We start from the raw sequence: 144,179 nt of genomic DNA, 5'->3' as shown, positions 1-144,179 counted from the left end.
AACCACAGCTTTACTGTCCTTTACTGATACAGTGAACAAAGCTCTTGATGCTGGCCGATCCACTTCAGTACTCCTGCTGGACCTCTCAAAAGCTTTCGACCCAGTATCACAACCTAAGCTGTTGCAGCACTTAGAGAAACTCGGATGCTCTCTAAGTGTAATAACCTGGTTTTCCCCTTACCTAAATGACAGACAGCAATCAGTTAGGTGACAAAACCAACAATCAGATTACCTAGCAAATGACAGAGGTGTCCCACAAGGATCCATTTTAGGACCACTACTCTTCAATTTATTCATTAATGATCTAAATAAAGCTTCCCAACAAAGCATATTAATTTAATATGCAGATGATTCAGCTATCATCTCATCCTCCAATAATTTCTCTAACCTCCAGAAAATCACCCAAGATGCCTTCTGCACCATAGAAACCTAGCTAAACAATGCCCAATTAATGCTTAACCCGAAAAAACCTAAACTGCTAATATTCTCATCAAAACCTCCAGCTACTGAATTTAAGATTTTCTCCCATAACAAAACAGAAATTGAACAGGTACAATATGCAAAACTTCTAGGAATTACTATCGACAATAAACTCTGCTTTGAACAACATATACTGAATACAATAAAGAAAACCCACTTCAAACTGGGCAAATTATACTGACACAAACTATACCTCGATAGACAAACTAAGATAAAACTAGCTAACACTTTCCTCATTCCATCCCTTATGTATGGGAGCCCCACTTTCACCAAGCTCCATGCATCCCTCAGTAATAAGCTACAACAATGCTACTATAAGATAGCAAAATGTGCCTCTAACCTAACTGCTGTCACCACTGCAGTGCCATCTCTAACCTGTCCTGGTTAGAATTTCACCACTATCTTCAATTTAATCAACTAACAATTGCCCATAAACTAATTTTCAAACCCATTAGCTGCCCTGCTCTCACATCCATCTTAAGCACATATACCTGTAATTGAACCCTCTGATCCTTGGAGGGAACCCTTCTAAATGTAGCTAAACCCAATAAGAGAGCAGGACACAGCCTATACTCCTACAACATAGCCAAACTTTGGAATAGCCTCCCCTCATCTATTACTCAACTGGATTCCCAAAATACCTTTAAAATCACACTAAAAAAACTACTTTTTACAAAATCCAAGCTGTACATGTGAAATACCATCTAAACCCCCATAACCCCAAAACTCATTTCCCCAACAACCTGTATATGCAACTAATTTCAACTATGTACTTTGCCTGTGTACAGGTGCTTGTACATAATTAGCATAATATGTTGTCTTTCTATATTTTGACTTGCTCTAAATGTCTGGTATAACTGTGGAGTCTTTTCCAAGGGATTTTATATTAACTGTATATTATTGTGTTTGTAATTTTATTTACTATATTTTGTTTGCCATATATTTGTGCTTGTTTTACTGTTGGAGCTTTTCTCCCCGGGCCTCCACTGAAAATGGGCTTTTAAACCATGTGGATTTTCTTGGTCAACAAATGTCAATAAATAAATAAATTTAGGAGTACATCTGAGGCTGATTTGGACCATTTGATGCAGACATTTATAAGAATGCAGATCAAGATGGAGGTCATTCCATTGACCTTGACTCCAAGGGAGAATGAATCTGGCAGAATGCCACCCATTATTGCTCCCTCACTGGTTCCCCTATCACCACCAGTTAACTTAGAACCATTGCTCCTGCCAGAATCTATGACCCAGGGGCAGATACTTTGGGCATATTTGGCTCCAAGGGAATTTGATCCAGCTCACTCATCATTGGTGCCTGCAGAACCATTTCAGTCTTGGATCTGAGGATATGGGTCAGTGATTTCAGCTTCATCTAGTGAGTTGTTGTCCTCTGCTCATTTGGTGGAATCAGACTTGTTGGGCTTTGATGCTTCAGTTCCAGTTCAGTCATCTGAACCAACCTCTTTTCCAGATCAGGGAATCACTCATCTTGTGACGATAGGAAGGGACAGATCCATCAAATCTATTGCGGGATCTCTTCAGATCCAGTGGAATCTGGATAGGCCTTCCAGGTTCTGGGAAAGGTGATTTCATCCCCAAAGACAGGGAATTCACAGTTTCAACTGGGTTTGGTTCTATCCCATGTTTCCACTGGTTTTGGTTCTATCCCATGATCCCACTCATCTGCCTTCTTATTCTCATCACACATGCACAAGTCAGAGTAATTTATTTGGCCCCAATCCCACTGCTCAGAAGCTGGAAAAGTTCTTTGAGGACTCAGGTGACTCATACCCTGAAAAGCCAAGAAAGAGGACATGAAAGAGGAAATACCTGGACTCTTAGTCAGAGTCTCCTACCCCAGATATTTACTCTAAGAATAGAAAGGCTTCCCCGTAATCCCCTCTTGAAGATGCCTCATTTGGCAAAATCCTAGAGTTAATGGGCCAGAGGAGATCTTGGGCTATAGAACCACCTTCTCAGGATGAGGAAGTATTGTTTGAGGCTTATGGAATAAATGCAGTCTGTCTTTGGGTGGTACCTCCAGCTGACAGACTAATAGAGTTGGTAGTCATGAGGTCTTGGCAGGATCCCAACACCTGTGAGCCAGTTCCTCACAAGCCAGATATGATTCCTCACCCCCCCCAACTGCAATCTCATTGGACTAAATCATAAACAGTTGACTCCATCATTGTGGCAGAGACCATGAAGGCAGAGCTATCAGAAGTCTGTTCATCTGTCCATCGTCCAAACAAGGAATCTAGAATGACGGACAGACTTGGGAAGGAGGCGTATACTTTGGGTACCTTTGCTTGTGTGCACTATGTGACTTCATGAACAACTTCAAAGCATACTTCACAAATATTCCTTTCAGCTCTTTCTTGTTTGACCCTTTAGTGAAAGAAAGGTTGCAAAACAGTGAGCAACACTATCCCACGAGTCAAGTTTGAGGTCCTTCAACAATCTTAAAGTTGGAATTCAATCGCTCTGGTTTTGGAAGTAAAATCATCCAAGCAAAGGCCATATCAAATGAGATTTCATCCTGCTGGCAAAAAGAGCCACTCAAGAGGTCCCTCCAGATCAAATCAGAACAGGATTTTATTCCATGGTTTTGGTTTAAAGAAATCCCATTCTGGACATTAGCCTTCTGAACATCTATATAAGACAGACCCATTTTAAGATGGTCACAGTGCTGTCAATTTTACCCTGCCTAAAGGAGAATGAATGGATGTGCTCAGTTTATCTTAAGGATAGTTTCCTCCATATAAAGATAGGGGAGGAGTCCAGGAGATTTTTGCACTTCTGAGTAGGAGCCAGTCATTACCAGTTCATAGTGCTGCTATTTGGTCTCACCACAGCCCCCCAGGGTGTTCACCATCATAGCAGCTCAACTGTGACGTCAGGTTATTATAAGATATTCCCCTACTTGGACAACTGACTCCTGGCTTCCCCCTTCTACAAACAAGAGATTATATGTTTCAGCTCTGCAAATTCCTACATATTTCTGCAAATGTTCCCAAGTCCAACCTGATCTCTACCCAAAGATTGGTGTTCCTTGGTTGTCAGCTATATACCACTCTGTAAGTTGTCTCTCTTCCACAGGACAGAATTCAAACCCTACAGCCTGCAATTAGCCTACTGTTAATCAGATCCCACCCAACAGTGACTCTTGTGCTCAGAGTTCTAGGTTTGATGGCCTCTTCAGTTTTGATGTTGGAATTCTCCTGCTTTCATATCAGAATTTTACAGTGGTTGCTTCAGAGCCAGTGGTCTCAGTCTTCATTCTCTGTCTAAGACAGTTACAACAAAAACAACATGCCAAAAAACATCTTCAGAGGTGGTTATGCTCACCTTTAATTCAAGCAGGTAGTTTCAGACCCAATTACCAGTAGCAATGGTGAGCACAATTGCATCCTCCCTTAGGTGGGACTGGAGGGTCATTATAAAGGTAGAATATCTTAATGATTGTGGACAAACAATAAGGCCAATATTCAGATGTCTTAGAGTTGAGGCAATCCTCCTAATGGTGCAGGAACTTCAGGGCATCCTTCCTCAGGGAGTGATATCTTTCCAAATGGACAACATGGCTGTAGTTTGCTATATCAACAAGCCAGGAAGAACCAGATTCTATCTTTTGTTTGGAAGCAGTGAGAGTCTGGCAATGGGCAATGACCTCACACTGCTTTCTGACTGCAAAACACATTCTGGGGGGTTTCAGTAATCTGGTAGTCAGGCTTAGCAGAGATCTTCTAACACCATAGAAGTGGTCCTTCAATCTGGTGACAGCCAAGAAAATTGTCAGTCACTTACTATGATCTGTTTGCAACCTCTCACAACACCAAATGCAACAATTACTTTGTCTTGATCCCACTCCAGAAAATTCCCCAAGGGACACTCTGTCTCGACAATGGCCACCCCCCTGGACTTCCTTACACATACCCTCCTCTTCCCCTAATATCTAGGTTTCTGCAGAAAGACCTCAAGTGCATGGCAATAGTTCTTGTCATGGATCCCTGTTACCCAGACAAATTTGCTTTCCCCCCTTCTGAGGCCATATTTGAAGGAGCCCCCTTGGTTTCTTGATCCTTTTCCAGATTTGATCTCTCATTCCTCCCTGGGCCTTCACAATTTGAAGCTAACCATTTGGCTTCTCCATTTCCAGTGATGGAAAGATGAGTGACTTCTCAGGAAGTGTTCAGGACTCTAACAGCTTCACAAAAAGCCTCCACCAAAAGATGTACCAGAACAAGTTGAGAAGGTTAATTTCTTTGGCTTGCCCACAAAACATCGACCCTTCATCAGCACCTATAGCAAACATTCTTTGATTTCACGTCTTTTTTTTTTTTTTTTTTATATTTAGGTTCTAGTTTCTCCACCATCAAGGTCCACTTGGCAGCCATTTCACCTTGGCCTTCAAGAGCATTCTGTTGCTTCACATAAACTGTACAAGGCATTTCTCAAAAGTACCTTCCATGTTGAGGACTCCAGTTAGAGATCTAGTTCCTCCTGTGAATGAAAGTTTGCTCTGGAGGCTCTCACTAAACTGCATTTTGAACCAGCTTCCTCAACAGAGCTTAAATAACTTTTGTGGAAAATTATCTTTCTAGTAGCTACTACTTCTGCAAGAAGAATTTTGGAACTCTTTGCTCAGTCCTCATCTCCTTCTGATATTCTGTAAAGACAGAGTTTCCTTAAGGACAGATCCCTCATTTGTTCCCAGAGTAGCTTCAGAGTCTAATATTTCTCATCCCAGTCACTTAGCATTCTTCTTTCCTCATTTTGAGGACAAAGGAGAATGTATACTGCACACCATGGATGTGCATAGACAACCACACTTCTTCCTTCACAAAATGGAGTCTTTCAGAAAGGATGAGCAACTTTTCATTTCATTTGCCCACAAGTTGGAGAAAATGTGTTCAGGGTTTCACTTTCTAGATGGTTGTCAGACTGCATCTCGCTTGTTAATAAATTTCACAGCAAACTACTTTCTACCAAACAAAACAAACCATTTCCCTAGAGCCATGGCAACTTCAACAGCCTTTTTCAGAGCCTCTTCACTACATGACATTTGTGAGGTGGCTACTTGTTCTTCCATGCATACTTTTATCATGCATTATAAGCTGGACTTTGCTTCCAAAGCATGAGCATCCTTTCACCCTGACGAGCCTCTGCCATGATTCCACTCAGGATCAGTACAGCTTGGGATTCTGACCCACATGTTGAATTAGATTGACTGAATGAATAGTACATGAACATTATGAATTTCCATAATGATACATCCTTTCATTCCAGACTATCCAATATGACAACCCATCCATCTTCCCAAGACCTGAGTGATCCTCTGGAAACAGCTTATAGAGTCTATGGTCACACGTTAGTTGTGTCTATGTCCTTAGGAGCCAACCAAGATCTGAGGTAACTAAGGGGGGAGAGGTGCATTATGGAAAGGGAATTTATTAAAAGGGACTGAGGCTAGAGCACTAAAACTGTCAGTTCAGCTCTGACAAGTGGTTCAAGGACCCACATGTCGTATCAGACAGACCGGAACAAAATGATCTAGTGTTATGGTAACTATATCACTTTAATTTCTTCACACAAAAAGAGAAATTGGTCTCACCACGATGTGTTTTGAAATAAAACTCCTTAGTCCTTGTTACAAAAATAGAAGTAGAACTTTGTATCTTTATTCCATATGACAAGAAAGTTGATAAGCGCTTTCGCATAGATACAACTATGCTTCATCAGATAAATTTTAAAAACAAAAACTCTCTGTTTTAAACTAAAATAGGCGGGAACTTAACTCATTAAGTCTTCAATTTATCACTTAATTATCCGTATATGCAAATTCTGTTCCCAAGACCCTGCATAACTTCATTCAATTACGAGTGCAGGAAAAACAAAATAAGCATTTAACATTCTTTGTTCCTTTCTTCCTAACAACCAAGAAATAGATGCAGCTATCAACCACTTATGTACATCACTTTATAAAGCCATTCTTTTAACAAGCTACTTTAGAATAAACCTTACTATTTTACCGGAAACTCTTGTAAACACTTTTAAACACTTTTAGGCAACCTATATGTCATGAATTTTAATACATAGTCTTTAAAAACATAGTCTTCGTATGAACTGCATAAGCATGTAAACCAATATATAATGAATGATTAAATAAATAAATAAATAAATAAATAAATAATCAAATAACTCATGAATGTACAGGTTTATAAAATATATATATAAATGTCTCTATGAAAAATTTGTTTTTTATATATATAAATAAATTAATAGATAGAATTACTATTGAGATATATATATATCCATTTAATATTAAAAATTAAAAATATTAAAACTACTCTAGAATCAGACATGTTCACCTTGATGAAAATTTTTTTATAATACATAAAGACCTAACTATGACATACACTTCAATATCATGCCCAATATGTTGAGGTAGAAGATGCTGATATTCCATCTGAAAATATTTATGTTGAAAAAATACATTTTTTAGCAATGTTAAATCACCATCTGTTATTTAGTATAGGTTTAATAGAAACGAATTTATTTAAACCTGGAGAGAGGTGAGCTCCCAGTCTAAAAATCCACTTTAACTCTGCCATTGCTACCATATTGCTTGTATCACCTCTTCTCTTGTTCATTGTCACCATTTCTAAAATCCTAAAACAAAAAATGTGTTCTTTGTTCTCCTTAATATGCAAAGCTAAGGCATTGTTATCACTACCTTTCTTGATTTCATACAAATGGTTATAAATTCTATCAGTTAGCCTACGTTTAGTAAGGCCAACATAGAAAGCTGTGCATTTATTGCAAGTTGCTAAATATATCAAATTTTTTGTCAGACAGGTAGCATAAAACCTGGGAGTAAACTTAAAGTCCAAGAACGGATGAGTGTATATTTGTGATGTTGAAATAAAGGAACATCTATTACAACTCATGCACGGAAAAGTACCAAGTTTGTTATTAATGGTAGCTGATGTACTATTATTGTGAATAAAAGTGTCACATAAAATTTGTTTCAAATTAGGACAATTCTCATACATAAATCTAGGTTTATCACCTACTATACTTTTCAGTAACTCATCTGTAATTAGTATGTTCCAATTCTTACAAATAATTTTCTCAATCTGTTTCACGTCACTGGTGTACTTGATAACATATTTCAAGACTTTAGAATCATGTTGTGGATACCTTATTCTTTTAAGTGTACCACTATCCTCATTCCTAATCGCTTTCTTTGATATAGCATCTATTGTAACTTGATCTTTTATTATGTCTTGTCTAATGCTTTTAACTAGTGCATGATCATAGCCTCTATCAATAAATAAAGACTCTAACTTGTCCGCTTCTTTAATTAATGAAGTATTGGACTTGGATGGTTTTGAGATCCTTATGAATTGACTTTTTACTATGCCTGAAAATGTGTGCCTCGGATGCATGCTATCGAAGCTGAGCAAAGTGTTAGTCCAACATGGTTTCCTATAAATAGAAGATGTAATACTACCTTTCTCGGTCAAAGTAAGAGTCACATCTAGAAAATTTACCTTAGTAAATGAAGAATCCATGGTAAACCTAAGGTAAGTTGTTCTAGTTTGTAAATATCCTAAGAACTGCTTAAAGTCTTCCTGTGTGCCTTCCCATACAACTAATACATCATCAACAAAACGTTTATAGTACTTTACTTTACTAAAAGTAGGATGGTCAAATAGATACCTCTTTTCCCAGCTAAAAACCACCAGGTTGGCATATGTATTGGCACAGGGGGTGCCCATGGCAACCCCCCATGTTTGTAGATAATTCACATTGCCAAACATGAAAACATTATTACTGAGAACTAACTCAAGAAGTTGACAAATTAGAATGATTTTATCACCAGTAAAAGTGGGTTCACTAACCAATAACTCCCTAATTGCTTCTAAACCTGCTTCATTAGGGATGGAGGTAAATAAATTTTTTACATCCAGCGTCACCAAAAGATACTTGCCAGGTACTCTCTCTAACTTCAATTGTAGAATACTGTCTAATAAATCATAAGAATCCTTCAAAATGGATGGAATAGAGTCCACAAGTGGTCTAAGACTATGCTCAATGTATTTAGAGATGTTTGAAGTAACCTACCCCTTTCCTGAAACTATGGGCCTCATAGGAATGGGTGTAACTTGCTTAGGAATCTTAGGTAGTCCTTTGACTACCGGTATTAATGGGTGTTCAATGAAGAGATATTTATGTAGGTCAGTATTAATCTGTCTACAATAAAGTAGGTCATAAAGAGTTTCTTGTACATTTATAATAACTTTGTTAATATCATTCAAACTGACAATCTTATAAGTACTAAAATCAGAAAGTAAATCTAGCATAAGTTTCTCATAATCCTGTGTATTGAAAATAGCAATCCCTCCTCCCTTATCAGCAGGTCTGATGACTACTTCAGTCATTTTCTTCAGTTTTGTTAATGATTTAAATTCTGCTGAGGAGAGATTCACGTAAGCTGCCCTCTTACTATGTTTAGAAAACAAAGTATAAAAGTCTTTTTCACATGTTTTCTGAAAACTTTCTACACTAACTGATGGTATCAGAACAAAGTTGTTTTGCATTTAAAAGACATGTTAAAATCCGTAGTTATTTCATTAGTGTCCTTAAAAAACACTTTAAGTGAAACTGATCTACCAAACAAGCATAGATCAAACAAAGTATCTGTTAATCTACTACATAATGCAGGAATAAAATGTAAGCCTCTGCTTAATAACGCAATGTCTGAATCATCCAGTACAAAACTAGACAAATTATAAGGCAAGACAGTCAATTTCTTGCTTTTCTCAAGTCTTCGTACCTTTCTCCTGTAAATTTTCGCTTCCTGGGTCCTCTGCTGCTTGATCGCCCCCTGTTGCGAGTGACTTGTTTTATGGGGTAAGGTAAAAAACGATTGTCTTGCTTAGCCTTAGGTATCGCTCCTAAAGCAGTTTCTGTTGGAATGTCCAGGAAAGCTTGTTGGTTGGGCGGTGGAGTCACAGAAACCACTGAAACTCGTTCCCTGTTATTGATGGCCACAGGAGACACGGGTCCTATAATCGGACCTGTAAGGTTCAATGAAAACCCAGAATTGCTGTCAGCGGGTTGAGAATTAACTCTTGAAGAAGCTAAATCAACAGGTGCGTCGTCAATACGCTGCCGCACTTGCGTTGCATTATACCTCGGCCAAACAAAAATCTGACCGAGAGAAAAGTCTTTATAGTCCCTTTGAAGTTTATTTATTTATTTATTTATTTATTTTTATTTTATTTTACATTTGTTAACCTGGCTAGTCTGACTGGATATATGTCCATTTTCAGCAGAGGCCCGAGGAGAAAAGCTCCACTATCAGAATAAGACAATACAGTTTACGAAAACATTACTAAACTAATACTAACAAAATGTACTGAGACAATATACAGTTTTCCTGGACTAGTCTGAGTAGGTGACAAACAAAGTTCAGTTAAGCGGCTAAGGAGATAAGCTCCAGTATCTAAAATACAAAGATAAGTTAAGAAACATCATTAGTCAAGTTAAAAAATAATATCATTAGTCAGTAGTCATGATAACAAATTAGGTAAATTGCAAAAAGCAAGAAATCTGTTAATATAAAGTGTTAAAAGAGCAGGTTTGGAAGTTTAACAGGTAATTAAGTAGTTAAAGATAAGGAAAAGGTGAAAAAATAAGGTAGACAGAAAGTGGGGATAGTATATTATTTGTTTGATACAAGTATTATGGATTTAGTAAAGGTCGGGAGTATCCAGTTGGAAAAGGAGAAGGGGGAAACAGGATAGTGATGAAATGCAAAGGTAGCAGGATTATAGGAGGTCAGCTAAAGGTAGCAAGAGACGGAAAAAAGATGGCTCGAAGGGGAGGCAAACAGAAATTTGAGAGAGAAAAGAGTGAAGGTCCAGTAAAGGGGGCTGATGAAGTCAGTCTAAGTTAGAACGGGAGTGGAAAGAAATACACAAGTAGCAGACTGGAGAGAGTAATAAAGAGTGCTGAGCTCAGTCAGGATTGGAGCAGGGACATAGCCAGTGAATTAGTAGGTGAGTTTTCATCTGTTTTTTGAAAAGGTGACATGAGCTTTGTTTAGCTTTGTTTGTTTCAGCTTCTCACTAAAATTGTTAATACGCACACAAATGTCCTGTACTTTTGACTTGCAATGTTCTGATTTAAAACAGGAAGCAAGATTTTTGTAAGCTAAATCAATCTTTATACGCAATTCTGCTTCTAGAGGTGAAAAATACTCTATAAGGAGTCTCATATAACTAAACCCTAACTCAATATTGAGATCTTGCCACTTTTTTAAAAGAGTAGGATGGCTTTCTCCGTAAGTGGGCATGCAGAGAACCCGCATGCCCCTGGGTACCACACGGAAATGTAATGAAGCTTCCAAGTGCTGCCTTTGCCAGGCATAGCGCTGCAATCTGTATAAATCCTCTTCAAACTCCTTGGAGAGTTTGAAAAAATCATTTAAATTTTCATCTGCATTAGGTAAGTTTCTGACTTCCGTGGTGTCTTCCAAATCCAGAGCCAATAAAGGGTTGGTTTGACAATGTAACAATCCTTGAAGAGCAGAGCTGGTATCCCTCGTCTCTGGCCGGTAGTCTAGTTCAACATTAGGCTGATCCATCGTGTCAGGCAGTTGCAACACAAAAATGCAGAACAACAAACTGAAAGATGCAACCGTTCCAATAAAGAGACCAAATTTCACAAGTCCAGAACAAAAATTCACACAAAAAGAGAAATTGGTCTCACCACGATGTGTTTTGAAATAAAACTCCTTAGTCCTTGTTACAAAAATAGAAGTAGAACTTTGCATCTTTATTCCATATGACAAGAAAGTTGATAAGCACTTTCGCATAGATACAACTATGCTTCATCAGATAAATTTTAAAAACAAAAACTCTCTGTTTTAAACTAAAATAGACGGGAAAGTACAGTTTTGTACCTACCATAAATGTAGATGTCCGAGAGGTATGCATCTGCAGTCCTAACAAATGGGGTTGTCCTGCCTCAGGCAGCCCTTCGGTCGGCCGGATTCTAAAGTCTGGGTCTGGCCTCGGCTGATGTCGCACTTCATCCAACGTCATAGCTGCTGTGAATTGGGTATAAAGGCATCAGCCGACGCCATTTTCCTCAGTGTTTCTTGCCCCAGATGCCAGGTGCCCTCTAGGAAGGCTAAATTTGGATAAATGTAAATGATTCCAAACAGTAGAGAACAAACAAAAATAAACATGTATATACATATATACAAACAAATACACTATAATAGATTCCCCCAGCTAGCTACAAGATGGGCAAATACCCTAGGAGTACCACAGAGGGGAAGGAGGGTGGGTAATCCTGACTGCAGATGCATACCTCTTGGACATCTACATTTATGGTAGGTACAAAACTGTACTATGTCCTTCAAGGATGCATCTGCAGTCCTAACAAATGGGTAGAATACCATAGCCAAACTGGGGGAGGAGGCACTAAGATGATTATGGTGTAGTTAAGATCCCTTGCAAAACCTGCTCGGGATCTGGAGTATAAAGCTAGATTATAATGCTTGGCAAATGTATGCACGGAGCTCCAAGTAGCTGCTTCTAAAATGTCTTTGGTAGCCACTCCTCGTAAGAAAGCTGTAGTAGTGGCTGTAGCCCTTGTGGAGTGAGGTCTGATGTCTTTTGGAGTTGTCTTTCCATGAAAAGAGTAACAAAATCTAATGCAATTTCCTATCCATTTTGAGATTGTCTGTTTTGAAATTGCTTTTCCTTCCATTCCTGTTGCATATGCTACCAGAAGCTGGTCAGTTTTTCTATTGTTCTTGGTTCTGTCCAGATAGTAGCGCAATTGCCTGTGCACATCCAAGGTATGCAGTAGTCTTTCCCCCCTGTTCTGTGGGTTGGGGAAGAATGTTGGTAGGTGGATTGCTTGGTTCAATGATACCCTGGAGACCACTTTTGGCATAAAAGTAGGGTTAGTTCTCAAGGACACTCTATCCTGATGGAAGATAAGGAAGGGCTGTACTGCCATTAATGCCTGTAATTCAGAAACCCTTCTTGCTGAAGTGATTGCAAGCATGAAAGCAGTTTTCCAAGATAAGAACTGTAATTCTGCTGATGCTGCTGGTTCGAAGGGGAAGTGTTAACTTTTCCAGCACAAAGTTAAGGTCCCATGTAGGCAAAGGTGGCTTCCTTGGAGGCTTTACATTTTTAATTCCTCTCAGAAACTGCCTGAGTAGAGGATGAGAGAAGACTGGAGGATCCATGTTGTATTCTGCTGAAATTGCTGATGCATGAATCTTAATGGAGGAGTAAGACAGTCCATTGTGGAAAAGTTCTGCTAAATATTCCAGGATGTTAGCTATGTTTGCTAATGATACATTTTCTCCTTTTGCTGCACTCCAAATGAGGTATCTTTTCCATTTGGCTGAATAAGTCTTCCTTGTGGAGGGTCTGCGAGCCTCCAGGATAATGTCTTTAACCCTCTGAGATAAATCTGGGTTATTTTGTTTTATGTAATATCCCAAGCAGCTAGCTGCAGTGTTTTCAAGTTCGGATGTAGGATCTTGAAGTTGTTCTGTGTTAGCAGTAAAGGAACTAGAGGTAGAGGCCATGCGTGTGTCCGAGACATACTCCTCAGTAGCGGGTACCAATGCTGCCTCGGCCAGTCTGGAGCTATCAGGATGATCTTTGGGTGATCTTCTTTGATCTTCAGTAGCACTTTGTGCATCAAAGGAAGAGGTGGGAATGCATATGCTGTCAGGTTTTCCCAACTGAAGGAGAGGGAGTCCACCTTCCAAGCAAGTGGGTGGTATTTCCTTGTGCAGAATTTCCTCAATTGGTGGTTGTGTGGGGATGCGAACAGGTCTATTTCTGGTAGTCCCCATTTCTTTGTAATGGATTTGAAGATGTCTGGATGCAGCATCCATTCGTGGGCATCCGTGGTAGTTCTGCTTAAGGTGTCTGCTAGTATATTTTCTTTTCCTGGCACAAATATGGCCTGGAGCTGAATGTTGAGGTTCAGGGCCACATTCCACAGGTCCATTGCCATCCGGCATAGAGGATATGAGTGTGTGCCTCCTTGTTTGTTGATATACCACATGACTGTGGTGTTGTCCGTCCTTATCAGCAAATGACCCTGTTGAAGAAACGGTCTGAATGTCTGAATTGCCTGTTTCACTGCCAGCATCTCTTTTTGATTTATGTGTAGGTTCAGCTGGTCTTGTGTACATAGGCCTTGTATACACTTGTCCACCATGTGTGCCCCCCAACCGAGGTCTGAGGAGTCTGTGGTGATAGTCTGGCTTGGGTGAGGCTTGTGGAAAGGCAGTCCTCTGTTCAACTGACAGGCCTGAGCCCACCACAGGAATTCTTGCTTCAGGCATGGAATTATTGGAATCTGGGCTTCTAAACTGTGCTTGTGTTGAGACCATAAATTCCTTAGGTACCATTGCAACTTCCTCATATGCAGTCTGGCATGTGGAATCAATATTATACAGGATGCCATGTAACCCAGGGCTTGCAGGACTTTCCTTGCTGTAAGCTGGTTCTGTGTTGTTAATGCCATGAAATAGAGTGGTAGTTGCTTTTGCTTTTCTGCTGTGAGAAATGCCATCTGATTTGAAGTGTCCAGTTCTGCACCCAAGAATGTTATCCTTTGGGATGGTACCAGCCTTGACTTTTTCATGTTGACTGTGTATCCCAGGGCTTGCAGTAGTTGTATAACCTTTTCCAAATCGTTTGTTAATTTGGTCTTGTTGTCCGCTTGTATTAGGCAGTCGTCCAGGTATGGATAAATCTGAATTGTCTGAAGCCTGCAATGAGCAATTACTGATGCCAGGCATTTCGTGAATACTCTGGGCAGTAGATAAGCCAAAGGGCAATGCTGAGAATTGATAATGCTCTGATCCTGCAAGAAATCTGAGGTATCTTCTGCAATCTGGTCGATAGGGACGTGCAGGTATGCCTCCTTGAGATCTAGAGTCACCAGCCAAGACTCCTTGCCCAGCATGGGAAGAAGTTGCTGTAGGGTCAGCATTTTGAATTTTGGAACAATGAGATATGTGTTCAGAGCGGACAGGTCGAGAATAGGTCTCCATTGTTTTCTTTCCTTGGTACCAGGAAAAGTCTGGAGTAAAATCCTTGTCCTTGTTCCATAGACGGTACCTTTTCTATAGCTCTCATCCTTAGTAAGTGGTTGATTTGTCCTAGAGCGTTTGTTTTTTGGTTTGGTGGTAGGTTTGGCATTCCTCTTAGAGTGTGGAAGTGAAACCTGTAGCCTTTGTCTATTGTCTGTAAAATCCATTTGTCTCCTGTAATGTAATGCCAGTTTACAGAAAATAAGGCTAGCTTTCCGCCTAAGGGTGCTTCCAGTTGTTCCTTGGTAGGCGGTATCAGAGTCAAGTCATTGTGTCTGTCCTGTGGAAGTGGTAGTAGCTGGATCTGTGGCAGTACTTCTCTGGTTGTTAGGCTGCCACTGACGTCCCCTGTAGGCACCTCTGGATTGGCCTCTGCCTCTTGGGCGCCTATTTCTGCCCCTCTGTGCTCTGGAGGTGTCTGGAAAGGACCAATTCTTCGAAGGCCAATTTCTACTAAACCTCGGAGGCTGGACCTGTAAGAAATCCTTGACTGTTTGGACAGATTTTGCTTTTTCTTCCACCTTCTTTAGCACTTGCTGTGCAGGGGAGCCAAACAAACTTTGTTTCTCCATGGGAGCATCTAGAAGCTTTGACTTTACATGGTCTGGTAAGGATTGCTCTTTTAACCATGCATGCCTTCTGATCACTGTACCAGTCATAGCTGATCTAAAGGAAGCCTCCAGTGCATCATAGCCGCATTTTAAGGAATGATTGCTGACCTGCTGAGTGTTATGTACCAAATCCTGAAGGGACTTACGGTCTATAGGTTCAGGAGAGGACAGTTTTATTTAGCTGGTCTAACAAAATTCCTGATACTGAATCATGTGGAATTGACAGTTTAAGGCCCTAGCGAAAGAGTAGCAGAAGTATAAACTTTTTTACCCCATCTCTCTAATGCCCTAGATTCTCTTTCAGAGGGGAGGGGTTTTTTGGCAGAGGCAGCTGCTACAGCTTTGGGGCCCTGTGAAATAGTTTCAGGATCTGCAATAGGAGCCTTATACAAGTGAAAGTGTGTGTCCGGGACCCTGTAATATCTGTCAGGCTTAGCAGGGGCCGGGGGTAGAGAGTCAGGGCAGTACAAGCATCATTAAATGCATCATCCACAACTGTTAGTACTGGAGGAATGGCTAAAGGCCTGTGCTGTGGTAAATGTAAAAAGGTCCTTAGCCTTTTCCTTGAATCTGAAAAGTCCTGGCCCTGCCATTGAAATTGCTCTCTCATAGCATGCAGGGTTTCCCGAGAAGAAAATTCCTCAGGAGGAGAGGCAGAAGGGATGGAGTCTTCTGCATCAGAGTCCTCATATGGAGAATAAGGGCCTTCTGGAGGATTTGAGTTTTCTGAATCATCCGAGGAATAATCAGTTGAAACTGGCTCAGGGGCTCTGCTCTAGGCCTCTTCTCTGGAGGGGGTTGAGAGGCCCTGTCAGGGTGAGGTTGGGATCCCCTGATCAAGGAAATGAGATCCTCAGCCAGGCTGAGCATTTGGGAACTAGAGGTAGGCCTGTGTGAGGGGATTTTAGCAGGCAAGGCCTTAGAAGTTTTAGCTGCTTTAGCCCTGGAAAAAGCCTTGATAGACATAGATGCAGGGGGCCTAGCAGCTCCACGTGCAGGAGTAGATATGTCTAAAGGAAGAGTATCTGATAAATCCTGGGAACCTGCTACAGCAGGGGAAATTTCAGTAGCAGATTCAGCCATGCTGTGTGAGGCCTCGGCTATAGGAGGTATGCTTTCGCCGAAGGAAGAACCGTGGACTCGGTTTCAGACGAAACCGAGACACTCGCGGTTGGCTTAACCGTGGTTTCGGCCGAAACCGCGGACCGAGTGTTGGTCCTTTTCCTTCGCTTTTAGCCAATTGTGAAGTCGGAGTCTCCGGCGGCATTTTGTAAGCAAAAGCGGGCAAAAACTCCTCTGCAAACTCCGACCGACGTCTAAGTGTCCGTCGGTTGAAGGAAGCACAGGCTAGACAAGCTGCTATGTCGTGGTCTGGGCCTAAGCAAGGAAGGCAGTAAGAGTGGAAATCCTTATGAGGTATTTGTTTCCCACAAGTTAAACAGTTATTTACTTTTTCTGACATCGGCTGAGGCAAGAAAGAGTCCCCAACGGGGTACTTAGCTTTTTAGAAGTCTTCGGTAGTAGTAATCTCTGGATCTGACCGACCGGCACTTGCGAACAGCTTCTGCTTGGCACCGCGGCAAGAAAGACTGAGGAAAATGGCGTCGGCTGATGCCTTTATACCCAATTCACAGCAGCTATGACGTCGGGTGAAGTGCGACATCAGCCGAGGCCAGACCCAGACTTTGGAATCCGGCCGACCGAAGGGCTGCCTGAGGCAGGACAACCCCATTTGTTAGGACTGCAGATGCATCCTTGAAGGACATATTAACTCATTAAGTCTTCAATTTATCACTTAATTATCCGTATATGCAAATTCTGTTCCCAAGACCCTGCATAACTTCATTCAATTACGAGTGCAGGAAAAACAAAATAAGCATTAACATTCTTTGTTCCTTTCTTCCTAACAACCAAGAAATAGATGCAGCTATCAACCACTTATGTACATCACTTTATAAAGCCATTCTTTTAACAAGCTACTTTAGAATAAACCTTACTATTTTACCGGAAACGCTTGTAAACACTTTTAAACACTTTTAGGCAACCTATATGTCATGAATTTTAATACATAGTCTTTAAAAACATAGTCTTCGTATGAACTGCATAAGCATGTAAACCAATATATAATGAATGATTAAATAAATAAATAAATAAATAAATAAATAATCAAATAACTCATGAATGTACAGGTTTATAAAATATATATATAAATGTCTCTATGAAAAATTAGTTTTTTATATATATAAATAAATTAATAAATAGAATTACTATTGAGATATATATATATCCATTTAATATAAAAAATTAAAAATATTAAAACTACTCTAGAATCAGACATGTTCACCTTGATGAAAAATTTTTTATAATACATAAAGACCTAACTATGACATACACTTCAATATCATGCCCAATATGTTGAGGTAGAAGATGCTGATATTCCATCTGAAAATATTTATGTTGAAAAAATACATTTTTTAGCAATGTTAAATCACCATCTGTTATTTAGTATAGGTTTAATAGAAACAAATTTATTTAAACCTGGAGAGAGGTGAGCTCCCAGTCTAAAAATCCACTTTAACTCTGCCATAGCTAACATATTGCTTGTATCACCTCTTCTCTTGTTCATTGTCACCATTTCTAAAATCCTAAAACAAAAAATGTGTTCTTTGTTCTCCTTAATATGCAAAGCTAGGGCATTGTTATCACTACCTTTCTTGATTTCATACAAATGGTTATAAATTCTATCAGTTAGCCTACGTTTAGTAAGGCCAACATAGAAAGCTGTGCATTTATTGCAAGTTGCTAAATATATCACATTTTTTGTCAGACAGGTAGCATAAAACCTGGGAGTAAACTTAGTCCAAAAACGGATGAGTGTATATTTGTAATGTTGAAATAAAGGAACATCTATTACAACTCATGCACGGAAAAGTACCAAGTTTGTTATTAATGGTAGCTGATGTACTATTATTGTGAATAAAAGTGTCACATAAAATTTGTTTCAAATTAGGACAATTCTCATACATAAATCTAGGTTTATCACCTACTATACTTTTCACTAACTCATCTGTAATTAGTATGTTCCAATTCTTACAAATAATTTTCTCAATCTGTTTCACGTCACTGGTGTACTTGATAACATATTTCAAGACTTTAGAATCATGTTGTGGATACCTTATTCTTTTAAGTGTACCACTATCCTCATTCCTAATCGCTTTCTTTGATATAGCATCTATTGTAACTTGATCTTTTATTATGTCTTGTCTAATGCTTTTAACTAGTGCATGATCATAGCCTCTATCAATAAATAAAGACTCTAACTTGTCCGCTTCTTTAATTAATGAAGTATTGGACTTGCATAGTTTTGAGATTCTTATGAATTGACTTTTTACTATGCCTGAAAATGTGTGCCTCGGATGCATGCTATCGAAGCTGAGCAAAGTGTTAGTCCAACATGGTTTCCTATAAATAGAAGATGTAATACTACCTTCCTCGGTCAAAGTAAGAGTCACATCTAGAAAATTTACCTTAGTAAATGAAGAATCCATAGTAAACCTAAGGTAAGTTGTTGTAGTTTCTTTAATTTCTTCTTACCAAAAATGTTTCAGTCAGTGCAGCTTCTAGTATTCTTCCATTGTCATGAAAATAAAGGGAGAAGATTATTGCATACACAGGATATTTACAGCCAATCTAATTATTACATTAACAAAACCAAGGATATCTGAATGATGGATTTGTTCATTCATGCAAGATTAGGAAGCCCTACCTTTGAGAAAATAAGTTTAGTTGGTTATCTCATTGTATTTCCTTCTGCTGTGGTAAGTTTGGAAATATCTCTCAGGGTATGTTAGAAGTCACTTTTTTAGAGCATCTGTTAGCAGTTCTGCAGAAGCTATACAGAGTTGTAACAGAGACTACAAAACACAAATCCACAAAGCATTACAAAGTGCATGACCTTTCCAGAAGCAGAGATGGACCTGGAATGGTGTTCCTGCAGGAAGTACTGTCATGACTGTTCATTCTCCAATGAACTTGTCAGCTGCCATATTACATGAGAATCTGCCTCACTTGTACACTGGTTCAGCAGTCCTAATTGAAGTAAGTACAATTTGGTGAGGTATTCAGTGTAACATGAGTCATAGAAAAAGACAGAGATAGTGAGAAACTCATAGCAATTCTGATACCCTTCCATTATCCCTTAAAATATTTTTCCTTTATCATTTGCAAGATATTTATACAGTTAGATGAAATGTTTACAACTGCTGATTTTGACTGCATGTACCTCCATTGCAGGACAGAATGTGGAGTGTTGTAGCACTTCCTTTATGTAGTGACACCTGCCTCTTGAACAGAATGTGGAGTGTTGTAGCACCTCCTTTATGCAGTGACACCTGCCTCCTGAACAGAATGTGGAGTGTTGTAGCACCTCCTTTATGCAGTGACACCTGCCTCCTGAAAAGAATGTGGAGTGTTGTAGCACTTCCTTTATGTAGTGACACCTACTTCCTGAACAGAATGTGGAGTGTTGTAGCAGTTCCTTTATGTAGTGACACCTGCCTCCTGAACAGAATGTGGAGTGTTGTAGCAGTTCCTTTATGTAGTGACACCTGCCTCCTGAACAGAATGTGGAGTGTTGTAGCACTTCCTTTATGTAGTGATACCTGCCTCCTGAACAGAATGTGGAGTGTTGTAGCATTTCCTTTATGTAGTGACACCTGCTCCTGAACAGAATGTGGAGTGTTGTAGCACTTCCTTTATGTAGTGATACCTGCCTCCTGAACAGAGTGTGGAGTGTTGTAGCACTTTCTTTATGTAGTGACAACTGCCTCCTGAACAGAATGTGGAGTGTTGTAGCACTTCCTTTATGTAGTGACACCTGCCTCCAGAACAGAATGTGGAGTGTTAAAGCACTTCCTTTATGTAGTGACACCTGCCTCCTGAACAGACTGTGGAGTGTTGTAGCACTTCCTTTATGTAGTGACACCTGTCTCCTGAACAGAATGTGGAGTGTTGTAGCACTTCCTTTATGTAGTGACACCTGCCTCCTGAACAGAATGTGGAGTGTTGTAGCACTTCCTTTATATAGTGACACCTGCCTCCTGAACAGAATGTGGAGTGTTGTAGCACTTCCTTTATGTAGTGACACCTGTCTCCTGAACAGAATGTGGAGTGTTGTAGCACTTCCTTTATGTAGTGACACCTGTTCCCTGAACAGAATGTGGAGTGTTGTAGCACTTCCTTTATATAGTGACACCTGCCTCCTGAACAGAATGTGGAGTGTTGTAGCACTTCCTTTATGTAGTGACACCTGCCTCATGAACAGAATGTGAAGTGTTGCAGCACTTCCTTTATGTAGTGACACCTGCCTCCTGAACAGAATGTGGTGTGTTGTAGCACTTTATGTAGTGACAACTGCCTCCTGAACAGAATGTGGAGTGTTGTAGCACTTCCTTTATGTAGTGACACCTGTCTCCTGAACAGAATGTGGAGTGTTGTAGCACTTCCTTTATGTAGTGACACCTGCTCCTGAACAGAATGTGGAGTGTTGTAGCACTTCCTTTATGCAGTGACACATGCCTCCTAAACAGAATGTGGAGTGTTGTAGCACTTCCTTTATGTAGTGACACCTGCTCCTGAACAGAATGTGGAGTGTTGTAGCACTTCCTTTATGTAGTGACACCTGTCTCCTGAACAGAATGTGGAGTGTTGTAGCACTTCCTTTATGTAGTGACACCTGCCTCCTGAACAGAATGTGGAGTGTTGTAGCACTTCCTTTATGCAGTGACACCTGCCTCCTGAACAGAATGTGGAGTGTTGTAGCACTTCCTTTATGTAGTGACACCTGCCTCCTGAACAGAATGTGGAGTGTTGTAGCACTTCCTTTATATAGTGACACCTGCCTCCTGAACAGAATGTGTAGTGTTGTAGCACTTCTTTATATAGTGACACCTGCCTCATGAACAGAATGTGGAGTGTTGCAGAACTTCCTTTATGTAGTGACACCTGCCTCCTAGAACCAGACACACATTGGAAAATAAATCAATTGTAACACAACTAAAAGGTGTGTTACCCCATCCCTGCAGAACAACTGCTATTCAGATTATTTATGTCAGTCATAAATGCTTTACTACTTCCTGGAATTACTGACTAATAAAGTGTTTGTTTTTCTCTCATAAGCCAATGGATACTGATGTTAACAGGTTTTATGTTACAGATGACTACTGTCTCTAAATGGTGAATCATGTCAGACAGGGTTGCATTATTTGTATATATGGGATGTGTCAGAGATTTAGTTTTTGTATCTACTCCACTTTTTGAGTGGTGGGTCATGTCAGATATGGGTTGTATTACTTGTATATAGTCCACTTTCTGAGTGGAGAGTCATCTCAGACATGGGCTGTATTATTCCTGTATACTACACACTCTGAGAGGTGGGTCAAGTTAGACATGGGTTGTATTATTTGTATATACTCCACTCTGTGAGTGGTAAGTCATGTCAGAGGGTTGTATTATTTGTATATAGTCCACTCCTCAGTAGTGGGTCATGTCAGACATGTCTAAAGAAGTTCCGAAACAGAGTAGGAACGAAAGCTCTTAACTAGTAAATAAAACCTTTTTGTGTGTGAGTTGGCATGGATTCTCTTTTCTGTCCTGTGGAAGCACAGTTCGAAGTTCATGTCAGACATGAGTTAAATATTTCTGTATACTCCGCTGTCTGAGTGGTGGTTCATGTCAGACATGGGTTGTATTACATTCTGTATACTACAGTCTCTCAGTAGTGGGTCATGTCATCCATGAGTGTTATTATTTGTATATACTCTGCGCTCTGAGTGGTGAGTCATGTCAGACATAGAATGTATTATTTGTATACACTCCACTCTCTGAGCAATGGCGTATGTCAGACATTTGTTGTATTATTTGTTCATTCTTTACTCTTTGAGTGGTGAGTCATGTCTGACATGAGTTGTTTTATTTGTATATACTCTGCTGTCTGAGTGATCAGTCATGTCAGATATGGTTTGTATTATTTGTATAGACTCCACTGTCTGCATGGTGGGGCATGTTTCACGGAGTTGTATTATTTGTATATACTTCACGTTCTGAGAGGTGGAGCATGTCACCCATGGGTTGTATTATTTATACATTTTCTGCACTCTGAATGGTGGGTCATGTCAGACATAGGTTTTACTCCGCTCCCTAAGAGGTTAGTCATGTCAGACAAGGTTGTATTATTTTATATAGTACGCTGTCTGAGTGGTGGGTCATGTCATGCATGGGGCTGTATGTAGTCCGCTGTCTGAGTGATGGGTCATGTCAGACACGGGTTGTACTATTTGCATATTCTCTGCAGTGTTAGTGGTGGGTCATGTCAGACATGGGTTGTATTATCTGTACATACTCCACTCTCTGAATGATGGCCAATGTCAAGCATAGGTTGTATTCTCTATATATTCTATACTGTCTGAGTTGTGCGTTATGTCATGCATGAGTTGTTTTATTTGTATATACTCTGCTCCCTGAGTGGTGGATCATGTTTGACAGGGTTGTATCATATGCATATACTCCTCTCTGAGAAGTGGTCATATCAGACAGGGATGTATTATTTTATGTACCATGCTCTCTGAGTGTGTGGTCATGTCAGACGTGGGTTGTATTGTTTATATATATATATATATATATATATATATATATATATATATATATATATATATTCCGCTGTCTGGGTGGTGGGTCATGTCAGACAGGGTTTTTATTATTTCTATATACTCCACTCTCTTAGTGGTGGGTCATGTCAAACAGGGTTGCATTATTTCTATAAAATGGACTCTCTGAGTGGTGTGTCATGTCAGACAGGGATGTATTATTTATATATAGTTCACTTCCTGATTGGTGAGTCATGTCAGACATGGGTTGTATTATTTGTATATAGCATTGTTGCCTCACAGCAAGAGGTTCTCCCGTTCGATTCTCGGCTGGAGTGCAGGGAGTGTCCTCTGGGTGGAGTCTGCATGTCTTCCCCAGGTTTGGTGGGAGTTCGAAATACATGTGTAAATGGGCGTGCCTTTGTTGAAGGTTGAACGTTGAGCTGGCACCTCGGCGTTCGTCAAAATGTACTGCCAGTCATTAGCGGACCGGAGTTCCGCTGTGGCAACCCCTAACCGGGAAAAGCCGAAAGACAACAACAACTCTGCTCTCTTAATGGTGGGTCATGACAGACATGGGCTGTATTATTTATATATATTCTCTGCCCTCTGGGTGTGGGTCATGTCAGACATCAGCTGCATTCTTTGTATATATTAAGCTCGTTGAGTGGTTGGTCATGACAGACATGGGTTGTATTATCTCCACTCTCTGAGTTGTGGATCATGTCGATATGGGTTGCATTATTTGCATATACTCAGCTTTCTGAGTGGTGGGTCATGTCAGACATGAGTTGCATTATTTAAATATACTGTGACCTCTGAGTGGTGGGTCATGTCAGACATGGGTTGTATTATTTGTATATATTACGCTTTATGAGTGGTGGGTTATGGCAGATGTGGGTTATATTATTTTTATATACTCTGCTCTCTGAATGGTGGGTCATATCAGAGATAGTTGTATTATTTTATATGCCACCCTTTTTTAAATTTCTCCAAGACTTTTGGGTTTCTAATACCATGACGGGAATGGACCAGATTCCTAACTCAAAGTACGATTAAAGTTCATGAAATTAATATTGTTTCAATCTTTGATGTCAGCCAGAAGTGCTTTTCCCAGCACCTGCAATGTGCCCAGTAATGACTCCTGCAATTCGTACAGGGTTACATGTATTGTTAACATATCTAAATACAATTGTAGATCCTTTTTTATAAGACCTGTAGCTCCTACTACTATTGGAACTGTCTCGGTGTCCTTTTTCCACATTGCACTCATTTCTGCTTGCAAATCCTGATATTTTATGACTTTGTGTCGCTCTGTAAGCAAGACACTGTAGTCACAGGGTGTGGCAGTTTCGATGATCAATGCTACTTTTGTCTTCTTTTAATGGACTACTATATCCAGTTTTCTAGCATCTGTCTTTTGAACTGTTGGTAATGGGTGATCCCATATGATGTAGACTTCATCATTTTCTATAATGCTTTGTGGCTTATGTTTCCAGTGCTTTTCAGCCACTTCAGTACCATAATGTTTGCACAATCCCCAGTGTGAGTGTTTTGTCATGTTAGATAAAGGTTACATTGTTTGTACATACTCCTCTCCCTGAGTGCTGGGTCATGTGAGACAAGGTTGTATTATTTGTGTATACTCCACTGTCTGGGTGGTGGGTCATGTCAGACATGAGTACTATTATATGTTTATACCCTGCTCGAGTGGTGAGACATATCAGACTTGGGATGTATTATTTATATACACTCCGCTATCTAAGTGATGGCCCTTGTCAGACATGGTTTGTATTATTTGTTTATTTTCCACTCTCTGAGTGGTAAGTCATGTCAGACATGGGTTGTTTAATTTGTATATACTCTGCTGTCTTAGTGATGGGTCATGTCACACATGGGTTGTGTTATTTCTTTATACTATGCTGTCTTAGTCTTGAGTCATGTCATATATGGTTTATATTTTGTATATTCTCCACTGTATGAGTGGTGGGTCATGTCAGATAGGGGTTGTAGTATCTGTATGTACTCTTGCTGAGTGGTGGGTCTTGATAGACAGGGTTGTAGTATTTCTCTGTACTCCACTGTTAGAGTGGTGGGTCATTTCAGACATTGGTTGTATTATTCATTTATACTCCACTGTCTGAGTGGTTGGTCATATCAGTGATGGGTTGTACTATTGGTATATACTCCGCTCTTTGAGTGGCAGGTCATGTCAGAGATGGGTTCTGTTGTTTGTATATACTCTGCTGTCTTAGTGGTGGGACATGCCCAACAGCGTTATATTATTTGCATATAGTGCACACTCTGAGTGGTGGGTCATGTCAGTGAGGGATGCATTATTTATATACAGTCCACTCCCTGACTGGTGGGTCATGTCAGACATGGGTTATATTATTTGTATATACTCCACTCTCTGAGTCGTGATTCATGTCCCTCTTCGATTGTATTATTTCTATATTTTCCACAATCTGAGCAGTAGGTCATATCATATATGGGTTTTATTATTTGTATATACTCTGCTTTCTTAGTGGTGGGTCATGACAGACATTAGTTGTATTATTTGCATATACTTCACTCCCTGAGTGGTGGGTCATGTCAGACAGGAATGTATTATTTGTATATTCTCCATTTTCTGAGTGGTGTGGCCTGTCAGGCAGGGTTTCCTCATTTTTATATACTCTACTCTCCGAGTGGTGAGTCATGTCAGATATGATTGTATTATTTTATATACCATGCTGTCTGAGTGGTGTGTCATGTAAGACATATATATCGTATTATTTGTATATACTCCTTTCTGGGTAGTGGGTCATGTCAGACATGGGTTGTATTATTTGTGTATACTATGCTGTCTGAGTGGTGAGACATGTCAGACTTGGGATGTATTATTAGCATACACTCTGCTGTCTGAGTGATGGCCCATGTTAGAGATGAGTAGTATTGCTTGTTTATTCTTCATTCTCTGAGTGGTAAGCCATGTGAGACATGGGTTGTTTTATTTGTATATACTCCGCTGTCTGAGTGGTGGGTCATGTCACACATGGGGTGTATTATTTGTATATACTCCACTTTCTGAGTGGTGGGTCATGTCTCACAGGGTTGTATTATTTGTATATACTTCACTTTCTGAGAGGTCGGTCATGTCACACATGGGTTGCATTATTTATATATATTCTCTGTCCTCTGAGTGGTGGGTCATGTTAGCCATCGGTTTCATTCTTTGTATACACTCCGCTCTCTAACAGGTGGGTCATGTCAGACAGGGTTGTATTATTTTATATAGTATGCTCTCTAAGAGATGGATCATGTCACACATAGGGTGTATTGTTCGTAGGTAATCTGTCTGAATGGTAGATCATGTCAGACATGGGTTGTATTCTTTGCATGTTCTCTGCTTTCTGAGTGGTGGGTCACGTCATACATGGAATATATTATTTGTATATACTATACTCTGAGAAGTGGGTCATGTCAGACAGGGTGTGACAATGATGTGAAGTATTGCCATCTGTGTCAGGGAGTGTGGGGCAGTGAATGTATGATATGTGCCAGCATGGTTGGCTGGAATTTTTTGGGTAGTTGTGTGTCGTTTGACTATTACACTTGTACAGATGCTTGTGTTAAATTGCATCACCAGTGTTGTTCTAAATGATTAAATGTATATGTTGGAACAGGGAGTTCTGGAAGGGAGGAATAGAAGTTTTTGAAATTGTTCTGTAATTTTCAAATGCTGCAACAGATCTTAGCAAAGATCTGTGTAATGTACCAGAGTCAGGTGATCAATTGTGATGCCGTTCTATAACCTGCACTGAGAGGATGAAACTCGCACAGTAGTTTTTGTTTTCTTTAGAACCTAATATAAAAGTTCTATGTCAGTTATCACAGCCAGTTGTTGTTGTTCAGTTCAATCTCTTAGAAGCTCATTACCTTGCCTTGTGGAAGTAAGCATCTCACCATCTAATTTTGCCTTGATGTATTAATTAAGTTAGCTAGGGAAGAGTTATTCTTTAGACAGTCAGGAAATACAGTGAGATTAATTAAGTAGTATTTTTCTGCATCTGTTTGAATCTGTCCAACTATGTTATTTTATTTCTTCTGATTGAAACTGTGGTGTTTATTGTACTTAGATATTTACTATTCTCATGTTTTCTGTTTTATTATTTATTATTAAATATTTGCATACATTTTGTTGTGGCTGGTCTTTTAGAGAATAATTTTAACATCTTGAGAGTACCTGTGCTTATTTTAGTGATGCTGTGGCCACTGTGAAAAGCCTTGCTGCTTTGGTTACTCTTTACTACTTATATTAGTATTGATTTTACTCAGTATAATTGGATACTCTTGTAAGATTCTTGAAGTAATTGACTGGTGGCAGCGTGTTTACCTTGTAGTCTGGGTAGAAGGGGTACAGCTAGTACATCTGTGCCAGCCTTTCCCAGGAGTGTGTGTGTAAATCAAATACCCAGGTGTGGGTGGGTCAGCTACTTGGAACCGGGACACAACACTCCAAAGTGAGTCTTGTTTGGGATCTGGAGAAATAGAGAGTCCCGTCCCAGGTCTGGAGTGGGTTCCCTGTGTGCTCTTGGGAGAAATTGTGTTTGACACAGAGAGCTGCATTTGAAATACTGTGTAAATCCATTCCTGTTTTTAGTGACCATCTCTCACCAGTGTCAGTGGTGAGGATTGAGGCTCCTTGATTACATGCCAGGGTTAGAGAGACATTCAAACAGGTTTGTATTATTTTATATAGTACACTGTCTGAGAGGTGGATCATGTCACACATGGGATGTATTGTTTGTATGTAATCCGTTAAACAGTATGATTCCCTTGAGATACTTCAGGTGCAATTAACTGTTGGTAGGACACCTGTTCAAGTCATTGCCAGCTACAGGACCCCCTCCATGAATCAGGAAACCCATTCTGCCTATTTAGATCTACTTGAGTCTATCAAGATACATCCGAACACCATGGTTTGGGGTGACTTTAACTACCTGTCCATTGACTGGGTAAATTACTTGTGCTGAAACTCACTTGCCCAAAGTTTCCTCTGCTTTATTAACTCCAATGCCCTGGATCAGCTGGATGAGACCCCCACAAGGGGTGGCACCATCCTGGATCTGGTGTTTACCAATATGGGGACCATTGTAGCACCCCTACTGTGAGGTCTTCCCTTGTGAGATCTCACCACAAATCATTCTCATTCAAAGTAACTATCACACATGACCCCCCCCCCCCAAGCAGGAACTAAAGTAAAAAAACTTCTCTAAAGCAGATTATAACCTCTTACAGGATGGCATAAATAGCTTCACTGCACCTCCCTCCTCAGATGGAACTGTCAACTATGCCGAGTGCTACACCAGTGCTTTATGCAAACACCTGTATAACTGCACTGACTTGGCCAAACCTGATAGGACTAAAACAGTCTCTACAAGGAAGAGCAAACCTGCCTGGTGGACAACTGCCATTAACAGGCTTTACGATAAGAGGAAGAAACTGCTGTCTAAGAGTAAGAGGGAGCACACCATAAACTGGAAACACTCCCTCCTCAGCTTAAACAAGCAAATAAGACATCTTGTGAAGTCCTCCAAAGCAAACTATGAATCCAAATTTGCTTCCTCAACTAAGGACAGCCATATGGCATTCTTGTATTACATCAATAACCTAAAAGGAAAGGCCCAGAGTTGTGCTGAACTGGTAGTTAATTATACCACATATACTGAGCCTGTGGACATAGCTAACCTGTTAGCGGACAGGTTCTGTGAAAACTTCACTCCCCTGTTCCCGCTACATGTACCCCATGACATCCCTAACACCTGTCCCCTACCTTGTATCTCTAAAGAGCAGGTTGTAAATGCCCTGTCTAAGGCCAAAAACACAGCTTCTGTGGGACCCAATAACATCCCAGGCTGCATCCTACATTTGCTCCAACAAGAATTAGCAACACCATTGGGTACTCTTTTCAGTCATAGTCTAAGCACTGGCTTCATCCCAGCTGAATAGAAAACAGCCACCGTTATCCCATTGCACAAAAAATGGTGCTTCCACTGACCCTGGGAACTATAGACCAATTAGATTAGCCTGACTAGCCTTATCTGCAAGGTCATGGTGCAAATCATCATGGACTTTATCAACAAAGATATAGGTAATCTCCAAACACTTGACCCTACTCAGTTTGGATTTGTCAAAGGGAGATCATGTCTGTTAAACCTGGTGGCCTTCTTTGAGACGGTCACCAAGGCCCTGGATGTGGGGAAATCTGAGCATGCAGCATACCTAGACTTAGCCAAGGATTTTGACACTATCCCCCACTCAGGCATCATTAACAAAGTCACACAGCTAGGAATATCATTAGATAGGTCGCTAACTAGCTCACTGATAGAACACATATAGTCAAAATAGGGGAATCTACCTCCAACAGCAGACCTGTAACCAATGGTGTTCCCCAAGCAAGTGTTAGACCTGGAGCCTGTACTGTTTAGAATCAATTTCTCTGAAGTACAAGCAAAAACTACAGGCCTGTGATTGACAAAGTTTGCTGATGACTGCAAACTGGAAGCGGTCATAGAATCTCCAAATGATGTCAACATCCTACAAGAGGGTCTTAGCAAACAAATGATTCATGCCAAAGTCATGGCCTTAAACTCAATGCAAAAAATGTATTATCATCCCTTTCCATAAGAGCGATGTTCCTGCTAGCTACCACATCAGTGCCAACACCCTAAGTATACACTCAGTGGTGAGAGACCTGGGCACACAGGTTGACAGCAACCTTACCTTTGATCACCATGTCTCCACAGTGGTAAGAAGGGCATTTTATGTTGCTCATCTCATAAGTAAGGGCATTGCCTCCAGAAAAAAAAAAGTTATAACCTCCCTGTACTCTTCCCTCATTAGACCAATAATTAAGTACAATGCCCCTTTTGGTATATACCTTTCCAAGCACCTGCAGCAATTGGAGAGACCACAGAGGTTCCTCACAAGGAAAATTCAAGATTTTCAGCATCTGTCCTATGTGGATCATATGAAATCAATGTCACTTTATTCTGTTTCACGCAGACTACTCAGTGGTGGTCTCTGCCAAGCATATAAGGCAATCTATGACCCTGCTTTATTGGAAATGCTGCATATCAACAAGTCAAATGGTACATGGGTTACTTACGCTAAAGACCTTAACTTGGTATGTGATATTAATAGAACCTGCTGGATGGACAGATTTGTCTCCCGGAGGTTACCACACCTTTGGAACAGACTCCCACTTCATGTCAAAAAGAGCACCTCATTGGTCCTCTTCAAACGTAGTCTGAAAGATTGGATGAGTGACTGTAAATTCACCCCAGGGGTTCCATCTGTGTCCCTCTTGGACAGGGGTAATAGGTGCAGAAAGTGTAAATAAGGGTAGAACTTGGCTAAGCTTGTTAGGGCTCTAGGGCCATTAGGCTAGTAACTTCTTTTGATCCTATGAGTGGTTAGTCATATCAGAAAAGGTTGGATTATTTGTATGTACTGCACTCTCTGAGTGGGGGTCACATCAGACAGGGATTAATTATTTGTATATAGTGCACTCCTCCCAGACTGGTGGGTCATGTTAGAAATGGTTTGCATTATTTGTATATACTTCATTCTCTGAGAGGTGCGTCATGTCAGATATGGGTTATATTATTTACATATACTGTGCCCTCTGAGTAGTGGGTCAGGTCAGACATGGGTTGTATTCTTTGTATGTACTCTGCTCTTTGAGTGATGAGTCGTTTCAGACATAGGTTGTATTATTTCTATATATACTGAACTGTCTGGGGGATGGGTCATGTCAGACAGGGTTGCATTATTTGTATATACTCCACTCTCTCAGTGGAGAGTCATGTCACACATGGATTGCCTTATATATATATGTATATACTCCTCTCTGTGGGTGGTGGGTCATGTTAGACAGTGTTTTATTATTTGTATATACTCCATTCTCTTAGGGTTGGGTGAAATCGGACAGGGTTGTATTACTTGTATGTACTCCACTCTCTGAGTGATAGGACATTTCATGCATGAGTTGTATTTTTTATATCTACTCTACTCCCTGGTTGGGAGGGGTAATGTCAGACATGGGTTGTATTGTTTGTATATGCTTCGTTCTCTGGGTGTTGGGTCATGTCAGGCGTGTGTTGTATTATTTGCATGTACTCTGCTCTCTGGGTGGTTTATATATACTCTACTCTGTGGTTGGGGGGTCATGTCAGACATGGGTTGTATTATATGTATAAACTGAACTCTCTGAGTGGTGGGTTGTATTTTTTTATATATATACTCTACTCTCTGGTTGGGGGGGGGTCATGTCAGATATGGGTTGTATTATATGTATAAACTGCACTCTCTGAGTGGTGGATCACATCAGTCAGGGATGTATTATTTGTATACAGTCCACTGCCTGAGTAGGGTCATGTCAGAAATGGGTTGTATTATTTGTAGATACTCCACTCTGTGAAAAGTGGGTCATATCAGACAGGGTTGTATTATTTTATATACCACGCTCTCTGAGTGTTGGGTCATGTCAGACATGGGTTGTATTATTTGTATATACACTGCTCTCTTAGTTGTGTGACATGCCCCTGCGTGGGTTGTATTATTTGAATATACTCTGCTGTCTGAATGGTGGGTCATGTCATTTATTTATTTAATTATTTTATATTTGATTACCGGGAAAGTCCAACTGGACATGAGTCCTGTTTCAGCGGAAGACTGGGGAGAAAAGCTCCACATTTAGTAAACATCACAATGTACAGTAGGATAAAGATAAACATTTTGTCCTACACACGTTTTTGAATAAAGTTAAATATATATCACATAATAACAAATATATTTACAGAAATGCAATATGATACAAGCATTAATAGAAGATACAGAACCTAATCTAATTTTGATATGTCAAGAGCTGAAGAGCAAATTCAGTGTATTACAAGTCAGAGTAGACTATGATCGTGATGTCTGTACCAGGAAGAGATATGTTGGTCCCCCAGTGGAGAAGATGAGAAGGGTAGAGGAGAGCAGAAAGTTTAAGCTTAAGCTATTATTTAGCAGTAGAGAGGTGGAGCCAATTGTGGATAAGAGTAGAGGAAAAAATAAATGTTTGAAGTTTAGTTGCTGAGTTTGTAGTGGAGAGGCAGATACAGTTATGGGTAGTATATTAGGTTAAGGGTATGGACTAGCCTGGATTGGAACATGAACAGAGCCAAATATCAGTGACGTGGACTTTAAGGATTTTTTTGAATTGTATTATAGAGGATGCCGTTGTTATATTTGTGGGTAGTGTATTCCATTTTTTTGCAATAGAATGTGAGAAGAGCTATTCACCTACCTGGTTCGTTTTAATTGTATATATGCATCATATTCTGTGTTACTGTCTGAGTGGTGGATCATGTGAGACAGAGGTTGTGTTATTTTGTATATACTCTGCTCTTTAAGTAGTGGGTCATGATAGAGAGGCTGTGTTACTTTTATCTAGTCCACTTGTCTGATGTCAGACAGGGATGTTTTATTTTATACACTACACTTTCTGAGTGGCGGGTCATGTCACAAACAGGTTGTATTGTTTGTATAAATTCTGCTTTCCAAGTGGTGGGTTATGTCAACATGGGTTGTATTATTTGCATGTTCTCTGCTGTCTGAGTGGTCCGTTTGGAAAAAGAAGCAACTGAGGAAGCGCAAAAATATAGAACAAAATCTAGAGATTTTTGAAAGGTATAAAAAAGAAATATGGACACGGGAAAGAAAGAGAGATTTGATGTGGTGCAATATTTATGCAAAGGAGAGAGCCAAATTAATCAACACAAAAAAGGCAGCTCCAAAGATATTCAAAGAGCAATACAGACAAAGGTATCCATATATGGAAAATTCCACAATAAAAAATAAGATCACAAAGTGGGAATGTAGAACAGAAGATTAGTAAAGTAGAAATTAAAAAAATTAGAAGATGAAGTTATAGAATATTTGCAAAATAAAGATTTAGTGTATAAATTCTAACACAGGTTACATCACAGCATGATGGAACTAGTCCCCAAAGTAAGGAGAAACAGGAGGGTCAGGAGTCATCTGAACAAGAAATATGGACATGGGAAAGAAAAAGAGATTTATTATGATGTAATATTTATGCAAAGGAGAAAGCAAAACTAATCAATACAAAAAAAGCAGCACCAAAGATATTTGAAGAGAAATACAGCCAAAGGCATCCAGACATGGAAAATTTTACAATGCAAAAAATAAGAAAACAAAGAGAAAAAGTAGAAAAGATGATCAGTAATGGAGAAGTTAAAGAAACAGAGACTGAGGTTATGGAGTACTTGTGAAGTGAAGGATTTAGTGTAGAAAATCTAACTCAGAAAACAACACGGCATGATACAGCAATGGATCCCCAAATTAAGGCAAAACCAGTGGAGTGGGGAACATCTGATCAGTTGCTAGATGAAGATACTTTACATACATACATACATACATACATACATACATACATACAAATGTTTCAAGCAAGGGCATTAATGCCCTTCTGGCTTGCCAATATACCAAAACACTTGTCCCCATAATATGTGTCCAAGCTGTTCTTAAAAATATCTAAACTAGTACTTGCTTTAATGTAATTTGGTAGTCTGTTCCAAGCATCAGCTACTCTGTCAGAGAACCAGTTAGTACACTTCTCATTCCTATAGAATCTTCTACATGGTTATCTGATGATTCTCTAGTAGTTTTTGATAACCCCAAACATTCCCAGAGATAGTTGTCCCTAAATGCCCCATATACCTGAATAAGACCTCCTCTAAGTATCTGTAAGAGACACTGTACAAGTTCAGATATTTTATAACTCAGATTTTCACATCCAGGGATGCCCTTGGTATATTTCCAATGTATTATTTCCAGTTTATTTAAGTTTGTTTTCCTATAGGGTTTCCATATTGTTATTCCATATTCAACTAACAAACAATAACTTCATTATGTTTGATTTCCTAGACTTTATAAATCTTTTTATACAACCTATAGTTCTATAACTGTCATTAGCCAATTGGTTATGATTAGAAAAACTCATAGCTGAATCTACCCATATACCCAGGTCCTTAAATGAGTCTACAGTTTCAATCACTGTGTGCTGTATTAAATATTCACCTTTCAGTTTGTCTTCCAAATCTCATATGCTTAGTTTTTGGTGTATTTATCAACATATTATTCTCCTGTGCCTAAATGGCCAATTTAGTCAAATTATTTTGCAGACATGCCTTATCTGTAACACTTGCAATCAGTTTACTCAATTTCAGGTCGTCAGCCACCTCAGATGAAAGAGTAAGGTCTGAAATATGCAATCTAAACAAGTAAGGGCCTAGGACAGAGCCCTGTGGGACACCTTGACTGTAACCAAAGATTTCACCTGTCTAGTTGGTGTGTGATACCTGCCATGTCCTATTTGTAAGTTGTGCAGCTATCCATCTAATCAACAGTACATCAATACCTAGTTGTACTAATACATCGATCAGTGTTTTATGTATGATCCTGTCAAATGCTGAAGTTAAATCTATATAAATCACATCACAGCACAATTTTTCATTCATAGCTGTTATTATATCGTTACAGAACATCATGTTACAGGTGATAATAGATCTATTTTCAGCATAGATCTATTTTCAACATATGCATGCTGATATAAGGTTTCAAGTCCCAGCCTATCCAGTTCTCACAATAACTTATCCAGTATTACCTTCTCCATTATTTTTCCACAACATGAAAGTAGACTAAAGGGTCTATATGATTCTGGGTTTGTCCTACTCCCCTTTCACTTAAAGACAGGTTTAATAAGTGCATGTCTCCAATCTTGATGACTCTCCCCATATTTATATGACCTAGTGAATAATAGATATAATGGTAGTGTAAGTTCTTGCTGAAGTGTTCTCAGGTCATTGTTACTTATTCCATCTCCTCCCTGCGCTTTGTTTGGATCCAGTTTGCAAAGTTCATTTTCAATATAATCTAATTTGATTCCAGTATCTGGGGTTACCTGGATGTCACTAGGACAATTTACCACCTCTTTTGTGGAGCCAAACTGTTTTGCATAAGATTTTGTAAATATATCTATAATCTGTTGTGTCTGAGAATAAATTTTAGAATCTGCACACAGTTTATCAATTTGTATATCTTTATTCCTTCCACATCTTATGTATCTATAAAAAAGTTTCCTATTATGCTCAATATCTTTGTATAAATTTTCTTCAAATTTTTCTTGATGTTGTCTAACACTATGCTTAATCTGTTTGTTCAGCTTGTTTATTTCAGTTTTCAAAGTTGTAGTTCGACCTCTTTTCCATTTCTTATATTTTTTGTCTCGCACCTTAATCAGGTATCTTGTTCTTATGGAAATATACCCCCTGCATGCCTAAATCCTGATGTGAAACATTTTTTTTGATTTTTGCACTCAAATTCTCTTTCAAAACTTTCCACATTCCATCTGCAGTTTTTCCACGAAACACCTCACTACAGTTAGTTTTATATAGTAACTGTTTTGCTTCCCTACAATCTGTAATTAACCTACTGTGCATTGGCTTAGATTTCATTTTGGCAGAATTATCTAGCAACAAATTAACCTTAATAACCCCATGATCACTGCACATCAATGGTGGTAAAACTTGACTTGAAGTTACAGTCATTTCTTTGGGAACACAAACAATAGTATATTCCGTCCCCTGGTAGGTTTTTTTACAGTCTGAAGCATTTGTTGTTCCTGAATATACTCTGTGGATAATTTCTTTACTAACATTGCTGAATCAATATTATTCCAGTCTGTTTCTGGTAAATTTAAGTTCCCTCCTGTGTTTCATGTAAGAAATGTATGAATTCCTCTAGGTCATCTGCACTTGACTTTGGTGATCTATACACTCCAACAATTGTTATATGTTCCAGGGTTATCTTTATTGTCTCAGTTAAACAGTCTATAGTATTAGTGTTGTCATTGAACATGTAATAATCACTGGTCTCATAGCTATCTTGAATCCCTATTGTAACACCTTCACCTGATTTTTTGTTAGAATCTCTGTTACAGTAAAAACATTTATACCCTTTCAGAACTGGTTTCCAGTCATTGTTCTTTAACCCTGTTTCACAAACAATAACAGCATCAATCTTGTGGGAACGTAGCAAATTTTCTAATAAAAAATTATTATTAATGCTCCTAGCATTAACAAGCATCAGAGATGCATCAAATGTTGCTATCTGTGAACTATTCCATTTTTGACATGGCAAAAACCCTGGCTGGTGTTTGTCAAATATTGCAAAATATCTGCTCCAAAAATTCTCTTCCCTGATCTAGACAAATGCACACCATCCTGTCTTTACACATGTGCCCAAAAGAAGGCTTGGGTGCTCTACACATTTCCATTTTTTAAAACAGGACATTTTTTTCCATGTAGGTATTTATCCAAAAAAAATTTTCATTCACAGTGACCTGACTATCCTTTCTATAGGTGATTTGTGAAAAATATGTCCTAACAGCAGTACAAGCTATACTATCTAGGAGGGCTGTCAGTTGCTGACTAACAGACAGAGAATCTTTGTTGGTGACATCATTTGTTTTGCTCCTGGCAAGCATAACACTACTCGATGTTCATTTTCATCTCTGCAAATATAAGTATCTTTAGTACTTTAGGGCCTTCCATAGGAGACCAATACAAACTTTCAGCTGGAGTTGCACAGCAAGGGGAGGAACAGGAAACTGTGGCAACTCTGACGCAGCCAATGTTGTGGAGTGATAGGTCGGTGAGTTCCCATATGAAAGAGCAATGGATGACACGGGATGAAACTGAAGAGAATACGGTTCAGGAAAATGATGTGGAACTGTCTATAGAATGCTCACAGGAAATGGAGAACAAAGAATGTGCCCTCAGTGTAGAAGAAAATGACCTAAGAGAAGAGTTGCTTGGCTTAATAGAGATGGACAGACATATTAAGATCAGTGAAAAAAATAGACTACAGAAAGTCAATAAAACCCAAAAGTTAGAACTTTGATAAAACAAATGAACACTGTAATTAGGACTGTCCATAGAGATTCATGCAATATAAAAGAAGTAAATAGGATATATTACTGTGCAGCTAAATTAATAACAGATAAAGTCTTACCACAAAAACACATGGTAGTAAGGGAAAGGAAGGGGAGAAATTGGATGCCATCAATGAAGTATTGAATTGAGAAAACTGTAAAACAGTTAAGACAAGAAGTGTCACTGTTAGAAGAGTATAGACGAAGGAACAGATCAAGAAGAATACTCAAAGATAGACATGATAAAAGCAATGCACAGTATCAGAACAGATGAGGAATTATCGTGCACTATCACAAATAATAAACTAAAACTATCAGCAAAGGCAGAAAAATATAGAAGATACACAGGTAAATATAAAGGAAAACTACAAAAGCAATTTATTGATAACCCACAAAGTTTATAGTGAATTGGGAAACAAGGCAAAAGGAATTGAAACACCACCAAAAAAAGAAGAAATAGATACATTTTTGGAGAAATATCTATGAAGATCCTGTGGAACATAACAAAAGATGCTAAATGGACAGTGGAAGTAAAAGAAAGAATAAGAAGTTCAAATGTACAGGGTATGTACAATGTGATGGAGTAATGGCCAGAGGGATTGAAGTAAAGTTAAGAAAAGCTCCTAACTGGAAAATCCCAGGCCCAGATGCAGTACTTAACTTCTGGTTAAAAGTATTAACATCTTTACGTGAAGATTTAGCTATGAATAAGAACTATTTATATGCACACCCCGAACAGACACCAATCTGGCTAACAACAAGAAAAACAATACTCCTACTTAAGCAAACCTGCAAGCCATCCTAAAAACTATAGACCAATAACTTGCCTTCCAACAACATATAAACTATACACTGGAATTGATACCAACAGAGTTTTATACTCATTTAGAAGAAAACTCAATCATGGCAATAGAACAAAAAAGTAATAAAAGAAAGTCATATGGAGGAAAGGATCATTTGATATTAAATAAAGTCATAATGGAGAACTGCAAAAAGGGGCATAATCTAAGTATGGCATGGCTAGATACACCCTACAGTGATTGACTACATTACAGTGACCATGAAACAGTGGCAAACCACTTTACAGTTAAGCCATGATAAAGGACAAATTATTATTTCAGGGATAAAAATTCAAAGGGGAATATTCCAGGATGACTCTGTCACCATTGCTCTTTTGTCTTACTCTAAACCCATTAAGCTGTCTAAACAGATTAGGTCATGGCTATAATTTGGCTCCCAGAAAACAACAGTGTGTAAATACTTCTCATCTTCTTTTTGTAGATGATTTAAAACTGTATAGTTCTTCAGATGAGGAACTGAAAGCAGAACTACAAATGGTCATAACTTTTTCAGATGATATAAGAATGTCATGTGGTCTTGATAAATGTGCAAAAGCAACCTTTAGAGTAGGAAAACTGTAGCACCAAGAAAACATCAGTTTGGGACAGGAATTGAGCAAGAGGGAGTGTATAAATATTTGGAAATTGATGAAAAGATCTACAATAAAACATGGACAAATGTGAATAAAACTCTAAGGAATATTTTAGAAAACGTAATACTAAAAACAGCATTGATATCTAGAAACAAATTCCATGCTATAAACCAATTTACTCTTCCTGTCCTAACTTGCAGTTTTGGAGTGATTGACTGGCCCCAAAAGGTGATGGCTAGTTTGAGCAGGAAAACAAGAAGGATGCTTCATACTCATCAAATGATTTATAAAAATCAGTACATACCAAGATTATATGTGCTCTGTTCTGAAGGAGGTATGAGCCTCTTCAAAATTGACTACATGTATAGATCTGCAGTAGTGAGACTGCATACATATCTGCTGACCCCACAAGACCCAAACATAGTGAAAATTTTGAAACATGAGGAGAATAAGTCTAAGATAACTTCCCTACTTAGTATAGCGGAAGGATTTTAGCATCAAGCGGGAATGGAAATCAAACCAGAAGTAGATAAAAATCAAGTAGCAACTGAATGTGCCTAAAAAGCAAAATAAAAAAATATAAGGTGAAGTATCAGATGAGAAGGCAAGACATGCTGAAAATGCATAAATACAGTTGCAAGTATAGAAAACACTTGGAGCAACCCTATGTTGATCTGGATCGGACAGAGGAATGGTTAAGGAGAGGTGAATTTAAACCAATAGAAGAAATGTTAATATTGGCGACTTAAGATAGTGGACTACGTACACATTGGTTTACAAAATCCATTGAACATGTGGGAGAAACAGACAAATATAGTTTTTGTAAAACAGAATTGGAAACCATCACACATTTTGTTGCTGACTGTGATATACTAATGACTTAAGGGCAGTTTAAAAAATAGCTGCTAGAAAACCAGATATAGTAATCCATGAAAAGAAGACAAAAGTAGCATTGATCATTGAAATTGCTGCACCCAGTGACTACAGTGTCTTATGTATAGATAGACACAAAGTCATAAAGTACCAGGATTTGCAGGCAGAAATGAGGGCAATGTGGAAGAAATATACCCATACAGTTCTAGTAGTAGTAGGAGGAACGGGTCTTATAAAAAATAATCTACATTCATACTTTAGGATATGTTACCAATACATGTAACTCCATACAAATTGCAGATGGAGTCATTACTGGGCACATTGTGGGTGCTGCGTAAAGCATTTCTGGCTGACATCAAAGACTGAAACAATACTCATTTTATGAACTTTAATCATACTTTGACTTAGGAATGGGGTCTTTTCCTGTCATGGTATTAGAAACCCAAAAGACTTGGAGACATTAAAAATGGTTGGTGCGTCACATCAGATAGGGTTGTATTACTTGTTCATACTCCATTCACTGAGTGGTGGGTTACGTCAGACTTTGGTTGCATTATATGTATGTTCTCCACTCTCTGAGTGGTGAGTTATGTTAGACGTGGGTTGTATTATTCATATATACTCCGCTGTTTGAGTGGTGGGTCATGACAGATATGGGTTATATTATTTGTATATACTCCACTTTATGAGTGGTGGGTCATGTAAGATGGGGTCGTATTCTTTGTACTGCACCCTCTGAGGGGTAGATCATGTCAGACATTAATTGAATTATATGCATACACTCTGCTGTCTGACTGGGAGGTCATGTCCCGCATCAGTTGTAGTATTTGTATATACTCCGCTGTAAGTGGTGGGTTATGTCACACATGGGTTGTATTGTTTGGATATATTCTGCTGTCTGAGTGGTGGGTCTTGACAGATAGGGTTGCATTCTTAGTTTATACTCTGCTGTCTGAGTGGTGGGTGATGTCAGACAGGGTTGTAGTATTTGTATATACTCCTCTCTGAGTGGTGGGTTATGTCACACATGGGTTGTACTGTTTGTATATATTCTGCTGTCTGAGTGGTGGGTCATGTCAGACATGGATTGTATTCTTAGTTTTTGAATGGTGGGCTGTGTCATAGAAGATTGCATTATTTCATGTACTCCAGTCTCTGGTGATGTGTCGATCACTCACAGCACTCAGGATGCAGTTTGTTGGAAGAAGCAGGATGAAATGCATAGAATACATTTTCCTTTCAACTGGAATGTGAGTATTTATAGTAAATTTATTAGTTTGTGTAACTTACTGGTTTTAGCAACCATTGTGCTGTCTTCATGGTAGACCATATTTTTCATCCACACCTTTTTGTATAAACATTGCTCCAGCATAAAAGAACCATTGACAGCCCTTTAAAATACATAGCAAAGTATTATTTTTTATAATTAGTAGTACACATTTATTACATAATTCAGTAGTACGTTACACATTACTGTTATTTACCATCAGTACAGTAAACTTGTCAGATTTACCCATATATATTTTCTCAGAAATGTACATAATTACTATATTCTTTTCTGTACTGGACTCTAGCTGCCTCTCAGTACAAATGCCTGCATGGTATAACAGAACCAGTCCCAGTAATGATAGAAGTTGTACCATCAGATGTTGCCTCTGAGTGGTGGTTATGTCAGAAATGGGTTGTGTTTTTTGTATATATTCCATTCTGTGAGTGGTGGGTCATGTCATAAATTGGTTCTATTATTTGTATATACTCTGCTGTCTGAGTGTTGGGTCATGTCAGAAGTAGATTGTATTATTTGTATATACTCTGCTGTCTGAGTGGTGGGTTGTGTCAAACATGGGTTGTATTATTTGTATATACTCTGCTGTCTGAGTGTTGGGTTGTTTCAGACGTGGGTTGTATTATTTGTATATACTCTGCTGTCTGAGTGGTGTGTCATGTCAGAAGTAGATTGTATTACTTGTATATACTCTGCTGTCTGAGTGTTGGTTGTGTCAGACATGGGTTGTATTATTTGTATATACTCTGCTGTCTGAGTGGTGGGTTGTGTCAGACATGGGTTGTATTATTTGTATATACTCTGCTGTCTGAGTGGTGGGTTGTATTATTTGTATATACTCTGCTGTCTGAGTGTTGGGTTGTGTCAGACATGGGTTGTATTATTGGTATATACTCTACTGCCTGAGTGGTGAGTTGTGTCAGACATGGGTTGCATTATTTGTATATATTCTGCTGTCTGAATGGTGGGTGTGTCAGACATGGGTTGTATTATTTGTATATACTCTGCTGTCTGAGTGGTGGGTCGTGTCAGACATGGGTTGTATTTGTATATATTCTGCTGTCTGAATGGTGGTTGTGTTAGATGTGGGTTGTATTATTTGTATATACTCTGCTGAGTGGTGGGTTGTGTCAGACATGGGTTGTGTATTATTTGTATATACTTAAGGTTACCATACATCCAGGTTTCCCCAGACACGTCCTCTTTTTTGGGCTCCTGTCCAGGTGGTTTTTGAAAATTCAGTGATTTGTCCAGGATTTAAAACCTGGACAAATTGCAGAATTTTCAAAAACCAGACATCGCTATTTCGGAGTCTTTCCTCCGCTTTGTTTTTTTTTTTTTTTTTTGATTGGCTCATATACAAGCCACTCAAAAAATGGAGCTCTGTTCAATGCGGAACTGCTTGATGTTCTGCATTGAACAGAAAGAATCGCTTGCGTGTTTTGATTGGCTCGTATACCAGTATACGAGCCAATCAAAAAGCGAAGCTCTGTTCAATGCAGAACTGCTTGATGTTCCGCATTCAACAGTAGAGGGTCCGCTTTGCACATGTGATTGGCTCCTATAGCAGTATAAGAGCCAATCAAAAAGTGGAGCTCTGTACAATGCGGAACTGCTTGATGTTCCGCATTGAACAGAAGAGGGTCCGCTGTGCGAGGTTTTGATTGGCTCGTATACCGGCCAATCAAAAATTCTTTTTCAACCTAAGAGAGGAGCAAAAAAAAAAAGGTCTTTAGTTTTAGTCCTACAAGAATAAAGACCTTCTTTTTTTTTTTGCTCTTGAGCCCTAACAGGACGAAATAATATGTGCTGGTAGCAGCACATATTTTTTTGTCCTCTTTTACATACAAACACCTATATATATAATCAGCTGTCTGAGTAGTGGGTTGTGTCAGACATGGGTTGTATTATTTGTATATACTCTGCTGTCTGAGTGTTGGGTTGTGTCAGACATGGGTTGTATTATTTGTATATACTCTACTGCCTGAGTGGTGAGTTATGTCAGACATGGGTTGCATTATTTGTATATACTCTGCTGTCTGAGTGGTGGGTCGTGTCAGACACGGGTTGTATTATTTGTACATACTCTGCTGAGTGGTGGGTTGTGTTAGACATGGGTTGTATTATTTGTATATACTTAAGGTTTAGACATGTCCTCGTTTTGGACTCCTTGTCCAAGGCGTTTTTAAAATTGATTCGATTTGGGTCCTGTTTTTGGACTCCTGTCCAGGCGGTTTTAAAATTCTGCGATTGTCGTTTAAAACCTGGACAAATTCCTTCCTCCGCTTTGTTTTTTTTTTGATTGGCTCACATACATGGGTTGTATTATTTGTATATACTCTGCTGTCTGAGTGTTGGGTTGTGTCAGACGTGTGTTGTATTATTTGTATATACTCTGCTGTCTGAGTGTTGGGTTGTGTCAGATATGGGTTGTATTATTTGCATATACTCAGCTGCCTGAGTGGTGGGTTGTGTGAGACATGGGTTGTATTATTTGTATATACTCTGCTGTCTGAGTGTGTCAGACATGTGTTGTATTATTTGTATATACTCTGCTGTTTGAGTGGTGGGTCGTGTCAGACATGGGTTGTATTATTTGTATATACTCTGCTGTCTGAGTGGTGGGTTGTGTCAGACATGGGTTGTATTATTTGTATATACTCAGCTGTCTGAGTGGTGGGTTGTGTCAGACGTGGGTTGTATTATTTGTATATACTCTGCTGTCTGAGTGGTGGGTTGTGTCAGACGTGGGTTGTATTTGTATATACTCTGCTGTCTGAGTGGTGGGTTGTGTCAGACATGGGTTGTATTATTTGTATATACTCTGCTGTCTGAGTGGTGGGTTGTGTCAGACGTGGGTTGTATTATTTGTATATACTCTGCTGTCTGAGTGTGTCAGACATGGGTTGTATTATTTGTATATACTCAGCTGTCTGAGCGGTGGGTTGTGTCAGACATGGGTTGTATTATTTGTATATACTCAGCTGTCTGAGCGGTGGGTTGTGTCAGACATGGGTTGTATTATTTGTATATACTCAGCTGTCTGAGTGGTGGGTTGTGTCAGACATGGGTTGTATTATTTGTATATACTTTGCTGTCTGAGTGGTGGGTTGTGTCAGACGTGGGTTGTATTATTTGTATATACTCTGCTGTCTGAGTGTTGGTTGTGTCAGACATGGGTTGTATTATTTGTATATACTCAGCTGTCTGAGCGGTGGGTTGTGTCAGACATGGGTTGTATTATTTGTATATACTCTGCTGTCTGAGTGGTGGGTTGTGTCAGACGTGGGTTGTATTATTTGTATATACTCTGCTGTCTGAGTGGTGGGTTGTGTCAGACATGGGTTGTATTTGTATATATTCTGCTGTCTGAATGGAGCCAACCAACTATATTGTTAGGGGGAGTTCCCCCTTAGATATTGAACTACCTTTTGGCTCTCAACTTCCTGGGAACAGGCAAATGGTCAACAATGATTCTGGTATTGTTCAGTTACTTGCCAAGTTTTCACAACAGGTTTCTGAATTAACCAAAAGAGTTGACAAATTGCAACCTGTTTCTAGTAGTTCCGAGACCAGAACAAACAAAATGGTTACTGCCCTCTTTAGACTGTTGAATCAGGGGGATTTTTTTCTCCATCTTGCCGGAAGAATGGCCCGGTTCACAACACACAATACCGCGCAATGAGGAGGCTTCCAATGTAGGTTTAACAACCTTCAGTTTCAATGACTGGATAAGGAAAGACGTTTGTTTTAACAATAGGAGCAGTGGACAGGACGATGATGGCGATTTCCCAACATTTAATGTCTCACTCAATGAGGAGATTTGAAAATCTCCTATTTAAGGTACGGAATTTGCAATGTGACAATTTATTTCTTGAGGAGAGTCTCAAAAATAAGCACGTACCTAAAAGTTTAAGACTTTTCAAATTTTCCAATGGCATGCAAGCCAAAGACTGTAATATGGATGAACTTTTTGATTTATTTGACTGTTTTGGTTTTGATTTAATGAAGTTTATTATTGAAACTAATAACAACTGTATCAAAGTATTATTTGAACAATTGGATGTGTTGAATATTAAGTTAACTGAAGATGCTTTATTTGATTCTAACTGTACAAATTATCAACGTATTCTTGATAAATTTGATTTAAATGTCAAAACTAATGTTGAGCGTAAGAAGAAAAGTTATTAAGAGATAACGCTGATTACAACAAAAAGCAAGTGTACCCTATGCCTAGTTATTTTTCAGGGTTAGAGAAAGTTATATATGGGCATTTGACTACTGATAACAGTGGTTTTTCTAGTGAGGAGGATCCATGTAATGAAGGAAGGTCATTCCCTACACAGGAAGAATACGATGTACAATACCCACCCCTTAGAAGGTCAGAGCGCATTGAAAATAGGAAAATATTTTAGGCCAACAACACTCACCAAGGTACAACAGGGGAACTTCGGGGGGGGGGGTTACAGGAGCAGATAGAGTCTGCCGTACAATTTAACAGGGGAATTATTCAGGTTAATCATGATGGGAAATGTCTGTCAATGGAAGGCTTTAATATTTTTAACTATTCAGATATTCAGATAGATGAGACATTTTTTTCAGTTTTCAGAAAAGGGTTTAAAGTTATACCTCATTTAAAGTTAGATATTGTAGATTCCATCACATAATTAAAATTATACACTAGAAAATTAAATTTTAACATTTTATTTAAGGAATAGCAAGGTAACTTGAATTCTAACAGAACATTTAAGAAAATAAGTAACTTTAACCCTCCCCTTCACCCCGTAGTACAAGCATTTGAGAAAGCTTGTGAAGTTGATATCCAGCTCGCACTTGGTAATGGTTCCAAGAGGAGAATGTTTAACCTTAATAAAGAAGAACAAATTGATTAAAAGGTTGAGACAGGATAGTTCATTAAGAATTATAAAACCGGATAAGGGTGGGGGTATTGTTATTTTCAACAAGTTAGATTATATCAATGAACTTACATTGATTTTTTCTGATACTGATAAATATCTTATATCTTCCAGGAATTAATTTTTCTAGCACACAGGAAAATCCAGCTATTTCTGGAGGACTCTCTTTTTCAGGGAGCTATATCTGAAGATTTATTTGAGTTTTTAAAGACTGACAATCCATTGATACATGTGGCCTTCAGAATACCGAAGCTGCAAAGAATATTGATAACCCACCCTTCCGTGTTATTGTTTCAGGTAGGAACTGTTCGATTTACTCCCTAGGTATTTTTATAGATAGGATTTTGAAGGAAACATTAAGGGAAGTCCCATATTTACTGAGGGACTCATGGGACTTCCTGTTTAAGTTTGAAAACAATTGGTATAGTGAAGAATATTTGTTTTCTATAATTGCCGTAGCAGATTTTTTTATGCAATCCCCCACAATGTTGGTCTGGAATTGTTCCATGAAGCTATTTTAGAACTTACAAATCTTAAGAATGATTTGATTAATTTTATTATGGTAGCTATGGAGTTTATTTTAACCTCCAATTTTTTACTTTTGAGGGGGAATTTTTTAAACAAACTCACGGGATTGCCATGGGAGCTTCATGTGCCCGTGTGTACGCAAATCTTGTTTTATATTCTTGGGAGAAAAAATATGTATTTTGAGTATTTTCAGTACACAGTGGTACACCTATTTTCGCTATTTGGACAATATATTCATCCTTTGGAAGAGTGAAAAAATGGGGTTCATGGAGTTTTCTAATTATATTAATCAGATTTGTTCCTACTTCAAATTTACATCCATTAGTTCCCCGGAAGGTATTAATTACCTAGATGTTATAGTTTTCAAGGACAAGAAAAGAAGGATTTTTCTCTCTAAAATTTTTAGGAAAGAAACTTTTTCGAACAGCTATTTGAATTTCAATAGCTGCCACCCACCACATAAGAAGAAAAATATTTTCAAGGGGCAGTTGGTTAGGGCTGCCAGAATGTGTTCTAGTAAGGAACTGTTTCAGGAAGAAACAAAGTATATTACGAACATGTTCAAATTAAGGGGTTACCTTGACAAGCTCCTCCTGGAGATTAATAATGGACTACAAGCAGGGTGGGGTAACAAGTTCAGACCCCTTCTTTGTAGTGGGGAATCTATTTCAAATATCTCAGTGAAACATAATGGTCCTGAGGAAAATTTTTGTAGGGCCATGGTTCTTACATATGGGGAGGGAGAAAAACAAGTAAGAGATATTCTAAAGAAAAATTGGAACATTTTTAGGACTAAGCAAGAGATTTTTAATATATTGGGTTCTTGTCCTAGGGTAGTTTACAAAACAGGACGTAACATTAAATATCTTATGGAACACCCATCACCTATTGTCCCCCAAGGTCCCTCACAGAAGGGTACCACTAGTTGTGGTAGTTGTAAACAATGTCTATATGTTTGTAATAATGGCACTATTTTATTAAGGACAGTGTGAAAGGAATTAATTTACAGACAGGGAATTGTAACTCCAAAGAGGTGATCTATATTGCTTTGTGCTCACTGCGTAAGACGTTCTATGTGGGTAAAACAGAAAGAAAATTGAGAACCAGGATATATGAACACACTTACGCTATATAGAAAGGGAATTCTAACAATGCCTTATTTAAACACACCCTGAATTGTTGTTACAACAAAACACCAAGGTTTGTGTTTGGTATCCTTGAAGTGGTTCCTCGTAGTGTCAGGGGAGGGTGGTGGGAACTGATGCTTGAGCTTAGGGAGGTATACTGGATTATTAGATTAAAAGTTAACTATACACCATGTTTAAATGACCATGTACCATTATTGCCTGTTCTGAAAAAAAGAGCAGTGCAGCTTTGAAATATGGAAAGATTTAGTTTATTTTATGATTTACATGCTTATGGTGTATGTTTTAGGTTGATAGTAATATTTCTTTAATTTTATGTTAGTCATTAGTGACATCATTAATTGCTCATTTTTAAAAGAGGTTGGTTTGCACTATTTTAAATGTTCTGATGAAGTCCTTTAATATATGTTACGGATGAAAGCGCTTAACATGTTTTATCTTATGGAATAAAGTGTTTTATCTTTTTACCGTGGTGTGGCTTATGGTGGATTTTGTTACCCTGGGACACCTGATATTTTATTTGGTTCATTTGTTGGTGTTCATTGCAACGGATCAGTGCTGGTAGCAGCACATATTTTTTCATCCTCTTTTACATACAAACAAATATGGTAACCCTATATATACTAAGCTGTCTGAGTGGTGGGTTGTGTCAGACATGGGTTGTATTATTTGTATATACTCTGCTGTCTGAGTGTTGGGTTGTGTCAGACATGGGTTGTATTATTTGTATATACTCTGCTGTCTGAGTGGTGGGTTGTGTCAGACGTGGGTTGTATTATTTGTATATTCTCAACTGTCTGAGTGGTGGGTTGTGTCAGACGTGAGTTGTATTATTTGTATATACTCTGTTGTCTGAGTGGTGGGTTGTATTATTTGTATATACTCTGCTGTCTGAGTGGTGGGTCGTGTCAGACATGGGTTGTATTATTTGTATATACACTGCTGTCTTAGTGTTAGGTTGTGTCAGATGTGGGTTGTATTATTTGTATATACTCTGCTGTCTGAGTGGTGGGTTGTGTCAGACATGGGTTGCATTATTTGTATATACTCTGCTGTCTGAGTGTTGGGTTGTGTCAGACATGGGTTGTATTATTTATATATACTCTGCTGTCTGAGTGGTGGGTTATGTCAGATGTAGATTGTATTATTTGTATATACTCTGCTGACTGAGTGGTGGGTCATGTCACACATGCTTTATGTTATATGTATATCCTGCATTCTGTGAGTGGTGGGTCTGGGTCTTGTCAGACATGGGAGATATTATTTGTATACACTCTCTGGGTGGTTGGTCATGTCAGGCAGGGTTGTATTATTTTATATACTCTGGTCTCTAATGCTGTGTTTATCACTCACAGCACTGAGTATGCAGTTTGTTGGAAGAAGCAGGCTGAAATGCATAGAATACAGTTTCCTATCACCTAGAATTTAAATATCTGTCAATTATTCCTCTGAGAACAACAGAGATAATTTTGTATTTATAGTAAATTCATTAGTTTTGTATAACTTATTGATTTTAGCAACCATTGTGGTGTCTTCATGCGAGACCATATTTTTTATCCATATCTTTTTGGTATAAATGTTGCTCCAGCATACACGAACCATTAATAGTCCTTTAAAATGCATAGCAAAATATTTTTTGTTTATTATTATTATTATTAATACACATGTTAAATGCTTCAGTAGTACGTTACACATTACTCTTATTTACCATCAGTACAACAGACTTGTCAGATTTACCCATTCATATTTTCTCAGAAATGTACATAATTACTATATTCTTGTCTGTACTGGACTGTAGCTCAGTCCAGATGACCGAATGGTATAAGACCTTAACAACTGAACCAATGCCAGTAATGATACAAGTTTTACCATTGGATTTTGCCCAGATTTAACCCACACTGATACCATCCCCTGAAGTGCCTTTAGAACAGGATGCATTCCCTTCCCGTACTACACTGCTGCATGTCTGGGTAAGTTGAACATAAGCAGTACAAAGAGCACTGTTGTGCACAGACACCAGGAACAAGACATCCTTAAATTTTACTGGCATATATAAAATGATATTCAGACATAATCATATGCTGCTGTACTAAAATACAATGAACTCTTCACCAAGTACCCATTACAACACATAATCAGGCAATTACAGAAACAGTATCTGACATTGTAATGTTTGTGCTAGATTCCTACCCAGAGGACAAAACAGTTTTGTATCTTTGGAGAACAAAGCAGTTTTACTAGTCAAGGGTTGAGTGGTCTGATCCAGCCCATATGTCAAACCTCCGAATTGTCACGCAGCCTCTAATGGGGAGGGGGCAAGGAATGGCATGATTGATTACCTCACAAGTATCCATGTACGGGTCATACTGGACCATATTCGAAATGGCTTGGTTTCCTTTCCACTGCCCAAGTAAGTAGATGCGGCCATTAGTGGTAGTACAGCCCATGAAGAACTTCCGGTTGAGGCATTCTTCCTCCAGGAGGGTCCATTCATCAGTTTCTGTATCAAATCTATATGCGTTGCCTCCAATGACGTAGATAGCTCCATTAAGTACTGTAGCAGAGAGGTCATACCTGTTTTATGAAATGAAGCAATATTTAATTAAAAGTTATATAATGGACCAGTTTTGGCTACCTTGTCCTTTCTGCTCTTAATCTGTTTCGTTTATCATTAAACAGCTTAGAGATGCAGACCAAAATGATGTTTTATAGAAGGTGGTCTATTCTTCTCCAGCAATTCTGAAGTAATATTTTATCTGAGAAATTAGTAGGTTGCAACCTTTCTCATTTAAATAATGTTTTTATATTGTGCAGTTTTAATTATTCTCCTAGATAAAGTGTGATGAAAAGACATAGCTGGTACATTGTATCTGATTACCTACCAGTCAGAGATGTTATTAATTTTTCATTACAACTTTATCCAGACACTTAAGTTCACCATCATGCTATGATTTAGGCAAAGCACTATCATTTTAATAATGTTAGACCTTGTTTATAGGGACATCCTGTTTTAAATATGTAAACTAAGCCTCTACATGGATTCATTACCACTAACTATATATGGTCTAATTTAGAAATATCTTCTACTGTGAAAAATAAGGAAGTGATCCTCTTTCTGTTCCTCTGTTATGATTTTTTTTAAATGTTTGGAGGTTGAGAGGGGTATATGCACCATTAATATTTCATCTATACCTTTTCTGCATTATCAAGGCTGCTAACATTCTTTTAACCCTTCCGTGGTGCTGCTTAATAAAAACTAAACTAAAAGTTCACACAGTATGTAGAAAACACAGAAACAAGCACATGTACCCTACAACCACCCTGGACTATCTGGGGAAAAAAACTCTTTAAACCCAAATCTACACATGAGTAAAAAATAAAAAGGGGAAAAAAGTAAAACGTGAACCTCATTTTCTGTTTTTAATGAAGAAAATAGACATAATTAACACATCCCAAAATGCAACATTGTCCACCTAATCAATCCTCTAAAAATGAAAAATAATTGTTATTAGAATGAAAAAAGAACAAAAATGAAACCAAAACAATCTGAATTAGCCAGCCCAGCTGGCAGCACTATTGCAGATCAGACTTTATTTTGAGACTTTCATTGATGGTGTAAGCTTAAGTCTTGCAGGAGCCGTGCTCCTCCAGTGCCGGGAAATTAAAAAGGAAATATAAATAACTTCTTGCACTATTATCTATTGGTACTGAGTGACTAAATCTAAAAATAGTAAACCAAATCCTAGGCTACACGACAAAACCTAAAAAAAAAAAAAAAAAGCCGAAAACAACATACTGAGGAGAAAACCATGCAGAAAAATAACCATCAGGCCGAAAATAGTCACAAGCAAACAAGGCATCACTTTGGAGATGATCTACAAATAAATGCAAAAAGTGAACATAAAATTTGAGAACTACATAAAGGAGACTAATGTTCAGCTGAAAGAGGTAGCTGAAGTGGTAAATGAACATTCGGACGTACTGCAATATTTAATAAATGAAAATGAAGTATTAAAAGTGAAAATGACAGCACTGGAAGCCCGGCTAAACCTCTCTGATGTAACTTTAATAGTCTTTGAAAATAACTCCAGAAGAATTTTAATCTATGATTTAGTGGCATCCCCTGAAGGGTTAGAAGGAAGAGCTCCAATTGCCTTCTTGTCTGCAAAAATAGCAGAAAGGTCTTGCCTAACTTCCTCAGACTTTTGTAGAGATTGGGCTTAGAGGACACCATGGGATCCTAGCAGATCATATTCACACCATCCTAAGCAAATAATAGTATGCTTTGTTTCTTATCAACAAAAGGAGAAAGTGGTCTCAGAACTGTGGAAGCTTGGGCATGAAATTGCTGTGTGATGATAAGTGGATATTTGTGGACATGGATTACTAAGCCACAGCCAGAAGGAGAAGGGTGGCATTTATTATGGTGTAGGCACACTGGCAGATGGGAGGAGATAATTTAGTGCAGGAGTGGAAAAATCAAGTGACTGAGGCTCCTACTACTAAAACCTTCCTGTGCTCCAGGAAGCAGGGTTTAATAGTGGTATTAGCTAAAGAGTAGAAATAACCATATGAGGTGAAATCCTACAGGCCTATAAAAATTGTAAATCACAATTATAAGACATTTACACAGATTATAGTCAAGACACTAATGAAGGTAATGCCAGCAATAATTCACCGGGATCAGTATGGCTTTATAGGGAGAAGAACCACATTTGCAAATATACTAAGGACTTTGATGATATTACAAGAGGCCACTTTAACAAAGAATCCAGTAATGTTATTAAGCCTAGATGCAAAAAGGGTTTGTTGACTGGGTGGAGTAGCCATTTTTATTTGAAACGCTTTGAGCCTGTGGATTCCCTGTACATTTCATGGCTTTCATTTAAACTCTGTACAAAGGAGCTGAAGAAAGGGTCAAACTGAGAGCTGTGGTCTCAGGTTTTCCACAGACTACAGGTACCCAACAGGGTTGCCCTCTGTCACCATTGCTTTTTGCTATTTAGTTAGAACCTCTGGCACTAAAAATTAGATAGTCCATCATATAGGGATATCAGTGGGCATAAGTGGAACTGAAGCTGTTGCTGCTTGCAGACAATAGATTATTAACACTGAAGAACCCTACTTGAGATTTTAGTCACCTACTAGATATGATGACATGATGCAAGAATATGGAACTCTTTCTGGATACAAAATAAATTGGGATAAATCACACACAGTATTACTGAATGGAGACCATCTACATATGGCCTCTTGGTCCACGTTCCCAGTGACTGTAAAAGAAAGGATGAAATACTTATGAATGTGGATAGTGACCTCTTATGAAAAATGTAAAGAGTACTGTCACCAGCATGGCCTCACTAAAATAAAGTAAAAATTGCAAAAATGAGAACGTCTTAATTTAGACATGGATCAAAAAAAGCAATGACTTGAAATGGCATGTTTTCTCCATATTCTATATCTCAGTCTTTTGGGATGGCTCTCACTAAAAAAAGTGATGATAAAAGTTATTAACTGGCTGACTAACTGGGGATGCCATCCACCACGTATAAGCAGGGATAAATTTACAATCCCAAAAGACAAAGGAAGATTAGCGGCACTGGATTTAGATAACTATGTTAAGAGCAGCCCATGTTTGCAGATGACATTCTGATCTGTAGTGAGAGTAGGGAACAGGTGGAAGGAGACCCTGGAGAGGTGGAGATATGCTCTAGAGAGAAGAGGAATGAAGGTCAGCAGGACTAAGACAGAATATGTGTGTGTGAATCAGAGGGAGGGTAGAGGAATGGTGAGGATGCAGGGATTAGAGGTGGCAAAGGTGGATGAGTTTAAATACTTGGGATCAACAGTTCAGAGTAATGGTGAGTGTGGAAGAGAGGTGAAGAAGAGAGTACAAGCAGGATGGAGTGGGTGGAGAAGAGTGTCAGGAGTGATTTGTGACAGACGAGTACCAGTAAGAGTGAAAGGGAAGGTCTGCAAGAGGGTAGTGAGACCAGCTATGTTATATGGGTTGGAAACAGTGGCATGACAAAAAGGCAGGAGTCAGAGCTTGACGTGGCAGAGTTGAAGATGTTAAGATTTGCACTGGGTGTGACAAGGATGGACAGGATTAGGAATAAGTATATTAGAGGGTCAGCCCAGGTTGGAAGGTTTGGAGACAAAGCCAGAGAGGCAAGATTATGTTGGTTTGGACATGTGCTGAGGAGGGATGCAGAGTATATTGGGAAAAAGATGCTAAGGATGAAGCTACCAGGTAACTGGAAAAGAGGAAGGCCAAAGATGAGGTTTATGGATGTGGTAAGAGAGGACATGCAGGTGGTTGGTGTGACAGAGCAAGATGCAGAGAACAGGAAGAAAGAGCAGCTCATCTAATGCTTTTGTATAAGATATTGGACCCTGGTAATAGAGCTAGTTGGACACAAATGTGAGAGTTAAGAATATGTGGCTAGGTAATAAAGATATAGTGAAAGCATGTTGGAGTCTGAACATAGAATGATTCAAACCTCCCCTTCTAAAATCCCTAGAAAAAGAAGTAAAAAAAAAAAAAAAAGCTGAAAAGAGGAGAACTAAGAGATTGGGGACCATGAAAAGGAAGAAATTACCAGATCTGTTGGTTATGGTTAGAGAGAATATAGCACTGAGCTAAAATATTGGGATCAGCTTAAAGAGGAGGAAGCCATTTCATCATAGGAGCTAGGTAAAACAAAATTTGCCATAGATGAAAATTACGAAAGAGCCTTTTTCTCTGGCTACAATCTGAATTTGCATCTAAGCAACTGAATTTATGAACAGAGTCAGATTAACCATTAATATTTAAGGGGTTTTATATAACATAGTACAAGAGGAAACTTGGAGAATAGTAGATAAGATTAGAGCACTTTGGGAAGAAGAATTAATGCCAAAGATCCCCAGGAACATCTGGCAACAGATATGTACCACTCCATGAAGACTGATAAAGGGATAGGAAGTTCAAAATACTTGTATGGAAGTGCTTACACAAATATTTCAATATACCTGCAAAACTAAACCATATGTTCCTGGTAATATGTAACTTTTGCTAGAGATGTGAAGCTGTGGAAATAGGTGATTGACAGCACATTTTTTTGTAGTTGCCCAAAACTACTACCATTAATAAGGGTGCTGGACAGGATGCTGGCTATATTGACAAGAAATGACGAAAGTACAGTTGTGTACACCTACCATAAATGTAGATGTTCGAGTGTCTTCACTGTTGCAGTCATAACTGTAGGGTGTTCCTGCCGACAGGCAGCCCGAGGTCGGCCAGAATTCCAAAGTCTGGGTCCGGCGTCGGCTGTACCAGCAAGTACCCTGACGTCAGAATGCAGAGGTATAAAGCTGACAGCCGACGCCATCTTCTCCAGCCTTTCTTGCCCCAGATGTCAGAAGCCCCCCAAAAAAACAAAAGGTGTCCAAAAAGGAACACAAATACACCACAAAAGAAGTGGAAGAGAAAACAAGCAAAAATAAGAGGGGACTGGAGGGAGGGAAACACCGACTGCAACAGTGAAGACACTCGAACATCTACATTTATGGTAGGTGTACACAACTGTACTATGTTCTTCGTGTTTCACTGTTGCAGTCATAACTGTAGGGTAGAATCTCAAAGCTGTGAATAAGGGAGGAGGTTATGCAGAAGAAGGGACAGCTAGAAGACCCTGCAAAACAGCAGAGGCAAAGCCTGCCCTAGACTTAGAATACAAAGGGAGATTATAGTGCTTAGAAAAAGTATGCACTGAACTCCAAGTGGCAGCTTCCAAAATGTCCTTGGTAGGAACTCCTCTGAGAAAAGCTGCTGAAGTGGCAGCTGCTCTAGTAGAATGACTTCTAACAGTACCTGGAATCTGTTTCCCATAGTGAGAGTAACAAAACCTTATTCCATGAGCAATCCATTTGGAAATAGTTTGCTTAGAAATAGCCTTACCTAGAGAACTGGAGGCATAAGAGATAAGCAATTGATCAGATTTTCTGAAATCTTTAGTTTTGTCCAGGTAAAATCGTAGTTGTCTGTGTACGTCCAATGAATGTAAGATCCTTTCCCCTTTATTTTGAGGATTTGGAAAAAAGGTAGGAAGGTGAATAGTCTGATTTAGAGCCACTTTAGAAATCACCTTAGGCATAAATGTAGGATTGGTCCTCAAGGAAACTCTGTCTTGGTGGAAGATAATATATGGTTCCACAGCCATGAGAGCTTGCAACTCTGAATCCCTTCTGGCAGAAGTCAATGCCAATAAGATAGCTGTCTTCCAGGATAAGAACTTGATATCCGAAGTCGCAGCAGGCTCAAAAGTAGGCAAAGTAAGTTTCTCGAAGACATAATTAAGATCCCAAGCAGGAACAGGAGGAGTTCTGGGAGGTCTTAAATTCTTAGCTCTTCTCAAAAATTGTCTCACCAGTTGGTGAGAAAAGATGGGGCGGATCAGTGTTGAAATGAGCCGAGATAGCAGAAGCATGAATTTTGATGGAGGAAAAGGAAAGACCTTTAAGCAAAAGGTCTGAGAGGTAAAGTAGAATGGAGGAAATATTAGGCAAAAGAGGATCAGAACCTCAATCTTGCATCCAAATACAAAATCTTTTCCATTTTGAAGCATAAGATTTTCTAGTGCTAGGCCGCCTAGCTTCTAAAAGAACATCCAAAACTTGTTTGGGAAGAGAAGAAGGAATCAAAGGCCCTTGTAGAGCCAAGCTGCCAGGCAGAGAGTCTTGATTTGAGAGTTTAGCATCTGACCCTGATGCTGGGACAGAAGAGAAGGGATCAGAGGTAGGATCCAAGGAGGTTCCAAGAATAGGCATTTTAAAGTTGGATACCAAAACTACCAAGGCCAATTTGGAGCTATCAGAATGATAATCTTGGGTTTGTCCTGTTTTATTTTCAGTAACACCCGAGGCAGAAGAGGAAGAGGAGGGAAGGCATATCCCGAAAGATTCCTCCAGCTGAATGACAGGGCATCCACTTTCCAAGCTGTTTTGTGGAAGGACCTGGTGCAGAAGAGAGGCAACTGATGATTGAGATGGGATGCAAACAGATCTATCTGAGGACAACCCCAAACTGCAGTTATCCTGCTGAATAAGTTGGGGTCCAGCATCCATTCATGAGGATCCACAAGGTTTCTGCTTAAGCTGTCTGCTAAGAGGTTCTGATTTCCTGGAATGAATTGAGCTTGAAGATGCAGATTCAGATTTAGAGCTGTGTCCCATAAATTCATGGCTAGTCTGCAAAGGGGGTAAGAGTGAGAGCCCCCTTGCTTGTTTATGTACCACATGACTGTGGTATTGTCTGTACGAATCAGAAGAGGCCTTGGTTTTAAAAGATTCTGGAAGGCTAGAAGAGCATTTTGGACTGCCAACATTTCTTTCAAGTTGATGTGCCAGAGAAGATGCTTCTTTGTCCAAGAGCCCTGCTGGCAAATGTATAGAAAATGAACTCCCCAAGCATAATCCGAAGCATCTGTGGTTATGATCTGAGAAGGTTGAGGCAGACGAAAGGGATTCCCTTCGTTCAAAGCACAAACCCTGGACCACCAAAGGAGCTCCTTTTGGAGGCAGAGAATCAGTGGAATCATTGTGTCCAGACTGTGGTAATGCTGAGACCATACACTCTTTAGGTACCATTGAAGTTTTCTCATGTGAAGCCTTGCATTTGGAATCAACAGGATGCAAGAAGCCATGTAGCCCAAAGCCTGCAGGAATTTCCTTGCAATGAGCTGAGTTAAAGTTGCCAAGGTTTTGAAAATTGAAGCCAGCTGTAATTGTTTTTCTGGAGTGAGGAAGGCCATCTGCAAACTTGTGTTTAGAAGAGCTCCTAAAAAGGTCATCTGCTGAGAAGGAATCAAATGTGACTTTTTTGTGTTCACTGAGAATTCCAGTATTAGGAGAAGACGTTGAACAAAATGCAGGTGTTGAAGTAAAAGGTCTTTGCTGTCTGCCTGAATAAGGCAGTCATCCAGATAGGGGTAAATTTGAATCCCCTGGAGTCTGCAATAAGCTACTACTGAAGCCAGGCACTTGGTAAAAACTCTGGGCGCAGTAGATAAGCCAAAGGGCAGTACAGAGAATTGAAAGTGCCTCGAGCCTGCCTTGAATCTGAGGTACTTTCTGCGTTCTTGCCTGATGGGGATGTGTAAGTAGGCCTCATTTAGGTCCAATGTCACCATCCAAGCATCTTGGGAGAGCATTGGAAGAAGTTGTTGTAGAGTAAGCATTTTGAATTTTGGTATTTCCAGAAAGGTGTTTAATACTGAGAGGTCCAGAATAGGTCTCCATGAGCTTTGTTTTCTTGGGACCAGAAATAGTCTTGAGTAGAAACATTTTCCCCTCTCTGAAAGTGGAACAGGTTCTATGGCTCTTATGGCCAATAGAGCGTCCACTTGATTTAAGGTCTCTGGCCATTGATGTTTTGGCAGATCGGGCCATCCGATGGACCTTGGCAGAGAATGAAAGTGGAATTTGTAACCTCTTAAAATCACATCTAACACCCATTTGTCTTGGGTTATATGAGTCCAATTTTGGTAGAAAAGAGAAAGTTTTCCTCCGAGAGGGGCTTCCCGGTAAAGAGGTCCTGTAGCCCAACTGAGAGAGTCATTGAGTTTGCTTCCTTTGTGATTGAGATATGTCTTCTCCCCTTCTAGGTGATGAAGCAGTCCATTGTCTGGACCTATAAGAGGCCTGAGCCTGAGCCCGACCTCTGGAATGTCTATATCTTCCCCTTTGAGGCCTGTCAGATGTGGGAAAGGACCAATTCTTGGAGGGCCAATTTCTAGTAAATCTAGGAGGCTGCACTTGTAAGAAATCTTTAACAGTCTGCATAGATTTCGCTTTATCCTCCATCTTCTTAATAACCTCTTCAGCTTTAGATCCAAACAAAACATCATGCTGAACCAGAGCATCTAATAATTTAGCCTTAACTTGTTCAGGTAAATTCTGCTCACGAAGCCAAGCATGTCTCCTGATAACAGTACCAGAGGCTGCGGCCCTACAAGAAGCCTCCAAGGCATCAAAACCACAATGTAAACCATGTTTGCTAACTTGTTCAGTTGTATGTAATACATCCTGTAATTCCTTGTCCTCTGCACATGCAGAAAAGGTAGAAAGTTTTTGTTTTAACACAGACAAAAGAAATTGCTGATACTTGAACATATGAAACTGGCAATTTAAAGCTCTAATAGAAAGAGTAGCAGAAGTATATACCTTTTTGCCCCATCTGTCCAAGGCACGAGAATCCTTTTCAGAAGGAATAGGAGTTTTAGCAGAAGCGGCCTTAGCACCCTTGGGACCCTGAGAAATAGTTTCAGGATCTGCAGAGGGGTTCTTGAACAAAAATTGATGGGAATCAGGAACTCTGTAAAATCTATCAGGCTTAGAAGGAGCAGGCGGAAAAGAATCAGGATTCAGGTTAGCTTCAGAGAAAGCATCATCCACAATATCAAGAACAGGAGGAATAGCCAAAGGCATCATCCACAATATCAAGAACAGGAGGAATAGCCAAAGGCATCATCCACAATATCAAGAACAGGAGGAATAGCCAAAGGCATCATCCACAATATCAAGAACAGGAGGAATAGCCAAAGGCATCATCCACAATATCAAGAACAGGAGGAATAGCCAAAGGCATCATCCACAATATCAAGAACAGGAGGAATAGCCAAAGGCATCATCCACAATATCAAGAACAGGAGGAATAGCCAAAGGCATCATCCACAATATCAAGAACAGGAGGAATAGCCAAAGGCATCATCCACAATATCAAGAACAGGAGGAATAGCCAAAGGCATCATCCACAATATCAAGAACAGGAGGAATAGCCAAAGGCATCATCCACAATATCAAGAACAGGAGGAATAGCCAAAGGCATCATCCACAATATCAAGAACAGGAGGAATAGCCAAAGGCATCACCCACAATATCAAGAACAGGAGGAATAGCCAAAGGCATCACCCACAATATCAAGAACAGGAGGAATAGCCAAAGGCATCATCCACAATATCAAGAACAGGAGGAATAGCCAAAGGCATCATCCACAATATCAAGAACAGGAGGAATAGCCAAAGGCATCATCCACAACATCAAGAACAGGAGGAATAGCCAAAGGCATCATCCACAACATCAAGAACAGGAGGAATAGCCAAAGGCATCATCCACAACATCAAGAACAGGAGGAATAGCCAAAGGCATCATCCACAACATCAAGAACAGGAGGAATAGCCAAAGGCATCATCCACAACATCAAGAACAGGAGGAATAGCCAAAGGCATCATCCACAACATCAAGAACAGGAGGAATAGCCAAAGGCATCATCCACAACATCAAGAACAGGAGGAATAGCCAAAGGCATCATCCACAACATCAAGAACAGGAGGAATAGCCAAAGGCATCATCCACAACATCAAGAACAGGAGGAATAGCCAAAGGCATCATCCACAATATCAAGAACAGGAGGAATAGCCAAAGGCATCATCCACAATATCAAGAACAGGAGGAATAGCCAAAGGCATCATCCACAATATCAAGAACAGGAGGAATAGCCAAAGGCATCATCCACAATATCAAGAACAGGAGGAATAGCCAAAGGCATCATCCACAATATCAAGAACAGGAGGAATAGCCAAAGGCATCATCCACAATATCAAGAACAGGAGGAATAGCCAAAGGCATCATCCACAATATCAAGAACAGGAGGAATAGCCAAAGGCATCATCCACAATATCAAGAACAGGAGGAATAGCCAAAGGCATCATCCACAATATCAAGAACAGGAGGAATAGCCAAAGGTCTGTGTTGTGGGAGAAGGAGAAAGTCCCTATGCCTCTTCTTGGAAGCAGAATATTCCTGACCTTCCCAATGGAAATGCTCTCTCATTTCATGCAAAGTTTCCCCAAAGGAAAAATCCTCAGGAGGAGAAGCAGAGGGAATGGAGTCCTCTGCATCAGAATCCTCATAAGGAGGGAAGGAATAATCCTGTCCAGAGGAAGAGACAGAAGAAACAGAAGCCTGATCAGAGGAATCATAAGGCGAATCCTGTCTAGGCCTTTTATCCAGAGGGGGGTGAGAACCCCTAATCATAGTAAGCAAATCTTCAGCCATCCTTAATAATTGCTTCTGTGTCTTGGGAGCTGTATCCGAAGAAGCTTGAGTAGAAACCCTTGGCTTTACTGGAGTCTTTGACTTTGCCTTTGTCTTTGTAGAAATAGTGATATGAGAAGGCCTGAAAACCCCTTCAGAAGCCGGTACCTGCACAGCAGTTCCGGACCCATCTGAAGCAGCAAAGTCCGAAGGTCCTGCAGCAGTAAGAATACTGGGCCTAGATGGCTCCCCATGGGAGTCTGTGTCGGCTATCGGTTCTGAAGGGGCTGATGACAGGGGCTGCAAAAGCACCTCACTGACGACCGCTGAACCCGAAGCTGGCTCCGGCTGCACGCTATCCTGTTTGGACCTCGGAGGCCTATCCTTGTCCTTGCGTCTTTTATGAATTCTGGATGCCGGTAAAGTATCTGACGACATTTTGTAATTGAACCGTCTGCTAAAATAATTCAAGGCCCAATCGTACCGACGCTTAATAGTACGAGAGTTAAACCTGGCGCAAAACCGACAACAAGAAACGTCGTGGTCAGAGCCCAAGCAAGGAAGACAGTAAGAGTGGAAATCTTTATGAGGTATTTGTTTCCCACACAATATACAATTATTAACTTTTTCTGACATCGGAGGAGCAAGAAAACAGTTTCCCCAACGGGGTACTTAGCTTGAGAAGAGAAGAAGTCGTCTTCGGACTGACGACAAGCAAAAAGCATTGTTCGGGAATCCGCCAACCAAAAACTTGCGAGCTGCTTTCCACCGCACGGCAAGAAAGACTGGAGAAGATGGTGTCGGCTGTCAGCTTTATACCTCTGCGTTCTGACGTCAGGTACTTGCTGGTACAGCCGACGCCGGACCCAGACTTTGGAATTCTGGCCGACCTCGGGCTGCCTGCTGGCAGGAACACCCTACAGTTATGACTGCAACAGTGAAACAAGAAGAACATCTGGCGTGGCATGAGGTGGGTTATTTCTTGGGTGCAAGGGAAGGACCAGACTTAACACAAACTTGTGTAGAATTGTTGGGAGATATTAATTTGTCAGTGAAACAATAATCCCTAGAAGATGGAAACAGGAGCAGCCTCCTAATTTTCAGGAGCCAATATAATTAATGGACAAGATCAGGGACCATGAAGAAAGACCGCATAGGGACTCTGCTTTAAAATTTACTAGAAGGTGATTAACATGGCTAACCTTCCTGGAATAACTTTGAATATTGCACAAGGCTTCAGAGAACCCATCTCAACATTACTTTGGAGCATGATCCACCTAACTGATTAATCCACGTATATTGCAAAAAAGAAATGGATTTATTTTTTAAATAAATTGTGCTTGTGTAGTGCAGATTCATGAGTTCTTCAGTTTTTGCTCTCTTATATGTTGCTGATTCTGTTGCATTTGTTTATTCTTGTCACAAATAAAAGAATCATTTGATCAAAATGTCAAAACTGGGAATGACAAAGTACCCTTAACTATCAACTAATGTAGTTGTTGGTTTACTGGGCTGAGAGTTGTATAAAACTAACTAATGTGATATGGAAATATATTCAATAGATATACAAGTATTAGATAATTTTAGATCTGATGTTGTCAGTATTCATTTTATCCTTGACAGATGGGGTCCAGTTCCAATACTGGAACCAGCTCCGCCATTACTACGGCTAGCACCAGCCAAAAACTCTCAAGCTTCACCTTTACCCACAGTCCCTTTTCACAATTACCTCAGATCTCGTTTGCCGCTTTTCCAAAATTATCATGTTTTGCCAGTGCTCTTGGGTTTAGGTAAACTTTCATTATATTTCTTAGAGATGTGTCTAATTTTTTCTCTGTACTTGATCCTCTACCCTACAGTTTAATATTTTATCTCTTTCCCTCCTTTCTTACACATTTGTGTAACTTTAAATATCATCTTTAATATGTAGCTATCATCGATGATAGTTTTTTCCCTTCTCTTTCTTTCACTTACAAAAAAAAATTATTTTTTCTCTCTCTCTGTCTGTCTTAAGATTTCTGTGCGAGTGCAAGTGTGAGTGAACGTCTTCCAGCCGTAATCTTTTGAAATGGCTGAGAAAGTAAGGCCCCTTCTAGTCTTAAATAATGCCAGAAGTATTGCCAATAAATGCCATCTTCTGATTTTCATACCCTTTGCGTTTGTTTGGGTCCGTTCACTTACAAAAGGACTGCAGCATTTGTCAGGGGTTCAGTCAGTGAACCCTCACTGAGAGATGAAATAAACTTATTTTCAAAGGTTTGATCCCCCCTTCCTTCAGTGAAGCCTTATCTACTGCAGACAAACCAAAACTGACATTTCCTCCCCTTCATCCTCATCTTCCGTAGACAAAGGAAAATACAGGAGTCTCTTGGTTCTGACTTCTCTGTAAGTTTCGAGACCTAAGAAATTGAAATCCTCAGTTCCAGAAGTATCCTCAGAGCTGGAGGCTTCTAGTTCTAAATTATAGGTGATGACTACTGACCTGGCCCTGACAACTATGGCAAGTCCTTCAACGTTGAAAGACCTGGTGCAGGACAAAATTTCTGCTCCTTCTACCATGACTAAAGTATATGATTCAAGAGAGATTTTTCCAAGAACTTCTAATCTATAGACCCTTTCGTTGGTCAGCTTCCAGAAGTTTTTCTTCAGAGGCTTAAATCTCTTTCAACGTCATTGATCCGCTCTTTCTGTCTTTCTGAGCTCGATGTGGAGAGACTTGTGAATAAAATCTTGTGGGCTAGAGGACTTTCAAGCCCCCTTTCGGTTCCGACTCCTTCGAGTCTTGGTACCGAGCTGACTTTCACCCCATACTCCTCCTCTAACCTTCTCCAAGGCCTTAGAGTTTTCTGTTCTGAATCTCCCGGCAACGACTGTACTGGTACCTGAGATTTTCACATCTTCAGAACAGGTAATCTCTGTGAGCTCTTCTGTGGCTTCAGAACTGGAGACTTCTCGGAGCCATAACTACCCTGTTGGTTCTGGGGGGCAGATCTCAACTCCAGGTTTGTTGGAGCTGTTCCTGTTCCTTGGGGCTTTGGGATGAGTTAGTTCAGCTTCGTCTTCTGTCTGGAGGGTTGGTTCTTTGGAGTGGGGACTGACCCCAGCCCTGAGGCAGTCTGTCTTGGTTCCAGGCTCCCTTCCCTCTTCAGAGGGGCCAGCCTCCAAGTTGAAGGAGAGGACCCTGTCCCTTACAATGACTCATTCGGTACCTTCAAACTCGGAACAGGTACCCCCCTCTGGCTCTGTTTTTCCACATGTCTCTCCACTGGGACAGCTATTGCTGAAGTCTCAGGTTTCTCAGACTCCTGAATCTGTCATCTTCTGACACCTCCTCAGATTATCCTGCTAAGGTCCCTCATAAAAAGAAGTACAAGAGGAATTAGTTAGAGTCCCCCCAGGAATCAGTCACCGAGGACAGAGATTTTGATGAGGGTGAAGGGTCTCCATGGTCACCACCTGAAGATGTCTCCTTTGGAGACATCCTAGACATTTTAAAGTAAATGGGTGGCTGGAAGTCCCAAAACCCTTCCTCAGAGGAACCTGTTTACCTACAGGCATTTGGCACTCATCTGTCTACCTCTTGGGTGACCCACCCACTGATGAACTCATTCAATTGATTTCACAGCAGGCATGGAAGACTCCAGACACCATCAGATCCATCCCCAAGAGACCTAACAAAATATTATTTGCCCCTGAAGATAAACAGTTTTGGGGCAAAGGGATAGTGGTGGATGCCATGGTCATATTGGCCACAATGAAAAAAGGAGACATGCCTGGATCCACCTATGTGACTTTGCAGAACCCTTCAAGTCTTCATTTGTCAATGCTCCTTTTGATAGAACATCATTGTTTGGCCCAAAAGTAAAAAAGCCTTTATCCAGGTGAGAGAAGGATGGTAAGACCCTTTCTGCTGTGGGCGTATGTTTCTTCACCCCCCCCCCCCGCAAAGGTCCTTTTCTAGGAAGCGGAGGAGTGATGGAAAGATGTGGTTTAAAAAAATCCCCAAGGGCCTTTTCAAGACACATGTGGAGGGAGTTCTCCTCAGGAAGATGCCACCCTCATGGCAGAGGTAGTCTGCCAAACCAGGGCTTCGGGGATTCCTTTCCAGGTAAGCCCTTTCAGTGCTCCTGAATGGAGGCCCAATTGTTTACCTCTGGAGGCAGTCGGGGATGCTTGTCCTTTCACCTAAATGCCTGGCTAAACTTAGCAACAGGTTCCTGGGTGCAACAGATCATATCCGGTTATATCATTCCCTTTTCCCATCCCCCCCGTACACAAAAAAACCCAGATGTTCCACCTAATCAGAGAGATTCAGCAATGCAAGAAATTCAAAAACTGCTGGACAAAAGAGTCATCCTAGAAGTCCTGCCAGACCAGAAAGAATCCAGAAACTACTCAAGATTCTTTTTAGTGCTAAAAAAGGCAGGGAACCGAAGAGCGATGTTGGATCTCAGTGTGCTGAACAAATCAGTTCATAAAACAAAGTTCCAGATGGTCATGGTATAGTCAGTTCTTCCCTTTCTGAAGAAAGACAACTGGATGTGCTTGTTTGATCTTCAGGATGTGTATTACCACATAAAAATGGACAAATGCTCCAGGAAGTTCCTTTGCTTCTGGCTGGGAGCCAGACATTACCATTTCAGAGTGCTGCCCTTTGGTCTCACCACAGCTGCCAGGGTGTTCACCAAATGTATGTCAATAGTAGAAACTCACTAGAGACTGCAAGGATTCTGGGTGTTTCTGTAATTAGACGACTGGCTTATAACCACTTTGACCAGGTATCAGTTGACAGTAGCCAAGAATTACACTCTCACTATATGTGCCCACCTGGGGATTATGGTAAATCTTGAGAAATCCCAATTCGCTCCAATGCAAAATTTAGAATTCATAATGGCTATACTAAATACTGCGTCAACTATATCATCCCTTCTTCTAGAGAGGCTGCCAAGAATTATGGTACAAATTCAAAAGATAATCCACAGAAAGAGGGTACCTGTAGCCAGGTTTCATAGGAGAATTCTGCAATGGCTACTAGCTTCTCAGTGGTCTAGCCTTCAGCCCTTTTCAGACCAAATTCTGATCGCCAATTATTGCAAGAGGGATCTACTTTGGTGGACGGATTCCGAACAAATTCTCTGCAGTTGCCCTTTGTTCTTCCAGAGCCCATGCCATAGTGACCACGGACACCACACAGATGGGTTGGGAGGGCATTTTCTGTGCAAGACTGTCTAAGGCACTTGGTCCCCATTAGAGACCAACTTGCACATCGGTGTCCTGGAGCTAAGAGCGGTCCTTCTAGCATTGCAGTCCTTTCAGACAGCTCTTCCGCAGGGGACAATTGTAGTTCAATGAGAAATATGTCAGTAGTTTGGTGCATCAACAAGCAGGGAGGAACCAAGTCGTATTCCCTTTGTCAAGAAGCCCTCAGAGTGTGGCAGTGGGCGATCTCATCCAACCACTTTCTAATAGCAACACACCTTCCGGGGAGTTCCAATGTGATTGAAGACAAACTGAGCAGCTGTATCCTTCAGCTTCAAGAGTGGGCTCTCAATCCAGAAGTTGGGAAAATGATCTTCTGTCAATGGGGTCGACCTTGCTGCGATCTGTTTGCCTCCCCCCTAAACAGCAAGTGCAACAATTACTTTGCCCTGATTCCCCCTCCAGGGAAGTCATCCAGATTTGCTGTCCTCCACAATTGGTCCCCTGGTCTCCTGTATGCCTTTTCTCCAATACCTCTAATTCTGAAATTCTTACAGAAAGCACTCAGATTGAAAAGCACAGAATTCCTAATTGCCCCCTTTTGGCCTCGGCAGATTTGGTTCCCCTTCCTTTGGCCTTATCTGATTCAACAATCCTGGACCTGGTTCCAGACCTTTTTTCCCTTCCAGATAGATTTGCTCATCCAGACATTTTGAACCTCAAGCCTCCCCAGTACCCCACATCCTCTTGTCGGCTCATAAACCTTCCACTTGTAAACTGTACTCTAGCTATTGGAAGAGGTTTGCCATTTGGGCCTATGAAAAAATGTATTAATCCCTTTTCTGCTTCTATAGAGCATATTTTGGACTTTTTAGCCTCTCCTTTCCATGCTGGAGCTTCCCCTTCTACCATTAGATTACAATTAGCTGCAATTTCCATAATGGTTTGGAAAAATGTTTTTTAGCCTCTCATAAACTTTGTAAATCATTCCAAAGAGGCATTCTTTGGTTGAAACCCCCTTTCAAAGATCCTACGCCACAAGCCATAGTACATTCTCCCTTTGAACCCTCTGTGGAATGTGATCTGAAGTTTTTGTCTTAGAAGACACTGTTTTTGGTAGCTATAACCTCTGCCAGAAGAATTTCAGATATCCAGGCCTTGTTGTGTAAGCCTGTTTATCTGATTTTCCACAAGGATAGAGTTTCTTTACGAACAAACTCCTCCTTTCTACCCAAGGTAGTCTCAGAGTCTAACAACAATCATGCAATTAATTTAGTGGTTTTCTTTCCAAATATTTCCAACAAAGGTGAATATTCCTTACATTTACTAGACAATCACAGGCAATTACATTTCTATCTTCACAGAACAAAAGACGTTCGAAAATCAGACCAACTATTTGTTTCCTTTTCCATTGCAAAGCTGGGTAAGCCAGTCAGCAAGGTAACTCTGGCTAAATGGCTGAAAGACTGCATTTCATTTATGTATGATAAGAGCAAATTAACCTTGCCTATGCCCATGAAAGTACATTCTATAAGTTCTGTATCACCTTGGCAGTTTTCCAATCCAGAGCTTCGATGGATAATATATGTGCAGCAGCTTCATGGGCGTCTCTCCATATCTTTATTACTCATTACAAATTGGACTTGGTCTCTAGAGGAAGAGCGTCCTTTGGTTCGATGGTGCTCGGGAATATCCTTCCATGTGTCCACCCAAGATCTTAAGTAGCTGGGGACTCTGTCCCATCTGTCAAGGATAAAATGAAGATTGACAACATCAGATAAAGAAGTTATGTACTTACCATAACGTTCCATTTGTGTTGTCTGTCTTCATTTATCCTTGACTCCCCTCCCTCCATTCCCCAGCATTTTAAGATTTTTTGGTGGAGCGGATTATATATCCTTGAATTATTATGACTTTTCAAGTATAGTAGATATGCTTCCATTTGGGCTTCCTTTCTACTACTATTTCTGAAAACCTGATCTATGGTAATTGTGAGAGAGGGCTTGTGGGTAGAGGTGAAGCTCAAGAGTTTTTGGCTGGAGCGAGTTGTAGTAACAGCTGAGTTGGTTCCGATATCGGAACTGGACCCCTTCTGTCACGGATAAATGAAGACAAACAACACAGATGGAATGTCATGCTAAGTACATAACTTATTTTTAAAATGCAAAGGGATCAGAATCTGTTACATTGTGCTTGGGTTTAAAAACTTTATGAAATTGTAAATGCCAGTAATGAGTAAGTAGAAATGTGTAATGATGATATGTTTAGATTGCAGACAGTCTACAACCACTGGCACTGAACACGGGCACCATGCATGCAGACTACCCATAAAAGTGGTAAACATAAGAAATATTAAAAGTAGGAATAAATGATTTACTGGGGGGGGAGCAAACATGACTCGGTCTATATTAACTAAAAATAAAATAAAAGGCATATTAAAATGATAAAACTAAATTCCTAACATGACTATCGCTAGACTTCGAAAATATAACAAAATGTGAAACATCATAAAAAAGAATTAAAAATTATCTCAAAACTTGACTACAGTGTGACCCATGAAACACTCCACTCATAGAAATCTGTGCAGACTACCTCAATCCATATTCAGTAGAACCTTAGGCAATTAATGTACCCTGAAGAGAGATGGAAAACACACAAAAGCACAAGAAAAATGGATAAATTACATATGTGGGGCCTGGCTGGTGTGCAACATAAACTAGCTAGTACTGTGGGATTAGGAAACTCTGCTGGCAATAGGCTGAAAACAAAAAAAAAATAATTCCCTCAATTTACAGTACAAGAATATTCATATATTATACATCATATGCCACTTATTCCACATTTAAATACAGATTCACTTGCATTTCAGAAAATGATTTCGTAAGTTCATACAATATTTTATTTTGCTCACCTGTTTACCATTTTAATTTCTGTACAAGACATAAAGCTTTGGGACATTGAAAAATATACGGAGTAAGAAGTGATGTTATGAATAATAGTAGATGCAGGAAGGAGGAACCTAACTGGCTTTTATAGAACTACATGGGAAATGCTGCTTTCTGATTGGCTAATTGGACTCTGGTAGCAGCAATAAAGTATAATTACAAGTGCCGATAAAGCTGTTCAGTAGACAGTTTAGGACTGGTAGAAAATCTTGAATGAAAAAAGCTTTTAAATAAAATAGTCTTGCGGCATAACTGATTTTATATATATATATATATATATATATATATATATGTTTATGTACACACACACAGACACATATATATATATATATATATATATATATATATATATATATATATATATATATATATATATATATATATATATCTGACCCTACATCCAAACATCCCTATTAAACAAACTGTATTTCAAAACACACAACACCTTCAGAAACAGATACATTTTTACTTTACCAAAAGACAATGCAAGTGACTTAAAGTTCACTTGATAAGTGAATGCATTAGCAATATACTGATTGGGCATATAAGCAGCTAGATCTCTGAAAAAAATACCTTTGTATTGATCTGAAAGATTAGAATAAAGTGATTAAAACAGAGCACTGCCCAATGTTTATGATTAAAAAAAGTGATCTCAAGAATGCCAAATGCTAGCTTATTTTTAGTACTGGATGCAAGCTTGGGATTCTTGCAGATAAAGCTATATGAAACTAGTATTTAATATATCATAAGGAAGTACAGAGTCGTTAGACGTCTTAGTATGTCACCCATAATCACCAGAGGTGTTCCAGAAAGCTACTGTGCAGGTAAATGGAGGTGTGGAAGGCATTTTAGACATAACTAATGATCTATTAACACAGGTTCAGGCAGACATGCATAATGACAGCATAGGTTCACAAATTCATAGATAGATTTCCAGGCATGCTGTCTGTGAGACCATAACTGATCCAGAGCACTATTAGTTAAGTAGCTAGCACTGGATCACACAGTATACAAGTGAAGATGGAATGACTCAAACCATGGACTACAGGAAGCAGCTTAACAGCTAATAGTCATATTCCCCTGTGCCAACCACCAGAGATTGTTCCAGTTGCTATTTGCAATGCTATAGAAACCTATAATGAAAAGTTTGGGGGGCACTTGTAATCTTCAGTTGGCCGAATCAGGAGCCACTGAAATTCCATATTGCTAGCAATAACACAGGAAGTTTTTTGAAAGTACATCAGTTTCCCAGCCATCTCTTGTCAACATATCAAGACTGTCAGTATATGTTACTGTAGTCTGAATGCACTTGCCATTAATGGATGCACCAGTCTGTTACAAAGAAATATACCTATTTGAGAATACCCATTGCAAAGTAAAACTTTGTGTCATGCAGCTGTCGCAGAAGAATTTTAAATGGAAGCAAAAGCTGTGTCTTACAGACTGTATGTGACATAGTTAAACTAATCAGGCATGTACTTTTTAGGCTCTGGTTCGGAAAACTAAATGTCTTTCTAACTGGAAAGCAAGGTATTGTTGTGACAATTGTATGGATTCTCACAACTCATCACTACCCCTATCCACTACAATTGACTAGATCCTGACCATCTCTTCTAACAACTACTGTAACCCTTCTACCTCCCTGACTCTATTAGTGACCATTCTCCCATCTCTACCTTAAGCCTCTCTCCTCATCTTTCTAAGCCCCATCTCTACAGAGATTGTAGGAAACTGACTAACTTTTCCCCTGAAACCTTTAACTATAGAATCCCTGCCATCAACTGGTCTTTCCTAAAAATTCTCCCGCTCAATGATGCTGTTACTAAATTCAACCACATTTTCCTTGATGTCTTAAACTCTCTTACCCCATCTCACAGAATCAGAATCAAATCTAATTTTGCACCCTGGCTATCCAAAGCTACTCACGCTTTGATGCATGACAGAGATGCTCTTTGGAAAAAATGTCAAACCACTAAAACTCCCACCTTTCTCCAAGGTTATAAGCAACTCAGAAATCATGTAAAAAATGTATTATTTTGGATAAACGCCAATATTTCACTAAATTTCAAAGCTCTCACCCAAATGACCCCAAAAATTCTGGATTACTATCAACTCCCTGCACCACACTGGTTCTCCTCCCATCCCTAACCCTTTCTCCTACCACTCTCCCTCTGAAACTGCAGACTTACTGAACAAAACACTTCATAGACAGCATCCCTAAAACTCCTACCCTCTGGTAAGTCTGCTCATCCCAACTCTTCTGTGTCACCCTCACCTCCCCCTAAACCTCTATGTTCCTCTGTCTCTCAGAATTTTACCTTGCAACCTGTTTCTACTAAATACATCAAATCTCTGCTTCTTAAAGTAAAACCATGCTCTCCTTCCACTGATAAACTACCCCCTCAATTTCTGAAAATTGCTGCTGACTCTATTACATATCCTGTATCTATCTTAATGAATCGCTCCATTTAGGAATCTACCGTACCAGAAATATGGAAATCCTTCTATGCCACTCCTCTGCACAAAGGTGTCAACTCTGTTGAACCCTCTAACTTTAGACCAATCGCTATTCGCTCACCACTCTCTAAGATCCTTGAAAAATGTATACATATTCAACTACTGTCCTATCACATTCACGAAAATCTCTTCACCCCTCGTGACATGGTTTCCACCCTAAACACAGTACCTCGACTGCCTTACTATCCTTTACTCAAAAGGTTGCAGAAGCTAGAGACAATAAACTCCTCGTCTCCTGTCTATTCCTTTATCTCTCTAAAGCCTACGATACTGTGTCTCATCCCATTCTTCTTAACAAACTCTCAGACCTAAACCACTCTCCTTCTACTCTTGGCTGGTTTCAATCCTATCTTACTGGCAGAAAACAAGCTGTTAGATTGCAGCAGGCTTTCTCACCCTTCCTTGCTGTTCAAACAGGAGTACCCCAAGGCTCCATATTTGGACCACTCCTTTTCAACATTTTTACCAACAACCTACATTCATCCTGCAGTCTGTCATCTGTAATCCAATACGCAGATGACTTTACTCTCTTATCTGTCTCCAACACTATCTCTGAACTACACTCACTAACACAGACTTCCTTTATCTCTGTTGAAAAATGGCTCAGAAACAGTCAACTAATCCTTAACCCTAAGAAAACTCAACTTCTTCTCTTCCTGCCTCAGACACTCTCTCACCTTAAATCCAACTTTTCTCTTTCTTCCCTAGATGGCACCACTATCTCCCCTGCCTCACACACCAAACTCCCTGGAGTAATAATTGATGACCAACTAAAATATGACTTGCACATACAACAAGCCATTAAAAAAACACCAAAAAGTTGGACTACGTTATAGGAATAAAAAATTCCTCACTACTGCCACTAAATGCACTGTTGCACAGGCATTTCACTTACCCTGTCTTCTATATGCTTCCCCCATGCTTACCAATATCCAGACTACCTCATTGCAGAAACTGGAACAAACGTACAACAGAATTGTCAGATTTATTCTAAACCAACCACTCTCTTTACATCACTGCCTCTCGCTAAACAAACTTCAGTGGCTGGAATTTCCGCACCTTCCCCTACAATCGCAACTCCACACTACCTTTTCCATACTCAATAATCCCTCTGCCTGCCCTGCTCTTGCCTCCCATGTTACTCCCTACTCTCGCCCCGGCCTCTCCGGAGTGCTGATCAGCATCTTCTCTCAGTTTATAAACCCAAAAGGAATATTGGCAAACTACTTTACAAACACTCTGTCTCACTAAATTGGAACAAACTCCCTCTCCATATTAGATCTAACCTTTCCTTTCCCTGTTTTAAAAAGGAGCTTAAATCCCACCTACTAAACTTGAAATGATGCCATTGCATTGACCACACGTAGTCTTAGTCTCTCCTACTGTATAACCTGTTGCATCTTCTAACTTTCTTTGTTAATAACTTCTGCTTAAACTAATCTCCTAAATCCTCAGCTCTACTACTATAGCCCCCTCCCATTCCTCCACACTATCTCCCCTCTCCACTTCCTATCAATGTCTATACATTGTCCTTCTTTTGAACAATGGTTTATCTTTTTGTTTTTACTCTCATATGTAGTAAATTTTAGTCCACTACTATCAGTGCAACCCTTTGTTTGTTTGTGTCTTTCGGCTTTTCCCGGTTAGGGGTCGCCACAGTGGAACTCCGGTCCGCTAATGATTGGTAGTGGATTTTTACGTACCGGGTTACCAGCCCTGACGCACAACCTTCAATGAAGGCACGCCCCATTCACGTATGCCTCCACACAGAAGACGCTCTAGCTGAGAATCGAACGGGGCAACGTCTTGCTATGAGGCGACAACGCTACCGCAGCACTACCACCGCAGTCTTTATCAGTGTAACCCTTACAGGACAAAAACTATTAAAAACAACACTGCAAATACGCAATTAATTATAAAGAGAAAAACAAAAGAAAAAAGAATTATGAACAGTATCAGTGCAACCCTTACAGTTCATAATTCTTTTTTTTCTTTTGTTTTTCTCTTTATAATTAATTGCATATTTGCAGTGTTGTTTTTAATAGTTTTTGTCCTGTATGATTATCTTGGGTCTCCACTGAAAATGGGTTGCTTACTATCAATGCAACGTGAATAGTTAATAACCTTTTCTTTTTTTTACAATTATTTTGTATTGTGATTGTTATTTAATGTTTGTATGTTGTCACTTTATTTTTACTTTTGTTTGCTGGGGCTTTTCCCCTCAGGTCCCCACTGAAAATGGGTTTGTTTGCAAACTCAGTTGGACTAATCCGGTTAACAAATGTGAAATAAATAAATAAATAACATTGCAGTGACTTAATATGACTGAGGGTGTATCATCTTAATGATGTTACTTACCGAGGACAGGGAGAATATGATATCACATCCCAGACGTCTGTTTCTGTATCTAACCTCTGAACTCCACTGTAAACATCTCCATTTTCATCAAGGCCACACAAAACATACACTTTAGTCCCTTTGCTGACAGCAGCAGCCCTTTCAACTGGTCGCACCATAGAGCTTGTACTTTCCCATTCTGTCTTTGATATAGCAAGACGCTCAACATTCGAAATGATTCCTGAATCTGTACCCCCTCCCATAACATACAGATACAAGCCGACACCTACAGCACAGTGACAGTTCCGAGACTTCTGCATTGCAGGTCCTTCCAGCCAGCTGTCATCCCAGGAATTGTAGATTAGGACCCAGTCAACACTGTACCATACAAACTCATCTCTGAAGTAACCACCAGTTACAAAGATCAGATTTCCTTAAAAAAAGAAAGAAAGAATACATTAATTTTCTAGAGCTAATTCATTTGTTGTAGACCAGTTTCTTTACCAAACGTGAAAATCTGCAAACATAGTGAGGTCATTGAGAGGCAATTCAAACATGCATAGATATGTACATACATACAATGACAGATTTTTCTTTCTCATTTTTAACCATCTGGGTGTTTAAAGTTATGCTTCCTCCTGGGATTTATACTGACCTTGGAGATGCAATATGCTAATGACTTTCTCCCCATTTGCTGAATGATGTCAAAAAATGCTATATTCCTTTGTTTTCTCGATCAGTACACACACCAATTTAAAGTCCTTACTGCTACTATTTACTTGAATAAGAGTAGTCACTATATGGTTTAGATAAGGAAAAGTCAAGTCTATATAATATGCCACAGAAATTGAGAATCTATTGATTCTTATATTCATTTCAGCAAATCAGCATTTTAGTCCAGTTGACCAAAACTTCCTGTTCTTCTGAACAGTATTTTTTCTGACACCTGCCAACAATCAAGTCCACCCTTACTGGGTGTGATTCATTTCCTAATGGTGGGGGTCTTCCTGAACCTTAATGGAGAGAGATGTCATTTAGGCAACCATGAGGTTTGCTTGCACCATAGCTTCCTGGCTGTGTGTCTGAGTCTGTGTCCCTAACACTTCCCCTGGGTGGCATGCAACCCCCTGTCACTGTGGAGCTGTTGCTCCTTCCCCATGCAGGTGGATGTTCCTCTGCACGTGCTATTGATGGCTGCTGCATGACCAGCTTGGTATACAACATGCACACCCCAGAACCCTTCTTAACAATGCTGCTGCTTTTCTCTGGGATTGTAGCATTTGGTAGTCTCCAGTTCTCCCTCTCCCCAGGATAGACATGGCCACTCTCAACCACTAAGTAAACTCAGGTCACCTGCATCATAACCAGGGTGTTATTCCTCTATGTTGCCATTGGAGCTATCATTTCTTAGTACAGCTAATCGTATGGATGGATTCTCCCTGTTATAAACTCCAGATATACAGCTCATAAGTGGATAGGTACAATTTTATAACTACATCCAACAGATGTATAATCAGAAAGATCTGCGGAACAATGATATAACCATTTATTTCTACAGATTAAAACAGCATACTCTCTAGCTAGCTTCCCTTCTCAGCTTCTTCACATGTGCTGTGTTACAATCATAGGTAGGTACTAGGCTATTGGCCCTGGGGCCTATACAAGCCCAGCCAAAAAGGTACCCTGGCTTTTGCCACCCAAGAAAATTATTTTCCTGTGCCACTGTCGAGCAGAGCTGCAGAGGTGATCCCCGGGGTGAATTTCCTATTTCCCATCCAATCATCAAGATTTTTCTTGAAGAGTGCTAATGAGGAGCTTTGTTTGATATAGATAGGTAGTTTATTCCAGAGTATGGGAAGTCTCTGGGACAGGAATCTATCCCTCCAGCATGTTCTGTTTATTGTGGTGACAAGGTTTAGGTCCCTAGAGCGTGTAGCTCGGAGGGATTGGGATTTCTTTAAGTGGAGCATGTCCAACAGCTCTAGGTTTGACATAGCTTTTGTATGTTAGGCAGCGATCACCTCTGAGTAGGCGATATGCGACGGAGTAAAGCTGGAGTTTTTTGAGACGGTCTGCATAGGGCATCTGTTTGAGGCAGATAATCCTCTTTGTGAGGTATTTCTGCGGCCTTTCCAATTGTTGTAGATGTCGTGTGAGGTACATACCAAAAGGGGTGTTGTACTCTATAATGGGTCTAATGAGTGATGAGTAGAGGGGAACAATGACCTCTCTTTTTCTGGATGAAAAACCCATTGTGATGAGATGTGCCACGTAGAAGGATTTCCTGACTACTGTGGTGATGTGATTATCAAAGGAAAGACTACTGTCCACCTGTGTCCCAAGTACTCTTGTCACACTTTCAGTGTTAAGTATACTACCACCTATGCTGTAGTTCATGGGTACAGAGTTTTTACCAAAGGGGGATGACAATGCACTTTTTGGCATTGAGCTTGAGGCCATGGCTTTGACACCAGGCATCTGTCTCAGTGAGGCCCTTTTGTAGGATGTCCACATCATTAGGGGTTTTGATTATGGCTCCTAGTTTGCAGTCATCTGCGAACTTCATTAGCCAAAGACCTTCTGTGTTAGCCTGTACTTCAGAGAAGTAGATACCAAACAGGAGAGGACCCAGGACTGAATCCTGTGGTACTCCACTTGTCACTGGTCTGAAGTCAGATTTGGAGTCTGCTACTTTCACAGTGTGGGTTCTGTCAGTGAGCCAGTTGGCAACCCATCTTGTGACATAGGGATTTATACCTAGTTTAGTGAGTTTATCTGTAATTCCAGTGTGGGGTATGGTGTCGAAAGCCTTGGCAAGATCTAGATAGGCTGTGTGAACCACCTTACCCTTGTCTACGGCTTTGGTGACTGCTTCAAAGAAATCTATCAGGTTTAGGAGACATGATCTGCCTTTTACAAACCTGAACTGGGTGGGATCCAGAGTTTGGAGATTACCAATGTCTTTGTTTATAAGTTCCATGATGATACATTCCATGGCCTTGCAGACGAGTTTCGTCAGGCTAATGGGGCAGTAGTTCCCAGGGTCTGTGGTGGCTCCCCCCTTGTGGAGTGGGATAACCGTTGCTGTGCACCATTCAGCAGGCACAAAGCCTGAGGTGAAGCTATGATTGAACATGGTACTTGGGTGGGGTGCCAGTTCGTTCTGTAGTTCATATAGAACGCAGCCTGGGATGTTGTCTGGTCCCATGGATGCTGTGTTCCTGGCTTTGGAGAGTGTGGTTTTTACCTGTGCAGCCATGATTACAGGAACTTTGCATTCTTCCGGTATAGAGATGGGCTCTTTAGGGGGTGAGAAGGGGGTAAAGTTAGCACTGAACCTATCTGCCAGGATGTTGGCAATATCAGTTGGGTCTGTATATTTTGTGCCATTGTGCTGTAACAGAGCAGATCTGAGTGTTGCCATTGAGATTCTTGACATAGCTATAGAATGCTTTGTGGTTGTCTTTAGAATCAGTGGCGATTTTGTTTTCGTAACTAGCTTTGGAGGATTTTATCAGGGATCGCTGCTTCTAACTGAGGCTGACCAGGGAGCTCCTCCACTCGTGGGAGTTTACTCTCTTTTGCAAGAGTTTCTTCCTTCTGTTGTACAGTTTGTTTATGGCAGGGGACCACCAGATTGGCTTCCTTTCTTGGTTCTGTTTGGGATAGCACAATCCATGCACTCATGTAAGTGCTTATAAAGTGCAATTGTGTAGGATTCAGTAGTCGTAACTGTATTGTCCTTCATCTACATGATTCAAAGAGAAACACACTTGTTCAAGTGGCTCTAGCTAACAAAGTTCGCAGATGACTTATTAATTATTGAATCCTAAAATTATTTCCGTCCGTCAAATGTTACAATTTCATCTAAAACATCACTGATGAATTAAATGCTCCTGTTAAACCTGTTTCATGTGTTAATCTTTTAAGTAAACTTTTTTTCTGTTTATTTTCCCAATGGTACATGTAATACTAAAGTGTGGCCACTAGATTTCATCAAAGTATTATTTAGTATTTTCATCAGTATAGGGAGGTGATGATTAATGATCAGCTGTATGGTTTCATGCCAGGAAAGAGCACTACAGATGCAATGTTTGCTCCGAGAGTGTTGATGGAGAAATACAAAGAAGGTCAGAAGGAGTTGCATTGTGTCTTTGTGGATTTAGAGAAGGCATATGACAGGGTGCCTAGAGAGGAGTTGTGGTATTGTAAGAGGAAGTCGGGAGTGTCAGAGAAGTATGTAAGAGTCGTACAAGATATGTACGAGGGTAGTGTGACAGCGGTGAAGTCTGCGGTGGGAGTGACGGATACGTTTAAGGTGGAGGTGGGATTACATCAAGGATCAGCTCTGAGCCCTTTCTTATTTGCAATGGTGATGGACAGGTTGACAGACGAGAACAGACAGGAGTCCCCGTGGACTATGATGTTTGCAGATGACATTGTGATCTGTAGTGAGATGGAGGAGACCCTGGAGAGGTGGAGATATACTCTAGAGAGAAGAGGAATGAAGGTCAGCAGGACTAAGACAGAATTTATGTGTGTGAATGAGAGGAAGGATAGAGGAATGGTGAGGATGCAGGGAGTAGAGGTGGTGAAGGTGAATGAGTTTAAGTACTTGGGATCAACAGTTCAGAGTAATAGTGAGTGTGGAAGAGAGTACAGGCAGGATGGAGTGGATGGAGAAGAGTGTCAGGAGTAATTTGTGACAGACGAGTACCAGTAAGAGTGAAAGGGAAGGTCTACAAGAGGGTAGTGAGACCAGCTATGTTATACGGGTTGAAGACAGTGGCATTGACAAAAAGGCAGGAGTCAGAGCTTGACGTGGCAGAGTTGAAGATGTTAAGATTTGCACTGGGTGTGATGAGGATGGACAGGATTAGGAATAAGTATATTAGAGGGTCAGCCCAGGTTGGAAGGTTTGGAGACAAAGCCAGAGAGGCAAGATTACGTTGGTTTGGACATGTGCTGAGGAAGGATGCAGAGTATATTGGGAAAAAGATGCTAAGGATGAAGCTGCCAGGTAACAGGAAAAGAGGAAGGCCTAAGATAAGGTTTATGGATGTGGTGAGAAAGGGTATGCAGGTGGTTGGTGTGAAAGAGCAAGATGCAGTGGACAGGAGGAAATGGAAACAGTTGATCTGCTGTGGCGACCCCTAACGGGAGCAGCCGAAGAAGAAGAAGAATCAGTATAGTTACAGAAAAGGTTTCAAGCCAAACAAATTATATCAAAGAAGATAAGCTTCTTTAACTAAAATAACACCCAGTAATTTTCACATTTGGAGTGCTATTCATAAATATTGTGTGGCATCCTGTAAAACTGTTATTCCACAGAATGGAAGCTCTACATGATTCAAAGAGAAGCACACTTGTTCATGTGGCTCTGGCTAACAAAGTTCGCAGATGACTGCAAACGGAGCCATTATTGAATCCCCAAATGATGTGGATATTCTACAAAAGGGCCTTACAGAAACAGATGCTTGGTGCCAGAGCCATGGCCTCAAGCTCATTGCCAAGAAATGTATAGTTATCCCCTTTGGGAAAAAACATGTACTCATGAATTACCACATAGGTGGCAGTACACTAAACACCAAAAGTGTGATAAAGAGATTTAGGGACACAGGTGGAGAGTGGTCTCACCTTCGATAACCACATCGCCACAACAGTCAGGAAATCATTCTATTGATGGCACACCTCATCACTAAGGGCTTTTCATCCAGAAAAAAGGAGGTCATTGTCCTACTGTACTCATCCCTCATTAGACCCATTATAGAATACAACACCCCATTTGGTATGTACCTCTCAAGACATCTGCAACAACTGGAAAGGCCGCAGAAATACCTTACTAAAAGAATCACAAGCCTAAAGCAGATACCCTATGCTGACCTTCTAAAAAAAACTCCACCTATACTCTGTCGCATATTGTCTACTCAGAGGCAATCTCTGCTTAACATACAAGGCGATGTCAAACCCAAAGCTGTTGGACATGCTACACTTAAAGAAATTCCAATCCCTCAGAGACGCACGCTCCAGGGATCTAAAGCTTGTCATCACAATGAACAAAACATGCTGGAGGGATAGGTTCTTGGCACAGAGAATCTGGAATCGACTGCCCATACATGTCAAGCAGAGCGCTTCTTTGGCCGTCTTCAAAAGGAACCTTGATGATTGTATGGGAGATAGAAAATTCACCCCGGGGATCACGTCAGTCGCCCTGCTAGACAGGGGTCCAGGGAAGCAAATACTGTGGGAAGAAATAGCCAGGGACTTGTTATGGCTAGGCTTGTATACTCCCTAGGCCCAATAGCCTAATACCAACCTATAAGTAGTTGGTGTCACTGTAAGGATATTCACTATGTGCTATCCTGTGATGACGGGGCAGGTAAGACTTGCTGATTTGCAAGGGATGGCTCACACCTCTCGTACCAGGGCTTCTGTATACTGACTAAAGCCTTTACTGCCTCCCTAGTCCCACTGCTGGACATTCCTTCATAGCAAACTCAAACTCCAGTTTGAATAACATCATTGTAGCATTACTCAGTGTTAGGAGTCTAAATAGAAAGATGCCTGAACTTGAGGCCCTAGTGCAACTCAGATTCATATGTGTGTAGCTGCTGAGACATGGTTTCATTGTGGTGACAAACACTCCTTCTATACCAGAGTTTAGTGCCTATCATTTCTTCAGGTCCTCTGGTAACTATGGGGCAGTATCTGTATCAGAAATGCCATGAACTCATGTCAAATTACCTATGATCTTAACTTGGAGCTTGTGGAGATTCAACTCACCGTTAAGAAATCCAATTACTACTTCATTGCTTAGCTACAGATCCCCATCTGTATCCCCCAAAGATCACATAAATTACCTTAATACCATTGAGGGGTTAAATATCAAACCAAATACCGTCACCTTAGGGAATTTTAGTTAACCAACCAAGCATTAATTTGCACACTCACACCTCTAAAAAATGGATATGCTTAGTGTTTCCTGGACTTTTAATGCCAATGCAAAACTACCCACTTGACCTGGTCCATACCAACTAAGCCCTACCTGCACCCCACCATGTATCTCCTCAGCCCTAGTTAAATCTGACCACAAATCAGTCATCATCTCTGTCAGATCTAGTTGTACCCTACCACCAAATTAAACTGTCTTTAGGGACTTCACAAGGGCATACCTACTTCAGTTTGTAGAAGACCTAAGCAAAATTCCCAGCAATCCCTTCCACATGAACCCAATAAAGAGGGCTCTGCCACATTTGACCTTTACAAATACCTAAAGAGCTGCTTAGAAAAGTCAGAATCTGTCAGAATAAATCATCATCATCATCATCATCTCCTTTCGGCTGTTCCCATTAGGGGTCGCCACAGCAGATCATCCATTTCCATTTCTTCCTGTCCTCTGCATCTCGGTCTTTCACACCAACCGCCTGCATGTCCTCTCTCACCACATCCATAAACCTTATCTTAGGCCTTCCTCTTACCTGGCAGCTCCATCCTTAGCATCCTTTTCCCATTATACCCAGCATCCCTCCTCAGCACATGTCCAAATCAACGTAATCTCGCCTCTCTTGCTTTGTCTCCAAACTGTCCAACCTGAGCTGACCCTCTAATATACTGATTCCTAATCCTGTCCATCCTAGTCACACACAGTGCAAATCTTAACATCTTTAACTCTGCCACATCCAGCTCTGACTCCTGCCTTTTCGTCAATGATACCGTCTCCAACCCATATAACATAGCTGGTCTCACTACCCTCTTGTAGACCTTCCCTTTCACTCTTACTGGTACCCGTCTATCACAAATTACTCCTGACACTCTTCTCCACCCACTCCACCCTGCCTGTACTCTCTTCTTCACCTCTCTTCCACACTCATCATTACTCTGAACTGTTGATCCCAAGTACTTAAACTCATCCACCTTTACCAACTCTACTCCCTGCATCCTCACCATTCCTCTACCCTCTCTCTCATTTACACACATATATTCTGTTTTAGCCCTGCTGACCTTCATTCTTCTCCTCTCTAAAGCACATCTCCACCTCTCCAGGGTCTCCTCAACCTGGTCCCTACTCTTACTACATATCACAATGTCATATGCAAACATCATAGTCCACGGGGCCTCCTGTCTAATCTCATCTGTCAACCTGTCCATCACCACTGTAAATAAGAAAGTGCTCACAGCTGATCCTTTATGTAATCCCACCTCCACTTTAAACGCATCTGTCACTCCCACTGCAGTCCTCACCAGTGTCACACTACCCTTGTACATATCCTGTACCACTCTCACATACTTCTCTGCCACTCCCGACTTCCTCATACAATACCACAACTCCTCTCTAGGCACCCTATCATATGCTTTCTCTAAGTCCACAAAGACACAATGCAACTCCTTTTGACCTTCTTTGTATTTCTCCAACACTCTCAGAGCAAATATTGCATCTGTAGTGCTCTTTCCTGACATGAAACCATACTGCTGATCACTAATCATCACCTCCCTTCTTAACCTAGCTTCCACTACTCTTTCCCATAACTTCAAGCTGTGACTGATCAATTTTACACCTCTGTAGTTACTGCAGCTCTGCACATCACCCTTATTCTTAAAGATAGGTACCAAAACACTTTTTCTCCACTCTTCAGGCATCCTCTGTACCTTGTTTGCATAGCATTTTTAATGGCCTGAGGAAGACTATTGTTGAAGGCGTTCGCCTGTTTATGTTAATTAAAGTTTATTCCGCCTAATGCTTGGTTGTCCTTGATCTTGGAATTTTGTTACAAGCTATTGTTAGACGGAGGGAAGCAGCTGTATTTACCTGTGCTGCTTTTTCTGTTTGAAACTGCTACTTTGGTCTAGTGGTGTTGAAAGAACTATTTCAGAGTGGTGAATCTCCAGGTTTGAAGAATTACGCACCTGACATTTGGATTTTTCCCAGTTGGATTTATTTAGCTGAGTATGTACTTGTTGTGACTGCCTGTTTGTGCCTTCCACTTTTTACTTTTATTTTTTTGTATATTTAATTAGTATTAATTATTTAATTAGTAGGGTGTGTACCTTTGTAGTACTTTTCTCTTTTTTTGTATGGTTTCTGAAGAAGTCTGTTAGATGAAAGTGAAATAAATGTTTTTTACACTGTTTTTGGTTCATTTGATCATCGTACATTTGGAATTTCTTGAGGTCTGCTCTGTTCCAGCTGACTGGTTTATTCACTTGAGATCCCAATCAGTTTAGTTTTGTGAAGGGTAGGTCCTGTCTTATGAACCTCGTAAGCTTCTTTGAAAAGGTTATTGAGGCAGTGGACAGTCATCAGTCAGTGCACACAGCTTATCTCTATCTGGCCAAGGCTTTTAACATTATCCCCCCCCCAGTTGGGATTGTTAAAAAAACAGAGAAATTTAATATAAATCCCTGTATTATACACTAGATTGCAAACGGGATACCTGGCAGGTCCCAAGTTGCTGGTACCCTGTCTGATTGTAAAATTATAACTAGTGGAGTACCACTGGGATCAGTGCTAGGCCATCTCCTGTTTGACATTTATTTTCAGACATAGTCAATATTCCAGGAGTGTGTATGGCCAAGATTGCTCATGACTGCATACTGGGCACAGTTATCCCCTCATCCAGTGATGCTAAACAGCTCAAGCAATGGTAAAGTATACACATTCCTGGTGTACTGACAAGTGTTTAAAATTAAATGCAAAACAAAATGCAGCATAGTAGCATTCAGTAAAAGAAATGGACTATGTTTTAAATGGGACTCCTCTTCAGACAGACTCAGTCATGAGAGACTTGAGTACTTACGTGGACAATTTTGTCATTCGACCATCATGTTTCTGCCTGAGTCAGGAAATCCATCTGTCTGGACCACTTAATTTCAAAGGGAATATCTTCAAGATTCAAAGGTATCATCCTGCCACTGTATTCCTCCTACATCAGAATCATCATTGATACAATGCCCCCTTTGGCACGTAATACTCAAACTATAAAGGCCCCAGAGATATGGTAACAATAAAATCAAAGGTCTTAAATTGTACAGCTATTCTAGTATGTTAGCACAACTCTCAATATACTCAGTAGCATAGAGACTGCACCAAGCTGAAACGAGTCTTGCCATGGAGACATGAAAGAACCATCCTATTTGACTTTCTCTTTCTTTGCAAAACCAGTGGTCATAGAAACATCTGTAGTACAGACCAAAATCTACACCAACAAATAAATAAGACTGAATGGAACAATAGGACTATGGAATAAGTTACAATGACAGGTCAAACAAAGGACTACTTTGGCTACCTTTAAGGCTACTCTTGATGACTGGATGGGTAGTCGCAAATTTACACCAGGATTATGTACAGCCTAGACTGATTTTGAAGTAAAGCACTATTAAGGACTTGAAAAAGGGAGGCACAAACGTTTAATTGTGTCTGTTTAAAGGTGTATATGGCTAGGTATCTTAGGGACATTGTGACTTTTTGCATAGTATTGTTTTTCTGTTCCTTTGAGTAAAACATTTTATGCAGTCCTATCCCACTCTGTAGACATTTTATGACGTGTTCAAAGTATACATGTAAATGATCCTCGTATGAAATTATATGTGATTCATGAATAGAACACCTCCTGTGTATGGGCAAGTCACTGTGGGGTAGCCTACAAGACTCCATGATCACGCATGGGGTAAACTACAGGACTCCATCATCATGTTTGGGGTAAACTACATGACTCCATCATCACACAGTCAGATGGTGTAGAACTAGTCGATACAGGGAGCCCCTCCCTACTGGTATGTTGCTCAAACTACAGAGGAATAGGCAAAGGGGGGGCTGGAATTCACTGGAGAAAGCTGGCAAAGAAACTAAGGTTTTGGGAGAAAATAATTAGAGAGGGAAAGGTAATGAACTGGGAAGAGGCCAAGAATATATTTGGACTGCAGGTTAGAGATTGCCTTCCCTAACAAGGACTGATATCATAGAGTATAGGCAAAGAGAAAGAAATAGGGTGATCTAAGTAATAGAACAGAAGCTGCTGTTAAAAAAGGGATAATTAGTAAGGCATACCAAAATGTTGTGCAATAACCATAGGAATCAATCAAAGGATTAGGTTAAGGTGAAAGAAGATTGATTTAGGGATTTCTTTTACTTTGTTTTTCGTATCCATTCACAATTACAGCAGTCCTCATATGCATCCTGCACTTTTGTATTTTACAACACTGGTTCACTGCTTCTCACTAGTATTCTAGTTGCTTTCACCCCCCCCCCCTTTTAACTATTAATAGCTCATTACCCCCCCCCCCCCCACACACACACACTCATTTTCTTCTGCGTTATACTTCTCCTTACAGTGTGTAACAATCTTCTGTCTAGCTTGGTTTCTGAAATATGTAGTGGATCTAAACCCATTGTCAGTTTTATAACTGGTCATATCCATGTAATTCACTTGATCTCTAGAACTGAAATAAGTGAAGTTCAAAAATGTGTAGTATTATTTATATAATTTATATATTCATGTATCATTTCTTCCAGACCTGCCCACACTGTTCATTGGTAGGTACTAGGCTATCTGCCTGAGGGCATTTATAAGCCTAGCCAGAGTGTGTCGGCTTTTGCTGCCCCATTGATTAATTAACTGAGCCTCTGTCAAGAAGAGCCAATGAAGTGATCCCAGGGGTGTATTTTCTGTTACCCATCCACTCGTCAAGGTTTCTCTTGAAGAGTGTTAGTGAGGGGCTCTGCCTAATGTAGTTAGGAATTTTGTTCCAAAGCATGGGGAGTCTCTGTGACAGAAATCTATCCCTCCAGCATGTTCTAGTTATTGTTGTGGTGAGGTTTAGCTCACTAGAGCGAGTGGCTCGCAGTGACTTGGATTTCTTTAGGTGGAGCATGTCCATCAATTCTGAGTTGGACATGGCTTTGTAAGACAGGCAGAGATCACCTCTGAGTAAGCAATATGCGACTGAGTACAGCTGGAGGTTTTCCAGTCAGGCTTCATAGGACATATGTTTGAGGCCAGTAATCCTCTTGGTGAGGTACTTTTGTGGTCTTTCCAGCTGTTGGAAGTGTCTTGTGAGGTACATCCCAAATGGGGCATTGTATTCTATGATGGGTCTGATTAGTGACAAGTAGAGGGGCACTATAACCTCTTTATTTCTAGATGCGAACCCTTTAGTAATTAGATGGGCTACATAGAAGGATTTCCTAACTACTTTGGCAATATGATTGTCAAAGGAGAGATTACTATCTACCTGGGTCCCCAGATCTCTTATTACCTCTTCTGTATTAAGGTTGGCTGCCACCTATGTAGTAATTCATGGGTGTTTTGTTTTTCCCAAATGGGATGACTATGCATTTTTTGGCATTTAGCTTGAGAACATGACTTTGACACCAGGTGTCCGTCTCAGTAAGGCCCTTTTGGAGAATATCTGTGTCAGCCAGACAGTCAACTACGGCTCCCAGTTTGCAGTCATCGGCGAACTTGGTTAGCCATAGTCCTCCTGTGTTTGCCAGTACTTCTGACAAGTATATGCCGAACAGTAGGGGTCCCAGGACCGAGCCTTGTGGGACACCCACTTGTGACTGGTTTAGAGTCGGACCTGGAGCCCGCTATTCTTACCATGTGAGTTCTGTCTGTAAGCCAGCTGGCAACCCATCTCGTAACATAGGGGTTTATTTTCAGGCTGGTGAGTTTTTCTATAATTCCTGAGTGGGGAATGGTGTCAAAAGCCTTGGCGAGGTTAAGGTAGGCTGTGTGAACCACCTTCCCCTCATCTATGGCCTTGGTGACTGTCTCGAAGAAGTCATCCAGGTTTAGTAGGCATGATCTGCCCTTAACAAAGCCGAACTGGGTCGGGTCAAGTGTTTGGAGGTTCCCAATGTCTTTGTTAATGAGTTCCATGATGATGCGCTCCATAGCTTTGCAGACCAGGCTAGTCAGGCTTATAGTTACTAGGGTCAGTTGTGGTCCCTCCTTTGTGGAGCAGAATAACCGTTGCTGTGCACCATTCTGTGGGCACATAGCCTGTGGAGAGGCTGAGATTGAACAGTGCGTTTAGGTGGGGGGGTTAGTTCGTTCTGTAGTTTGTGCAAGGTGCAGCCTGGGACACCATCTGGCCCCTTTGACGATGTGCTTTTGAAAGGGCTGTTTTCACCTGTGCGTCTGTGATTTCCAGGACACTACACTTTTATGGTATTGTTGTGGGTCCTTTTGGGGGTGAAGTTTGCACTAAATCTATCTGCCAGGATGTTGGCAATATCAGTGGGTTCAGTATATTTTGTGCTATTTTGCACTAGCTCAGAGCATAACTGCGAGTTGCCACTTAGATTCTTGACATAGCTAAAGAAGGCTTTGTGGTTATCTTTCGAATCCTTGGCTATTTTTCTTTCGAAGTTAGCCTCGGAGGATTTTATGAGGACCTTAGTTTCTTACTGATACTGATCAGGGATGTCTTTCCTTCTTGAGATTTGATTTTTTTCTGAACTAGTTTCCTCCTCCTATTGTATAGCCTGTTTATGGCAGGGGTCCACCAGACTGGTTTCCTTCTCTTAGGGGAGTGAGTCTTGGTTCTCTACAGATGGCACAATCCATGCATCATTGTTGGTGCTCATAGAGTGCATTTGTAAAGGTTCCTGCATCTTGGACACTGTTATCCTTTAGCGTGAGGGCTGTGAAACTTACCACCTCTGTCTTAAGTAAGGTGAAGTTTGCTATAGAAAAGTTTTTCACTGTGGTTTCCTTGGTTGGAGCTGGTGATGTGGTGTGGACATCCAGATTGATTAGTTTATGGTCTGATCTAACCAGTGACGGGTTGACCTCAGGTGTGGAACACCTGTCACCCATGTTGGTGATGACCAGGTCCAATATGTTTTCACCTCTGGTAGGGGAGTTTACCAGCTGATCCAGGGCATTTGAGATGATAAATTCCAGGAAGCGCTGGACCTGGGAGTTTGTACTTGAGTAGTTTTCCCAGTTACCGGTAGGGTAATTGAAATTGTCCAATGTCAGGGTGTTCGATAGGACCTTCATGTTTTCCAGTGTCTCCAGAAAGGTGGAGTGGTGGTCCTGGGTCATGGAGGGTGATCTGTAGCAGGCCACAATTTGCATTGCAGATTTGCCTGATGTCAGTTGCACATGGATGATCTCGGAGGTATCATGCTGCGCCACTAACTTGGAGGTGTAGGTATCCTTGATGAATATGAATACACCTCCTCCTTTTGTGTTTTGGTCCATGTTCTGTGGCTGAAATATGTGGTATGAGTTGTAGCCCAGTAGTGCTGGGTAGAGATGTCATCCAGGTACCCAGGGTACAATTTGCAGTACTTGTAATAAAACTGTTAAGCACGTATTTAGTCTCCCAACCCTTCACGGTCTAATTTGCAAATATGGGGACACACAATGCCCCCATAGCAACACCTCTAATTTGCTTGAATATCTCCTCTCTCAAAGTATATATAATTGTTTTCCAGAATAATATACACTCTTGTCAAAATTTGACTTTATCCAACAAAAAATATAATTCATAATGGCCTCACAAAATAACTGTATGCCATCATCATGAGGGATACAAGTAAATAGATCTACAACATCTGTACTGTAAAAACAAACAAATTTGGGGTGCAAAAATGACTCTCAACCTTTCCCAAAAAGTCCCACAAATCTTTAAAAATAGGTTTTAATAAACCATCACTATAGATTACCAAGGGGTAGGTTTTAGAACTATATGCTGCCACTGTTGGTCTAAGTGGAGGTTTTTTAATGTCCTTATGTGTCAAAGAGACAACAAAAAAGATTGGTATTACTGGATAAAGCATGCTGAAGAAATTATATATTTTGGAAGTGATAGAATTTTGCATTAGGCAGTCATGCAAAAACAAATATATACCTCTGTATACTGCATTTACCTGATCACATGAAACATGCATATAAGTATTTTAAACATAGTACTAGAATAGTCCATGACACCAAATAAAACCATCCATCCCTTTACCTGGCTTCATTATTTGAATGATTCTATCATCCATTCGTGTTTTTAACTAGTCCCTTTCTTCTTTAGTACGATTGGGTTGTCCATATTGATACTTAAATCGATCAAGCTTGTAAATATCAGTTTAAAATGGTTTTATAAAAACAGCTATCAGGGGGGTGCATTGTGGGATTAAATGCACTTTATTTCTTAAATTTGTTAACAGGAAATTGATTATTGCCTGGTAAAAAATTAAAATGTACAGCCAAATGTAACTTCCTAGTAAAGAGTCTAAGCTCTGTAATAGCATCCACCAAATCAAAATTTTTGGTGGTATAAAAGTAAATCCTCATTCAAATAACAGAAAATGGTTTATGTTGATATGAACCTGACTGCAATTAACAATGTTATATCCTTTATGTGTCAACACAATCCCATTATGAGCAGATATAATACCATCAGTGTTTTTATTAGTGTCTAGTGTCTCCTCTTCCCCTGCCCTCTGTTGTGTCCCCTGTGGACTTTGTTTTAGCCTATAAAACCCCATTTGAGTCCCATTTTGTTTGTATTGATTATTATGCAAATCTTGTTCAGTGGTTTCCCTAGGCCTACTAGCTAGTTTTTCAGACCTTCTAAGTATTGAAAATTCCACAAGGTTATTAATATCAAGATTAAGTTAATGTTCAGCCATATTCCCATCATTATTTGGGATCATGGCTTCATTGGAATAAGTGGGGGTGTGGAAGCTAACACCATTAATTAATACTCCTGTTATTTAAAACACAATAAGCAGTATTTGCATCATATTCTTTAGTATTCCTGATATTTTTTTGTTTATCCTTTGTTAATAGATTTACAATGTTTATCAGCTCTACTAAAAACACCTTTGTATAAATGATTATATTGATCAAACAACAAATCACCAATTATCTTATTGTTCAAAACTTTAACAACATCTGTAAACTTTTTAATCTCTATCATATTTCTTTTAATGTTGTTATTGTCTTTCGGCTTTTCCCAGTTAGGGGTCGCCACAGCAGAACTCTGGTCCGCTAATGATTGGCAGTTGATTTTGACGAACGCCGAGGTGCCAGCTCGACATTCAACCATCAGTGAAGGCATGCCCATTTACGCATGTCTTTCAAACGCCCACCCAACCGCAGGGAGGACATACAGACTCCGTACAGAAGGCACTCCCTGCACTCCAGCCAAGAATCGAACGGGAGAACAAGTAAATTAATTATCTCAAATCTGTGATGGTCTTACGAAGCAACACAGTCCTTTAAAAAAGTTGAGTCTGTGTCTATCTCATTAGAGGACTTTTTACAATGTAACCCCTAAGGGACTATTTTCAACCTTAAATACTCATTTGAATAATTATTGTCCAGTTGTAAATTTCTCATCTTAACCATTTTTTCTCAAAGTCTGCTATAATAGCTTAAAAAGATGTTTAGCCAGTATCCGTACAAGCATCTCTGTTGTTGTGGCTGTGAGATGGACACATGTAGAGCCAAACTGTAAAATTAAAACTGTTGCCACTTAGAATATAGATATCTGACAATAGTAACAGATGGACATTCGCATGGAAACCAGTAATAATGGTACCTTTATTACTGTCCCATTCAATGGAATGTCCGTTTAAAGTCCCCTGTTTTGTCACTGCAAGAACATCATCAAAGGAAGTGGTGGTATCCATAACTTTACCCAGACTAGTACCACCATCTGTCTCTTGTATAGGTTTTGTCACTGGAATTTGGGTAGATGAAATGTACTGTGTCATGAGGTCAGTCATGCAGGTAACTTTCCAGTCATCAAAGAAAATTCAGAAGTCAGTGAATATATTCTCTAGTGTAAGCACCAACAACTGACTCATAATTTAAAACATAAATGTGTCATCCACAAATGCGCCAAAAAGGAAAAACTTAAAACCATCAAAAAAATTTCTGGTGCACACACACACACACACACACACACACACACACTCAAGAACCATGGGAAACACTGAAAATGTTTTTCTTTTTTTGATGCATAACATTTGCACTGAAGTACGATTTTTGTGTTGAACATATTCTAAAACATAATGTTTTTTTTAAAACAAAAACACTCATGCTAAAAAGGGATAAAGCCCAGAAAAATTGGGATAAAATAGAACTCAAAATGCCTTCCAGCAATTTAGACATCTTAGAAACCTTGCAAAACTCCATGTCAAATAAGACAAGCAAACATACTATACCAGCCTACAAGAAAAACATCAGAACAACCAAAACAATTTTGTTCATAACTAAATAAGCTACTCCACCCTGGCAAGATCACCAAAAATGGATAGTACGAAAGACTCTATTCCCACACAGTTTAACTCCTACTTTATACAATCTATATTATCTCTGAGACACTAACACATCTGCCCCCTTTCTCCACCCCTGTCCATCCAAAACCACCCACAGCTCTACAGTTTTAGTCCAGTGCCTACCTTAGTCATAATGACATTGCAACTTAAACTACAAACTACCTCTGTAGCTGTAGACCAGCTACCATCAGACTACCTAAAAATGGCTGCATAAGACATAGTCTTCCCTGTGTCCATACCTAATTAATAGGTCCACAGCAGAAAAATATGGCTTATCACTGTGGAAAATGTCTTACATCATACCACTGCACAAAGGCGGCACATCTACAGAGATTAATAACTACAGACCATTGTGATTCTCTCCCTCCTCTCCAGAATATTAGAGAAATGCATCCATATGCAACTGATGCAATACCTAACCTCAAGTAACCTGCATTCAGGAAAACAACATGACTTTGGGCCCTAGCACAGCACCAATACTGTTTCACTACATTTTACCAGTATAATAAACTGACATAGAAACAACAGTCTGCTTGTGTCTACCATACACTTACCATGTACACTTACTCACTACCACCCAAACAAGCCTCTCAGATCTGAGAACCAACTTCTACTGCAGCTGGCCATATGCTCTACTCATTCACAACTGCTAAAAGTGGAACACACGCTCATTTCCAATAAGGACTACTAGGAATGCTTCTTCTTTCAGAGAGTCCCTCCAGCAATACCTCTCCACTCTATGGCACTGTATGTGTGCCAGATCTGCACCTATCAAAACCTGGTTCCTCAGTTTACCACTATTGTCACCTGTAGCGACTTGCTGTCTGTCAAGTCCAACTCTTCTACCCGCGCTGTAATACCTGCTAGATAACGATACTGATCTGATGCGATCGACTTGCTCTGCTATGTTGTATTTCTGATTTGACATGTGACACGTACTGCTATTCAGTATCCTTAACTACATCTCTATTCATGTTCTTGCACAATGTATCTTCACAAGTGGTTAGTATGCTTACTGTGTTCCTGAAGTTAAGTTATTGATATGTTTATCTTATTAATTCAACTGAATTTCTGACCTGAGTATTCAACTGTATCTCTTATATAGTTCCGTAATTAATGTAGTTGTTAACCTCGAGCCTTTACCTTTATGTATTTAACAGTGACTCTCAACTTGTGTATTCGACTATTAATAATCTGTTGCATGCGGTTGGTAATGTGGAGCTTTTCTCCCTAGGCCTCCACTGAAAATGGGCTCACCTCGACCCAGTGGACCATCCTGGTAAACAAATATAAATAAATAAATGTTCTTAGACTTGCCAAAGGCATTTGATACTGTCTTGCACCAGCAACTGCTTGTTTAACTCTCCTCAATATGACTTTCACAAAACTCCTTGTTGTATAGATGACCCTCAGGCCACTATCCTTGGCCCTCTCCTATTTAAAATATTTATTAATAACCTTCACACCTCCACTCACCATGCTAGATTAGCTCAGTATGATAATGACTCAACATCAGTATGTACAGCCTCACCAATAAATAAGCTCCAAAACATTACCCAAAAATCTTTCTTCTCTGTAGAAACCTGGCTCAAAGATTCAAACCTCCTACTGAACACCAAGAAAACTAATTTATGCTTTTCACCTTAAAAAGTGGGCAAAATCAAAAACAATTTTTCATCATAAAGTCAGCAAATAATACTGTCATTGAAATTATAACTCACAGTAAACTTCTAAGCATTATAAAAGATGACAATCTCAAATATGACCAACATATACTGCACACCATTAAATCTACACACCAGACACTAGGCTCTCTTTATAGGATCAATGGGTTCCTTACAAATACTGCAAGAAAAGCTCTAGCCACCACCTTCTTTCTGCCAACTCTTTTATACAGTGCTCCTATTGTAACAAACAAACAATACGAAAGGAAAGAAACTTGCCTCCTTCTACAATAAAATAGTTAAATTTGCCACCAATCTGCCTCATAGAACCCACCATTGCCACAGTTTAAAACAATTAAATTGGCTTGAACTGCACAACTAACTAACATATTTATAACTAACTACACACACAAACTCATTCATCATCCAGAAAAATGCCCTGCACTAAAAAATATATTAGTGTCCTACTGTCCAACAAGGGACCTCCATTCTATTAAATTCTTACTACTTCGGATACATCAAATAATGTTGCAGGAGACTCACTGTATTCCCAATACGTAGCTAAACTCTGGAATAGTATTCCCACACAAATAAAACTCTTCAACAAACTCAGTAGTTTTAAACCACTACTTAAACAACATCTTAACCAATCCTGGTCCTGCACATGCTCATCACCCGGTTAAGACTTTGTACTCACTGTATGATACTCTCCAAATACTCTCCTTAAACAAAATACTCTCAACCTCTCACTGAAATGACAAAACAATTTTTATACATAACTGCTGCCTGTACAATCCACTAAGTTGCATGTGAACTTTCTCTTTAGTAACTTCTACCCCTGCAAAATCTTAGAATATATAAATGCAACTACTGTATGTGTATAAATGTAAATAGAAATGCAGCTACTCTTTGTTTAACTGGAAGTTAGTATAATGCAGTGTAAACAAATGGAGATTTTCTCCCCGGGCCTCCACTGAAAATGGATATTACCCAGTCAGAATTTCCCTGTAAACAAAATAGATAAATAAATATAATTGATAAATGTTATTGGCATGTAATCATTGCCATTTTAATTACACTGTCTGACAAGATAATACTGGTATTATTACCTTGAAAGCTGGCATGACAGTCAGAAGTGCATCTTAGCTGTCATTGTAACTACAAAAAGAGACATCCTAGACATTAAGTGATGAGCATGTGAAAAAGACCTCTTGACAAAGTACTTCCTTTTTTCATCCGTGCCTGTCCACCATCAACCTCCCAACCCCCATAGGTCTTAAATCCATTAAAGAAGGGGACTCTACATGTGCTGAGCAAGAGCTGCTCAGGGGTGGTCACAACCCAGGCAGCCATGGAGAAGTTTGCCCCTGCCTGCATTCCATCTTCTGCCTAATGCTAAGGAATGGATGTCTTTTCAATATATGTAGGGCCTTTCTTTACCCTGAGATTGCAGCTGTCAGTGTTTCAGGATGGACTCCCTTTTTAGCATTCCACATCATTGTGAATGCAGACTATGGGACTGTTTTCTGTTTTCATCTCTGACCCCTACCCATGGATGCTGACATGCGCACTTGCATCACTGCAATGACAGTCTGCTATCTCCTCAACCACCTAAGGGTGCCTTGATACACCCACAAAAAAAAATTACCATCACTGGCTTGGAAATACCATGTCCCTAGTTCCTAGCTGCACCTTCATCACTGACAAATGTGCACTTGCTGGTGGCAATTAGCCCACCAGACCACCACTGCCTCTTTCTGGAATGATTGAGCTGTCATTCAACTCCTTCACTGTTGTACCCCTTGTCCAGTTCCTGAAACACCCTAGTGACTATTTGAACTGAGGTTATTTGGGTGACAGGACTTTATTTATTTAACATTTGTTGACCGGGAAAGTCCAACTAGGACAGAGTCCGTTTTCAGCATAGGCCCGGGGAGAAATGCACCAGATGTATGTCTTTGGAATATGGGAGGAAACTGGTGTACCCAGAGGAAACCCACGCGAATGCAGGGAGGACATGTAAACTCTGCACAGAAGGCATCCAAGCCGAGAATCAAACCAGAGAACTTCTTGCTGTGAGGCAACATCGTTAACCGCTGTGCCACTGCACCGTCCCTTATGTTAAAGCACTAGGCAGCATTATACATTCATCTTCTGAAAATAAGTTATTTTTGAAGACGGTACTCGGTATAGGGTATCTTTATGAAAGCACTGAGTGCAGCAAGCTATAGTTACCACCCCCCTTTACTCTGTATAATGGGTTATGAGACTACCTGCTCTGTTATGCTACTTCTCCCAACACCAGAAACAGCATATCTGGGTCTCTGAGTCTTGATGGTCATAAGATCTTTTAATGAAAACAAACCAAGCTCTTTTCTACTCTTTAAATATGCTGACTTTCCACATCACCGCAAATATATAAGTAACTTGTAAACTTGATGAAAAATATACATTTCTTTGCAGATACATAGACAGCTTGCAAATGTCCAACTCACAAGTTAAAGTGCTTAACACCAGGTGTCAGTGTCATAATTTTCAACTCACTCATCACACCTGCACATACAGAAGCATAGAGGCCTTTGGAGATTGTTTAAAAGCAAGCACTCTTCCTTATTTGATATTAATTTAAGTCTTATTTCTATTTTTGTATACATCAATGCATGCAGCAATATTTACCTTTCAAATGTTAAAATGTTTTTAGACCACCCAATAATGCAGCTTAACAATTCCCATTTGTGGCTCTTGTCACCCTGGCTCAATCAGTACATAGGTTTTCTCATGGAGGAGGGTCACCTTGCCATTGTGGCACATGCCACTATGATTATAGACAGATCAGTCATTATACTGGGTGTGGGTAAACGTGCCATTTTCCTGTCCTCATATACAGAGATTTAGCAATGAAGTTTGGTGTCCTGGGCATCACCGTTTATTCATTCCCTGTTACTTATATGTAAAGCAATTGCAATTACATAATGGCAGCTTGCAAACAGTCTGATAGACTTTAAACTGTCAACCTGTTTGGCACCCCCTGCAAGTTGGTACCTACATCACCTGCCCCTTTCTCTGTCCTTCTTACAGCTTTGTTCAAATGTCAGCTGTGGCAGCAGGAGAGAATCGGGAATTATAACTCCCTTCCAGCTGACAGTGTGTTCACACAGGGTTGAATAGCCAGGTCTTTTCCCTGGTCTGAATGAATGGTCAGTGCAGCCAGTTAACAGACCATCCCCCACCTGAGGTCACTGACGTGGGAAGAACAAGATTCAGTAAAAAAAAAAAAATTGAATTTTGTATTTTACTGTTTTAACTGTTTGCCTAGCTTTTGTAATGGTGAATTTATCATCTCAGCTGTTGCTTTCACCTGCAAGCTAAAGGAAGATTATATTATGTAGCACTCAGTGTGCTCACCAGTCATAAATTGACTAATTATAAGGGTAATGTATAAAGGTATGCACTACTGGGGCTTTACCCCATCCTTATGTGATGATGTCATAGGGTACAACTGAATTACTTAACCATATGAAAAGGGGGTAAATCTTTATAACACATGCCCTAAATTGCCATTTTGCAATTACAAAATAGTATTACACAAATGTAATACTGTGAAGTGTATTGAAGTCCAAAGTTCAGATAATAATCCAATTATTGGAAGAGCCATCATGTGTTGGGAAAGGAATGGTAAGTTTTTTCCTGATTGCCTTTCTTAGAAGGAAGGTCTGGCTGAATGTTATGGGCATGCTTAAATGACACTTCTGGTATAGAGTGGGGTTGTAAGCAGAGATTTTCCAACAGGTTGAGGACAGGGGTTCAAAGAAGTGCCTCACTGCAAATGTAGTGACAGCTGTCTCACAATACCCATTGCACAGTCCCTTCCTAAAAAAAGAGCATCACATAGGTCATGATCTTAGGGCACAGCACACATCAAGAAAGCCACCGCCTTGTGTGATGCAGTAATAGTGACATAACAGGTTCACTCCTCTCTGTAACCTTACCCTGTATAGAGTCCCTCTTCTCCACAATATAATTCAGGGAGCTGGCAGCCCTATAGTCCAAGAGGCAAGAGACAGTGGAAGATGCAAGCCTGAGTCACTAGAAGGGCTGAGGCAGTTCAATGCCAAGCTGCAGCTGAACGGAAGTCAAGAAATTCCTATGTTAAGCATTTCCTAAGTGGGAAGAAAGAAAGATGAGTACTAAACAATGGAGTGGTCAGTATCCTGTGTAATCCATAGATGAGTACTAAACAATGGAGTGGTCAGTATCCTGTGTAATCCATAGATGAGTACTAAACAATGGAGTGGTCAGTATCCTGTGTAATCCATAGATGAGTACTAAATGGAGTGGTCAGTATCCTGTGTAATCCATAGATGAGTACTAAACAATGGAGTGGTCAGTATCCTGTGTAATCCAGGCACAGACTGACTGATCTAAGCTGAAATTGTTTCTCTGTCATGGGGTGTTTCATAGTACTGCCTCTTTATCTTTCTTCAACCTTGCAATTTCCCAGGTTTGATACCACCTTGCTGTTTATTGTTTTTGGGCCCCATATCTGCCAACCATCAGCCCTCTATGACCTACTGACCTCTTTATTCCCTGTAGGGTGAGAGCTGCTGCCAGTCCATTCTTTCCCATGGGATGAGAGATGATCACAGGGTCATCATCTTGGCTTCCATCTAGCCTTTGGTTTTCTGATAATCTACGTGCCATGAAGGGCATATCACTCACTTCTATGGGTAATGTAACTCCTCAAGACTGCCCTGCCCCCATTAGCATGAATAGCCTTTCTTTTTGGTTAACCCTAGTCTGTCTATGTGGCTATCAGTTTAGAACTTTTATTCTTATTAGGAAGATACAGTGTCAAATTTTGAAGATTTACATAATTTTGTGTGTTATTATTAAGTTGATAGTTTTTATGGAAGTATTGGGGGGGGGTTGTTTGAAGGCTTTCAATAAAACAAAAAGTTTTGTAAGATGGGACATAAGCTCAAATGGATATGACAAGAAACAACTGTATAAAAGACCAAGCTGCCAAACAGTATATGCATGTAACATAAAAGATGGAACTAGGCATTTAACAAAAAAGCAGTTATACATAAAAGGTGTTAACTATGTAAGAAAATGACGCTTTCTGTAATATCTTTAAATTTGAATGGTCTCACAGATAAATACAAAAAAGTAAGAGTAGTGAAGTATATTAAAAATGTAGACTGCAAATAGCTATGTTACAGGAGACACGCTTGAAAAGAACTGAACATGTGAATTTGATAAAGAAAGGTTTTCATGATGGTTATTCAGCGGAATACTTGGGGCAAAGGAAAAGAGGAGGACATATATTAATTGCAAGAGGAGCTCCAGTAGTGATAGAAGGGGATAAAAAAGATAATGGCAGATTTGTACCACTAAGGGGCTACTGGCAAGGGAGGAGGATTACACTGGCATGTGTATATATATTCCTCCTAGAACTGCTATAATGGAGCTTAAGAAAATTCTGGGAGAAATAATCAGATTTCAGCAATGAATATTACTTATAGGTGGAGACTGGAATTGGGTTTGCAACAGTGAAGCTGTGTCGGGGGGGCAGAAGGGAAAATATAACAAAGGAGGGTAGACTGTAGAAGAAATTTATGAAAATGTTTGGCATGGAAAATGTGATTTCAGTACTAGGAGTTTGGAGTGAATTTACTTATTATTCCCAATGATACAAAAATTGGGCTAGGCCAGACAGAATTTACATTTTACAGGGACATGTGCACTTAATTGAGGGTCTTGAAACATACCCAATAACTATTTCAGATCATGCACCAATAATAACTAAAATAAAAACACAAGGTAATGAAATAAAAATGAGACACTGGCACTTTCCCACCTATCTGTTGAAAAGATAGGAAGTTAAGGAATGGGTTTTGGAAATTATTCAGGAGCTATTAGACAAGATAGGCATTTCTTCTGAAAATATAGCTGGGGAGTGGTATAAAATTAAAGTGGAGAACTAGGGTGGAAATAAAGGAAAGGGAGATATGGTTAAGAAGTAACAGGAATTATTTAGAGGGACTGACAAATGTTTAAGTATTGCAAAATAGGGGGAATCCCACATAACAAGAAGAGGACCAACTGCAAAATGCTAAACAGAAAATAAGGGATAACCTGAATAATATGTATGAGTTTAGAAAAGATTGCCGTCAAGCAACAGTTTTTGATAATAACTCTAGAGAACAAAAACTTTTAGCACAATGACTCCTGATTTTGCCTGCAACAGAAAGTAGAAAGGGCTGTCGCCAAGCTTAGGGAGCCTATAAGGAGGAAGTTAACAAGAGATCCTATAGAAGTATTAGAAATATTTTGGAAATTTTATGAAAGTCTGTATAAAGCAGAGAAATATGGAAATTAAGAAAAGGTACAAATTGAAATGTTTATGGAAGAATTAAAAATGCCAAGGTTAGAAGTAGATGAAGCTGAATTATTAACAGTTAGGATAACAGGAGGTGAGATACAAATGGTGATGTATAACGAATCCATAGGAAGGTCTCCAGGAATAGATGGCATTCCTGTGGAAGTTTGAAAGCTAGGAGAGAAAAAAAACTGATGAAGATCTGAAAGGTTTTGTTTAACAGTATTTTTAAGAGGAGGAGAAGCACCAACATCCTGGAAGAAGGTGGTGGCAGCTGTAATACCCAAAGGGGGTAAAGATTCATCAGATCCAGCTTCATACAGGCTCATTTCAATAGTAAACCATGATTATAAAATGTTTATGTCTATAGTGACTAAAAGAATGTGAAAAGTGATTCCAAAATTGATAGATATGGATCGTTTTGGTTTTGTGGAGGGGAGGCAAACATTTGACAACATTAACAGAACAGTGATGATCCAGACAGAAGCAGAATATAAGAAAATATCCCTGTTGTTGGTGGGTCTTGATGCAGACAAAGCATTTGACAAACTAAACTGGGAATTTATGAGCAGAGCAATGGAAGCATTTGCATTCCCTGATAAAATTATAAGGTTGATTAGGTGGATGTATGAAGGTTTGGAGGCGAAAATTAAAGTGGGGTGGGGGTCTTCTCTGATAATTTCTCTTTAAGCAGAGGAACCAGGTAGGGGTGTCCTCTCTCCCTTTGTTATTTGCATTATATTTAGAACCCCTTTCACAGAAAATAAAGGACTCGGAAATTCAAGGATATAATTGGTAAGATAGTCAAGAATAGCTGGCCTGGCTTAATTTGCAGATAACATTATTTTATACCTAACAAAACCAGAGAGGGACATTACAGTGCTGTAGAACATATTGAGACAGTTTCAAACCTTTTTGGGATACAAAATTAATGAAGCCTGAACAGAGGCAATGGCAGTGAATTCCGTGCCCATACACAAATTGGTGCAGCTTTATCCATACTTATGGGGGGGGGGCATGATAAAACGAAGTATTTAGGAGTATAGATTAAAAATGATACCAATGTGACAGCTGAGAATCTGTGAGAAGAAACTAGACAAAGGATGATGCAAGGACTGAGAAAATGAAAGCTCTGTTATATGGATATTGATAGTAAGATACAAGCAGTTAAAATCTGTTTAGTTCCTTTAGTCTTGCACAGGTCGGGCACATTTTTATAAACTAGAGGAAAAGTTGTGGATAGCAATTAATACAGAGGTGAAGGATTTTGTCTTGGGGGGATGGTACGATTCAAGTGGGATAAGCTTATTCTTCCAATAGAACAGGGCAGATTGGGATTACCTGAGTTGAACTGGTATTTCAGAGCAACACATTTAAGGGTCATATACACAGCACAAGCAGAAAACTATAATTCAAAGTGGAAAGAGATGATGATGAAACAGGGAGGAAGCTCAGATAATATGGAGAGATTGGGATTTTGGATGCATTCCTTTAAGGAGAACAACAGTAATCATACAGAATATTATATTCATAAAGTAGCAGAAGGTATTCTAAGAACTAAGCCAACACAGGAATAGAGAAAGGAGATTCTGCCGATAGGGATGATTACAATTAGGGATACAGATAATAGGCAAGAGGGGGCAGGAATGTATTGGCGAAAACTGACAAAGAAACAAAGGTATTGGGAGCAAATAACTAGAGATTGAAATGTAATAGAATGGGAAGATGCCACAAACTTATTTGGAGTACAAGTTAGAGACTGTCTTCAATATCAAGGATTGAGATCAGAGTATAGGCAAAGAGAAAGAAATAAGGAGGTTCTAAATGAAAGTCGAGCACTGTTAGAGGTTCTAGCAGAATCTAGAACAGAAGTTGCCACTAAGAAAGGAATAATTAGTGGAGCATATAAAATATTGTATGGTAACTATAGGAAACAGTCAGAGGAGGTTAGGAAGGATTGGGAAGAGAGACTGGATAAGCAATTCACAAAGAAACAATGGGGGGATATATGTATGTCTGCCAAATATGCAACAAAATCTAGAAGATTTAGGATCTTTGCTTGCAACTGTTTACATAGGTATTTTTATACACTAAGCAGACTCCAAAGAATTTTTCTCCAGGTAGACATCAAATGTTGGAGGTGTGATGGGGAAGAAAGAGGTACCTGAAAACATATTTTCTAGGAGTGTAATGAATTAGCCAGTTTTAAAGATTCCCTACAGACTGCTCTGTCAGAGATGCTGGGTGAGCAAATTGGAGTAACTAGGGAAATTATTTTTTGAGCTATAATACAGAATTGGAATTGCCTAGACATAGTAATACATTGCTGAGCCTAATTATGATGGTTTCTAAAAAAAATAAACAATTATTAGAAAATGGAAATCAGAGTCTAAACCAACTTTACTAGATATAGTGAAGATAGTAACAGAGTCAAAACAACTGGAACTGGGATCTTTAGAAAAGGGTAGGAGCAAATTACATAGGAAAAAATGGGAAGTGTGGGATCAATACATGCAGAGGAAGAACAAGGTTTAAAAACAAATGTTCACCAGGCTGAGATGGATATATATATATATATATATATATACACACACTTCAATAACACAAAACAATAAAAGTATTTAAGAACAGGTAAGTGCCAGTGAGGAGCCAAGGAGGAAGTAGTGAGGGCACTGTTTACTCAATAGCGAATGCGTCATGTCAGGGAGGGCGTTCTCAACCTGTAGGGCATGGTAGGGTGAATGAGCATGTGCAGGAGAGTGAAACTAGTAATACGCCAACACAGAGAGTGATACAAACGGATGAGGAACTAAATCCGAATATAAATAATATCTCTCAGGGTTTTAATAATAAAGAGGTTGCCAACTGTTTAAGTGTCACCAATTCTGTTGGAATTAAGAGGTCGGAAAGCATGACAGCTCCAGCTGTGAAGCCTAAGGTGTGTGCAGGGCCGAGTACTGACCTTTTGGCTGAGAGTGTAGAGCCCTTAGGAGGTTCTAAATATAAAGATGGTGTTTTTTTAGAAGCAGCATTACCCATACGACAGGACAAACGTAAAGGGTGCTCACGCAGCAGACAGAGCAGACCCAGGATGGGTTCAGGTACCTCAGTGAAAAGGAAGAAACCAGACACAAGAAACCGGTAACAGGTGACTTGAGTTTTAATCTCTCAACTTATATTTTGACTGATGAACAGGCTGCAGTGTGGAACAAAGGCCTTTTGTTTGTGTCTGCAGTCAGAACAAATTTAACTTATGTTTTTCTGGATCTTAAACTGTTTGCAAGAAATGTAATGCTTAAAGTAATTTTTCTGGAAAAAAAACAAGTGTTTTTACCCCGAGTCTCTACCTTCTCTAGAGGCTTTTGTGGATTTATAGGAGAAGGACTTGAGGGAATGTTTTTTAAATGAGTACAATGGAAGCGTTTTTTATAATCTGACACCTAAAGAAATTGCAGCACTTAATGAATTAACAAAAGCACAACAACTTATTGTCAGACCAGCTGACAAAGGTGGTTGGGATAGTACTGTTAAGATAAGAACATGTGTATTAAGAAAATGTTTGCTATGTCTGTATACATGAAGTTACAAAGGTTTCAAGTTACAGGGATTTTAAATGGTATAATTTTTATCTGTATGATTTATTAATGACGAATCAGATTGATTATGGTTTATACAGCTATTTTTCGGGGGTCTATATTAGAAGACCGAATGTTTAGGTGATCGAACACCTAAACATCGATCTTCTAATATCGAACAGCACAATGTCGAACGTCCCAGGGAAACACGTCCCTCGGCCACAACACAAAAACCATTACATTACATTACATGTAAATTAAGAGGGGGTCTTCACACCCCCCGGCATGGGGGAGCTGTGCTCCCCCACACACCCTCTTACTAAATATACCAACTCCGAGATCGCTCAACAGTAAGGAAATAGCAAACACCAGCAAACGGCCAAGGGAAATCTTTCCTTGTGTTAAATTGGCCATTCGCCGTTTTTTGCTTTCGATATTAGAAGATCGATGTTTAGGTGTTCGATCACCTAAACATTTGGTCTTCTAATATAGACCCATTTTTCGGTCAATCATCCGAAGATACCAATCATTTATAGTTTGCCACAAATCCACAAAGATTGTGTTAACCCTCCTTATCGACTTATAGTTTCAGGCAGAGGTTGGTTAACTGAACCAATTTCCTTCTATTTAGAGAAACAACTTAGGTTGATTTTGGAATTTATTACTAGTGTTCTGAAAGACTCTAAGTAATTTTTGCAAGACCTATACCAGTGGGCTAATGAGTCAAAAGATTTTAATAATGTTATCTTTGTGACCCTGGATGTTAATTCACTTTTTACGGTAATTCCCAATGATGTGGGATAGAAAGTGTTAGGATGTTTTTGTTAACAAGTAGTACGTTCTCTAACTCGAAGGTGGGGTTGAGTTGCGCACTATTAGAACTAATATTAGAGAACAATGCCTTCATCTTCGAAACAGATTATTTAATACAGAAACTAGGAGTTGCAATGGGCACAGCTTGTGCCAATTCGTATGCCAAAATAGTTCAAGCCTATTGGGAGTCACAATCAGTATTTACTGACTTTTGTTTTGTAGAACATGTAAGGTTCTACAGATGCTTTGTGGATGACATTTTTTTTTTCATTTGGGATGGCCAGTATGAACAGTTGGCTCAATTTGTTGACTATCTGCAGAATACCACTTCTTTTCTTAGATTCACTATGCATCATTCAATGGAGAATATTGATTTTCTAGATACTAGTGTGAGTAAGGAAGGTTTGGACACAATATCGACCAGTACGTATAGGAAATCATGCAGGAAAAATAACATCCTGCATAACACTAGTATGAATTCCAGACATATCCCCAGAAATGTGGTTAAAAATTAGGTTCTCAGGGTTATGCGATTGCATACAGATCCAGACTCAAGATAAAGCACTTGACATTTTGCATATTGAACTAACTATGAGAATGGGGATATAGAATAGGAGACATAGAGTGAGCAATTGAACAAGTGAGTAGTAATAGAGTTAAACCCTACTTCTCTAATAGACCAACAAGTGAAACAGAAAATATGCGAGCTAGAGAGGAAAATGGCCTAAGCAGAGTAGTTTTGACTTACTCTAGTGATATCAGTAGAGTGTGTGATATAGTTAAGAAAAACTGGCTTATACTCCTGGGCGATGATAGCATTAGTAGAGTGGTTGGGGAGGCACCAAACTTTACATTTAAGAATAATAAAACTCTGAAGCAAAGGCTATGTTATAAATGTACCAACTATGACAGGGCACACTCTGAGTGCATAGGTACTTATGCCTGCAAATACATCTGGTCAGTTACCTCAGTAGTACATCCCAGGACCCAAGAAAATTTAGAGTTTCGATTTTAAGCAGACTGTACAGATAGGAACCTTGTGTACTGGGCGCAGTGTACAGCCTATAATATGTTTTATATTGGGAAGACAAACCGTACGCTGAAGGAAAGAATACTGGAACATATCAATTATGTACGTAATAGGAAAGGCACAAATGCATTAGCCCAACATGTTTTAGAAGTAGCCGACACCTACCATTTTAAATTCTTAGTCTTACAGAAAATCAGTAAAGATATTAGGGAAGGTGACATTATTAATGAAACAGAATATCTAGAATTGAGATGGATTTTAGATTTTAAGGCAAGTGCTTATCCTGGCCTTAATAATGCTGTCTCTTTAAAGCCAGCCCTTAAAAAGAAGGGCTTACATCATTAAATAATGTCATGTGTTTGTGCTCTTACTTGATTGGTAGAAGTGTTTTATTTAAAAGATTTGGAGCAGTTGTTTTATGGTTTGATGAAGCGGAAGTGCCGCAAAAGTGCTTACCAGTTTTTAAATACTTTTATTATTTTGTGTTATTAAAGTATATATATATATATATATATATATATATATATATATATATATATATATATATATAGATAGATATCCATCTCAGCCTGGTGGACATCATAAGGATTTTTTGATTTTGTCTCGGTCCTTATATGCTTTTTATCATTGCTAAGGTTTAAAAACAGGCAGGATTTGAAAGAGCTATGTAATGGTTGACTGACAATGACTGGATAGATTAAAAGTGATGTATAATGTTTGAAAAAAAAAAAAAAAAGACTGCTCTGCCCCCGCATGCACCCAGTACCCTACTTTGATCTATAATCTCCATATGGGATTTTAGATCAGGAAGAAGCACCTATACTACCCTCCACCCACCCAAGAAGAGAGGTAAACTGGCAAGGCCATATCCTTCTTCCCTTCCTTCATACCAGCTCCAATAGGCATCTAAGCCACTATTCAAACTCAAGTTACCTGGGTTGTAGTCTGAACTGTATCACTGTAAGCTAGCAGAGATGGGCAACTTGCCTTTTAATGTTGTGGAATCCCTTAGACCTCTCCTTCAAAATGCAGACACCTAGATAACATTCGTATTGTGATTTCTTGCTGACACACTTTTAGTCAGGGGGTATGGATACTGTGGCATCATTATGCTTGCACTGAAGTTTCCAGATTTGCATCACCCCCTTCTCAGATGGATGTCCACACCACAGCACTGGGTGTGAGTGCACTGCTGCAGAATCCATCATGAGTCGCTTTCCTGACCATGTGACAGCAGTACCATTGAGTGTGTTTATTTCTTTCTTGGTCAGCTCTTGTTTTAGCTACTGCTATCTGCAGCTTTTCTGGTCATACATTTACCAAATACTACATTTAAATGCATATAAACTAACCTGTCTTGCTAAAATGGTAATGAAAAAGCAAACATCCTTTTAGCATCATCTACACATTGCATGTTAAAATACTTTACAATCCAAAAAATATAATATTACTGTCATATAAAAAGATAGTGTAGTGCTTAAAAATTCAGTTGTATTTAAAAACAGTCACAGATTCTTGTTTACTGTAATTACATCATATTAATTTTTCCATGTTTTATTAGAAATGTATCTTACTTCCAAGAAAGTCAGTATTCTGACCTCACTGGTAGAGAAATTGTTGTTTTGCAGCATCCAGTGTAGTAACTGCTAAGAAGTTTTGCTGAGATGTCAGATCACAGTACTGAAATATTTATTTAACTGCACATAAATTCATTAAAGCTTGTTAGGTAGAGACTGCTGAACCAAACGGGCTTTCAGTGAATGTGTTTAAAACTTACCCCTGAAGCTGGGTGACATCAAAGACTGTTGTATGAGCTAGGGAATGCAAGGGGAATCATTTCCTGCTTGGCAGGGTGTAAGCATCTTTGCTCCCCCCAATGTAAAATGCATTTTGTTGAAAGCGCATTCAGTCTGTTTGCCTTAATTAAACAGGTTACAGTGGATTCATATATGATCAGCTAGCTGGGCCATGGGTTCGGAATAAACTGATTTGTGTCATGAACAGTCCCACATATTTATTAAGTTAGTACCATGACTACTTACTTTTCTGCCGTAGCTTCCTTAGAAATGAGCAAATAGATAAAAACAAAGCAGTAGCAGAGTAGTTTAAGGGATTAGATTAAAACAGCTTGCTTGTGGTTATGCATTTAAGAAGCAGATCTGGGAGATGAACTTGGGCCTCATAGCTTATTTCTCAGTATTAGATCATACTGTTTTCATTTATGTACATGTAGAATGAATATGTGAAATGTATGACTGTAGCAAAAATAGAAACACATTTTAATAACTTAAAAAAAGTTTGCTGTTTGTCCTGGGCTGTTTGTTGTTCAGTATTCCGAGCCAGTTTTATGTTTTTTTATTTCTAAGTCTTCTGCTTACTTGGTACTTGCTCAGTTCTGGCACTGCTGTCATTCTAAACAGTGCAATGCAAATCACCCACAACAGCTCTACAAATAAAAGTGGCCCTGCTACTAAGGTGACCCAGATGTGATTAGTAACCTAGGCAATGGGAGAAGGTGGCAGTTCATGAGGATGCTGCTTTACCCATCATGGGGGGGGGGGGGGTAGCCAGCAGCTACTGAAGAGTAAACATGCAGCATACAGGGACTAGGAATACGGATGTACTTGGTACGGCCAAGGTACGCTTGCACAGTAACTGCCATTTGTGTGTGTGTGTATGTGTGTGTGTGTGTGTGTGTGTGTGTGTGTGTGTGTGTGTGTGTAGAAATATGCATGTGTCTCAAGAAATGGCATTGTGAGCTCTCATATAACAGCGACACACATCAGCATCCTGGGGGGGGTGGGATTATGGACCATAATTCAAAAATCCCCTGATGACACTATAACATCTGCAGTATGATGAGCTCTCATCTTGTCGAAAGAATGAATGGGATTGGTTGTTACCATGTAAGGGAATTAACAGGCAGAATGTTGAGAAGTAATGGGGGGATAAAACATGCTATCCAAATGGTTTTGACAAGTTACATTGTAAGTATTGCTACAGCAGCACATTACCTACTACAGCGACAGCATACTGGGTAAGGTTCTTACGCTGCAGTGGGGCACAAGACTGCCATATGCCCATCTTCTGATGAAACTGATGCAGCTCTTGTTCATGCTTATCATGTTTTCCTGCTAGAATGTACATTGTGTCATAGCTTCTGCTGGTAGTGAGGACCTCATCCATGATACTCCAACTTCCAGGAGGATTTTTATCCAGTTTTCCTACTAATCGAGCATAAATGTCATGTTCTGCATTACGCTTGGCACGTTTTACAAGGAGGTCAAGGAAGGAGAGACTTAGAAAGGCCACCCTCACAGATCCTGACAGTTCTAAAAATTCTGCCTCCCTACTGGAGTCGTGCATCACCCACTGCATTACTGCATCAAACACCACGTCTTCCTTTGAAACAAATAGGTCGTCACTTCCTAAAAGGCCCAGTAAACTTTCTTTGGAAAGCTGGAGGAATTCCTCTTCACACAGCAGATCTGATAAGTGGGTCAGGGCTACAGAACGTGCGGCTGCATAAAGATCATTGTGTGCAAATTCCTTAGCATAAGACATCATACCCAAACAGTTACACACATGCAGCTCTCTCTCTAAAAACTTGACACACAGCTTTACAAGTTTCTCAAACTGGAAAAAGTCTGCAGTTTCTAGAATTCTCCTAACATTTTGTCTGTTTAGTATCACCTTTGAAGTGTTAGCAAATTCTATAAGGATTTGAAAGGCTTCTGTGTCGACTTCTTTCAGAATAATGTGGCTTGCAGATGTTTCTCTAGTGCCTCCATAAAACATAGCTTCAAAATATCTGCTTACTCTGGAAAGCAAATCTCTGTTCACATGGAAATGATGGCCACCAACTTCAAGAATAGTGACTTGTAATGGTTCTTCACTAAGCTCCGTTTTTTCTTCTTGCTGTGTTTCCATTTCTCAGCAAGCCCTGCTATAAATAACTTACTCACGCTGCTTCTCAAGATTAAAATAAACCTGACCCTCTCACACTTCTTGCTTATGTGAGGCATCTAATATTGTGAGCAGTGTTGCTGAAGTCTAGACATGTAACCATGATTTCTGGAATTGTACATCAACTTCCAGAATGTAGTCCCCTACCCAAAGTGTAACATAGCTACCTCCCACCACAGACAATGCATGATTCTCAACAATATACCTTTTAATAGTAATAAAAGCAAAATAGTATATCATTTTAGTAATAACACATGTAAAAAGAAATTAGTTTTTAAAGGTTTAAACACAAAAGCTTTAACATTTAAATTCTAGCCAATCCTTTGTGCAAAATAAATGATTTTAAAGAGTGCATGTCATGGCATACATGGTGTAGCTATACCGTTACTTAAGTCAAACTCCACTCAAAATATTAGTGCTGTGGATTACATTAATAACAACGTACCTAACACACTAGTCATAGGTGACTCTATAGTGAGGCACACTGATGTCCCACTCATCAAGCTAAACAAGGAGAAGGTTACTGTCAGCTGCCTGTCGGGTGCCAGGATCTGCCACATAACCCATGCACTCAGGTCACTCCACAACAAGTACAACTATGACTCTGTCATTGTCCATGTTGGTGTGAATGACCTGAGATGTACCTCCCTGGACTACATGAAAAGAGACATGGAAGAGCTCTCCGATCTTGTAGCCCAGGCAGGTATGACCCTAGCCCTGAGTAGCATTCTGCCATCATCCCGAATGATACCGCAGTACAAGGACAAAAGGATTGACTTCAACAATTGGCTAAGCTTCTGGTGTCATTCTAAGGGGGATCCAGTAACTGCTTGGGATGACATGGTCGACAGACCACGATGCTTTGCCATAGATGGCCTGCACCTGTCGCCCCTGGGATTCCAGATACTGGCTAAGGCTCTTGCTGCCCCTATAGTGCCTTTTTTAGGCAAGGTTCAAATAACAAATTCACCACTGTAACAGGAGCAGGCAAGCAAAAACTGAGGGTAATGCTACTCAATGCTAGAAGTCTAAATCTCAAAATGCACTCACTCGAGGCACTCCTTAAAATGGAGAACATCGATATCTGTGCAGTGACTGAGACCTGGTTCAAGGCTCCAGAGAGCACCCCTGCACTACCAGGCTATAACTCGTACCACAGTTTTCGGCCATGTAACCTGGACCGAAACACCAAAGGCAGAGGTGTGTCCATTTTCATTAAGGATATCCACACCTCCAAGCTAGTTGCTCAGCATAATGCATCCAAGGTTATCTAAGTGCAACTAACTCTGGGCAAAACTGCAATCCAAATTGTAGCTTGCTACAGATCCCCCACCATGCTCCAGGATTCCTAATCCTCTTTTCTTGATGTACTGGAAAATATTAGGGTTCATTCAAACACCCTAATAATGGACGACTTCAACTACCCCACCATTAACTAGGAAAACTACTTGTGTACCAACTCCTTAGCACAGTGCTTTCTGGAATTCATAAACTCCAATGGCCTGGATCAACTTATCCACACCCCCACCAGGGGCAACAATATCCTAGACCTAGTCATTGTTCCACACCTGAAGTCAACTCTTCGTTGATCCAATCCGACCATAAGCTAATCGCCCTTGATATCCACATCACGCCCCCACCCCCCATTAAGGAAACCACTGTAAAAAATGTCTCCAAAGCCAAATTCATGCTTCTTAAGACAGAAGTGGTGAACTTCATGACACCCATGCAGATGGTCAATACAGTTACAACTGCTGAATCCTACACAAATGCACTCTATAAGCACTTACACGAGTGCATGGGTCATGCTATCCCAAACAGAACCAAGACGCTGTCCTCCAAAAAAAGGAAGCCAATCTGGTGGTCCCCCGCCATAAACAAACTGTACAACAGAAGGAAGAAACTGTTGCAAAAGAGAGTAAAATCCCATGAGTGGAGGAGCTCCCTGGTCAGCCTCAGTAAGAAGCTGAGATCCCTTATAAGAGCCTCCAAAGCTAGCTATGAAAACAAAATCACCACTAATTCTAAGGACAACCACAAAGCATTCTATAGCTATGTCAAGAATCTCGATGGCAACACCCAGATCTGCTTTGAGTTACAGCACAAAGACACGAAAATTACAGAACCAACTGATATTGCCAACATCCTGGCAGATAGGTTCAGTGCTAACTTTGCCCCCCCACCCCCTAAAGGGCCCATATCTATACAGGAAGAATGCAGAGTCCCTGTAATCACAACTATGCAGGTAAAGGCTGCACTCTCTAAAGCTAAAACACAACATCCCAGGCTGCGCTTTACACGAACTTCAGAACGAACTTGCTCCCCACTTAAGTACCATGTTCAATAATAGCCTCACATCAGACTTTGTGCCCACTGAATGGTGCACAGCAACTGTTATCCCACTCCACAAAGGGGGAGCCATCACTGATCCCGGGAACTATCAACCTATTAGCCTGACGAGCCTGGTCTGCAAGGCCATGGAACGTATCATCATGGAACTCATAAACAAAGACATTGGTAACCTCCAAACTCTGGATCCCACCCAGTTCAGATTTGTGAAAGGCAGATCATGCCTCCTGAACCTGATCGACTTCTTTGAGGCAGTCACCAAAGCTGTAGATGAGGGTAAGTTGGTTCACACAGCCTATCTTGACCTCACCAAGGCTTTCAACACCATCCCCCATTCTGGAATTATAGCTAAACTCACTAAACTAGGTATAAATCCCTACTTCACAAGATGGGTTGCCAACTGGCTCACTGACAGAACCCACACTGTAAAAGTTGCAGACTCCAAATCTGACCTCAAAGCAGTGACAAGTGGAGTACCACAGTGTTCCGTCCTGGGACCTCTCCTGTTTGGTATCTACTTCTCTGAAGTACAGACCAACACAGAAGGCCTCTGACTAATGAAGTTCGCAGATGACTGCAAACTAGGAGCCATAGTCAAGTCCCCAAATGATGTGGACATCCTACAGAAGGGCTTTGCTGAGACAGATGCCTGGTGTCAGAGCTATGGCCTCAAGCTCAATGCCAAAAAGTGCAGTGTCATCCCCTTTGGTAAAAACTCTGTACCATTGAACTACCACATAGGCAGCAATCTACTTAACATCGAATGTGTGATTAGAGACCTTGGGACCCAGGTGGACAGTAGTCTCTCCTTTGATAGTCACATCGCCACAGTAGTCAGGAAGTCCTTCTACATGGCACACCTCATCATAAAAGGGTTCTTATCCAGGAAAAAAGAGGTCATTGTTCCCCTCTACTCGACACTCATTAGACTCATTATACAGTACAATGCCCCTTTTGGAATGTACCTCACAAGACATCTGCAGCAGCTGGAAAGGCCACAGAAGTAGCTCACAAAGAGGATTACTGGCCTCAAACAAATGCCCTACACTGACCGCCTCAAAAAACTCCAGCTTTACTCCGTAGCATATCACCTACTCCGAGGTGATCTCTGCCTAACATATAAAGCTATGTCAAACCCAGAGCTGTTGGACATGCTACACCTAAAGAAATCCCAATCCCTCCGAGCTACACGCTTTAGGGACCTGAACCTTGTCACCACAATAAACAGGACATGCTGGAGGGATAGATTCCTGTCCCAGAGACTTCCCATACTACCCATCTATGTCAATCAAAGTTCTTCATTAGCACTCTTCCAGAAAAATATTGATGAGTGGATGGGAAATAGGAAATACACCCTGGGGATCACTTCTGTGTCTCTGCTCGACAGTAGCACAGGAAAATAACTTTCTTGGGTGGCATAAGCCAGGGAACCTTGTTGGGTTGGCTTACGTTGGCCCTTGGGCCGATAGCCTAGTACCTACCTATGAAAAACGGTTATTGACTTATGTGTTTTCTTATTAAAGACGATACTCTCCCATTGTATTATTGGATTATATGTGCAAGTCTACATTTTTAGTAAACAAATCTATTTTGCTTTAGCTTACCAAAATTATACATCTGTTTACCTTCATAAAAACTTGACTGAAGTGTTATAGAAGAGTTGGGGACAGAAAACTAATTCAGTGCATTTTTTGCTGTATCCCTTTTTTTCGTCATTTTTCAGACATCAGTAAGGGCTGAATGCACATATGGCAGCACACCATCCCCCATGAACCCAAGCTCCCTCTCAATCTGCATTGGAGTCTGTACAGACAGTTGTAGCCTTGCCATCCAGGGACATCAGTGTCCACTACTGCTAAAGGAATGGTACAAGAGCCAAGAGGGCCAGGCGGCCATCATAGCCACTAACACAAATGGGCTTATCTGCTGTGGTGAGGGCCCCAGCTGCTACATGCTGGGAAGCTTCTGTATATGCTACTGTCTAAGTAGTGACATTGCACAGATCTGCTAGATTCCCTAGCCGTGGTACTGTTTCTATTGCCAGTCTCTAATGAGGCAGCAAGGACAGCAGACCCTTGCCAGCATATTACTTCCAACACTCTCCCAAACATAGGTGAGAAAACAAAGCTTTATCATTCTTCTGTTCTCCATGCCATTTCCTGCATACACCCAAACCACAGGTCAAACATGGGTCTCCTGGGTTGTAATGAAGGCTTTATACCTGTACTCCTAAGGAGTGGGCAGGTTTTTGCAGTACCTGGAGTGTCAACATTATAGCAGTGTAGGGAACTGTTTAGTTCCGTTTCCCACAGAGTTATCCAATACATTTCCCGATCTGTTTCTGTGGTGGTACAAATAAGAGTCCTGGTATACCGAATAAAGTAATATATTTTCTGATGCATTACTGTGACAGTTACCTTAGAGTCCCAGAACGTCCTCTGATGTAATACTGTGGCAGACTACCACAAATCAGGATCCTATAATAAAGTGTATTCATATCAGCACCTAATGTGGTACTATTATGATGCTGACATAGTTTGAACTCAAAGAATAATCCTGTACTTTGAAGGTTATGGCATTAAGACAGCAACATTTAATGAGTAATACTCATTCTTGAAGGTCTGCACTCTCTCATGTGGAACTTAGTCCCACTGGGCAGTGTGTGTGCAGAAACTGGGTGGACTGCTTATCATAACAATGCAGCAGGTTAGCCATGTTTTGCTTTGTTTGCTTGCTGATGCCTTTTTACTGCGTGTCACAAAATGACTTGCAAATGAGCAATAGACAACAACAAAATTTAATGACATAAAGTGGTCATTAGGCCTTACCTTCATTTGTCATGGGAAACATAGTCCTCTGAAAAATCAGCTGCAAGTGCTGAGTCTTGACTTTTATCAGTGACAGACTGTAGCACTGAGCTGAGAAGGAGACAGACAAAGTGTGATTGTTAGAAGTACAAAGACAAACATTTGGTGTGCTGAATGGGGACATGAAAAAGCTACAGTGATGTGGTAGAAAGGAATGAGAACAAGAGATTTAGACAATTACTGTACAGTTTGCTCTGCATAAAGGCTGCATGATGTTCGTTTATGCCAGGATAAAAAAAGATATGTCTATATTTTTTGTTTGTTTCACATAAACACTTCTGGCAGCATGTATTCTGTTTTGCTTCACCCATATACACAGTCCTGCAAAATTAGAATTATAGTAGCAAATCACAGGGCCACTCATTTCATCCACAGACAGCCTGACCCTCATACTCATTTCCTATCCACAGTATCTGGTTCAACTCTGCCAGACTAAAAATACATAATGGTTATGTTTATCTTTGTGCTAACAGTTGCCATGACGTGTATTCCAGCTTGCTTCACCCAAAAACACATTAGCCCTGCAAAGCCAGAATTACAACAGCAAGCAGCAGTGACAATCATTTCATCTACAGACAGCCACAGTACCCTACTGCTACCCATAGTATGTGGTCTGACCCTGCCAGGATGAAAAAATAAAATAATGGTTATATTAATGTATTTTGTGTCATACAAACAGCAGTTTCAACTTATTTGCTCCAACTTGCATCACCCAAATACCCATTAGTCCTGCAAAAGCCTGAGTCAGAGGAACAAACAGCAGGGCAGGGCATTTCACCTGCAGACACCCCTAGTACCACATTGCTATATGCTGTATGTGGTTTGACTCAGCCATAATAATAGTAGTAATAATAATATCTTGCTTGCAGTAATTAATGTGAAACACTCAGTTTTCCTTGTTAATTGACTCAGCTCTGACCAGTGCACATCAGTATTCTGCAGATACAAGTGTTTATTTTGTTTTAGTGTTTTTTATACTGACAGCGAAGGCAAAAGGACATGTATTCACTCTGCATTATTACAAGACACTAAGTGTATACTTTTCCCATTAGTTTTTACTGTTACTGGATACCCTGATACTTTGGGGGATTGTGAAGGATCGGATGCTGATTCTACTTTTTTTTAAATTCACATTGTAGTCTACATGTTTGTGTGTGTGTATTTTCAATGTCTATTTTGCTCCTGCAGGGGTGAGCATGCAATCAATGGACACAGTGAGGAGATGTCACTCACTCAACTGACATAGCTCCTGTGGCAGCCTTGTCTCTGTCTTTCAGATAAATATATTCTAACAGGTTCATGGTCTACTATGGAGATGCAGTGGTGGGATGTGCTCACACAGGAAGACATGAACAAGTGAAAGGCTCATCACCCCCCCAGGCTGGCCCTTGAATGCCAGGACAGTAGTTGAACCCAGGTCATTGCTGTCACAGGGAGGCAGCCAGTTCCAGCACCAGTGAGATGTGTTGTATCATGAACTTGCTTCCAGACTGGCAATGATGGCAAGTTCAAACTGGTTTCATGTTGTACCGGCCATGTCCTTTTTCCAGTGATAATTCATATATATGTATATGTATGTGTGTGTGTGTGTGTGTGTATAAATATATATATATATATATATATATATATATATATATATATATATATATATATATACACGGTTTGCTATCAAAATGTGGAACGGCACTTACGTGAAACTGGGATGGTTGAATGCTTGTTTTCCAGTTTCCGTAATGTCATTCTGCAAATGTTCTAATGCACATTAGTGAATAGTACTGTACATTCACTAATCTGCATTCGACATTCTGATAACAGATAGCCCTACAGTGGGGATCAGGAAATTTACCCTTTTCCTCACTGTAGTGTGATTACGGAGTTGGAATATATAATTTGCAGGGGGTGTGGAGGGTGCAGGGTGGCTTGCCCCCCTGCAAAACTGTAAAGACCTGTGCTGTAGACATACAATTCATATGGCAGCTTCAGCACAACTTCCTGAGGGTTTGACAACACCTCCTGACATTCCGAATTTGCTTGAATGTAGAAGTTGAGGTGATGGTTTTCGACATTCTGTACAAGCAACATTGTCAAATTCGGAATGTCAGTTTGATCAAGTAAATGGATTTTTTTTTTTTACTTTCGACATTTTGATAGTAAACCTATACATACATACATATATATATATATATATATATATATATATATATATATATATATATATATATATACACATACATACACACACTCAACACACACAGAGAAACTTGCTACTTCAGTCAGTTAAAATCCTGGACTTGTTTTAAGACTGACATTACACAAGCTCCCCATTAGCAGTGGGAGACCAAATAGTGTGAGTCCCAATACTTTTAGAAGCATTTTTGCAGGGATGACTGTGCCTCCCTACACCCCTGCTAATTACCTATATTAACTGCTGTACCTCAGAGTGGGAAGATCACACTGACATATTGTCATCTTGGAATTGGTTATCATTGCTAGCTGAGTTGCTGTTTTGTTAACTGGCTATAGTCCTAAATTGGTTGATTAGCTGTTTTAAATTTGTACAATTCTTGTAATGTCATTGCTAGGAGTGATTTTGAGTTATCATTTCCAGCTATGTTTTAATTTTTTACCTAGCTGTAGTTGCAGATTGCCTAGAATTACTGAATTTGTGGTCACCCCTCAAGTTACTGTAGCTGCTGTTCCTACTAAATTGGTATTGTAAAGATTTTTGCCTCTCTCTACATTATGGGCTGTCAGTCTATTCCAGCCCCTTCTGTGGTTAGTACGTTTGCACTTGGCACATGAGGCAGTGAAGCAAATGTCTAATGCTTACTGATAACCATTTACTCCTAAACAAGGGCCATTTTTAAAAGTTACTCTCTTAGGGTCCACACGTAGCCCTTAGCATCTCCCCGTTTAGTGCGCTCACCACATACAGTATTGAGGATTTCTTTAATGTAAGTACTTATTTATGTGTGCAGATTTGCTATAGTCTTGCCCCTTCTTAATATTGTAGTGTGCAACTGGTAACTGACAATAACTAATACATGCTGGCTACTATGTATTTATCTGCAGGCATTACAAGTGCTGTTTGCTTTAAGTTCTGGTTTCATGGCATTATTTGTGCAACATGCTTACTGTACTAGAGTTTAAGTTGTTTCAGTGTGTGTTTGAATATTACAGCTACTTTTGGTACAAACAAAGGTGTTCTAGCAAGTTGTAGTGTAGTACTGCTATTGTGCAAGACATACACTGTCACCTTGTAGATTACGCTAGTTGTACTGATACCTGCCTAGTAACAGTAAACCATTGCTCAACTGGCGTATTTAGTGTAAACCAAATATATTACAAAATTAACTGTTATCTACTACTTGTTGGTCTATTGGTATGTCCTAGATCACATGTTTTACATCCCTATACAGCACCCTGAGCACGATAATTTCTTTGTACAACAGATACTGCTCACTCTACGTAGCACCTTGTAGTCCTGGATTGTTACCTGAGAAACTGCCTTTTAATGAACAAAAAAACTGTCCCTTTTAAACAATGTATGTCTCTGCTAATCACCTTGTTGTAAACTGAGACTTCTGAACTAGTCAGCTATGTTAAGGAAACACTCTAGCGTAGGCAGTATGTGCAAATTGTTAGTGAACTGTTTTTTTCCTGATATTTTGGATGTCTATGTTCTTCTGAATTATAATCTGTGTTCCCCATACCAATTTCTCTTTTCTGCTCTTACAGTTCTTTCAGCCCTAACGTCAGCAGACTGCCCCCCCCCTGTACAGCCTGAGCTCTAGCGATACCACTGGCCAAACAAATCAGGGTCCTGATCTCCATTAAACTTAGCGTCTGCAGTGTACACCTAAACCATTTTCTAAATAGTTACCATGTGCTAATTTTTCAGTTAGAATTGGATTATGTGTTAACTACCGTGGTGTGCACACTAAACTGAGTGTGCCGTAACCTTAGCTTCCTCCCCCTCCTCCTTATATTGCCCAAAAGTGATAATGCATTCTTAACAGCCAAAGCGCACAAAGTAAATCTTACTCTATGTTAGCGGCCTGTCAATAGTGGCAAAACTACAGTCTGAACATAGAAGATAATTCATTCTATGTTACCAGCCATTCTACAGTGCCATAAATAAAGTCAAAGCATATAAGGTTTACTTTTTCTATGTAAGCTGCCATTCTTCAGTGCTAAAATACAGGTCAACGTCCCATACATTATTACCATTTTACTTGGTTACAGGCTCTCACTGACCTGTTAAACAAATTCCTCCTGCTGATTGTTTATTGCTGAATTCTGGCACTGCTCTGCCTCGTGGACCTGGCGCAACCCACTCCGTTCACTCCACTCGGGCTCACTCTGCTTCCCCACCCTACCCCTATTCTCACCTCCCCACTTCCACTAGATTTATACCTAGCCAAATCTCAGCCATTCCCCAACAGCCTATCCACTCCTATCATCTACACTACTCACCCAACCCATTCAACCCCACCCTCTCCTACCATAGTCATCTCACTCAGTCAATCCTATCTACCCCCACCTGCACTCAACTCTGCTGCTCAACTGCCTAACCTCCACCATGCACCTCTACTACTCAGTAGCATCCAAAATACCCCTACTCCTCTTTCTTTACCTCACCTACAGCTTCAACTCCCTCAATTCATACCATATCAATCACTTTCAGTCACCTACATTCCCTCTATGGTACCACTCTCCTAACACCCACTCTTTCACCAACATTAGCCCACAAATGTTTAACTGCACCACACTACTCCAGCCCTTCAAACATATAGACACTCACAACCCAAAGTCCCCTACTGTAAGTTACCACAAATTAATTATCAAACTTAGACTCATTTTACTGCACTCTCTAAAACAAATTAAACCTCATGCTGACATCCACCCTAACCCAGGACCCAACAACAACCACTCACCCAGCCACCTTTCTTCCCCACCTGTCACTCCAACAATTCTTATTAATTCATCAAACCACTTCCACCCCTACCCCCCTCTACCCAATACCTCTAATTCAGACCTGCTCTTCGCCAGCTTCAGTCTCCGTAGCATAATCAAAAATGCTAGTGATTTCAATGCACCTTAGCCACCTACTCTACAGACATAGCTGTGATCAGAGAAAACTGGTTAAAGCCCCATATAAAAGACACAGAATACATCACATCTGGTTATAACATCATTAGACTAGACAGATTAAATAAAAGAGGTGGTGGAGTAGCCATTATATTCAAGGACACCCTTAAGGTTGTTCAACTAAGCTGTACTCTCCCTGACCTACCCAACTCCAGAATCCTAACTGCCCACCTAGACATCAACCCAAACAAATCAATAATTATCATAGCCACCTATCTCCCTCATGACAACAACCTACACACTATAGAAAGTCTACTAGCTTGGGCATCTAGCAGTTTCAACCAGGAAACTATCATTCTACGAGACTTCAACATTGACTGGCACTCCTGCTCATCCAACAACCCCACCAATTTTGTAAATCTATTTAACTTCATCCAAGCCATAACCTGTCCCACCTGCACTGAAAAACATTCCAAAAAACAGTCTATACTAGACTGAATTTTAACTAATAAGCCCAACCTTGGTTACTTAGCAGGGTGTCTCTCTGATTCCCTCAGTGACCATACTCCAACTTTCCTATACAGAAAACGTTTCCATACTTAATGCAACATCACTTGCAAATACATCCATAGCAAGAAAAACTTCACCCCCTCATTATTCAATCAGACTCCACGTGGGCCAGCAGAGTAATCCAGGCTGCAGAGAGCTGAATAAGCGACTTTTCTTGATACTAAGTATATTTTTTGTTGCTTTCCACATCTGAATACCTAGCAACTGTATTTCGCCTGTCTTTCTGTTAAATTGAAGCTGTTTTTACTGCATTTAACTTAATATTGCACTTGGAATCCTTGTTTGTTACTATTTGACTGTATTTGTAGCAAATTCTTCTGTGTAAGCTGTAGTAGCTGATTCATAGCATTTATAAGTGTTTGCTGTACCTGTTTCTGCCTGTTTTGTGAAAAAAAAAGAAAAAAAAGAAAAAATATCTCTTGTCTTTCCTGCTTTACTAGTTTAGTCCAGTTTCAGAGTTGCTGATTCCTGGGCTTTGGTTGTAGTTCCTGTGTACTGTTTCCTTGCCTTATTTGGGGGAAGGGAAGCTACCTTGCTTACCAGTGGGAGTGGGAAGCATTGAGCTGCCTTTTGTCCAGTTTTGTGAGGTTTCAGCCAGTAACTAGTAGTTTATTGGTCGTTTTGGGCCAGTTTCTAGCTTTTTCCAGCCCCCTGGTATAAAACTTTCAGCTTGTACCTACTCAGCACAGACTCCACGTGGGCCAGCAGAGTAATCCAGGCTGCAGAGAGCTGAATAAGCGACTTTTCTTGATACTAAGTATATTTTTGTTGCTTTCCACATCTGAATACCTAGCAACTGTATTTCGCCTGCCTTTCTGTTACATTGAAGCTGTTTTTACTGCATTTAACTTAATATTGCACTTGGAATCCTTGTTTGTTACTATTTGACTGTATTTGTAGCAAATTCTTCTGTGTAAGCTGTAGTAGCTGATTCATAGCATTTATAAGTGTTTGCTGTACCTGTTTCTGCCTGTTTTGTGAAAAAAAAAGAAAAAATATCTCTTGTCTTTCCTGCTTTACTAGTTTAGTCCAGTTTCAGAGTTGCTGATTCCTGGGCTTTGGTTGTAGTTCCTGTGTACTGTTTCCTTGCCTTATTTGTGGGAAGGGAGGCTGCCTTTTGCTTTTTTATTTTAGTGTAAGTTTTTTCCAGTTTGCTGATTCCTGGGCTTTGGTTGTAGTTCCTGTGTACTGTTTCCTTGCCTTATTTGGGGAAGGGAAGCTACCTTGCTTACCAGTGGGAGTGGGAAGCATTGAGCTGCCTTTGTCCAGTTTTGTGAGGTTTCAGCCAGTAACTAGTAGTTTATTGGTCGTTTTGGGCCAGTTTCTAGCTTTTCCAGCCCCTGGTATAAAACTTTCAGCTTGTACCTACTCAGCACAGACTCCACGTGGGCCAGCAGAGTAATCCAGGCTGCAGAGAGCTGAATAAGCGACTTTTCTTGATACTAAGTATATTTTTGTTGCTTTCCACATCTGAATACCTAGCAACTGTATTTCGCCTGCCTTTCTGTTACATTGAAGCTGTTTTTACTGCATTTAACTTAATATTGCACTTGGAATCCTTGTTTGTTACTATTTGACTGTATTTGTAGCAAATTCTTCTGTGTAAGCTGTAGTAGCTGATTCATAGCATTTATAAGTGTTTGCTGTACCTGTTTCTGCCTGTTTTGTGAAAAAAAAAAGAAAAAATATCTCTTGTTTTTCCTGCTTTACTAGTTTAGTCCAGTTTCAGAGTTGCTGATTCCTGGGCTTTGGTTGTAGTTCCTGTGTACTGTTTCCTTGCCTTATTTGGGGAAGGGAAGCTACCTTGCTTACCAGTGGGAGTGGGAAGCATTGAGCTGCCTTTGTCCAGTTTTGTGAGGTTTCAGCCAGTAACTAGTAGTTTATTGGTCGTTTTGGGCCAGTTTCTAGCTTTTTCCAGCCCCTGGTATAAAACTTTCAGCTTGTACCTACTCAGCACAGACTCCACGTGGGCCAGCAGAGTAATCCAGGCTGCAGAGAGCTGAATAAGCGACTTTTCTTGATACTAAGTATATTTGTTGTTGCTTTCCACATTTGAATACCTAGCAACTGTATTTTGCCTGCCTTTCTGTTACATTGAAGCTGTTTTACTGCATTTAACTTAATATTGCACTTGGAATCCTTGTTTGTTACTATTTGACTGTATTTGTAGCAAATTCTTCTGTGTAAGCTGTAGTAGCTGATTCATAGCATTTATAAGTGTTTGCTGTACCTGTTTCTGCCTGTTTTGTGAAAAAAAGAAAAAAAGAAAAAATATCTCTTGTTTTTCCTGCTTTACTAGTTTAGTCCAGTTTCAGAGTTGCTGATTCCTGGGCTTTGGTTGTAGTTCCTGTGTACTGTTTCCTTGCCTTATTTGGGGGAAGGAAGCTACCTTGCTTACCAGTGGGAGTGGGAAGCATTGAGCTGCCTTTTGTCCAGTTTTGTGAGGTTTCAGCCAGTAACTAGTAGTTTATTGGTCGTTTTGGGCCAGTTTCTAGCTTTTTCCAGCCCCCTGGTATAAAACGCGCTAAGCGCGCGTTAGCGCGATTTACAGCGATTTAGCGCGGAGCTGCCACTGTTGCACACTAGGGCAGTGCGGTTAAGCAGGTTTAAACTATTCGGGCTACCTAAAGTCCACTCTTCAAATTTTCCCTTAAAACTACCTTCCTCGAACTATACTACTGATCAAATCAGCGTATCCTATAACTAAAAAGATCAACTCTACTTGACTCCAAGTAGACTATTCTCTATCTATTAAACCTAGCACTTGCTCCTACAGTACTTATTACCTTGATACGGCACTCTTGTCATAGATAGTACCCCAAAAGGCAACCCCCATTTCTCGGTCACCCGTCCCCGGAATCTTTTTTAAAGTTTTTCGTCTACCCTTCTAGCATGTCGAGGATCAGTTGCTAGTGTCCTCTCCTGCTCAGCTGGTGAACCTGGGAATATTGAGGCAATGTTTCAATTGCCTCATGTACACTGAACAACCCTTTCCTCCTCCCACAAAACACAAATACATGCGAGAGATGCAACTATACGGCCAAACTGGAGGCTGAGCTCTCTCAACATAGGACTGGCAAGACCAGTCAGGAGGAGAAGGTTACCACACACACTATAGACCCAGTCTCACATAGTACCATTACAACCTCAAATCATACACATAAACACACAAAGACATACTCGGAGGCTCTGATCAAAAATCTACCAAAACAGCAGAGGCCACCAAAGCAGACACCCAAACAACCACCACCTCAGAACACAACACCCGCAACACATAGACCTCACAGTCAGAGTGTCAAACAGTCACAGCCCTTAAGGCCAAACACAATGCCAGACACACTAGTCATTGGTGACTCCATAGTCAGACACACTGATGTCCCGCTCACCAGACTGAGTAAGGAGAAGGTCACAGTAAGCTGCCTGTCGGGCGCTAGAATCCGCCACATAACGCAAGCACTCAGGTCTCTCAACAGCAGGTACAAATATGACTCAGTCATTGTCCACGCTGGTGTAAGCGACCTGAGACGTACCTCCTTGGACTACATGAAAAGAGACATTGAGGAGCTCTCTGATTATGTAGCCCAGGCAGGTATGACCCTGACCTTGAGCAGTATCCTACCTTCACCAAGAATGATGCCACAATACAGAGATAAGATGATCAGCTTTAACAATTGGCTTAAACACTGGTGTCATTCAAAGGGGATCCAGTATCTGTCTGCCTGGGATGACATGCTGGACAAGCCACGCTGCTTCAAGGGGCGGCTTGCACCTGTCACCCTGGGATTCCGGATATTGGCAAAGGCTCTTGCCACCCCATAGTGCCTTTTTAGGCAAGGCTCAAATTCTAAACCTACCACCCTAGAACACAAAAAGGAAAAAAACTAAGGGTAATGCTGCTCAATGCCAGAAGTCTAAATCTCAAAATGCACGCACTCGAGGCCCTTCTCAGTATGGAGAACATCGATGTCTGTGCTGTGACACAAACCTGGTTCAAGGCTCCTGAGAGCACCCCAGCGCTATCAGGTTTTACCTCATATCATGCGTTCCGGCCCCAAAATCCGGACAATACCAAGAAAGGAGGGGGGGTATCCATATTCATCAAGGACACCCACACCTCAAGACTGGTGGCAGCGCACGATGCATCGGAGACCATCCAGGTGCAATTAACCATAGGCAAGACTGCTCTGCAAATTGTAGCATGTTACAGGCCACCCTCACAAACTCAGGAAACTCACATGGCCTTCCTGAAAACACTAGAGGGGATAAATGTATCACCAAACACCATCATACTAGGTGACTTCAATTACCCTAATATAGACTGGGAACACTACTCAAGCCCAAACACCCTAGCCCAAAAGTTCCTGGAATTCATAAACTCAAATGCCATGGAACAACTAGTCACCATCCCCACAAGAGGAGATAACATACTTGATCTCATCATCACGAACATGGGAGCACAATGTTCAACACCGAAGTATACCCCTCACTGGTGAGATCAGATCACAAACTAATCTCGCTGGAGGTCCTCACCCCAGACCCACCTGAAATAAAAACGACCACGATAAAGGACTTGTCAAAAACCGGCTTCACACTGCTAAAGACTAGTGTGGTCTCCTTTCAGGCCCCGAGCTGGCGGAAAACAATACTCAAGCCGCTGAATCACTTACAAACGCCTTCTACCAGCACCTGCAGGACTGCATGGATAAGGCAATCCCAAGCAAAACAAAGACTCTTTGTACCAAAGGCAGGCGTCCAGTCTGGTGGACCCCAGCCATAAACAAACTCTACAACAGAAGGAGGAAGCTACTACAAGATAGAGCAAAATCCTTAAAGGTAAGACACCCTTGATCACTATAAGTAAAAACTAAGAGCTCTCATAAAATCATCCAAAGCAAATTTCGAGAGAAAAATAGCTAAAGACTCAAAAGACAATCATAAGGCCTTCTTTAGCTATGTTAGAAACCTAGGAGGAAACTCCCAGATATGCTCAGAACTAGTTCAAAATGATGTGAAGATTACTGATCCTACAGACATTGCCAACATACTGGCTGACAGGTTCAGTGCAAACTTCTCCCCTCCCCAAAGGAGAGATATCTATACCAAATGAGTGCAGCCCCCAAACATCTCCAGCCCAAGTGAGAACTGCTCTCTCCAAAGCAAAAACACAGCATCCATGGGACCCGATGGTGTCCCCGGCTGTGTGCTCCACGAACTCAATGAGGAATTAAACCCACAGCTAGGACAGCTGTTTAATCAAAGTCTTACCTCTGGATCGTACCCAGGAGTGGCGCACTGCAACTGTGGTCCCAATTCACAAAGGCGGTGCCTCCACAGACCCTGGAAATTACCGCCCATTAGCTTGACAAGCCTTATCTGCAAAGCCATGGAGAGGATCATAATGGACCTCATAAATAAAGACATAGGAATTTGCAGACTTTGGATCCAACCCAGTTTGGCTTTGTCAAAGGCAGATCATGCCTTTTAAACTTGGTTGACTTTTTGAAACAGTCACCAAAGCCATTGATGAGGGAAAGGCAGTCCATACAGCCTACCTCGATCTGGCTAAGGCCTTGATACAATACCCCACTCGGGTATCATTGAAAAACTCATCAGCTTAAATGTTAACCCATACATCACAAGATGGGTTGCAAACTGGCTGAGTGACAGAACCCACAGGGTCAGAGTTGCTGGCGCCATGTCAGACTCAAAGCCTGTCACAAGTGGTGTCCCACAGGGCTCAGTCCTGGGCCCACTCTTGTTTGGCATCTACTTTTCCAGTACAAGCAAACACAGGAGGGTTATGGCTGACAAAGTTTGCAGATGACTGCAAACTGGGAGCCATAGTAGAAAACACATCTGACACAGATATCCTTCAGAAGGGTCTCACAGAAGCGGATAACTGGTGCCAGAGCCACGGCCTAAAGTTAAATGCCAAAAAATGCATAGTCATACCCTTCGGGAAAAACAAGGTTACCCCTACCTACCAAATAGGTGGCAATCCACTGAGCACAGAAGAAGTTATCAGGGACCTGGGGACCCAGGTTGATAGTAGTCTGTCATTCGACACCCATGTAGCTAAAGTAGTTAGGAAGTCCTTCTACATTGCCCACCTTATCATGAAGGGATTCTCATCTAGATCAAGGAGGTCATAGTCTCCCTTTACTCATCACTCATCAGACCAATGATTGAGTACAATGCCCCATTCGAAATGTATCTGACCCGACACTTGCAGCAGCTGGAGAGGCCACAAAAGTTCCTCACCAAAAGGATAAAGGGTCTCCAAAATCTGTCCTATGCTGCCCGACTGAAAGAACTCCAGCTCTATTCAGTCGCTTACCGCTTGCTCAGAGGTGACCTTTGCCTAACATACAAGGCCATGTCAAACCCAGATTTGATGAATATGCTTCACCTCAAAAATCTAGATCCATCAGAGCCACAAGGGCGGAGACTTAAACCTCGACACGGCTATTAATAGGACGTGCTGGAGGGATAGATTCATCACCCAAAGACTCCCTATGCTGTGGAACAAAATCCCGGTACATGTGAGGCAGAGCACCTCGCTGGCCTTGTTCAAGAGAAATCTTGACCAATGGATGGGAGATCGCAGATATACCCCAGGAATTACCTCAGTGTCACTGCTCGACAGAGGCACAGCAAAATAATGGGTATAGTTCCCCATACTAAAGGGGTGGCGTAAGCCACAAAACAATGGGCTAGGCTTATAAATGCCCTCGGGCAGATAGCCTAGTATGAACCTATGAACCTATGAACCTATGAAGCTGATACAACAATGCAACTGGGCTCCACTCAGAAACATCCAACTATATATGGCAGTACAATACTTCAACTATATCTTCCTTATGATACTTAAAAATCTCGCTCCCATCAGGAAAGTTCACTCAAAAGCCAAACCGCTGCCCTGACTAACAACAGATACCAAGCTGTTACTAAAACACAGAGACAGGGCATGGGTCACCTACCATACTACCAGAGACAAATCAAGCCTCTCTAACTATCAAAAGCTTAGAAATTTAGCTAAAAACAAATCAGGAAAGACAAATAAGATTACTTTCTGACCTGTCAACAGTCACTCTAAAACAACCCCCAAATTCTGGCAAAGCATCAACTATCTCCTCAATCCCAGCCACGCCTCAACCCCAGCCCCAACCTCCTCAGACAACACTGACCCAATTGCTACCCAATTCAACTCCCAGTTTATTAATACTATTACCTCTCTGCTAAGTGACCAACCTAACAAAGCTCTCATCCTCCCTTCTCCAACTCTATATCATCCCACCCACTTCCCTTTTACGCCCATCTAAACTAGCTAAATAAAAACACTCCTAACCAAGCTAAAACCCTGCTGTGTCACAGCTGACCTACTCCCAAATGAATTCTTAAAAATAGCAGCTCCCTTTTTTGCCTACCTCATATCTATCCTGATTAACCAATCCATTACAGAACAATACATCCCAGCTCTATGGAAAATATCTCATATCATTGCCCTCCACAAAGGTGGACCATCCAAAAAACTTACAAACTACTGTCTCATAGCTATCCCTTCACCCCTTGCAAAAATACTAGAAATGTGCATCCACAATCAACTCCTCAACCACCTCCTCACTCACATCCAGTTCCCAGTCTGCCTTTAGAACTAAACATAGTACCAGCACTGCCCTGCTATCTTTCACCAACACCATTCATCATCTATTAAATGAAGGACACCTTGTCTCCTCTATCTTTCTTGATATGTCCAAAGCTTTTGACACCATTTCCCACCAGCTACTACTAAACAAGCTTTCATCCTATGATCTAGAGTCCACATCCCTGACCTGGTTCAAGAGCTATCTTTCCAATTGTCAGCAAGCTACTAAATAGGAAAACAATCTTTCCTCCCTTCTCCCCATCTCTGTAGGCATACCCCAAGGCTCCATACTTGGCCCTCTCCTCTTTAGCATATTTACAAATGACCTAAACTCTGCAACTAATCATGCCTCAATTATCCAATATGCTGACATCATCTGCTCAACCTCATCTCCCCAAGAACTTCAAATAAAAATGCAATCTTCCTTCCAAAACGTAGAAAAACACCTCACTGAACATCAACTTATTCTAAACCCAAACAAAACCAATATAATAGGCTTCAGTAATAAGAAATCCAATCCTTGCCAGTCTCCACTCTCAATCCTCTCCTCCAATAGCACCAAGTTAGTTCCCACTAACCAAACTAAACTCCTAGGTGTGACAATTGATGAACATCTAAAATTTGATAAACATATTTCACTGACAATCGAAAAAGTGCATACCAAATTAGGCACCGTCTACAGGGCAAAACCATTCCTAACTCACAGTGCTAGGCTGGTCACTGCCCGGACTCATCTGCTCTCAACTCTCAAATTTGCCACCAATTACCTATATAGGACACACCATTGCTCGGCTCTTACTCAACTGAACTGGCTCAAACTCTCTAACCTCTTATACCTCAATCAACTCACCATAGTCCATAAAATTGTCCACCAACCCAACAAACTCCCTGCTCTTGTTAACCTAGTACAACTAAGCTTTAATATCAGACCCCTCAGATCATCAGAAAAACTTATGCTACAAGTTACCTGCTTCCAGAACCTTCATGGTGACTCCCTCTACTCTCACAAAATTGCAAGCTATGGAACACACTTCATCACTAAAAACCCAAACACTCATGAGTTCAAAAAACTCCTAAAGGACTACTTAGCAAATCACTGTCTCAGCTCCTGCCATAATCCAGGCTAATAACTTCCTAGCATCCCTCACCTTTGCACCCTCCCATAATATTAGCCCTTATGTTGTATTCACACACATGAAAATACTACTCTCTCCTGGCCTATTGGTAGTAGATTTCCCTCGAACCTTTGCTCACAACCGGACATCCAGTAATAACTGGGAATACTCTATTAATATATTTTTACTTGTATGTAGTCACTTTAACTCTTTGCTGAAATTTCAATTTCTCCTTTCTTGCCAAATATTGTGACTCTTTCTAGTTTAAGTCTAATCCTTTGAATATATGATTCTGGACTATGTTTGCAATTAGCTTCTTAGCTACTCTTGTACCACCTGTAATATATCTTATTTGTTATATGTTGGAGCTTTTCTCCCCGGGTCTCCTCTGAAAATGGGCTCCTAGCCCAGTCGGACACTACCCGGTTAATAAATGAAATAATAAATAAATAAATTTGTGAGGGTTATAAATGCACTTGCTTAGTCTCGAGGCCAGTCTCTTACCTTCCAGCAGTATAAGCATTCTAACTGCATTGTACATCTTCAAGTATAAACCCTCATCTACTCAGGTTAAGAAATGTATGCCTAAGCCTCCTAAACACATCATAAAGAAACCTCATACACTTATACATACTGCTACACTCAAGCCTTTAACCTCGCCCATTTTTGCAAAGGGACTGCCAATGTTGTAATCCTAACCCATAAGGTTCATAGTGCCTGTAGCCCGCCCCCCCCAAAATAAAGTCTCGGTCATCAGCAACTCTATCCTGGACAAGGAATGATAACAGTAATCTGCATCTCACGTACCAGCAGATGTGACCAGGACCCTTAGATCCCAAGTACAGATATGACCTTGGAGTTGCACATGTGGGGGTTAATCAAGTTAAGTGCTTTTCCTTGGGGTGGGGGGTCCAGAGAGACATGATGGTTCTCTCTGTGCAGGTGTTTGAGGCAGGAAAGGCCCTAATCTTAAGTGGGATTTTTCCATCACCATAAACGGTGCCACATTACAAAGGCAAAATCATTTGCTTTAACAATTGCACATGTGACCGATGTCATTCTAGACAATACAGTGTGTATCAGCATAGGAGGAAGTGCCTGGCAGAACAACCTGCTTTAACAGTGATGAACTGTACCTATACAACATGGTCTCTGGGTTCTGATTAAAACTTTGGCAGCCCCTGCAGAGCCTTTTTTAAGCAAAGACCATCTCCTAGACATATCATAGGTTCTTAGGAGTCACCAGGCATGTGGTTAAGGAGACTGTTGAGGAACCTAGCCCAATTCCCCAGAACACTTCCTGGTTAAGTGACTTGCTCAGAGTCACACAGCAGGCAGATGGAGGCTGAGGGAATCAAACTTTAGGCTACAGGAAGTAGCTTGTTCAATTAACAAATTCTGTTGTGGAGTACCATTCCAGTTGCTTATTTGTGTTTTTTGTAAAATTAATACAGTCTGTTCCTTCCAGTTTCTCTGGTACAGCAGGTTTTCTCTGTGAGCTCTGTCTTTTAACTCTAGCATTTTTGAAACACTCACCTGGCCTTTTCTTCACAGTGAAGAGTCTTATGGGATTCCTTAATCCAGCACAGGTACTACAGACCACAGCAAACGTTGGAGAGATCTGCCAATAGAGTGTTTTCTTCTGTTCAGGGTGGGGCCCAGGTTCCTCAGTTATTTCTTGTAACCATCCAGTTTTGTCTACAGTCCAGTCATCCCTTGTGGATGAGGTATTGCAAAAAAAAAATGGTAGACCTCCTGGAAGATTTCTAACAACATATTTTCTGTTATTCTTCCATAAAGCCCAGTGACTGTGAGTGCACTGACACCAATGATTATTTTCTGTACTATCAATACACCTATCATTAAAAAGGCATTACTGTTACTTGTCAATACAGCTTACAAGCTACTGTCCCATGACATTTGTCCATTCCTACTCAACAAATATGATGTTTTGAATGAACAATACTAAATCAGAACTGATGTATTTGGAGCACACACCCTAAACAGGCACCATTCATGCATACTGCAGATGAAGGGGTAAGGGGTCTTCACAAAACTTGCTCCAGCTGTCTAAACCTCCTTACTCCAAAGATGTGAAATCCTCCTTCTCTACTCAGCTGTAGGTCACCCTTATAGAGTCATTTAGTTCACAGTACTCAGTCAGAGTACTTCTGGGACACTAGCTTTAGCCCACAGTACTCAGTCAGAGTACTTCTGGGACACTAGCTAAAGAAATTTCTCCTCAGTTGCAAACACCTCTCCTTCCACAGCTGTCAAAGATCCTCCATTAATTTTTTTGCTTTTATTTTCCTTATCCTTTCAATACCCTGTCATCTCTTGTAAATATCCCTCTAAATCTTGATAATGTATGTAAATTTGCACTCTCTTGTACAATAACAACCAATAATACAATGCAATTCACATATAAAAATTCATGTTTCTTGTCAAATTATTTGACTGGAGCTCTTTTATGTTATTTTACTGCATATTGCCATAAATACATTTTTCCTACAAATGTTTTTGGTATATTTTGCCTCTGGACTTGGTTGTGGCTGAAAAGGGTCTTTGTACCAGCTCATGTCTGTGGTAAGTAAGCAAGTAAATGAATAAATAAGTAAAACTAGGGCGTCTGGCTCAATAACATGCCTATGCAGGGTGGTAATGCAGTTATAAATCATGATCACAGGATACAGTGAAGAGGACCGAAAATTTGTGAAAATATGGTAGTTGGTTCTGTTAAGGGTGATCATGACCTGACCTCAAGAATGTCAGGACTGGTGCCATGAAGAGGATTTCCAAGATGGTTGTACACTGATCAGCAGCTTAATTTTAACTCTCTCAATGTAAAACAAAAAAGAAACTGAGAAATAAAAGGCACTAATGTTAGCTTGAGTAAAATTCAGTTACCTGCTAGTTAGTGTACTTTCTGGATGCCAGCGAAGAAGAAATTAGGAGAACCTGAAAGAAAGTCAACCAGAAAAGGTGAAGAGAAAACACTGTCTGGGAAGGATTCTGCAGCCGTTTAGCAAAAAGCAGTTCACGTTTCAGCTTTGGTACTAGAGATGACATCCAGTAATTTAGAGAGAAAAAAAATCAAATATACTAAGAGGTGATCAAAATAAATTAAATATTGAAGGAATATATTAACCCAACAAATGGCTGCAAAATATAAGTTTTAACTAGCTATTTATATGAACTGATAAAACTGCAAAAGTCAGAGGATGAAATGAAGAAAAGGCTGATGTGAGTATAAGACTTCTCAAAAAAAGCTGTTTCAAAAAATGGCAGAGTTAGAAGACAGAGCATACATTGAAAACCTGAGGTTTTCTGCTGTACCAGAGAAACTGGATGGAATAGACTATATTAATGTTATGAAAGCACAAATAAGCAACTGGACTAGTATTCCACAGCAGGATTTGTTAATTGAAGGGCACAACATGTGCATGCTCCAAAACTGACCATGAGAAAGAAGTCAAGACCTATATTAGGAGGGATGCAATTATACCAGCAGAAAGAATTGATCCTGACAAAACTGTGGCACAAAAGCAAAACAATACAAATTAGAGACAGTAGAGTGTTGGTGGAAAATTATTATTCACTGTACACCAAGCAAAAGAGAAACATCAAGCTGCTGTATCCAGCTGTCTTCAGAATATTATTTCCTGGAGGATCAAAGACATTTTTTGATACAGAACAGACTAAGGAAAAAATAAAAAAATGTAATCAAACATAAAATGAGCCATCAAAGAGAAGGGGACTCTACTTCCCATTCCTCTAACAGTAAAGCTCACAGAAAGTGACTTTGCCAGTGAAACATTTCCAAATATTTCAAAGGAAAATGCTTGAGAGGCATAAAAAAGCACATGCATTAATTAGAAGAATCAGGAGTACCTTTGTCTTGAACCAGAGTCTGGTGTTGGGAGTCTGAGATGAACACGAAGAAGACCAGCAACACTAAAATTAGTGAATAAATGTGAAACTCTAAAGCATCAATCACATTTCTGAAATATGACTTCACAAGAAAAAGTGGCTGAGAAAGACTGGACTTTTGTTGACTTTGTTAAACTTGTGGGTGGACTGTAAAGCATATACCTTACTTTATGTTATTACTGTTTAGCATGACACTAAAAGGGGAAATAGTAACTACATGTAAACCAATTGTTGTTCTTAACAGTATTTGTATAAAACATTTCATGATACTGCATGTTATATAGTAAAGCAGTTTTATATAGTATGTAAAAATGGTGTCTTAAATGTGGAGGTGAGTCTTTTCAATGATTGTTGTATGTGATGAAGATATTAAAGTAAACAAGTGCTTTTTTAGTTTTAAGAAACTGTAGGCATTACAATTTAAAAAGTGAAGAAGGGCTGAACAAAATCACATTTAATTTAATATGTTGTAATCTTAGGCTGATAGTGTGGGGATAGAGTGTAAAAATGCACTGATTATATTATATGTAGAAATGAGATGTTTTCTCGTATTTTGCCAAGATGAATATCTGTATTAATGTTCTTGGCTTAATCTAAAACAAGTGTTTTCTGTAAAGACGTAGGCTTGAAGAATAAAGCAAAATGATGAATGCCAGGAAAAATGCTAAGTTTCTTGCATATGTAATGATATTAGCTTGTTTGTTTATTTAGTAAAAGTTCACTGGAAGTTAAGTCTGCATCTGAAGGCAGTTGTAAACTCTGTTCTTATGTTTCCTTGGAGATGAGCTATTTGCAGGTGCAAGCAATTAATCTTGTAACTTTTGAGCATTGTTTGCTAAGGGAAGTGAAAAATTTAAAGGTACAAGGGCATCAGTTCAGTAAAAAATAATGTTTGAAATTATGGGAAGTGAACAAGAGATGGTAGCTTCCGTAGCAGCCTTAATACTTAAATACATTTAATAAAACAGTGTATAATTTAGTTTTATTTAAAAATATCCAGTGCACTTTTTCTGATGACTAAACGTTAATTTTTTTCTGAAAGTATACAAGCTGTTTTCTTTCACTTCTGGGAGAGGAACAGAGATAAGAAAATCACAGAAAGCTATCAATGTAAATGGAACATAGGCTGAAACCTGTACTTTAGCAAGGGTAACCTTAATTTTAGGTTAGGTAGTACTTGTGGGTGCAACTGTCAATTTGGGACAATTGTTCCTATCAGGAGGGTTAAATTTCATTTTTTAGATGTACATATTTTTGTATGCTTGTTCTAAGTTAATAGGTTGTGGGGGTGTTCTGAACATATATTTATTTTTGTTTGAGGGTTTTCATTGAAAAAAAGTCTTGAAAATGTGACATAGATTCAAATGGAGATGACAAGAAACAATTACATAAAAGATTAATCTGCCATATATTAATGTGTGCATGTAACACAAAAGTTGCAAATACCCATTTTAAAAAAGCTATCATATACAATAGGTGGGAACAATAACTTCTTATCATAACTGCTATGCTATCCATATTATTTTGGAATGTAAATGGCCTTACAGGTAAAGACAAAAATGTAAGCGTATTGAATTATATTAAGAAATGCTGATTACAAATAGTAGTGCTGCAGGAGACATGTTTGGAAAGAAATGAGCATGTTAATTTGATAAAGAAAAGATTTCAAGATGGATACGTAGGCGAATATCAGAGACAAAGGAAAAGGGGAGTAATTATACTATATGTTAGAGAAGCTCCAATAGTTACAGACGAGGAAAAAAATACCGTAATGGTAGATCTGTGATAGTATGGGGCTACTGTCAAGGGGGAGGATTACACTAGCATGTACTTCCATTCTAACAAAAACTGCTATTAAGGAAATTAAGAAAATTTGGGGGGAAATCAGCTTTCAGCTGGGAATATTACTTGCAGGTAGCATGGAACATGATTTGTAACTGTGAAAACGTATTTGGGGGACCTAGAATGGAAAATATAACAAAAAAGGGTAGATTTCTCAAGAAATTTATGAAAATGTTTGGTATGGAAGATGTGAATTCAGTACTAGAAACTCACAGAGAATTTACATATTATTCCCCAAGGTACAATAACTGGGATAGACTAAATAGAAATTATATTTCACAAAAACGTGCATTTAATTGAAAGTTTTGATACACATCCAATAACTATGTCATGTCATGCACCAATAAAAATTAAGAAGTACAGGTTAATTAAATAAAAATGTGACACTGATGCTTTCCCACCTACCTATTAAAAAAGGAATTTAAGAGATGGGCAGTGGAAATTATTTAATAATTATTAGGAAAGATAGAAATTTCTTCAGAAGTCATAGCTATTGATAAAATGAAAATAGAGTCCTAAATAGGATAGATATTAAATTTATTTATTTTATTTTACATTTGTTGACCAGGTTTGTCTGACTGTGCAGTGGAGTCCCAGGGAGAAAAGCTCCACATGTTCTACAGATTATAATTTACAAAAATAAGTAAACAATCAACAACTGGTTTACAGAAAATATTCAAAGCAACATATACATAAAAAATAAGGATTTACTATAGTAAACTAATCATTATGTCTGTCAGATTTAGAATCCTACATCATTCAGAAGGACTAAAAATAGTTTTGTCACCAGACGTAAAATCTTACATTATGCAGATAAGAATTATGTAATGTGCTTAGGCAAGATAATTTAATGTGAGACAAGGTCTAGAATTAGAGAAAGTTACATAGGTTGGGAGCAGATAGAGGTGTATGCAGTTAGAGTTGATAAGCTGTTTGGGGGGATACAGAGGCAGGTCCATTGGCTTAATAGGTATTCTTTAGTGGCTAGCTTGAATTGATTGTTGCTTGAATGACCTGATCTCTAGTGGGAGTTTGTTCCATGCCTTGGAAGGATTATAGCTATAGAGAATACATAATTTCTTAGTTTTAGGTTTGTGGATTTGTAGCAGATCTAGATTAGAGCTCCAGAGGGATCTAGCAGGTGAAGAGTGGGAGATGAAGGATGATAAGGTAGGGCAGTAAGAAGGCTGATAAAGGATGGAGTGGATACTCTGGAGTTGAGGAAGAAGAAGCTGGTGAGGTAGTTCAAGACAGTTAAGGTGTTTGAATGAGAAACAGTGATGTGACTTGTAAGTCTGATGTGCTGCAAATTTGGCTATCTTGTTGTAGGTAGATTCAAGTTTGGCAAGGAGTGTGGAGTTGAGGCAAGTAAAAATTTGAGAACCATAAAATAGACTGGGTAGAAGGTAGGTATAAGAGAGAGTTATTTTAGCTTCATTGATGAGAAACTTTTTGTTGCGGTAGAGGAGCCGTAGTTTCTGATGAGTTTTCTTGATACAGTTGTTAATGTATAGACTGAATTTAAGTTGGTTATCAATAATGACACCAAGGAGTTTAGTGCTAGTTTCCACCTTGATGTGTGTGTTATTGTGGGACAGGATTGTGAAAGTGGATTTAATGTGGTTGTAGTTTTTAGGAAGAAAAAGCAGTAGCTTAGGTTTTTTTTTGGGGTTAAGGATAAGCTGGTTATCAGAGAGCCAGTTTTCTACTAAGTTAAAGGAAGTCTGTGTTGTAGAGATGAAAAAAGAAAGATATAGTTAAGAAGTAATAGGATTTATTTAGAGGGGCTGACAAAGGATAAGTATTGCAGAATAAGGGGAATCTCACAGAACAAGAGGCTCAACTGCAGAGTGCTAAAGGGAAAATAATGGAGTACCTCATTAATATGCATGAGTTTAGAAAGATTACTGTTAATTGACTGTTTTGATAATAACTCCAGAGTACAAAGACTTTTAGTTCAATGACTTAGACAACAGAAATTAGACAGTGTTATTCCCAAACATAGGAAACCTAGAACAAGAAAAATAAAGAGATATTTTGGAAATTTTCTAACAATTTGTGTAAAGCAAAGAAATGTGGAAATCAAGAAAGCACAAATAGAAATATTTATGGAAGACTCAAGTATTCCAAGGTCAGAAGTAGATCAGGCACAACAATTAACAGTTAAGATAAGATAAAAGCAGTGATATATAATCAATCTGCAGGAAAGTCTCCAGAAATAGATATTCCTGTGGAGGTTTGGACGTTAGGAGGGAAGAAAGTGATATAGATCAGGTTTTGTTTAACAGCATCTTAAAAGGAGGGTAGGCGCCACATCCTATTACTGATCCATTGCCTTATTAGGGAGGAGGGAAGTTTCTTTGCTTACCAGTGGGAGTGGGAAGCACTGAGCAGCCTTTCTGTCCGATTTTGTGAAGTTTCAGCCAGAAACTAGTAGTCCATTGGTCGTTTTGGGCCAATTCCTAGCTCCTTTCAGCCCCCTGCTATAAAACACGCTAAACACGCGTTTTCCAGCTTGTACCAACTCAGCATAGATCCTCGTGGTGGCCTGCAGAGTGATCCAGGCAGCAGAGAGCTAAAAGAGTGACTTTCTACCAGATATAAGTATTTTTTGTGGCTTTCCCACAGTTATTAAGCTAGCGACTGCATTTCGCCTGTTTTACTGCTACTTTAAGTGATTTCTGCATTTTACACTGTTTATTGCACTTTAAGTTACTAATTGTTGCAAATTGTTTCTGTAGGCTACACACTAAAGTGCTAGCCGATTTACAGCATTTATAGCATTTACTGTGTGTTTTTTCCTTGTCTCTGTAATAAAACAAAAATCTCTTGTTTTCCCACCTTACTGAACTAGAGTAGTCCAGTTTCAGAGTTGCTGATCCCTGGGCTTTGTTTTAGTTCCTGTTACTGATCCATTGCCTTATTAGGGAGGAGGGAAGTTTCTTTGCTTACCAGTGGGAGTGGGAAGCACTGAGCAGCCTTTCTGTCCGATTTGGTGAAGTTTCAGCCAGAAACTAGTAGTCCCTTGGTCGTTTTGGGCCAATTCCTAGCTCCTTTCAGCCCCTGCTATAAAACACACTAAACACGTTTTCCAGCTTGTACCAACTCAGCACAGATCCTCGTGGTGGCCTGCAGAGTGATCCAAGCAGCAGAGAGCTAAAAGAGTGACTTTCTACCAGATATAAGTATTTTTTGTGGCTTTCCCACTGTTATTTAAGCTAGCGACTGCATTTCGCCTGTTTTACTGCTACTTTAAGTGATTTCTGCATTTTACACTGTTTATTGCACTTTAAGTTACTAATTGTTGCAAATTGTTTCTGTAGGCTACACACTAAAGTGCGCTAGCCGATTTACAGCATTTATAGCATTTACTGTCTGTTTTTTCCTTGTCTCTGTAATAAAACAAAAAAAATCTCTTGAAAAAGTTGGCAGAAGACAGGAACTCAGTAAAAGATGCACCAAAATAGCATACAAAAATATTTAATCACCGCTTTCATCTCACGACTTCATCAGAATACAAATAAATTAAAACACATTGACTTCTTAAATACAGAATTAATCAATCAATTAAGACAAACTAATTAAAATTTAAAAACACACTTCTCAATTTCCAAAGAACCTTAATAAATCTTGTTCTTTTTTAATACTTAATTCACGATATTTTAAAAAACACTTAACATTCACTGTGTCATTTAAACCTGGTTTCTTATCAGAACATAATCTAACCTGCCATAATGTCTCTCTACGTTCTATATAATTTTTGAAGTCTCCTGCCCTCTTGTCTGGTTTACAGACTTCCAATACCGAAAATACAAATTTTTTAAAAAATAAACAATCAACTGTATGCTTATATAAAGCATTATTCTCATCCTTACATTTTATACTATAAATGTGTTCCTTAATACGTGTGGCCAAACTACGTGTAGTCATTCCAATATAGAATGCTGGGCAAGAGGTACACATCCCAATATAAACTACACCACTAGTATTACAGTTAACAAAACCAGGAACTGCAATGGTCTTGTCACAGTTCACTACTGAAATGTATGGTCCTACTGATATATGGCGACAAATTCTACATCCCTGACAGCAGAACATTCCTTTCTTAACTGTAATATTACTATCTAAAAAGAAGTCATTACATTCTAGTATCTTTTTAATATTATTAGTGTTTCTAAAAACAATTTGTGGTTTATGTCCTATTATGTTTATAATGTCAATATTACCTTGAATAACTTTCCAGTTAGTATAAACTACAGATGAAATCCTGTTCATGTCACCACTCATGTCAAAGGAACAAACAACCTTAGAATTAAAACTTTCTTCTTTTTGATGCCTATTTGAAACAGAATTAGTACTCTGTGAGTCATTCAGAATGGGTGGATAGTTAGTATACCATTTACTAAAAATGTCACTACCATCCTTGAACAAAACATCATTATTGTAACCCCTGTCTAAAAACATTGATGTTATAAAATGAAATTCATTAACTAAATCATTAGACCTAGTGGTCATCCGACAAGCTCGAATATATTGACCTCTTGGAATATTATTAATCACATGTCCAGGATGACAACTTTTGTGATGTAAATAGCCATTAGTAAATGTGTGTTTTCTATGTATCTTACTGTGAAATCTGTTTTCCTGTACATCCCACCATAAACACACATCTAAAAAGTTCACTAACAGTCCACTATCGCCTTTAGTGAATTTCAAAAATTCAGAACTCCTGTTAATGTCGTTTAAAAACATGTTAATAGTTGTGTCATCACCCTCAATAATAAAGATCAAGTCATCAATAAATCTACTATAAAACTTAATGTTAACTTTTTCACTCAACAACATTAAAATTTCAGTTTCCCACCATGCCATCACTATATTAGCAAAAGCAGGGGCTGCAGAAGACCCCATAGCTATACCTCTCCTTTGTTTATAATATTTGTCATTAAACATAAAAAAATTATTCTCAAGTATAATTTCTAAAAATTCACATATAGTCAAAATGACATGGTTGGGAAATAATTTCTTTTTAGTCAAATACCAACGTATTACTTCTATACCAGCTTCATGCGGTATACACGTATACAGTGATACTACGTCTAGTGTAAAAATGATGTGCTTGGCTGGATCAAAGACTTTAGTGTTGGAAAATGCTTTAATTTTCTCTAAAAAATGCCATGAATCTCTTGTAAAAGAAGAATTATTATTCAATAGTGGCCCCAACATAGCATCAATAACCAAGGAAATTCCTTCTGTTACAGAATGTGGAGACGACACTATAGGTCTAAAGGGCGGTTTTTTTGGATCTTTATGCAATTTTGGGATGCCGAAAATAACCCCAATTTTAGGGTTTTCAACTACACAAAAATTGTACAAATCAATACTAATGCGACCTGACATTAATAAATCATACAACAATGAATTAATGAAGCTAAATTGTTTACGAATTTCATATAAAGTTATTAATTGATATTCATCCTCATTATTCAAAATATTTAACATATTAGTCTGATAAATAGATTGCTCCATAATTACAATGTTAGAGCCTTTATCACTTTTCATGAATCTATATGTATTTCTCAAAGTTTTAAGATTTTTTAAGGCCTTTCTCTCATCAACATTTAAGTTGTCTTTACCTCGCCTTTTATTTTTCAATATTCTATTTAAATCTTCCATACATAAATCTTCAAACACCTTGATAGTGTGGTGTAATCTATGTGTGTATGTTGTGGGCTTAATCAAAATTTTATCAGAATTTGGTATTTCATTCATTAAGTATGTTAAATTTAAAATTCTGGTAAACTTTTTTAGATCAATAACAGTCTTACTATAATTAGCTTTGCTATAAGGAACAAAAGTAAAACCATACTTCAAAATACTCAGTTCAACATCAGTAAATACATGTTCTGTTAGATTAATAACAGTAAAACAATTTATTTGTTCAGTCAGGCCTCGTCCCCCGACGAATTCGACTCCAAAAAAGTGCGACTACGAGTCAATACAGTCAATCTGTTCCCATTGCTTACTTGGTTCTTCTTAGTAGGCAAAGAGTCACTAGTATTTTTGTTCTTCATGTTACTGTCTTTTGATGTCTTTGATGGTGACTGTCTATTAATTGAGACATTTTGCTGTTCATTATTAGTACTAACGGCTTTGCTACCAGATATACAAGTAGCACTGTCAGTCGACACCTTTGAACTAGCACCAATGTCACAAAAATCAGTAGTATTTTTTGTGGCTTTCCCACTGTTATTTAAGCTAGCGACTGCATTTCGCCTGTTTTACTGCTACTTTAAGTGATTTCTGCATTTTACACTGTTTATTGCACTTTAAGTTACTAATTGTTGCAAATTGTTTCTGTAGGCTACACACTAAAGTGCGCTAGCCGATTTACAGCATTTATAGCATTTACTGTCTGTTTTTTTCCTTGTCTCTGTAATAAAACAAAAAAATCTCTTGTTTTCCCGCCTTATTGAACTAGAGTAGTCCAGTTTCAGAGTTGCTGATCCCTGGGCTTTGTTTTTAGTTCCTGTTACTGATCCATTGCCTTATTAGGAAGGAGGGAAGTTTCTTTGCTTACCAGTGGGAGTGGGAAGCACTGAGCGCCTTTTGTCTAATTTGGTGAAGTTTCAGCCAGAAACTAGTAGTCCATTGGTAGTTTTGGGCCAATTCCTAGCTCCTTCAGCCCCTGCTATAAAACACGCTAACGCTAGCGCCATTTAGCTGAGTTACCACTGTTGCACACAAGAGCAGTGGCGGTTAAACAAGGTTAAACTATTTGGGCCATCTAAATTCCACTCTTCCAATTTTCCTTAAAACTACCTTCCTCGAGCTGTACTGCTGATCTAACCAGCATATCCTATAACTGAAAAGTTCATCTCTACTTGATTCCCAAGTAGACTATTCTCTATCTGTAAAGCCTAGCACTTACTCCTACAGTACTTGCACCTTGATAAAGCACTCTTATTATAGATAGTACCCCACCAGCCTAAAACCCACTTCCCCGAGTCCTTTGAAAGTCTCTTTATCTACTACTTCTAGTATGTCGAAGGATCAGTTGCTAGTGTCCTCTCCAGCTCAACTGGTGAACCTGGGAATATTGAGGCAATGTTACAACTGCCTCATGTACACAGACAATCCTCTCCTTCTCCCACAAAACACAAATACATGCGAGATGCAACTATACGGCCAAACTGGAGGCTGAGCTCTCTCAACATAGGACTGGCAAGACCAGACAGGAGGAGAAGGTAACCACACACAATACATACCCAGTCACACATGGTACCATCACAACTTCAAATCATACACATACTCACACAAAGACATACTCGGAGGCTCTGATCAAAAATTTACCAAAACAGCAGAGGCCACCAAAGCAGACACCCAAACAACTACCACCTCACGACCCAACACATGCAACACATAGACCACACAGTCAGAGTGTCAAACAGTCACAGCCCTTAAGGCCAAACAAAATGCCAGACACACTTGTCATTGGTGATTCCATAGTCAGACACACTGACGTCCCGCTCACCAGACTGAGTAAAGAGAAGGTCACAGTAAGCTGCCTGTCGGGCGCTAGAATCCGCCACATAACGCAAGCACTCAGGTCTCTCAACAGCAGGTACAAGTACGACTCAGTCATTGTCCACGCTGGTGTCAACTACCTGAGACGTACCTCCTTGGACTACATGAAAAGTGACATCGAGGAGCTCTCTGATTATGTAGCCCAGGCAGGTATGACCCTGACCTTGAGCAGTATCCTACCTTCACCTAGAATGATGCCACAATACAGTGATAAGATGATCAGCTTTAATAATTGGCTTAAATTCTGGTGTCATTCAAAGGGGATCCAATGTCTGTCTGCCTGGGATGACATGCTGGACAAGCCACGCTGCTTCGCAAGGGACGGCTTGCACCTGTCACCCCTGGGCTTCCGGATATTGGCAAAGGCTCTTGCCACCCCCATAGTGCCTTTTTAGGCAAGGCTCAAATTCTAAACCTACCACCCTAGAACACCAAAAGGAAAAAACTAAGGGTAATGCTGCTCAATGCCAGAAGTCTCAATCTCAAGATGCACGCACTCAAGGCCCTTCTCAATATGGAGAACATCGATGTCTGTGCTGTGACAGAAACCTGGTTCAAGGCTCCTGAGAGCACCCCAGCACTAACAGGTTTCACCTCATATCATGCGTTCGCCCCAAAATCCGGACAACACCAAGAAAGGAGGGGTGTCCATATTCATAAAGGACACCCACACCTCAAGGTTGGTGGCAACGCACGATGCATCGGAGACCATCCAGGTGCAATTAACCATAGGCAAGACTGCTCTGCAATTTGTAGCATGTTACAGGCCACCCTCTCAAACTCAGGAACCTCACATGGCCTTCCTGAAAACATTGGAGGGATAAATGTATCTCCAAACACCATCATACTAGGTGACTTCAACTACCCTAATATAGACTGGGAACACTACTCAAGCCCGAACACTCTAACCCAAAGATTCCTGGAGTTCATAAACTCAAATGCCATGGAACAACTAGTCACCATCCCCACAAGAGGAGAAAACATACTTGATCTCATCATCACGAACATGGGATCAAAATGTTCAACACCGGAAGTATACCCCTCACTGGTGAGATCAGATCATAAACTAATCTCGCTGGAGGTCCTCATCCTGCCCCACCTGAAACAAAAAGACCACAGTGAAAAACTTCTCAAAAGCCGATTTCACACTTCTAAAAACTAGTGTGGTCTCCTTTAAGGCCCCTGAGCCAGTGGTAAACATTACTCAAACCGCTGAATCACTTACAAATGCCTTCTACCAGCACCTACAGGACTGCATGGATCAGGCAATCCCAAACAAAACTAAGACTCTCTGTACCAAAGGCAAGCGTCCAGTCTGGTGGACCCCAGCCATAAACAAGTTCTACAACAAAAGGAGGAAGCTACTACAAGATAGAGCAAAATCCTTGAAAGTAAGACACCTTTGATCATTATAAGTAAAAAACTAAGAGCTCTCATAAAATCATCCAAGGCAAATTTTGAGAGAAAAATCGCCAAGGACTCTAAAGAGAATCATAAGGCCTTCTTTAGCTATGTTAGAAACCTAGGAGGAAACTCCCAGATATGCTCAGGATTAGTTCAAAATGATGTGAAAATTACTGAACCTACACACATTGCCAACATACTGGCTGACAGGTTCAGTGCAAACTTCTCCCCTCCCCAAAAGGAGAGATATCTATTCCAGAGGATTGTAGCCCCCAAACATCTCCAACGCCCAGGTGAGAACTGCCCTCACTAAGGCAAAAACACAGCATCCATGGGACCGGATGGTGTCCCGGCTGTGTGCTTCATGAACTCAATGAGGAATTAAACCCACAGTTAGGACAGCTGTTTAATCTTAGCCTCACCTCAGGATACGTGCCCAAGGAGTGGCGCACGGCGACTGTGGTCCCACTTCATAAGGGCGGTGCCTCCACAGACCCTGGAAATTACCGCCCCATTAGCTTGACAAGCCTTATCTGCAAAGCCATGGAGAGGATCATAATGGAACTCATAAATAAAGACATAGGGAACTTGCAGACTTTGGATCCAACCCAGTTTGGCTTTGTCAAAGGCAGATCCTGCCTCTTAAACTTGGTTGACTTTTTCGAGACAGTCACCAAGGCCATTGATGAGGGAAAGGCAGTCCATACAGCCTACCTCGACCTGGCAAAGGCCTTCGACACAATACCCCACTCAGGTATCATCGAAAAACTCACCAGCTTGAATGTAAACCCATACATCACAAGATGGGTTGCAAACTGGCTAAGTGACAGAACCCACAGGGTCAGAGTTGCTGGAGCCATGTCAGACTCAAAGCCTGTCACAAGTGGTGTCCCACAGGGCTCAGTCCTGGGTCCACTCTTGTTCGGCATCTACTTTTCTGAAGTACAAGCAAACACAGGAGGGTTATGGCTGACAAAGTTTGCAGATGACTGCAAACTGGGCGCCATAGTCGAAAACACATCTGACACAGATATCCTCCAGAAGGGCCTCACAGAAACGGATAACTGGTGCCAGAGCCATGGCCTGAAGTTAAACGCCAAAAAATGCATAGTCATACCCTTCGGGAAAAACAAGTTTACCCCTAGCTACCATATAGGTGGCAATCCACTGAGCACAGAAAAAGTCACCAGAGATCTGGGGACCCAGGTTGACAGTAGCCTTTCGTTTGACACTCATGTTGCTAAAGTAGTTAGGAAAACCTTCTATATCACCCACCTGATCATGAAGGGATTCACATCTAGATCAAGGGAGGTCATCGTCCCCCTGTACTCATGACTCATTAGACCTATGATTGAGTACAATGCCCGTTCGAATGTATTTGACCAGACACCTGCTGCAGCTTGAAAGGCCCCAAAAGTTCCTCACCAAAAGGATAAAGGGTCTCAAAATATGTCTTATGCTGCCCGACTGAAAGAACTCCAGCTCTATTCAGTCTCATACCGCTTGCTCAGAGGTGACCTGTGCCTGACATATAAGGCCATGTCAAACTCAGATTTGATGAATATGCTTCACCTCAAAAAATCTAGATCCCTCAGGACCACAAGGGCGGAGACTTAAACCTTGACACGGTTATAAATAGAACGTGCTGGAGGGACAGATTCATCACCCAGAGACTCCCTATGCTGTGGAACAAAATCCCGGTACATGTGAGGCAGAGCACCTCTCTGGCCTTGTTCAAGAGGAATCTTGACCAATGGATGGGAGATTGCAGATATACCCCAGGGATTACTTCAGTGTCACTGCTTGACAGAGGCACAGCAAAATGATTGGCATAGTTTTTATTCAAACTAAAGGGGTGGCGAAAGCCACA

The 144,179-nt window shown here is 40.0% G+C and overlaps 1 protein-coding gene across 1 annotated transcript; it reads right to left on the bottom strand.

Annotated features, from left to right (window-relative positions):
* Positions 1-48,775: 48,775 nt before the first annotated feature.
* On the bottom strand, positions 48,776-107,873 carry LOC122817575 (kelch-like protein 23). The gene is made up of 3 exons (XM_044090611.1): positions 106,958-107,873; positions 73,211-73,622; positions 48,776-49,688 (listed from the first exon to the last, which is right to left on the bottom strand). The coding sequence occupies exons 1-3, from the start codon at positions 107,871-107,873 to the stop codon at positions 49,352-49,354; spliced, it is 1,665 nt and encodes a 554-aa protein (XP_043946546.1). The 3' UTR covers positions 48,776-49,351.
* Positions 107,874-144,179: the final 36,306 nt, after the last annotated feature.

This window comes from Protopterus annectens, chromosome 13.part0, assembly GCF_019279795.1.
Source record: "Protopterus annectens isolate FY-2018-M chromosome 13.part0, PAN1.0, whole genome shotgun sequence".
Taxonomy (NCBI): Eukaryota; Metazoa; Chordata; order Ceratodontiformes; family Protopteridae; genus Protopterus; species Protopterus annectens.
This window is presented reverse-complemented; position numbering and strand designations above follow the sequence as displayed.

What these genes read in the sequence shown, in the direction of transcription:
- LOC122817575 (XM_044090611.1), bottom strand. Translation starts at nt 107,873, where the DNA reads ATGGAAACACAGCAAGAAGAAAAAACGGAGCTTAGTGAAGAACCATTA. An exon ending in GTATGCTGTCGCTGTAGTAG is followed by an intron (nt 73,623 to 106,957) that starts GTAATGTGCTGC and finishes TCTTTTTTTAAG; the next exon opens with GAAATCTGATCTTTGTAACT. An exon ending in TCATATTCTCCCTGTCCTCG is followed by an intron (nt 49,689 to 73,210) that starts GTAAGTAACATC and finishes TTCATAAAACAG; the next exon opens with GTATGACCTCTCTGCTACAG.